We start from the raw sequence: 122,245 nt of genomic DNA, 5'->3' as shown, positions 1-122,245 counted from the left end.
GGTCGAGAGCAGCCTGGCCAACATGGTGAAACCCCATTTCTACTAAAAATATAAAAAAATTAGCCAGGTGTAGTGGCATACGTCTGCAATCCCAGCTACTCAGGAGACTGAGGCGGGAGGATCGCTTGTACCCAGGAGGCGGAGGTTGCAGTGAGCTGAGATTGCACCATTGCACTCCAGCCTGGGCGACATTCCTGCCATGTGACCAAACACAGCCCTTAACCACAGGTTGGGCATCATGAATCTTTTTTTCTTTTTTTTTAGAAATGGGGTCTCACTATGTCACCCAGGCTGGAGTGCAGTGGCATGATCATAACTTACTGTAGCTTCTTCTTCTTCTTCTTTTTTTTTTTTTTTTTTTTTGAGACGGAGTCTCGCTCTGTCACCAAGGCTGGAGTGCAGTGGTGTGATCTTGGCTCACTGCAACCTCTCTCTCCCAGGTTCAAGTGATCCTCCTGCCCCAGCCTCCCAAGTAGCTGAGATTACAGGCGTTCGCCCCCATGTCCAGCTATTTTTTTGTATTTTCAGTAGAGACAGGTTTTTCCCATGCCAGCCAGGCTGGTCTTGAACTCCTAACCTCAAGCGATCCCACCCGCCTTGGCCTCCCAAAATTCTGGGATTACAGGCATGAGCCACTGCACCTGGCCAAGTATCATGAATCTTTATGTTTACTTTAAACCTGCTGACAGCCTGGTTCATCTGGGCTCACTGTTTTGGCCATGGAGAATAACATCTGAACCAGTAACTATGTGAATATTCCAGAAGTTTGGTTTTCAGAGTTTGACCAATGGCCATCACCTTGGCTACAGAGATAAATGAGAAAGGAGGAAAACAGACCTCTTGTGTTAACTCTTTCCTCCCACTCTTGAAAAAGGTATCTCCAGACCCAGATAGTTTCACTGGAGAAGTCTACTCATAGTTAAAGAAATATCAACACCAATTACACGTAATCTCCAGAAAACAGAAGAAGGACTGCTTCCTGACTGACGAGGCCAGTACAGTTGACCCTTATAGCTGCAGGTTCCCCAAGCATGGATTCAGCCAACCACAGATCAAAAATATTCCAAAATATGGACACCAGGTGCGGTGGCTCATGCCTGTAATCCCGAGAATCGTTTGAACCCAGGAGGCGGAGGTTGCAGTGAGCCAAGATTGCACCACTGTATCACTGCACTCCAGCCTGGATGACAAGAGTGAAACTCCATCTCAAAAACAAAACAACAAAAAAAACAGAATATCACCCTGGGTGGGCATGGTGGCTCACACCTCTAATCTCAACATTGCGGGAGGCCGATGAGAAAGTATCACTTGAGCCCAGGAGGTTGAGACCAGCCTGGGCAACATAGCAAGACACTGTCTCTACAAAAAAGTTAAAAAATTAGCTGGGTGTGATGGTGCACCTGCAGTCCCAGCTACTTGGGAGGCTGAGATGGGAGGATCACATGAGCCCAGGAGTTCCAGGCTACAGTGAGCTATGATTGCAACACTGTACTCCAGCCTGGGGGAACACAGCGAGATTCCATCTCAAAAACAAACAAAAACAGGAAAAAACTCAGTTCTGCCATTACCTCTTCAAAACTTTTCCTTAACTTGCAGACTAGAGTTGAAGACCCCTCCACTAAGCTCTGGTGAGAGGCTAACTGAATAAGAACACTTTGACCTTCATATTATAATAATTGCTTTATTTATTTATTTGTTTGTTTGTTTGTTTGTGACAGGGTCTTGCTCTGTCCCCCAGGCTGGAGTGCAGCAGCACGATCACAGTTCACTGCAACCTCAACTTCCCAGGCTCAAGAAATTCTCCCACCTCAGCCTCCTCGGTAGCGGGGACTACAAGCGTGCACCTCATTGGGCTCATTTTATATATTTTTTATAAAGAGAGGCATCGGCCGGGCACAGTGGCTTACCCCTGTAATCCCAGCACTATGGGAGGCCAAGGCGGGTAGATCACCTGAGGTCAGGAGTTCCAGACCAGCCTGGCCAACATGGTGAAATGCCATTTCTACTAAAAATATAAAAATTAGCCGGGCGTGGTGCCACATGCCTATAATCCCAGCTACTCAGATACTCGGAAGGCTGAGGCCAGAGAATTGTTTGAACCTGGGAGGCGGAGGTTGCAGTGAGCCGAGATCGTGCCATTGCACTCCAGCGTGGGCGACAAGAATGAAATTCAGTCTCAAAAAAATAAATAAATAAATAAATAAATAAATAATAAAATAAAATAAAATAAAGAGGAGTGTCTCGTCATGTTGCCCAGGCTGGTCTCATATTCCTGGGCTCGAGCAATCCATCTGCCTCAGCCTCCCAAAGCACTAGGATTGCAGGTGTGAGAGCCACTGCGCCCGACCAGAGCTGGGCTACTACATATCTTCATTAAACTTTTTCATCAGGGTCAACTGGACCCTGGCTCCTGCCCCACCAGTCCTATGAGGCTGCAGAGTGTGTGGCCCCAATAAAGATTCTCCCCCAATCCCTCTACCCCCAGATCTTCCTGCAAGGTTGGCAGAGCTGGATGCTCTGAGAGCTAAGGGCACATGGGACAACCAGTGCCTGGCCAGAGGAGGGGAGGAAAACATGTGACGCCTCACTGAACACAGAACAGCCACCCCCGCATGCTTCTGCAGGGCGAGGAAGGTCAGCTCTTGCCTCCTTCTCCAACCCTCCTCCCAAACACCAAGCAGGTTTCTAAGAATAGTAAAAGGCCAGCAGATCCATCTTCAGGGCCTCTGTGATCAGAAATGTACAAATACCTTTTTCTTTTTTCTTTTCTTTCTTTTCCCTCCCTCCCTCCCTTCGTTCCTCCTTTCTTTCTTTCTTTTTTCTTTTTCTTTTTTTTTTTGAGACTGAGTCTTGCTCTGTCGCCCAGGCTGGAGTGCAGTGGTGCGATCTCTGCTCACTGCAACCTCCGCCTCCTGGGTTCAAGTGATTCTCCTCCCTCAGCTTCTCAAGTAACTGGGATTACAGGGGCCTGCCACATTGCCCGGCTAATGTTTGTATTTTTAGTAGAGACGGGGTTTTTCCTTGTTGGCCAGGTTGGTATCCAACTTCTGACCTCAAGTGATCCGCCTGCTTCGGTCCCCCAAAGTGCTGGGATTATAGGTGTGAGCCACTGTGCCTGGACCAAAGACCTTTTTCTTTGTGCCTTTTGGGAGTTCATAAAGCACTAGTATCTGAAAAGCTGTTTCTGCATCCCACACTCAGAATGCATGGCGGAAACAGTCCAGGAATGCACAAGGCTTGCCTGGGAATCACATTCAGCAAGTTCTGGGATAGAAAAACTGAATCTAAAGGAAAATTGTATTGTGTACTTACCAGTACTCTGTAGAGTGTTTCAGTACCATGAGGCCAGGCGTGGTGGCTTATGCCTGTAATCCCAGCACTTCGGGAAGTTGAGGCAGGAGGATTGTTTGAGGCCAGGAGTTCGAGACCAGCCTGGGAAACATAAAGAGACCCCATCTCTACAAAAAATATAAAAATTATCCAGGCATGGTGGTGCATGCCTGTGGTCCCAGCTACTCTGGAGGCTGAGACGGGAGGATCCCTTGAGCCCAGGAGGTCAAGGCTGCAGCGAGCTATGATTGTACCACCACACTTCAAACTGGTCAACATAACAAGATCCTGTCTCAAAAATAAAAAAAAGACATGAGCTAGCTGACTTTTTTTTTTTTTTTTTTTTTTTGAGACTGAGTTTTGCTCTTGTTGCCCAGGCTGGAGTGCAATGGTGTGATCTCGGCTCATCGCAACCTCCGCCTCCCCGGCTCAAGCGATTCTCCTGCCTCAGCCTTCCAAGTAGCTGGAATTACAGGCATGTGCTGCCACGCCCAGCCAATTTTGTATTTTTAGTAGAAATGGGGTTTCTCCATGTTGCTCAGGCTGATCTCAAACTCCCAGCCTCAGGTGATCCGCCCGCCTCGGCCAAAGTGCTGGGATTACAGGCGTGAGCCACCGTGCCCGGCTGAGCTAGCCGGCTTTTGCATGTTGCTGTAAATTTGCTAGGGCTTTCTGAACAAAGTTCCACAGACTGAGTGGTTTAAACAACAGAAATCTATTTCCTCATAGTTCTGGAGGCTGGGAGGCTGAGGCCAAGGTGACGCCAGGCTTGATTCTCTCTGAGGCCTTTCTCCTTAGCTTGCAGATGGCCACCTTCTCCCTGTGTTCACGTCCTCTTTCCTCTGTGCACATCTGTGTCCTAATCTATCCCCCCAAAACCTTTTTTTTGGAGAGACAGGATCTTGCTATGTTGCTATGTTGCCCAGGCTGATCCCAATTCCTGACCTCAAGTGATTCCCCCCACCTCAGCCTCCCAAAGTACTGGGATTACAGGCGTGAGCCACCATGCACGGCCCCATCTCCCCTTCTTCTTCTTTTTTTTTTTTTTTTTCCCTTTGAGATAGAGTCTCCCTCTGTCGCCCAGGCTGGAGTGCAGTGGCTCAATCTCGGCTCACTGCAACCTCCTCCTACCGGGCTCAAGCAATTCTTCTGCCTCAGCCTCCCAAGTAGCTGGGACTACAGGTACGTGCCGTCACGCCCAGCTAATTTTTGTATTTTTAGTAGAGACGGGGTTTCACCATGTTGTCCAGGCTGGTCTGGAACTCCTGACCTCAAATGATCTGCCTGCCTCGGCCTCCCAAAGTGCTGGGATTACAGGCATCAGCCACTGCACCTGGCCCCATCTCCCCTTCTTTAAGGACACTAGTCAGATTGGGTGGGGGCCCACCCCAATGACCTTGTTCTAACTTAACTTCTTTAAAGACCCCATCTCCAAATATAGTCACATTCTAAGGTCCTGGAGGTTAGGACTTCAACATATAAATTTGGGAGACGCAATTCAGTTCATGACACAGATACATCTCCGGCAATTCAACACCTAACAAAAGCGTGATTTCTTCACGTTTTCCACTGCTTTCATCTTCTCAGTCGTTAAGTCAATAAAAGCCTCCGAGTTTTAAAAATACCTTAGCAATTTTGACATTTAGGAAGGTTCATAGTTCTCAGATTTGCCCAGCTTGACGTGATCTTATTTTTCAGAGGAAGCAGCCTCTATTCAGCTCCTAGTCACAGCCAGCCTTCTGGAACATTCTTTCGAGCATTTGAAGGCTTCCAAGAGATGGGAGGGGGTGTCTTTTATACTGGAACGCTTTGAGTAATCTAGCTCATGCAGGCATTCCTCTTCATGAAGGACTTAGCTACCTGACTTTTGACCAGAAACAGATGATTTTACCTCAAAATTACTTTTTAAAAAAGAAGTTGACCTACCACATATCAAAAAGATAATAGCGAATAGAAAAATTACTGCAGACAATTTATAGAGTCAAGAGACCTAGAAAGGCTTCAATTCCCGCTACCACACTTTGAGAAAATTACCCAACCTCTTTGATCACATTTGCCAATTAAAAAACGGGCAACTCGTCCAGGCACTGTGGCTCATGCCTGTAATCCCAGCACTATGGGAGGCTGAGGCAGGAGGATCACCTGAGGTCAGGTTCGAGACCAGCCTGACCAACATGGAGAAACCCCATCTCGACAAAAAATACAAAATTGGCCAGGCATGGTGGCGCATGCCTATAATCCTAGTTACTCGGGAGGCTGAGGTAGGAGAATTGCTTGAACCCAGGAGGTGGAGGATGTGGTGAGCTGAGATCGCACCATTGCACTCCAGTCTGGGCAACAGAGTGAGACTCCGTCTCAAAAAAAAAAAAGTGAACAACTGAATTGAAGATCTTCAATTACTGGCCAGGTGTGGTGGCTCGCACCTGTAATCCCAGCACTTTAGGAGGCCAAAGTGGGAGGATCTCTTGAGGTCAGGAGTTTGAGACCACCCTGGGCAACATAGTGAGACCTCGACTCTACTAAGAATACAAAAATTAGCTGGGCGTGTTGGCATATGCCTGTAACCCCAGCTACCTGGGAGGCTGAGGTGGGAGAATCACTTGAACCCAGGAAGCAGAGGTTGCAGTGAGCCAAGATCACACCACTGCACTCCAGCCTGGTAGACAGAATAAGATTCTGCCTCAAAAACAAACCAAAATGAAACAACAAAACAATGCAAAGTTGGCCAAATGTGGTGGCTCATGCCTGTAATCCCAGCACTTTGGGAGGCCAAGGTGGGCAGATCGCTTGAGCCCAGGAGTTTGACACCAGCCTGGGCAACATAGTGAGACCTCCTCTCTACAAAAAAAAATCAAGGAAATTAGCTGGGCGTGGTGGCACGTGCCTGTAGTTCCACCTACTTGGGAGGCTGAGGTGGGAGGATAACTTGAGCCCAGGAGGTGGATGGAGGCTGCAGTGAGCCATGCTCACACCACTGCACTCCGGCCTGGGCGACCTCAAAAACAAAACAATGTGGAATTGTGGAACTGGCCAGGTGTGGTGGCTCATGCCTGTGATCCCAGCACTTTGTGAGGCTGAGGCACAAGGATTGCTTGAGACCAGCCTAGGGAACAGAGTGAGATTCCATCTCTATTTTTAAAATTTATTTATTTATTTATTTTTCTGTGAAAGGGTCTCACTCTGTCACCTAGGCTGGAGTGCAGTGACACAATCTCAGCTCACTGCAACCTCCACTTGCCGGGCTCAAGCAATCCTCCCACCTTAGCCTCCCAAGTAGCTGGGACTACAGGCACATGCCACCATGCCTGGCTAATTTTTTAAATTTTTGTAGAGATGTGGGTTTTGCCATTTTACCCAGGCTGGTCTCGAACTACTGAGTTCAAGCAACTCAAGTGATCCTCCCGCCTTGGCCTCCCAAAGTGCTGGGATTACAGGCATGAGCCACCGTGACCAGCCTAAAATTTTTAAATAATAATAAAAAAGTCTTCAATCATTTCCTTCTATAAAATTCTAAGATTTTAATATAAAACAAACAAGCATCTTTCATCACATTGGTATCCTCAATTTACCCTACAAATGAAGATTATTCCATTAAGAAGATTATTCCATTAAATTTTGACCTTAAGCCTAGTTGCCCCACCATTACCCATCTGAATCAATCCTTAACAATGCAGAATTGGCCAAATGTGGTGGCTGACGCCTGTAATCTCAGTACTTTGGGAGGCAGAGGCAGATGGATCACCTGTGGTCAGGAGTTCAAGACCTGCCTGGCCAACATAGTGAAACCCCGTCTCTACTAAAAATACAAAAATTAGCTGGGCGTGGTGGCAGGAACCTGTAGTCCCAGCTACTTGGGAGGCTGAGGCAGGAGAATTGCTTGAATCCAGGAGGCAGAGGCTGCAGTGAGATCATGCCACTGCACTGCAGCCTGGGTGATAGAAGGAAACTCCATCTCAAAAAAAAAAAAAAAAAAAAAAAGACAGAAAAAGAAAAAAAAGACTGTGACTTGTCCTTGAAGTTCCTTCAATATTTGATGGAGTTCCGGACTTCTAAAGGTCTGTTTTTTCCTATATTTATTACTTCTTAGATTTAATAAATACGTGTCAAACCCCCCATGATATAAGAGAAAACCTCACATAAGTCAAAATACAAGACCATGTGCTACATGGCATTATGGAAGTATAAAGTACTAAGAGAGTTTTGGAAAGGAGAGGATTACAAACTTCAGAATAATTTATAACTGTGTACATTAAAAATCTTTTTTAAAAACTTTTATTTTAGGCTCAGGGGCACATGTGCAGTTTTGTTATATAGCCAAACTCGTGTCACGGGGGTTTGCTGTACAGATGATTTCATCACCCTGGTACTAAGCCTAGTACCCAATAGTTACTTATTTTTTCTTCTCCTCTCCTTCCTTTTTTTTTTTTTTTTTTTGAGACAGAGTCTCACTCTGTCGCCCAATTTGGAGTGCAGCAGTGAGATCATAGCTCACTGCAGTCTCAAACACCTGGACTCAAGCGATCCTCTTGCCTCTGTCGCCCAAGTAGCTGGGAACATGGGCAAGTACCACCATGTCTGGCTGATTTTTGTATCTTTCGTGGAGATGGGGTTTCACCATGCCTCCCAGACCGGTGAAAATCATGTCTGCAGAACTTATCTTTGGTATAAATGCTCTGACGTTTAACAAACTTTTAGTGCCCTCAGAAAGCTTCCCCAGCTCATTTCTTTACTGTGAATTCTCTAATAGCCAATAAGAGGTGAGCTTGGTGGTCGGGTGTGGTGGCTCACGCCTGTAATCCAAGGGCTTTAAGAGGCCGAGGCAGGCGGATCATATGAGGCCAGGAGTTCAAGACCAGCCTGGCAAACATGGTGAAACCCTGTCTCTACTAAAAATACAAAAATTAGTTGGGTGTGGCTGTGCGTGCCTGTAGTCTCAGCTACTTGGGTGGCTGAGGCAGGAGAATAGCTTGAACCTGGGAGGCGGAAGTTGCAGTGAGCTGAGATTGCACCATAACACCCCACCCAGCCTGGGTGACAGAGCGAGACTTCATCTCAAAAAAAAAAGAGGTGAGCTTGGATTGAAAACTCTTCCATCGTCTTCACATTCCCTGAGGCTTTTTTCCAACATGAAGTGTTAGATGATGAATGAGGCTCAATCACCACTGAAAACTTCCCCACATTGCTTGAACTTACAAGGTTTTTTCTCCAGTAGGAATTATCTGATGAGAAGAAAGGATTGAACTTCCTCCAAGCAATTTCCTTCATGCGCTGCACAAAGAGAGTTTCTCTCTCATGTGAATTATTTGGTGCTGAAAAGTTGATTGTTTTGTTTTGGTTTTACTGAGACAGGATCTGGCTCTGTCATCCGAGTTGGAGTGCAGTGGCACAATCATAGCTCATTACATCCTCAATCTTCTGGGCTGAAGTGATCCTCCCGCCTCAGCCTCCTGAGTAGGTGGGACTACAGGCACATGCCACCACACATGGCTATTTTATTGTTTGTTTGTTGAGACGGAGTCTCACTCTTGTTGCTCAGGCTAAAGTGCAGTGGCGTGATCTCAGCTCACTGCAACCTTTGCCTCCTGGGTTCAGGCTTCTCCTGCCTCAGCCTCCTGAGTAGCTGGGATTACAGGCATGGCCACCACGCCCGGCTAATTTTTGTGTTTTTAGTAGAGATGGGGCTTCACCATGTTGGCCAGGCTGGTCTCGAACTCCTGACCTCAGGTGATCCGCCTGCCTCGGCCTCCCAAAGTGCTGGGATTGCAGGCGTGAGCCACCGCGCCCAGCCTTTTTTTTTTTTTTTTTTCCTGTAGAGACAGAACCTCATTATGTTGCCCAGGCTGGTCTTGAGTTCCTGAGTTGAAGCGATCTTCCCACCTCAGCCTCCCAAACTGCTGAGATTGCAGGCATGAGTCACCTTGCCCAGCCTCTCTTTTTTGTTTTGTTTTCAGACGGCATCTCACTCTATTGCCCAGGCTGAAGTGTAGTGGCACGATCTTAGCTCACTGCAAGCTCCCCCTCCCAGGTTCAAGTGATTCTCGTGCCTCAGCCTCCTGAGTAGCTGGAATTACAGGTGTGCATCACCACACCTGGCTAATTTTCATATTTTTTGTAGAGACAGGGTTTCACCATGTTGGCCAGGCTGGTCTTTAACTCCTGGCCTCAAGTGATCCGCCTGCCTTGGCCTCCCAAAGTGTTGGAATTACAGGCATGAGCCACCACACCTGGCTTTGTTTTGTTTTAAGGGAACAGGTCTTGCTCTATTGCCCAGGCTGGCCTTGAAATCCTAGACTCAAGCAAATCTTTCTTCCTCAGCCTCTGGAGCAACTGGGACTACAGGCGCACACCAATCAATGCACTCAGCTTTGAGTAAGTTTTACACTTTTTTTTTTGAGATGGAGTCTCACTCTGTTGCCTAGGCTGAAGTGCAGTGGCGTGATCTTGGCTCACCACAACCTCTGCCTCCTGGGTTCAAGCGATTCTCCTGCCTCAGCCTCCCAAGTAGCTGGGATTACAGCCATGTGCCACCATGCCCGACTAATTGTTGTATTTTTAGTAGAGACAGGGTTTCGCTACGTTGGCCAGGCTGGTCTTGAATTCCTGACCTCATGATCCACCCGCCTCAGCCTCCCAAAGTGCTGGGATTACAGGCATGAGCCATCGCGCCCGGCCACTTTTATATGTTTCCAGAATGCATTCCCACCTGTGCTATGCTTGTATGGTTTGTTTCCTGGTATGAATAACCAATGTGGCCCCCAGTTTGAGCACTGATTGAAAGCTTCCAACTCACAGGGCCTCTCTCTCTGCTGTGAATTCCTGGTGCCTAAGAAGCCTGGAGGCCTGCCTGAAGATGTTTCCACTCCCTTTCCAGCCACCTGGTTTCTCTCTAAGGTGAATTCCCTGAAACTGAATGCAGTGTGAGGCTTGAACAAAAGACTTCCCATATTCAAAACACTCAAACATGTGAGTAGTCGCACCAATGTAAATTATCATATACCAAGTGAGTTTTCATTTTCCCTGAAAGCTTTTCCACATTAAGTACGTTTCTCTCTTGTATTAATTATACAAAATTGGTCGGGCGCAGTGGCTCACACCTGTAATCCCAGCACTTTGGGAGGCCGAGGTGGGCGGATCACAAGGTCAGGTGGTCAAGACCAGCCTGGCCAGCATGGTGAAACCCCATCTCTACTAAAACAAAAATTAGCCAGGCGTGGTGGTGCTTGCTACTCAGGAGGCTGAGGCAGGAGAAACGCTTGAACCCGGGAGGTGGAGGTTGCAGTGAGCCGAGATCGCACCACTGCACCCCAGCCTGGGTGACAGATACAGACTCCGTCTCAAAAAAAAAAAAAAAAAGTATATATATATATATACACAAATTTGTTTATAGTTTGGATTGTGGTTGAAGGATTTCCCACATTTATCACAGTCATGGAATTTTTCTCTACTACAATTTTTAAAATACATAAATAGATGTGGAGTCTTGCTATGTTGCCCAGGCAGGTCTGGAACTCCTGAGCTCAAGCGATCCTGCTGCCTCAGCATCCCAAAGAGCTGGGATTAGATTATGGGCGTGAGTCACATCCAGGGAGTGATTTCACTTCTGCAAAACATTCCTCCTTTCCATTCGGCATCTTCTCATTCCCAGTCTCACATGTAGAAACAGTAGAAAATGTAAATATCACCAATTCCCTGTTCAATGAAAAAGGAAGCTATTGATTGGATATCCATGGAGTTTTAGACGCAAGCTTAAGGGGAAAAGTCCTTCTGAGTATCAGTATAGTATGATGAGATTTGTCTTTAATAGCAACTTTACTCCAGAGTAAACAACAGAAAATATTTGTGTATTGAATATAAGGTGATGTACAGACATCCTGTGAAAATAGTTTTGAGTTTTCTGGTTAACAGATATGCTTATCATGTTTATTCTTGTGGTGCTGATCAGTTGATTTTACTGAAGACTGATTTCTTCTTTTTCTTCTTTTTTTGAGATGGAGTCTCACTCTGTCGCCCCATGCTGGAGTGCAGTGGCACGATCTCGGCTCACTGCAACCACCACCTCCCAGGCTCAAGTGATTCTCCTGCCTCAGCCTCCAGAGTAGCTGGGACTACAGGCGCCCGCCACCACGCCCAGCTAATTTTTGTTTGTTTATTTATTCAGAGACGGAGTCTCACTCTGTTGCCCAGGCTGGAGTGCAGTGGGGTGATCTCGGCTCACTGCAACCTCTGCCTCCCCGGTTCGAGCAATTCTCCTGCCTCAGCCTCCAGAGTAGCTGGGATTACAGGCATGTGCCACCATGCCCAGCTAAGTTTTGTATTTTTAGTAAAGATGGGGTTTCACCATGTTGGCCGGGCTGGTCTCGAACTCCTGACCTCAGGTAAGCCACCTACCTCGGCCTCCCAAAGTGTTGGGATTACAGGCATGAGCCACTGCACCCAGCCAACTTCTCCTTCTTCTTGAGAAAGGGTCTTGCTCAGTCACCCAGACTGAGTGCAATGGTGCAATCATAGCTCACTGCAGCCTGAAACTCCTGGGCTCATGCAATCCTCCCACCTCAGCCTTTTGAGTAGCTGGGACTACAGGCACACGCCACCACACCTGGGTGATTCTTTAATATTTTGTAGAGACAGTCTCATTATGTTGCCCAGACTGCAGATCTATTTCTTGGTGATAACTTGTCAAGGTTTCCTTTGTGATCGCCTTGAAACATCTGACTAATATGGGGTGTCTTAGATACTTACAAACTTGGAACTAGGATATGGAGGAAAAAGGGGAGCAGACCAGTGGAAGTTCTAGAATAGCTATAGAGGAGGGACTTGGGGGTAGTAGTGTAGTTGAAAGGGGATGTGTCTATACCCTAAGCATTCAGATATCGGTAAGACCATAATCTAATTACTTGGGGTGGTTTTGGGAAGGGAAAGCTAATGAGGATTACGGGGAGCTAAATCCTCCTAAACCGTTTCTACTGCAACCACATCTCTACATCATTGCAATGATAAATTAAATTCTGGGCCAGGCACAGTGACTCACACCTGGAATCCCAGCACTTTAGGAGGCCAAGGTGGGAAGATTGCTTGAACCTGGGAGGTGGAATCTGCAGTGGGCTGTGATCGGGCCACTGCACTCCAGCCTGGGCGACAGAGCAAGACCCTGTCTCAAAAGAAAAAAAAAAAAAAAAAAAAGAGGCCTGTCGCGGTGGCTCACACCTGTGATCCCAACACTTTGGGGGGCCGAGGTGGGTGGATCATGAGGTCAGGAGTTTGAGACCAGCCTGACCAACATGGTGAAACTCTATCTTTACAAAAATACAAAAATTAGCTGCACCTGGTGGCATGCACCTGTAATCAGAGCTACTCAGGAGGCTGAGGAAGGAGAATCGCTTGAACCCGGGAGGAGGAGGTTGCAGTGAGACAAGATCACGCCACTGCACTCCAGCCTGGGCGACAGAGCGAGACTCCATCTCAAAAAAAAAACAAAACAACACCACCACCACAAAAAACAACAACAAAAAACTGCATAAAGCCATTAAGTATGCTGGTGACACCATCAAAAATAACAATTGTAACTGTTACCTTTTAGAACATGAGGTAGCGGGTAGAGTAGGAATGCTGTCCTTAGCTGACCTGAGTCAACTCTAGACTCATTTTTCTACCAATAATTTGCACATATTGGATAAATATTTGCTAAATGAACAGCTGAATGAATGAATGAATACATCTGGACTCCCTTGTGTAGCTTAGCAAAAAGGGAGCATGCTGGCTGGGCACGGTGGCTCTTGCCTGTAATCCCAGCACTTTGGGAGGCCGAGGCGGGAGGATCACTTGAGGTCAGGGGTTCAAGACCAGCCTGGCCAATATGTTGAAACCCCGTCTCTACTAAAAATACAAAAATTAGCCGGGCGTGGTAGTGCACACCTGTAACCCAGCTACTTGGAAGGCTGAGGCAGGAAGATCAATTGAACCCGGGAGGCAGAGGCTGCAGTGAGCTGAAATCACGCCACTGCACTCCAGCCTGGAAGACAGAGCAAGACTCCGTCTCAAAAAAAAAAAAAAAAAAAAAAGAAGGGAGCGAGCATGCTAATGCCTATTTGATCTTTTATTTTCTTTTCCCTCCTTCCCTCTCTCCCTGCCTGCCTTCCTTCCTTCCCTCCCTCCCTCCCTCCTTTCTTTTTCTTTCTTTTTTTCTTGAGACGGTCTCACTGTATTGCCCAGGCTGGAGTGTGGTGGCACAATCTCTGCTCACTCCGGTCATGAACTCCTGGGCTCAAGCAATGCTCCCATCTCATCCTCCAGAGTAGCTGGGACTACAGGCATTCACCACCGTGTCTGGCTTACTTTTTGTAATTTTTTTGTAGAGACGGGGTTTCACTATGTTGCCCAGGCTGGTCTCAAACTCCTGGCCTCAAGTGGCACCCCCGCCTTGGCCTCCCAAAGTGCTGGGATTACAGGCAGGAGCCATCGTGCCCAACCTATAATACTTGATTCTTTTCTTTCATGTATTATTATTATTATTATTAAGACAGAGTCTTGCTCTGTCGCCCAGGCTGGAGTGCAGTGGCGCGATCTCAGCTCACTGCAACCTCCGCCTCCCGACTTCAAGCAATTCTCTGCCTCAGCCTCCCGAGTAGCTGGGACTACAGGTATACGCCACCACACCCGGCTAATTTTGTATTTTTAGTAGAGACGGGGTTTCTCCATGCTGGTCAGGCTTGTCTTGAACTCCTGACCTCGTGATCCGCTTGCCTCGGTTTCCCCAAATGCTGGGATGACAGGCGTGAGCCACCGCGCCCGGCCGATCAGTACTTTTTAAAAACTTTTAGGCCGGACGCGGTGGCTCACGCCTGTCATCCCAGCACTTTGGGAGGCCGAGGCGGGCGGATCACGAGGTCAGGAGATCAAGACCATCCTGGCTAACACGGTGAAACCCCGTCTCTACCAAAAATACAAAAAATTAGCCGGGCGAGGTGGCGGGCGCCTGTAGTCCCAGCTACTCGGGAGGCTGAGGCAGGAGAATGGCGTGAACCCCGGGGGGCGGAGCCTGCAGGGAGCCGAGATCGCGCCACTGTATTCCAGCCTGGGCGACAGCGAGACTCCGTCTCAAAAAAAAAAAAAACTTTTAGGTTCAGGGTACACGTACAGGTTTGTTATACAGGTAAACTCGTGCCACGGGAGTTTGTTGTACAGATGGTTTCGTCACCCAAGTACTAAGCCTGGTACCCGATATGACAACTTCTGAAAATAAAATAATCTGATAAAAGCGATGGACATTCTCTTTCACTTCCACGTGAGGCGGCGCCGCGCCCCGCCCCTCCTGCAGAGCTGAGTCGTTCATTGGCCAGTGGGGTCCCCGTGCCCCACATCGGGCTTCGCTCGGCCCCGCCTCCCCGCCTAGGGCGGCTACTGCGCAGATGCCTTGAGCGTTGCTCCGAGTCCTCCAGCCCACCGAGTCCTCCTCCTAGAGCGGCCCCAGAAGAAGCGCTTCCTCCTCCCTCTCGGGAGCCAACGAAACCGACACCCGGAAGCCTAGACGCCCGGAGGTTCTGAGCGTCGTGTTCGGATCTCCTACCGTTACTCTTTCATTCACCCAAGAAATGATTTCTTGAGTTCCCGGCCTTTGTCAGAGAGATGAACGAGGCACGGTCCGTGTCCACCTTAAGGACGGTAGGACTGGAAGAGCGTTGTTTTCCAAGGTACCTGATGCCGCGCCTCCAAGGAGCCGAAAGGACGGGAGGCCGCGTAGAGGAGGGGACCGTCCCCGATCCTCGCCGAGCCTGCGGTGTAGACACCCCTGGTGTCTAGTGGTTGAGGATCTTCTGTTGACCGAGCATGGTGGGTAGAAGGAACGCTCCGAGCAGAAAAAACGTGGCTGTCGTGAAGACATCTGCGCGTGCAGGGTGCGTGGGTGCCTAGAGATGAAGCTGGAAAGGTAAGCAGGGGCGAGCCTGGAGGGCTTCGTGTGCGTGATAAGAAATTTAAACAGGATCCTGAGTAGCCTAGGCGGTATTTTAGGGTTTTATTTTTGTTTTTGTTTTTTTGTGAGACGGAGTCTAGCTCTGTCACCCAGGCTGGAGTGCAGTGGCTAGATCTTGGCTCACTGGAGCCTCCGCCTTCCGGGTTCGAGCGATTCTCCTGCCTCAGCCTCCCGAGTAACTGGGATTACAGGCGCGCGCCACCACGACTGGCAAATTTTTGTATTTTTAGTAGAGACGGGCTTTCGCCATGTTGGCCAGGCAGGTCTCGAACTCCTGACCTCCAGTGATCCTCCCGCCTCGACTTCCCAAAGTGCTGGAATTACAGGCGTGAGCCACCACGGCCGGCCTAGGCAATATTTTCATCTGGACATATGAGCTTGGATTTGCACTTCGAAATACACCAGGTAACCAGGTTGGGTTGAGGAGGAAAAGTCTGCAGCCTGTTTGGGTATGGTGACAGAATCGAGGCGGGGACGGCCTGACATGTGTTTATTGGTGAGCAGTATTGTGTCTCTTCCATTGACATGTAACTCTCATGAGAGCAAGGACTATTACCTGTTTAGTTCATTTCTCTTACCCAGCACTTAGAAGAGCTACTGGCCTGGCACATGGTAGGTTCTTTCTTTTTTTTTTTTTTTTTTTTGAGATGGAGTCTCTCTCATCGCCCAGGCTGGAGTGCGATGGCGCGATCTTGGGGCCCACTGCAGCCTCCGCCTGCCGGTTTCAAGTGATTCTCCTGCCTCAGCCTCCCAAGTAGCTGGGATTACAGGTGCCTGCTACCACGTCTGGCTAATTTTTGTATTTTTAGTAGAGATGGGGTTTCACCATGTTGGCCAGGCTAGTCTGGAACTCCAGACCTCAGGTGATCTGCCCATCTCAGCCTCCCAAAGTGCTGGGATTACAGGCGTGAACCACCGTGTCCGCCTGCTAGGTTCTTTTTGTAAGATTTTTATGTATTTATTTTTTAACTTAGTGTTGGGGTCTCGCTGTGTTGCCCAGGCTGGTTTCGAACTTCTGGGCTCAAGCAATCCTCCCACCTCAGCCTCCTAAACATAGTAGGTTCTTAAATGTTTTGATGGGTGAATGAATTAATTGATAGTTGACAGGACTTTCTAACTGGATAGCAGATGGAACTGGGAAGTAGAGAAGACAGATTACTGAAAATTGGAAGAACGCAAATATGGAATCCTGTTCAGCGGGTGTTCGCTGAGCCCTTCTTGTGCAAAAGGCTGAAGCGGGAAGTGCAAAATAGGCCCCGGCTGCTGGTGTACTCCAGGGAGGGGTCCAGAGCCCAGAATCTGCCCATATACACCAGTTCTAGGTCTTAGTCTCACCAACCTAAGATGTCAGTTTCCTTTCTGCCCACCCACCTGTCTGAATTTGAGAAGTAAGACACTTCTTTGTTTTGTTTTGAGTATTACCATCCACAGGCATAGAATCCATATGACTGTGACTTTAAGGCTGTATATTATTCCATTATATTGATGTATTATCATTTAATAAAACCATTCCCTGGCATTTTTGTTGTTTGTTTACCTTCACAGATAATGCAGGAATGAATATCTTCATGTTTTCCTTTTCTTCCATTATTTTCCCAAAGGAGTAATTTTTGTTCTGTTTTGTTTTGTGTTCTTTTCTTTTTTTTTTTTTTTTTTGAGACAGTGTTTCGCTCTTGTTGCCCAGGCTGGAGTGCAATGGCGCAATCTCGGCTCACCACAACCTCTGCCTCTCAGGTTCAAGTGATTCTTCTGCCTCAGCCTCCCAAGTAGCTGGGATTATAGGCATGCACCACCACGCCTGGCTAATTTTGTATCTTTAGTAGAGACGGGGTTTCTCCATGTTGGTCAGGCTGGTCTCTAAGTCCCAACCTCAGGTGATCCGCCCGCCTCGGCCTCCCAAAGTGCTGGGATTACAGGCGGGAGCCACTGCGCCTGGCCTTGTTTTGTTTTGACAGCGTCTCACTCTGTCACCCAGGCTGGAGTGTAGTGGTGCAATCTTGGCTCACTGCAGCCTCCACCTCCCAGGTTCAAGCGATTTTCCTGCCTCAGCCTCCCAAGTAGCTGGGAGTACAGGCACGTTCCACCTCACCTGGCTAATGTTTGTATTTTTAGTAGAGACAGGGTTTCCCCATATTGGCCAGGCTGGTCTCGAACTCCTGACCTCAAATGATCCACCCATCTCGGCCTCCCAAAGTGCTGGAATTACAGGCGTGAGCTATGATGCCCAGCCGAGTTAAGGGCTTTTTATGGAAGCTTGATCACGTAGACATGATCAGTTATTAACTCAATCTCCAGCTCTTCTCTCTTCCCCAAAGGATGAGGGGGGAGGCTAGAAGTTCAAGCTTAAGAGGCTAAACTTCAGATCCTGGCCTGGTCTTCCCGGTGACCAGCCCTCATCCTGATGCTGTCCAGGAGCCCAGCGAGTCACTTCATTAGAAGAAAAGGCACTCCTGTCACTCCGGATGTTGCAAGGGATTTTGGAGCTCTGTGTAAGATGCTCTTATTGGCCGGGCGCCGTGGCTCACACCTGTAATCCCAGCACTTTGAGAGGCCAAGGCGGGCGGATTGCTTGAGCGCAGGAGTTTCAGACCAGCCTGGGCAACAAAACAGCCTGAACAACATGGCAAAACCCCGTCTCTACAAAACAATACAAAAATTAGCCAGGTGTAGCGGTGTGTGCCTGTGATCCCAGCTACTTGGGAGGCCAAGGTGGGAGAATCGCCTGACTTGGGAGGTCGAGGCTGCAGTGAGCCAGGATCCCGCCACTGCAGTCAAACCTGGGGTCAGCATGAGACGCTGTCTCAAAAAAAAAAAAAGATGCTCTTATTACTTCTATCACTCAGGAAATTACAAGGATTTTAGGACCTTTGTGTTGGGAACCAGGGCAGAGACCAAATATATATATATATATATATATTTTTTTTTTTTTTTTTTGAGACAGAGTTCGCTCTTGTTGCCCAGGCTGGAGTGCAATGGCGCGATCTGTGCTCACCGCAACCTCCACCTCCTGGGTTCTAGCGATTCTCCTGCCTCAGCCTCCTCAATAGCTGAAATTACAGGTGCCTGTCACCACGCCCGGCTAATTTTTATATTTTTAGTAGAGACAGGTTTCGCCATGTGGGTCAGGCTGGTCTCGAACTCCCGCCCTCGGGCGATCTGCCCACCTCGGCCTCCCATAGTGCTGGGATTACAGGCATGAGCCACCAGGCCCGGCCCAAAATATATAGTTCTTATTATGTCACAGTGCTTTTATTTGTTGAGCTATTTTTTTCTGTTTTCCCCATGAAAATGTAAGCTCCACCTTGGCGTACATTGTGCCAGGCTACTATTTGTAGGCAACTAATTGAGCACCTACTACATAGCAGGAGCTCAATTAGTATTTCTTGAATGAATTAAATCATGAGGGAATGAATGAGCCAAATAAGCAATGGAGGAGGAGACAGATGTTCCAAACAGAGAGGACTGCCTGTGTAGCGGAGCTGTGGCCACCGGGGGTTTGACAGCTGAAGGAAGGCCTATAGGGCCAGTGTACATAGTACATACCAGGAGAGGTAGTGATAGATGAGGAAGAGAATTAAGCATGGCTAGATCCTAATGGACCTTGAAGGCTGTGTTTGTTTTAAGGGCAATGAGAAGGCATGAAAGGGTTTGATGTAAATTGAGAATTGCTTTTTTTTTTTGAGATGGAGTTTCTGTCACCCAGGCTGGAGTGCAGTGGCACAATCTCGATTCACTGCAACCTCCGCCTCCTGGATTCAAGCAGTTCTTCTGCCTCAGCCTCCCGAATAGCTGGGATTACAGGTGCTTGCCACCATGCCCGGCTAATTTTTGTAGTTTTAATAGAGACACGGTTTCACCATGTTGGCCAGGCTGGTCTCGAACTCCTGACCTCAGGTGATCTGCGCACCTTGGCCTCCCAAAGTGCTGGGATTACAGGCATGAGCCACTGCGCCCGGCCAGAGAATTGTGTCTTTATAAGAGCCTTCTGACTACTGGGTCGTAAATGGATGGTAATGGGGTAAATGGAGGCAGGAGACCAGTGAAGCAGCTGTTGAAGTCATCCATGCACAGAGGTGACACAGGTTTGGACAAAATTGGGTGTAAAATATTTTTTTTTTTTTTTTTTTGAGACAGAGCCTTGCTCTGTTGCCCAGGCTGGAGTGCAGTGGCGCGATACTGGCTCACTGCAACCTCCACCTCCTGAGTTCAAGCGATTCTCCTGCCTCAGCCTTCTGAGTAGCTGGGATTACAGGCGCATGCCACCACGCCCAGCTGATTTTTGTATTTTTAGTAGAGACGGGTTTCACCATGTTGGTCAGGCTGGTCTCCATCTCCTGACCTTGTGATCCGCCTGCCTTGGCCTCCCAAAGTGCTGGGATTACAGGTGTGAGCCACCGCGCTCAGCCATTGGGTGTAAAATTAACAGGGACTACTTTCTATCACTATGTCGGAGGTGGATGACTATGCTAACTAGACTTGAAAAGCCACAGACTTCAGATCTCTTCATTGGCACACAACTGAGCCACCTGAGTAAAGCACTCTCCCTTCATCCCTTGTTGACATTCAGCAAATCCTGATGGTGCTTCTGCCATGCACCAGGCCTCTACCAAAGGCTGCAGCAAATATAAACATGACTGTGTTCAGGCTGCCCCCCAAAAAGGAGCCTCCTAATAGAAGGAGTACCCCCTTCGTCTTCCTGTGTCCCCTGCCCTGCCAGTGTTTGCCTCCTGTCTTCAGTCCTGTTTTCAGTCACCTGCTTCATATTGTGTCCATCTTTTTTTTTTTTTAAGAGATGGAGTTTCGCTCTCGTTGCCCAGGTTGAAGTGCAGTGATGGGATCTCAGCTCACTGCAGCCTCCACCTCCCGGGTTCAAGCGATTCTCTTGCCTCAGCCTCCGAAGTAACTGGGATTACAGGCACCCGCCATCATACCCGGCTAATTTTTTTGTGTGTATATATATATTTTTGTTGTTGTTGTTGTTGTTTTTAATTAAAAAGTAAACTTTAATGTCAAAAATGCAAACTTGGGGAGGGTAGAAAGATCACATACAAAGCTGTCACTTCACACTTGGAGGGTTGCACAGCGGCTGGGCAGAGGCGCATTTTTTGTATTTTTAGTAAAGATGGGATTTCATCATGTTGGCCAGGCTGGTCTCGAACTCCTGACCTCAGGTGATCCACCCGCTTTGGCCTCCCAAAGTGCTGGGAGTACAGGCATGAGCCACTGCACTCAGCCCCAGTGTCCTTTGTGCCCATCCCAAGGCCCAGGCAAAGTTAGATGCTCTATGCCTCTCTGAATGAACGTGAAGTTTTCTCCTTGAGGCTTATGCTAGTGAGCATCAGGGAGCCAGTTCCCCAACCTGGGGATTCTCTCAACGCTTACAGAGCTTACTGTATCAGTCATTTCAACCATCCAAGCCAGATAGGGAAGAATAACTCTTGTCTTTCTAACTCACGAGACTATTATGAGAAGAAAAATATTAGAGGCTTGGCCGGGCACAATGGCTCACGCCTGTAATCCCAGCACTTTGGGAGGCCGAGGCAGGCTGATCACCTGAGGTCAAGAGTTTCAGACCAGCCTAGCTGACATGGTGAAACCCCACCTCTGCTAAAAATACAAAAATTAGCCGGGTGTGGTGGCTGGCGCCTGTAATCCCAGCTACTTGGGAGGCTGAAGCAAGAGAATCGCTTGAACCCAGGAGGCGGAGGTTGCAGTGAGCCGAGATTGTGCCACTGCGCTCCAGCCTGGGTGGCAGAGTGAGAAACTGTCTCAATAAATAAATAAATAAATACCTGAGTGTGGTGGTGCACACCTGTAGTCCCAGCTTCTTGGGAGACTAAGGCAGGAGGATTGCAGGAGCTCAGGAGGTCAAGGCTGCAGTGAGCTCTTGATTGTGCCGCTGCATGCACTCCAGCCTGGGCCAGAGTGAGACCCTGTCTCTAAAAAATAATAAAAATTAAAGGGGCTTTGCAAACGCGGAAGGTGTCTGGATGATTCCCCTGCATGTGCAGTGCCTTGTTTACAATAATTTGCTTTTTCTGTGTTTATTCAACAAATATTTATTGAGCCCTCACTCTCTGCCAAGCCCTGTGCTAGATGCTGGATAAGCAAGGTAAGTCTCTGCCCTCAAGGAACTTACACTCCAATGTGACTCAAGGAAAAAAGAATTTGAAAGTTGCTACCTACCCAGTCCCCTCACTGCACAGAAACTGAAGCCAGAGGTATCCACATCTTTCTCCTTCCCATGCTCTGATAGCTCCTCACTGCTAAGCTCCCCATTGCCCGTGACCCCATGTGGCAGGTTTCCCGCCTGGGGTGCACTCACAAAATGGTTTATGTAAATAATATTGAAAATTGGACCTTCTGTGCCAATAATGGGGCCGTTGCTTTTTGAAAAACTTCCTGTTGATAGTGTCTCCTATGACTACCCCTGTCTCTGGCTGTGTGGTTTACAGATCCAGTTGCCTCTGCTCTTGCATTGTGAGAGTCAACAGAGGCAAGAAACCCCGATACTAGTTTGCTGCTGTTGGTGGGTTTTTTGAGACAAGGTCTCTGTCGCTCAAGCTGGAGTGCAGTGGCGCGATAACTCACTGCAGCCTCGAACTCCCGGACTCAAGCGATCCTCCTGCCTCAGCCGCCCCAGTAGCTGGGAGTACAGGTGCACGCCACCACGCCGGTTAATTTTTTAAAAAATTTTGTAGAGATAGGGTCTCGCTATGTTGCTCAGGCTGGTCTTGAACTCCTGGCCTCCAGCGATCTTCCCGCCTTGGCCTCCCAAGGTGTTGGGCTTACAGGCGTTAGCTACGCGCCCGGCCCCCCCCGTTCTAGTTACGATTTTGTTGCGGGCGGTGAAAAGTCACGTGGCCTCCAAGGTCCTAGATTTCTGAGGGGCGTCAGCTTGGCACCCTAATGCAGTGTGATCTCTGGCCAGCTACTCACCCTCTTTTTGCTGTTTTCATCCTGGGGGCTAACCGCCAAGACATGGCCGCCAGTTTCCCTAGGGAAGCCTCCGCGGAGGAAGGCAGCGGTTGAGGCACCTGGGAAGACCAACCTGGGAAAGGTCTCCCTGCGCGCAGTCTGCGGGCTGGAGGGACCGGCCGAGCCTGCGCACTAGCGCCCCGCCGGCGCTGCTGAACTGAGAGGAAGGGGCGGGGCGTCGCCAGGTTGTGCCAGCATCCGCCGGGCGCCGGAAGTGGCTCTCCGCCCCTGCCACTGGGCCATGGAGACTGTGGCACAGTAGATTGTACTGTGAGGCTCGCGGGGGCAGTGGCCATGGAGGCCGTGCTGAACGAGCTGGTGTCTGTGGAGGACCTGCTGGTGAGGCCTGGCCCGGACAGAGGGAAAGGGAAGGTCGGAGGGCGGGTCCTGAGGAGAGTCAGGTAGGGGCCGAACCCTCCTCCCGGCATCGGCTTGGCCGAGGGAAGCCGAACTACGGCTCCCGGCAGCCTCCACAGCGCCTGGCTCCTGCCCGGAGGGCCCGCTATGCCGCAGAGGCTCCTGGGAGTTGTAGTGTCCTGAGCCTCCACACCTCAGACTACGGGCCTGGAGCCCAACCGTGGTTAGACTGACGGGCTCTGGGATCATGCAGGAGCTGTGAGCTCAGGGCGCTCCTCCAGCGGTGGAGGAATACAGTGACCATCATAAGGTGTCACCTATTACTGCGTCCGGCACGGTGCTAAGGCATCGCATGCCAGATCTCAGTCTTTGTAGCTCTAGGAGGTAGGCACTACTTCTATTCCTGGACAATAAAAGGTCCAGGCCCGGCAGGGTGGGGCAGGATGGGGCCAGCAGCCTCAAATGAGGACCGCGTGGGCTGTTGTTGAGCAGTTCTGACAGCGTGTTTACTGTTCGGCCGCCGGGGTCAGCTGCTCCGGGAGTGGTGCCTGGAGCTGCCACCAGGTGGCATCTCCGCTCGGTACCGCCGGGGGGAGGGGAGACCAGGGGCCTCTGTCCTAAGAGCTGGCCCGCAAGCCCGGAGGAGCCGAAAGCCTGGGTCCCGGGCATGGAGATAGCAGAAGCTGGGGTGCCAGATACCGAGACCTGCAAGGGAAAGGGGGCAGAGCCAGGGAGATGGCATGTCCAGATAGAGAATGGTTGACGCCCTTCATTTCTAAATGATTCCTTTCCTCCCCTGTGGCAGAAGTTTGAAAAGAAATTTCAGTCTGAGAAGGCAGCAGGCTCGGTGTCCAAGAGCACGCAGTTTGAGTACGCCTGGTGCCTGGTGCGGAGCAAGTACAATGATGACATCCGTAAAGGCATCGTGCTGCTCGAGGGTGAGGTGCTGTACTCTCCCTTTCCCGCTGCCATCTGGGCTGCTCTGCGATATGGGCCGCGTAGTCCAGGCACCTCTCAGTTGTCTCCGGTAGATTTACTGCACCAAGGGCTATACTTAGCTTGACGTCTCCCAGTGAACTTTTGGCTACTTACCGCCCACCACTGTTTTGCCAGACAGAGTGTAGCATGTCAGTTCCCCCAGGACTGTCTTGATCTGGGAAAGTGACTTGAGGTCCCGCAACTAATCAGTTAATGGCTGAATTGGGACTAGAAGCTCCCGTTTTGTGAGACCTAGGCCCATGCCCTTCCCCCCAACACCACCACCGTGTTGCTTAGTTAGCAGCTATTGAGAATCTTTTGTGGCATGGAAGAGGTACAGAGGACTGTCCTACAAAATTGTGAGCAGATAGTGCTTTTTGTTTTTTGTTTTTATTTGAGACGGAGTCTTGCTCTGTCCCCCAGGCTGGAGTACAGTGGCGCTGTCTCAGCTCACTGCAACCGCCACCTCCTGGTTCAAGCAATTCTCCTGCCTCAACATCCTGAGTAGCTGGGATTACAGGCGCCCACTACCACGCCCAGCTAATTTTTGTATTTTTTATAGAGACAGGGTTTCACCATGTTGGTCAGGCTGTTCTCGAACTCCTGGCCTCAGATGATCTGCCCACCTCGGCCTCCCAAAGTGTTGTGATTACAGGTGTGAGCCACCGCATCCAGCCAGATAGTGCTTTTTGGATGGGAACCCTATTTCCCATTGGTTTTAGGTGGGTCATCATTTGTCAGAGGCCACAATACTTAACCACTTAATATCTCTGTAGCTCCTTTCTTGTGTTCAAGTAATCATTTATAAGCACACAGTCAGTGTACAGGCATCCTTCTGTAGCCATGGGGGATTGGTTCTAGGAACCCCACCCCCACAGATACCAATAGCCACCCAAGTCCCGTATATAAAATCGTGTGGTATTTACATGTAACCTGTGCACCTTCTCCCGTATACTTTAAATCATCTGTAGATTACTTATAATACCAAATACAATGTAAATGCTGTGTAAATAGTGTACTGTATTGTTTAGGGAATAATGGCAAGAAAAAAAGGTCTGTTCATGTTCAGTACAGATGCAACTATCTTTTTTTTTTTTTCTGAGTATTTTTGATCCATGGTTCGTTGAATCTATGAATACAGAATGCCAACTGTGTTAGGAAAGGATGCCTATTGAAAATCTATAAAAATGGCCGGGCACAGTGGCTCACACCTGTAATCCCAGCACCTTGGGAGGCCAGGGCAGGCGGATCACAAGGTCAGGAGTTCGAGACCAGCCTGATCAACATGGTGAAACCCTGTCTCTACTAAAAATACAAAAATTAGCCGGGCGTGGTGGCGCACACCTTTAATCCCAGCTACTCAGGAGGCTGAGGCCAGAGAATCACTTGAACTCGGGAGACAGAGGTTGCAGTGAGCCAAGATCACACCATTGCACTCCAGCCTGGGCAACAGAGTGAGACTCCGTCTCAAAAAAAAAAAAAAATCTATAAAAATAAGACTCTTTCTTAAAAGATACAAATAATTTTACCCTATGTTTGTCTTCTTCGGCAATTCAGATTTTCAGGTTTATTCTACAGCAGGGTGTAGGTGTAGAAGAAACAGTCTCTCTAAGTGTTGCCTGTCTAGTTGAGAAGACAGTACAGACACTTAGGAAGATTTATAAACACCTGCAGAATTATTTAGCAGCAAATTCTAGTGCATACAGTACAGTTATCCTCTGGGAAGTCTCTGAATTAAGAAAGTCAGGTGGGGCCAGGCACCGTGGTTCATGCCTGTAATCTCAGCACTTTCGGAGGCCAAGGCCAGAGGATGGCTTGAAGTCAGGAATTTGAGACCACCTGGCCTGTCTCTATAACAAAAATTTTTAAATTAGCCAGGCGTGTTGGTGTGTGCTTATAGTCCCAGCTACTTGGGAGGCTGAGGCAGGAGGATCACTAACCCCAGGAGTTTGAGGCTGCAGTGAGCCATGGACATGCTACTGTGCTCCAGACTGGAGTGACAGAGCGAGACCCTGTCTCCATTTTTTGTTTTTTTGTTTTTGTTTTCCCTCCTGAGACTGAGTGTGCAATGGTGCAATCTTGGCTCACCGCAACCTCCGCCTACCGGGTTCAAGCAATTCTGCTGTCCCAACCTCCCGAGTAGCTGGGATTACAGGCGTGTGCCAACACGCCTAGCTAATTTTGTATTTTTAGTAGAGACGGGGTTTCTCCATGTTGGTCAGGCTGGTCTCAAACTCCCGACCTCAGGTGATCTGTCCGGCTCAGCTTCCCAAAGTGCTGGGATTATAGTCGTGAGCTACCACTCACGGCCGACCCTGTCTCTTAAAAAAAAAAAAAAAAGGAAGGAAGACAAAGTCAGGTGGGGTCTTCGGGGAAGGCTGATTGAAGGTGAATTTTGAGCTGATTTTTTTAAAGGGGGAGGGAGTCCTAACATTTTTTTTAAACAATAATTGTACAGCAGGCAGTTTAGTTAAAACCACAACAGCAGCACTTTGGGAGGCCGAGGCAGGCATATCACTTGAGGTCAGGAGTTTGAGACCAGCCTGGCCAACATGGTGAAACTCCATCTCTACTGAAAATACAAAAATTAGCCAGGCGTGGTGGTTGGTGCCTGTAATTCCAGCTGCTCGGGAAACTGAGGCAGGAGAATCGCTTGAACCCAGGAAGCGAAGGTTGCAGTGAGCCGAGATCACACCATTGCACTCCAGCCTGGGCGACGAGTGAAGCTCCATCTGAAAAAAAAAAAACCACAGCAGATGCCAAAACTGAGTCACGCTGCCTTTGGCTTCTCCAGGGCCCCGATTTCCTCATTTCAGTTGGATGGACCAGTTGACTGTAATACTGATAAAAGGGATGTTCTGTCACTGGGGTGTTGGCACAGCTGGGGTTCACCCTGTCCCAGAGCTCTGGCTAGGGTGCTGGGAGTGACTGGAGCTGAAAGGGAGGCTTAGGACTGTGACCCTCCCAGGATCACAGAGGCAGTCAGAGAGTGGAAGGGGCCTCTGGGACACAGTATTAGGAAAGTATTAGGAAAGAAGCATTTCTCACCCTCTTCTCTGCCCCTCCCCAGAGCTGCTGCCCAAAGGGAGCAAGGAGGAACAGCGGGATTATGTCTTCTACCTGGCCGTGGGGAACTACCGGCTCAAGGTGAGGTGGGGCCCCCGTTCCCTTCACCCTCCTCTGGGGCTGCAGGACCTTCTTACTGTGTCCTCCAGGGTGGAGCCTTGGACAGCGGGAAGGCTGAAGGGGTGCAGAGGTGCTGAGCGGTGTCAGATGAGGACTCCGAGGGAAGATCAGAGTGGCGAGGGTGTGGGGAGGAAGGTGACGTCAAGAGACTGGGTGCAGGCCCAAGCCTTGCGCTGTTATCTCCCGCAGAGTTGGGGTTGTTTGTGGACTCTACTCCGTGGGGTGGGGCTGGAGGGAGGGAGGGGGTGGAGGTCGAGGGAGGAGCCCCCAGGGCTGAAGAAGGGAAGGCCCTTCAGGTGGGCAGGGGGAGTGGTGGATACTGAGGCGTAACCGGCCCAGTGGCTCACACCTGTAATCCCGGCTACTCAGGAGGCTGAGGTGGGAGGACTGCTTGAGCCTAGGAGTTTGAGGCTGCAGTGGGTTGTGATTGCGACACTGCCGTCCAGTGTGGGCAACAGAGCAAGACCACGTCTCTTATTTAAAAAAAAAAAAACAACAAATGCTGCAGTGTGTATGACGCATGCGCTTTTCCCCGAACGCAGGAATACGAGAAGGCCTTAAAGTACATCCGTGGGTTGCTGCAGACAGAGCCCCAGAACAACCAGGCCAAGGAACTGGAGCGGCTCATTGACAAGGCCATGAAGAAAGGTGACAGCCTCGGCCCCTTTGTTCGGCCCTGCTCTTCCCCACGCCTGGGCGCTTTGGTCTCTCTATAAATGAACCCCTCCAGGCAGCCCCTCAGCCCCACCCCTTCCAGTTCTTAGAGCCCCTTGCCCTGCGACTCCAGGTAGGGATGTGCCTCTGTTGAGGGGCAGGGCTGGCGGAAGGGGACGGTCAGGGTCCCCGCAGGGGCCGGGCTCCTGACACTGTCCCTTTCCTTCCCCAGATGGACTCGTGGGCATGGCCATCGTGGGAGGCATGGCCCTGGGTGTGGCGGGACTGGCCGGACTCATCGGACTTGCTGTGTCCAAGTCCAAATCCTGAAGGAGGCGTGGGAGCCCATGGAGAACGCTCCAGGAGGGCCTGTCCATCCTCGCTGTCCCCTCCCTGTACTCCCCCTGCACCCCTGTCTCTGTCCTCTGTGGCCTTCAACTAACTTCTGCTCCCCTGAGACCCGTCCTTCAGCCCCAAATCATGTGCTTTGGGATGAGTGTAAATAAAACGGGGCTGTGGCTTGGGAACCCCCTTGTGTGCGTTGAGGGGAGGGGTGGGTTCTGAATGCTGGGCACAGGGGGGTGGAGACGTCACTCCTGGTCCTCTGCTGCCCCTGCCCTCCAGGTTGGCACGGGGTTCTTTGTCCACCCCGCAGCCCAGAGCCCACACCCTTCCTTCCTCCCTTTCCTGAAGCCACGTCCTTGAGAGTGCCGGGCAGCTCGGAGACATGGGGCTTTTCCATGGTCCCAGAGTCCTGGGAGAAGGCAGTGACCTCAGCATGGGCGGGCAGAACTGCGGGGCCAGGCCGGGCTTCAGGCCTGCGTTCTCCTCTGACCCACTCAGCTGCCTCTGTGGAGTCTTCCACAGCAGGCCCCCTTGGCTTCCTCCTCCCCTCCCTTTGTCTTCCTGTGGCCTCCCCTTCCTCCTACCCCCTCCTCTGGGGAGGGGAGCCCAGTGGGGGAAGGAATGCTGCATCTGGCACGGAGGAGGCGGGGGTCCCGGGAGAGGTCAGAGCCCAGGGTGCCCCAGCTCTCGCCTGTGGGCTGGAAGGTCAGGACTCAGCCCCACCTGGCCAGCTTCGCCCCCTCGTGCCAGGCTCGGCATGGGCCTGTTTTGCTTCACTGCATACCTCTCGTTCCATAGCCCAGGCCAGCACAGGAGTAGGGAGGAGACACCTGAGGGGAGGCCGGAGAAGCCCAGCAGGGCCATGGGGCCAGGGAGGTGCGCAGCCAGCGCTGATGGCCCCCAGGGACAGAGCCCTAGGGAGCCGGAGCAGGAGATGAGAGTGTCCGCCCTGGGACAGGTGCTCTGCACTGGCTCAGGATGGGGACCAGAAGCTGCTAATCCATCATCATTAACGAATAGAGTGGGTGACAGTCCCTGATAACTGGGAACAGGTTGCAGAGCTTAGCCACAGGATCACGCTCCAGGCTGCTGGCAGCAGGACCAGGCTCGATGCTGAGTCAAAGATCAACTTAGGAGGAAATTCGAGTTTTGGGTGAGAGCGACTCCCTGGTGGGCTCACTCAGCCCTGTGACACTTACATCCAAGACAGTTCCCGGTGCCAAGCGCTGGTTATGTGCGGGGGGCTTGACTCCCTGGTCCCAGCGAGGTCTCAGTGTGTTGCCCAGGCTGGTCTTGAACTCCTGAGTTCAAGCAATCCTCTCAGCCCAGCCTCTCAAAGTGCTAGGATTACAGGCGACAGCCACTGCGCCCGGCCCCTGGTCCCAGTTCTCACCACAGCCCCTGCAGTAAGCAGTCGGGTCTGTCACCGACAGAGCAGAAGCTCAGGGGACTAAAACTCCCTGCCTGAGTTCCGTGGTGAATGGATGGTGGGGCCGAGTTCCAGTCCAGGCTGGATGGAGCCCAGAGCTGTGGGTCTCCCAGCCTCCTGTCCCCTCACTCCAGCTTGATCTTCCTTAAGAGACTCACATGCCCCAGCCCCTCGGTCTGAGTGTCTTAGATTGTTCTCATGGTCCCTCCATCCTTCTCCACTGAAGGCTGCTGTTCATTCTCTCTCTGTCTGTCCCTTATTGCTCTCACGTCTGTCTCTGTCATCTTTTCACTCCTTGTCCCTCTTACTCCGTTTTTTGGCCCCCAATGAAAGCCGAGTCAGAGACAGACGCTTCCCCTCAGTTCCCAGTGCCTCCCTTGGGGGCCCCTCCTTGGCTGTATCCGTCAGTGGCTCCAGGGTAAGTCTGCCCCCCCACCCTTGTGGGGCGGGGAGCCCGGGGCAGCCCAGAGGCTGGGGGGAGGGGGTGGACTTTTGGCCCGTTTCGGTTATTCCCTCCATCTCGTCAACAGCTGCCACGCGCAGGCTTAGCTCATTTCTCTGACCTGCCAGGAAGCAGAGAGACCCACAGAGCGGGAGGGAGGCAGAAACCTGGAGGCAGAAAGTGGAGACGGACCTGAGCCCGAGGAAGAGGCAGGCAGAGGCTGAGGCAGATTCCACCCCAGCCTGCCCGGACAACCCTCCTTAGCCGCAACCCCTTCCAGTTCCCTAGGGGTTCTGCCCCTCCCCCTCTCTGGGGCACCAGGCCCCCAGGGCCCTGCATCCCACCATGTCGATGGCTGTGGAAACCTTTGGCTTCTTCATGGCAGCCGTGGGGCTGCTGATGCTGGGGGTGACTCTGCCAAACAGCTACTGGCGAGTGTCCACCGTGCACGGGAACGTCATCACCACCAACACCATCTTCGAGAACCTCTGGTTTAGCTGTGCCACCGACTCCCTGGGCGTCTACAACTGCTGGGAGTTCCCATCCATGCTGGCCCTCTCTGGTATGGGGTGGGGAGCGCTCCAGGGGGAGAGGGCGGCGGGGAAGCTGCAGAGACCCCAGGGGAGGGCGGGTACTGCCGTGAGGATGCAGGGAGCCCTGAATTAAGCTCTGGGGTTTCTGGGTTCCTGCAGCCAGGAGTGCTGGGGGTGGCCCCTGCCTAGAACTGGAGTGAAGACCTTGCCACACGTGGCCCCCTGCGCTAGTGTGGCGCTTTTAGCTGTTAGAGGTGCAGGCACCAGAATCAGACCCCCTTTCCCAGCCCTGTGCTGTGGGCAAATGATGAAACCAGCTTCATCTCCCACCTGTAGGGTTAGGGCTAGAGTCTCAGTTCACAGGTGACTGAGAAAGTGCAGAATGTTAGCGTGATGTTAACACACATAGGCACTCAGTACGGTTGAGCATGTTTTGGGGGTGGGATTGCTGGGGTGGGCAGGGGGAGGAGGCCCCATCTTGGATTCTTAGAGGTTGATCAACTTCCAGGCTCCACAGACTCCCCAGCCTCACTGTCGGGGGGACACTGGTCTCCTTGTCCGGCTGATGTCTAAAGGGCCCCCGTGAAGGGAGGCGTCTTGCAAGTTGCAGGTTGAACGTCTGCTGTAAGGAGGCGGTGTGTGTGCAGGTGTGTAGGGCTTCCAGGATAGTGTCTTTCTGGGGTCTTAGAGGGCTGGAGCCAACAGCTCTTTGGGCCCAGGGCATTTCTTTCTGTGGCTGCAGCACCTTCCCGCTCCCTGCTCCCCACTAGGATGAGGCCGCCCCATTGTTTCTCCGGGGCAGTCTCCCTTCCGTCTGCCCTATGCCAGAGACTGAGTGCTGGCAACTGTGAACTGCGTGTGATGCTGCTGCATACCCTCCTGGGTCCTTCGGGGCCAATCACTCACCAGGCACCGTGTGGCAGGGAAGGAGCTGAGGGCGACACTGGGTGTGAAGCGGGCCTTGAGAGCTCACCCCTGGGGATGTCAGAGCTGCTCTGAGCAGTTAGTTTGGGGGCCTGGGTGGGTCTCCTGTGCCCCCACTACTCTCAGCCCCTCCTGAGGCAGCGGCAGAGGCTTCCTGTTTTCATCCATCTCTCCAGGACTGACTGTATGCAGGGCCGGCCCCCCCCCCACCCACAAAAAAAAAAAAAACAACCCTATAAAAGCTGCGTACAACTTGGGCCAGAATCCCAGAGTGTCCAGAAGGGACACTGGAGGCAGCCCCTACACCCACTTCCCAGACACATCATGCTGTGAGGAGGGGGCTCTGCTGTGAGCCTGCACACCTGAGAGGGGCACCCCTGGCAACTGCATGAAAGACGGTGCCAGAGTCCCCAGGGCACGGGGGTAGAGGGTGGCCAGGTTCCGGGCCTTGGGCTAGGTGCTTCTGCCTACATTTTTCCACAGTGGGGAAGTAGGGGGAAACTTTTACAGAAGCTGAAAAGCCTTGGCAAGGTGCAGCACCCCACCCTGAGTCACACAGGCCGGAGAGGGGAGCCGGCATTCAGACTCCACGGCTGGGGTGGTCCTGGGAGAGGGACCTGACTGCGTCTCCCAACCGTGCACCCCAACCCCTGGCCACGCAGCCCATGTGCCCCTGGGCTGTTCCGTAATCTCTCCATTGACTGCCAGAGCCACCTGGGGACTCAGACTCGTGTCAGCCCCAGAGGGAGTGGCCAGGAGGAAGAAAGTGCTCCCAGAGAACTTTGCCCCTCCTGCCTACCCCCCAACTCTGCACTCTGCATCTCCTGGCAGGGACCCAGCCTTTCCCTTCAGCACCAACGGTTATGCCGCACCCGGGAAAGGGGTGCAAGGTCCTTGGAATGCTTGGCAACTATCAAAGACAGAGAAGGGAGGAGAAGGGGGAAGCAAGAGGGAGCCCACAGCCTCCTTCAGCTCTGAGAAAAGGGAAACTGAGGCACTGAAAGACTGAGCTAGACTGACCTGGATCGGTCCTGGGCCCAGGATTCCACCTAGGTCAGAAACTCCACCGGGTGTGGTGGTCCACGCCTGTAGCCTGAGCTACTCAGGAGGCTGAGGCAGGAGGATCGCCTGCACCCAGGAGTTCAATCAAGGCTGCAGTGGTGAGCTGTGGTGGCGCCACTGTCCTCTGGCCTGGGCGACAAAGCAAGACCCTGTCTCTAAAACTGCCCTAGACCCTCTGCTGTACAGCACTGCTGCCCCCTACCTGTTACTCCAGGAAGAAACCAAGGTCAAAATGTCCAGCACTGGGCTAGGACAGTGAAGGACCTGGAGTGGAATCAGATGTGGGGAAGGCGACAGCGATGCTTAGCTGTGGTTTCTGTATACCCAGCAACGCGAGAGCAACCTGATAGGGCAGTTGTTCTCAGCCGGGTGACTTTGCACAATGATTGTCACAGCTTGTGGGGAGGGGGTTGCTACTGGCACCCCGTGGGTAGAGGTCAGGGAGGCTTGTGAACATCCCACCGTGCACAGGACGGCCCCCAGAATAGTGTTACCCAGCTCAGGTGTCGAGTGCCCAGGAGAAAGCCTGTAATCCAGGCACAAGCAAAGCGTGCCAGGTGCATGGGAGGGGCCCAGATGCCTAAGGAGGGAGGAGTGACTGCAACTGGGTAGGCTGGAGGAGCCCAGGGGAAGGAGAGGACATGGGGACTGTTAGGTACAAGAGAGCAAGAAGGTGAGGGGGGCCTGGCACAGTGGCTCATGCCTGTAACCCCAGCACTTCGGGAGGCCGAGGCAAGCAGATCACTTGGGGTCAGGAGTTTGAGACCAGCCTGGACAACATGGTGAAACCCTGTCTCTACTAAAAATACAAAAATTAGCCGGGCGTGGTGGCGCGTGTCTGTAATCCCAGCTACTGGGGAGGCTGAGGCAGGAGAATCACTTGAACCCGGGATGGTGAGGGGCTGTCAGGCTGGCTCCGTCGTAGAGGGGAGATGGGGGGAAAGGCTGACAACTGTGCCCACCCCCAGGGTATATTCAGGCCTGCCGGGCACTCATGATCACCGCCATCCTCCTGGGCTTCCTCGGCCTCTTGCTAGGCATAGCGGGCCTGCGCTGCACCAACATTGGGGGCCTGGAGCTCTCCAGGAAAGCCAAGCTGGCGGCCACCGCAGGGGCCCTCCACATTCTGGCCGGTAACTGGGGGAAGGTGATGGGGCGGGAATCTGCATGGCGGTGGGGGCCGGGGGTCCCTCTCAGCCGCAGACTTCAGGCTACTTTGTCCTTATCTAATCTCTCCAATTCCCACTCCTCATGCTCGCCTCCCCTACCCTGCTGCATGGACACCTGCTCACCCCTGCCTCATCTGTACTCCCCAGATCTCCTGGCTGCAAGTCAGCCCAGCTGCAGTGTTTCTTGAGCTCCCAGTAGGGGCCGGCCACGGCCAGGTGTGGGAGGGACTTCGAAGATAAGAGTGAGCGGCCGCCTCCGGGAGCTTACATCCTGGCTGGGGAGCAGAGTTAGGGTACACACTATGGCGCACACACACAGTGCACGACCACAATGCCATACCACGGGGCATGGTGGCTCATGCCTGTAATCCCAGCACTTTGAAAGGCCGAGGCAGGGTGGGGTGCAGTGGCTCACGCCTGTAATCCCAGCACTTTGGGAGGCTGAGGTGGGTGGATTACCTGAGGTCAGGAGTTCAAAACGAGCCTGGCCAACATGGTGAAACCCTGTCTCTACTAAAAATACAACAACAAAAAAAAAAAAAAAAAAAAAATTTGCCAGGTGTGGTGGCAGGCACCTGTAGTCCCACTGACTTGGAGGCTGAGGCAGGAGAATCACCTGAACCTGGGAGGCAGAGGTTGCAATAAGCCAAGATCGTGCCACTGCATTCCAGCCTGGGTGAAAGAGTGAGACTGTCAAAAAAAAAATGGCCAAGGCAGGAGAACTGGCTTGAGCCCACGAGTTCCAGACTAGCCTGGTCAGCATAGTGAGAACTCGTCTCAGCAAAAAACAAAAACAATGCCATCTGGCCATTGCTTTTCAATTTGCAGAACATTTCTGCACCCATTGCCTCGCAATAAGCCTTCGAGGTAGGGTGGGTATTGCTTGTTTTCCAGAGGCAAAACAGGCCCAAAAAGGTCAGGTGGCTTGCAAGAGGACAAGCCCCAGTGCGTAGGGTGGTGCTAGCCCCGGGGTGTGCCTGGCTTCAGGAAAGGACCACCCTGGACTCCCAGGGCCCAGCTGGGTTTTCAAGGTTTCAAGGGTGGGCGGGATTTGGATGGGGCTCCATCTGGGTGAGGAGATGATGGGATGAAGGCCCTAGAGGTGGGCGTGAACTAGGTAGGTCTGGGACCAAAGAGAGAAGAGGCAGGAGGAGGTCGAGGTAGTGGGAGATGAGCTGGGTGGGCTGGAGTTGGGGCCTAAGGGCTACCCTGAGAAGTTGACCCCAGGAAGGAGTAAGGCTTATAAACTGGGGTGGGGAGAAATGAATTGAGTTAAATTGCTGCTCTTGGACTGGGTGCCCCCGTCCTACTCTCGGCAGCCCCGGCCTTCCTCTCCCCTAAGCCCCCTCCCCCACTATCCCTCCCCCTGGACTGGGTCGTCCTCCGGTCCCCAGGTATCTGCGGGATGGTGGCCATCTCCTGGTACGCCTTCAACATCACCCGGGACTTCTTCGACCCCTTGTACCCCGGAACCAAGTGAGTGAGGGAACCCCCCCGCCCGCCCTCGGGGCAGCGGGTGGGACTCAGCCCTGCCCCCCGGTTGGCGCCTCACTGGTCCCCCGCCCCCGCGCCGCCCTTGTGCGCAGGTATGAGCTGGGCCCCGCCCTCTACCTGGGCTGGAGCGCCTCCCTGATCTCCATCCTGGGTGGCCTCTGCCTCTGCTCCACCTGCTGCTGCGGCTCTGACGAGGACCCAGCCGCCAGGTGAGCAGGGAGAGGCGCAGGCTGGGGCCGGGCGGGATTGGAGAGAGGAGGGCTGCGCCCCCGCTCTGACCCTGGCCCCTCCCCGCAGCGCCCGGCAGCCCTACCAGGCTCCAGTGTCCGTGATGCCCGTCGCCACCTCGGACCAAGAAGGCGACAGCAGCTTTGGCAAATACGGCAGAAACGCCTACGTGTAGCAGCTCTGGCCCATGGGCCCCACTGTCCTCCCACTGCCCCAAGGAGAGGGGTCCTGGCCGGGGCCCATTTCTCTACGGTAACCTCAGGGACCGGCCACGCTCCGCTCCCGGAGCCCCGCCCCGGCCACGCCCCCGTGTCTTGCATTCCCATGGCCCCTCCAGGCCAAGAACTGCTCTTGGGAAGTCGCATATCCCCCCCTGAGGCTGGATCCCTCATCTTCTGACCCTGGGTTCTGGGCTGTGAAGGGGACGGTGTCCCCGCATGTTTGTATTGTATATAAATACATTCATTCATTAATAAATGTATATTGTGACCGTTCAGGGCTTGAAGGTGTCAGAAGCGGCCGGCCAAGCAAGGGGTGAGGGGTGGTGCCAGGGGTTGGTTCAGGTCTGGGACCCCAGACTGTCACCCTGTCCACCACTTTGGGGCTGTGTTGTACAGCAAAATAGAAGAGGGGTTGCAAGTGATTTCGCCAGTGGCACATAATTGCTGATAAGAGTCACCAAGAAGCAGATCCCGGAAGTCCCCGCTCCAGGAAACTGGAAATAGCAGAGATGGCCCCTGGCCAGCCTGAGATCCCAAGCTGCTCCTTTCACTCTCCGCGGCCAGTCTAGAGCAGAGCTGCGTGCCCTGGGCCTGAGCATGGATGGTTATCAGGAGTGATAAGCCTTTTGAAATTCTGTTTAACATTAACTTGGGAATGGTGCAGAGACTTTCTCCGGGGAAGGTACAGTACCTTCCAGAAGAACCTCTGGAGGTCTGTCGGTGTGTGTGTGTGCACCTCGGTGGTGTTGGTTGGGCTCAGACACGGTTCTGGGTTGTGGGTGGGTTTGCTGCAGGCCCAGTGGGTGCTGAGCACAGAGCTGCACCCGCTTAAGATGAGACAGTGAGGCCAGGTGTGGTGGCTCATGCCTATAATCCCAGCACTTTGGGACGCTGAGGCAGGGGAGGTGGCGGGGGAGGATCACTTAAGGTCAGGAGTTCAAGACCACCCTGGCCAACATGGTGAAACCCCTTCTCTACTAAAAAAAAAAAATACAAAAATTAGCCGGGCATGGTGGTGCATGCCTGTAGTCCCAGCTACTCAGGAGGCCAAGGCGAGAGGGTTGCTTGACCCCAGGAGTTGGAGGCTACAGTGAGCTGTGATTTAACCACTGCACTCCAGCCTGGGCGACAGAGGGAGATCCTGTCTCAAAAAAAAAAAAAAGAAAAAGAGAAAACAAAAGGACAATGAGGCCGCTAGGAAGAAGCCTGGTATCCAAGCAAAGTGGGCAAAGGAGCCCTATCCCAGCACTATCCTCTGCAGTGCGAACAAGTGGCCAGTCCCTTGGGGAGCCTTGGATTCTGACCGCAGCCCCCTCCCCTTTCTCCTTCATCTCATTCATTTGCCCTCACCAACCCTCCCCTGGAATGGAGAGATCTGCATCGGCATTCCACCCGTGCCTCTCCCCTGCGCTTCAGAAGTACATGTATGTTCCTACCACGTGGGCTCCAGACACATCGAATTCATCACTTTCCGCAGAGCTGCAGTCCCCATCACCCCTGTCACCAGCATGGCCGACATCTCTGTCTGCAGATGGACAACCTCTCCCTCCCCTTTGCTCCACCACTTCCTCTCCTCCGTTCATTGCCAAATCCTCCAGACTCTCCCTCTGTGGTGTTTTTCACACCCATCTACTTCTCTCCCTTCGCCACTGCCTGGTCCTGGGGCAGGCCCTCATCCTCTCCTGCCCCCCCACTACAGGGTTCCCCCAACTAGGCGTCTCAAGCACAGTCTTCCTAATGCACTCCTGGTGAACCACCGACTGCCCTGCCTTGGCAGCTCCTGGCCCCGCCAGAAGAAAGCCCCAGACAGTTATGAACTTGACACACCGCCTAGGCCTGGCCCACCTCTCCATCCCCATTGCTTCCTTTCCTCTGGATAAACCGTGCTCCACCATCGCACCAGGCTGCTTCCTGGGCCCTGGACACACCTTCACATTGGGGCTGGGATCCTTGGGATCCTTTTGGCTGGGCTCCAGCCAGAAACACTGGTGTTTTTTTGTTTTGTTTTGAGACAGAGTCTTGCTCTGTCACCCAGGCTGGAGTGCAGCGGTGCGATGTTGGCTCACTGCAACCTCGGCCTCCCAGGTTCAAGCGATTCTCCTGCCTCAGCCTCCTGAGTAGCTGGGACTACAGGCGTGCGCCACCATGCCCAGCTAATTTTTTTGTATTTTTAGTAGAGACCGGGTTTCACCATGTTGGCCAGGCTGGTCTCGAACTCCTGACCTCAGGTAATCCGCCTGCCTCAGCCTCCCAAAGTGCTGGAATTACAAGTATGAGCCACTGCGCCTGGCCAGAAGCCCTGGTACCTTTTGAGCTGCTCCCTACATAAAGGGTCCTGTGGCCAACAAGTCTGTGCCCATCTGCAATCCTCTCCTTCTACACCGTCTTCTGTCTTTTACAGGACAGGCTCAGTAAAAGTGTCTTTTACAGGCCAGGTTGAGTGGATCATGCCTATAATCCCAGTACTTTGGGAGCCCAAGGCGGGAGAATCCCTTAAGCCCAGGAATTCAAGACCAACGTGGGCAACGTAGCGAGACCCCATCTCTACTAAAAAAAAATAAAAATTAGGGCCAGGCGCGGTGGCTCACACCTGTAATCCCAGCACTTTGGGAAGCTAAGGTGGGCGGATCACCTGAGGTCAGGAGTTCAAGAGCAGCCTGGCCAACATGACAAAACCCCAACTCTACTAAAAATACAAAAATTAGCCAGGAGTGGTGGCACACACTTATAATCCCAGCTACTCGGGAGGCTGAGGCAGGAAAATCGCTTGAACTTGGAAAATGGAGATTGCAGTGAGCTGAGATTGTGCCACTGCACTCCAGCCTGGGCGACAGAGCAAGACGCCATCTCGAAAAACAATCAAACAAAAAGTGTCTTACAATCCTGAAAGGCCACGAGAGTGCTCCCTACAGTGAAGGAAGACAAAAGTCAATTACAACTGCTGACACCTCCAGGCGCTTCCAAAAGTCTCCAGTGTGCCACCCCCACATGTCTACCTCCTTTTCCCAACACCAGCCTGCCTCTTCTCACTCCTTCGCCCTTTAGGAAAAACAACCTGTGCCCAGTTTTACAACTGAGCATTTAAGTATGTGCCTTAATATGGTCACCAGGTTGAGTTTTGATTTCTTCCCAGGTGGTCACGTGACTACAAAGGGTTATGGAGACATTTGCCCTTTTTCAGAACACATACTGAGCTGCTTCCCTGCTAGAAGCTGGCATGGGCCTGTGCCCTCAAAGAACCCACAGCCTAGGAGCAAACACAAATGTAAACCACTGGCCAGGCGCAGTGGCTCACGCCTGTAATCCCAGCACTTTGGCAGGCCAGGGTTGGCGGATCACCTGAGGTCAGGAGTTCGAGACCAGCCTGGCCAACATAATGAAACTCCATCTCCAATAAAAATACAAAATTAGCTGGGCGAGGTGGCAGGCGCCTGTTATCCCAGCTACTCAGGAGGCTGGGGCAGGAGAATCGCTTGAACAACCAGGGAGGCAGAGGTTGCAGTGGCTGAGATCGTGCCACTGCACTCCAGCTTGGGTGACAGAGCGAGACTCTGTCTCAAAAAAATTAAAAGAAAAAATAAAAAACATCCGAAAACTAGCGGGGCATGGTGGCAGGCACCTGTAATTCTAACTACTTAGGAGGCTGAGGCACAAGAATCACTTGAACCTGGGAGGTTCAGTGAGCCGAGATCACGCCACTGCACTCCAGCATGAGCAACAGAGTGACACTCTGTCTTAAAAAAAGAAATGTAAATGTAAACTGCTGGCTACCTGACAATTGGGCCAGGTGCGGGGGTTAGTCCCCAGGGAGCTGGCTGTGAAAAACTCAATAACATGCTTTAGGTCTTGGCAGTATCATCAAGCGCTCTCATTTGCTGCGTACTCACTAGAAGCCAGGCCTTGGGCTAGGTGTATTGAATTCTTGCAATAGCTGCAGCATGGCTCCAACAGAATCGGAGAGGTGAAGTGACCTGTCCAAGCTACACCACTAGTTAGTACTCAGACCAGGATTTCTCCAAGACTGAAGACACAACTGCCCTGCTTCCCAGAATTCTTGGCTCTCCTAATTCACATCAATTAAAATCAAGATCTTTTTTTTTTTTTTTTTTGAGACAGGGTCTTGCTCTGTTGCCCAGGTTGGACTGCAGTAAAGTGATTGCTGCCCACCACAGCCTCAACCTCCCAGGCCCAAGCCATCCTTCCCTGAGTAGCTGGGACTATAGGCATGTACCACCATACCCGGCTAATTTTTAATTTTTTTTTTTTTTTTTGAGACGGAGTCTTGCTCTGTCACCCAGGCTGGAGTGCAGTGGCCCAGGCTGGAGTGCAGTGGCCCAGGCTGGAGCACAGTGGTGCAGTCTCAGCTCACTGCAAGCTCGGCCTCCTGGGTTCACGCCATTCTCCTGCCTCAGCCTCCCGAGTAGCTGGGACTACAGGCGCCCGCCACCAGGCCAGCTAATTTTTTGTATTTTTAGTAGAGACGGGGTTTCACCGTGTTAGCCAGGATGGTCTCGATCTCCTGACCTCGTGATCTGTCTGCCTCGGCCTCCCAAAGTGCTGGGATTACAGGCATGAGCCACTGTGCCCGGCCAATTTTAAAATTTTTTGTAGAGACGGGGTCTCCCTGTGTTGCCAAAGCTGGTCTCGATCTACTAGGATCAAGAGACCCTCCTGCCTCAGCCTCCCAAAGCGTTGGGATTACAGGCCTGAGCCACAGCACCCAGCCTCATTGAAGTTTTTAGGAGTAACCACCCGTGTCCAGACTTCCAAATCCTGGCGCCAACCTCTTCCTCCTCTGTGCTCCCAGGAAAGGGGGGTGCTGCCCTTATCACATGACACTAGGTTTACCTTCTAGAACCTTATAGCAGAGTATACATTTCCCAAAGACCAGGTGTCTCCCAAGATAGGAAAAAATCTCCCTAGCACGAAGGAAGCTGGCAAAATTGTTTCAGGCTGTCCTTGGGGAATTATGGTTTTCTTTCTTTTTTCTTTTTTTTTTGAGACTGAGTCTTGCTCTGTCACCCAGGCTGGAGTGCAGTTGCGCGATCTTGGCTCACTGCAACCTCTGCCTCCTGGGTTCCAGCTATTCTCCTGCCTCAGCCTCCCAAACAGCTGGGATTACAAGCATGTGCCACCACACCTGGCTAATTTTTGTAATTTTAGTATAGACTGGGTTTCACCATGTTGGCCAGGCTGGTCTCGAACTCCTGACCTCAAGTGATCCGCCTGCTTCGGGCTCCCAAAGTGTTGGGATTACAGGCGTGAGCCACCTGCCCTGCCGAATTATGGTTTTTCAATGGGGGTCCAAAGACCCTGGACTCAGCTTCCTATAGAATGTCATGGATGGCATCAGAGAGCAACCAGAGGCCCTCGGGGTCCAGCCCTGTCCTCTCAAGGTCATTTTGGAAGGCGGAGTACGTCACTGGGGAGAGAAATCTTACATTGAACAGAACCAGTGTGCCTCTTTTTATAACCACAAAATATGAAACAGTCAGCTAAGTTAGGAAAGAATCCAAAGAGATTGTGCTGACAGTGCAAGCTGGACGGGAATCCCGGTCTAGGATGCCACGGAGAAGCACAGATGGTGTTGTTCAGCCCCGAAATAGTCTTTTCTTTTCTTTTTGGAGACGGAGTCTCACTCTGTTGCCCAGGCTGGAATGCAATGGCGCGATCTCAGCTCACTGCAACCTCTGCCTCCCGGGTTCAAGCGATTCTCCTGCCTCAGCCTCCTGAGTAGCTGGGATTACAGGCACATGCCACCATGCCTGGCTAATTTTGTTTTTTTGTTTGTTTTTTCTTTTGAGATGGAGTCTTAGTCTGTTGCCCAGGCTGGAGTGCAATGGCGAGATCTCAGCTCACTGAAACCTCCACCTCCCGGGTTCAAGGGATTCTCTTGCCTCAGCCTCCCAAGTAGCTGGGATTACAGGTGCCCACCACCACACCCGGCTAATTTTTATACTTTCAATAGAGATGGGGTTTCACCATGTTGGCCAGGCTGGTCTCAAACTCCTGACCTCAGGTGATCCACCTGCCTTGGCCTCCCAAAGTGTTAGGATTACAGGCATAAGCCACTGCACCCGGCCTTTTTTTTTTTTTCTTAGCGGGGGTCTCATTCTGTTGCCCAGGCTGGAGTGCAGTGGCATGATCTCGGCTCACTGCAACCTCTGCCTCCCAGGTTCAAGCGATTCTGCTGCCTCAGCCTCCAGAGTAGCTGGGATTACACGCGCACGCCACCATGCCCAGCTAATTTTTGTATTTTTAGTAGAGACAGGGTTTCACCATGTTGGCCAGGCTGATCTCAAACTCCTGACCTCAAGTGATCTGCCCACCTCAGCCTCCCAAAGTGCTGGGATTACAGGTGTGAGCCACCTTGCCCGGCCATAACACTCCACTTTTTAATGGGAGGACAAAGAATTTTGAGCCATCTTGAAAAACCACCTCACCTGGATTGTCTCTGAATCCTGACATCAGCCCCCTAACATGAAGCTGATACCAAAACCAGTACCGCCTGCCCAGCTGCAAGTCTTCAGAGAAAGGGAGGCAGGTCTTCAAGAAAACCCTGGGGAATACTTCAGCCAACCCCCAGGAAAGTACCCAAAAGTGAAGGCCTAAGATGGTGACTGGCCAGGCACGGTGGCTCTCATCTGTAATCCCACCACTTTGGAGGCCAAGGCGGGTGGATCATCTGAGGTCAGAAGTTCGAAACCAGCCTGGCCAACAAGGTAAAACCCCATCTCTACAAAAAATACAAAAATTAGCTGGGCATAGTGGTGGGCGCCTGTAATCCCAGCTACTCAGAAGGCTGAGGCATGAGGGTCACTTGAACCCGGGAGGTGGAGGCTGCAGTGAGCTGAGATGGCGCCACTGCACTCCAGCCTGGGCGACAGAGCGAGACTCCATCTCAGAAAAAAAAAAAAATGGTGCCTAACGTTGACTTTGCTGGATCTCTCTAATATCTTAATGAGGCCATCTGTTCAACCAATACTTACTAAGCACTTGCTTTGCTATGAGGTTAACAGGGTTCTGGGCCTTAATATAGCAACCAAAAGGACCTTACGAGATTACCACTTGCAATTCATTTAGACAAGGTATGGGTACAAGAAGTTCACAGGAGTCACAGCACCCAGGGCCACCCAGACCAGGGGCCTCTAATCCAGGGGTGTCCACTCTTTTGGCTTCTCTGGGCCACATTGGAAGAAGAATTGTCTTAGGAGACACATAAAATTCACTAACATTAACGATAGCTGATGAGCTAAAAGAAAAAAAAATCGCAAAAGAATCTCACAATGTTTTAAGAAAGTTTATGAATTTGTGTTGGGCTGCATTCAAAGTCATCCTGGGCCACATGCGGGCTGCAGGTTGGACAAATTTGCTCTATACCATGAATTCCCCCATGTTTCCCAGAAACTTCTGGGTTTTCCGTACTGCTAATAACTTCAGACACTGCAGCCCCTGGCAACAGGGGCTTCCTAAGGACAACTGCTCCCTCAGTCTGGCAGCACCAAGGACAAGGACCACTCCCCTTTGCCTAAGTACCTTGAGAGGAAGACAGGCCTAGCTCCCTCAGCGGTTCCATTCTGCACATGTTCCACAGTCCTCCCGCCACCTCCCTGTCACCATCCCTGGAACCTAGCTATACTTTGAAAATACACCAACTGGAGAAATAAAAAGGAAAAACATGGGCAGGCGCAGTGGCCCACGCCTATAATGCCAGCACTTTGGTAGGCCGAGGCAGGTGGATCACCTGAGGTTGGGAGCTCGAGACCAGCCTGGCCAACCCATCAAAACCCCAACTCTACTAAAAACATAAAAAAATTAGTTGGGCGTGGTGGCAGGCACCTGTAATCCCAGTTACTTGGGAGGCTGAAGCAGGAGAATCCCTTGAACCTGGGAGGCGGAGGTTGCAGTGAGCCGAGACTGCACCACTGCACTCCAGCCTGGGTTACAGTACAAGACCCTGTCTCTAATAAATAAATAAAATAGTTTAAACAACTAAATCAATAACCAAAAAGACTTAAAGAAGCAGCCAAGGAGGGCAGGGGCTCGGGGGTGGCAGGAGAATAGGACAGAATCTCTCACAATCAGGGACACGGAGGGGCGGACAGTGGCAGGGGTGAGTGGGAGGCAGGAGGAAGAGAGACAGAGCCGTGAGCAGGAGAGATGGGTGACCCATTACCATCACCTCAAACACACTACGACCAAACAGGCAGGCTTCCGGCACGAGGCTTTTTATTCTAACAGCACTGGGGGGCTCAGCCTACCTGCCAGACAGTTCCCGGGAGTGAGGCTGGTCTTTCCTGGCAGATAAGACACAGTTTTGTTGGGTGAATGAGCGGCTCCTCCCTCGGTGCAGGAAGAGCTCCCCCTGCACTGGGTAATGAAACTGTCTTTCTGAAGGCCGGGCAGTGCACAGCGGCCCTTCCTCTCTGGAAATGCCCAGGCTCACACAGTCCACTTCAGACACCTGCAGACAGAGGGGAAGCCAAGATGAGGGGAGAGAGGTCTGGGGAGGCTGTGGGAAGGAGGGAGTGGGTGTGGACAGCAGGTCTCATGCTCACCTGGTCTCCTGGTGGGTCCCCAGACAGCGCACAGTGCAGTACCGGGCGCCGCAACTGACACAGGTGTAGGGGGAAGGGAAGCCACAGACAGCACAGAAGGGGCGCTGGGGCCGCGATGGGGGCCCCGCACAGGCCGTCAGGTAGTTGGGGCCCTCGGCCACACTCAAGTTCTGCAGAGACAAGGGGCCGGCTCTAGGACTCCTCCGCCCACCCATGCAGCGAACACCTGCCAGGGCCAGGCTCACCCCTTCCCTGTGGGGTCCTCCCAGGCCGACCCTCCTCTCACCTGCTCCTCCAACAGGGCCTGAAAGTTTTTTCGGAAGCGAAGTTTAAAATGATCACCTCGAGTTTTCTTCTTTTTCTTTCCTAGGGGTCAAGGGTGACCCGTTGCTTGGCACTTGCCCAGAAAGACAGCATCTTTCTCTGGTTCATCACTCCCCGTGCCCATGCGCCCTCCTGGTTCTTTTGGAGACAGAGTCTCCCTCTGTCACCCAGGCTGGAGTGCAGTGGTGCGATCTTGGCTCACTGCAACCTCCATCTCCTGGGTTCAAGTGATTTTCTTGCCTTGGCCTCCTGCGATTACAGGTGTCCACCACCATGCCTGGCTAATTTTGTTTTTGTATTTTTAGTACAGATGGGGTTTCACCATGTTGGCCAGGCTGGTCTTGAACTCCTGACCTCAAGTGATCCGCCCACCTCAGCCTCCCAAATGCTGGGATTACAGGCGTGAGCCACCACACCTGGCCCTGCTCTCCTGGCTCTAAGTCGGCCCCTCGCTACCAGCCTCTGCCCTCCACCCCAATTCTCCAATCCCAGCTGACAGTCACCTCCATGCCCCCAAGCCTAAGGCAGAGCTCATCTAGTCTCTCTTGTTTATTTCACATACACGAGAGGAAACTGAGGCACAGAAAGGGGGTGTGGTTGCTCACAGCCATGGGAGCCAGTCACTGGCAGAGGCACCAGAAGCTCCTGGGTCCTCCCACAGCCTATGTTGGGCGGACTCTCCCGCCCTCCTCTCAGTCCCATCCCCCGCTTCCTCCTCCATCCGCCTCACCAGTGTCCGCGTCATCATCAAACTGAGGCAGTCTCTTGCCGAGCTGAGGGAGTCCCGCGTGGGGGTCATCCTGGAAGTTGTCATTCTCCAGGGCCTCCAGCTGCCGGTTGATGCGACGCTGCCGGGCGGCCCGGTCCAGCACCCGCCGCTGCCCGGGGTCCTGGGAGCGAACTGGATGGAGCAGAGCACACAAAGTTACAGGGCTTCCGAGAAAGAGCAGTGTGGCCGCCGCTCTGGGCAGGGCGAGGAAGGCACCCAGGGTGGAAGCTGCAGCTCTCTGATCTCATCCCCATTGCCAAGCCCTCGGTCCCCTTGTCTCCTCCCAGGCCAAGCCCCGGAGCCCACACTTCCTGTCCCACCAGCTGAGACCCTTTCAGTTTCTCCCACCTGTTTTCTCCGCCTTCCTCTCAATCCCAGTCCCAGCCAGTAAGCCCCGTCCTGGAGACAGCTCACTGCTGACTGGGGAGGTCACGGCGCCCTGGGGCTTCCAGGCTGTCCTGGGCCCTCAATACACATGGCCCTCACGCTCAGCATCTCACCTCCTACCTCAAAGGAACCAGCGGCCACCCACGCTTGGACATGCTCATCTTCCAGGCCACCTACCCACAAACGTGATGCCAAGTGGGCACACTCCTGCCCTGGAGCCCCCCAAGTCCCACCACTGAACCCGAGCCTTCACCTCCAGCCCATTCCCTCCCTCTCCCATCTTCCACCCCTCCTCCTCAACCGGCACTTTCCATCAAAAAGCTGGCGACGCTCATGCGTCTACTCGGCTTCATGGCTCCTTCTCCTTCACAGCAACTCACGTGACGTGTTGCTTTTTCACCTCCCACCCTCTCCTCGAACCCCGAAATCTGACATCTGCCTGGTCATCCACGGGGGACCACCCACACTCGGGGCCCCAGAGCGGCTCCAGTGTGCCTTCCTCCTCCTCCTTGGACCTGAGCCCTGTCCACCCTGTGGCGGTGCTGACTACCTTCATCGAGTAGAAAGAGACTCTTTGCTTGCTTCCTTGACAAAACTGCAGGCCTTCTCCACGTCCAGCAATCCTCCAGCTCCAAATCGGCTGCTCTCCCTGCCTCTATGGAGGTGGCTGGCCCTCTTCTCTGCTCAGTCTACACACTCCTCCTGGGATTTCGAATCCAAACAAAGGGCTCTGATGATCACCCACAAGCAAATGACTCCTAGAGTGACTCCCTCAACACAGAACCTGCTCCCGGGCTCCAGAACTGGCCATGCAGCCGGCGCCTGGTGAGGCCGGGCGTGGTGGTGCACGCCTGTAATCTCAGCACTTTGGGAGGCCAAAGGATCGCTTGATGCCAGGAGTTAGAAACCAGCCTGGGCAGCATAGCCAAACCCCATCTCTACAAAAAATTAAAAATCTCAGCACTTTGGGAGGCCAAAGGATCGCTTGATGCTAGGAGTTAGAAACCAGCCTGGGCAGCATAGCCAAACCCCGTCTCTACAAAAAATTAAAAAATAAGCCAGGCGTGGTTGCACACGCCTGTAGTCCCAGCTACTTGGGAGGCTGCAGTGGGAGGATTACACAGGCCCGGGAGGTTGAGGCTGCAGTGTGGTGGCCATGATCGCACCACCACTCCAGCCTGAGTGACAGAGCAAGACTGTCTCCAAAAAAAAAAAAAAAAAGAAAGAAAGAAAAAAGAAATCACCCACTGGCCCCGTGGACACTGCAACTCAAAATTTAAAAAAATTCCCATCCAAGTCTGCTTCTCCTGCAGATTCTCTCTAAGCAAATGGAACCGTCTATGCAGACATCCAAACCAGAAACCTAGAAGTTATTTTAACCTCTTTCCTCAGCTGGACATAGTGGCTGACCCCTGCAATCCAGCACTTTGGGAGGCTGAGGTGGGCTCATCGCTTCAGGTCAGGAGTTCGAGACCAGCCTGGCCAATGTGGTAAAACCCTGTCTCTACTAAAAATACAAAAATTAGCAGGGTGTGGTGGCACATGCCTGTAATCCCAGCTACTCGGGAGGCTGAGACACAAGAATCGCTTGAACCCGGGAGGCGGAGGTTGCAGTGAGCTGAGATCGCGCCACTGCACTCCAGCCTGGGCACCAGAGCGAGACCCTGTCTCAAAAACAAAAAACAAAAAACAAAAAACCTCTTTCCTCATTGCCTTATCAGCTGTTTGCCAGATTCTGATAATTTTGCATAATATATCTCTTTATTCATTAATCACCTGTTAACCATAATAATAACAGCACCAGCCCCAGTAGCTATCACTTGTTGGACACTTACTATGAGCCAGGCACGTGCTCAGCTCTTTGCATCACCTGAACCATTTAACCCTTACAACAGCTGTATGGGATAGTATCATCATCCCCAATTTACCAACATTCTGAGATTAAGAAACATGTCCAAAGTCCACATAGCTAGCAAGTGACCAGGTCAGGAGTCAAAGAACTACCCAGCATCAAAAAGCATGACCTTGCCAGGCACAGTGGCTCATGCCTGTTACCTCAGCATTTTGGGAGGCCAAGGTGGGTGGATTGCTTGAGCGCGGTAGTTTGAGGCCAGCCTGGGCAACATGGCAAAACCCTGTTTCTACAAAAAAATACAAAAATTAGCCAGGTGTAGTGGGACACACCTGTAGTCCCAGCTATTCAGGAGGCTGAGGCGCAAGGATTACTTGAGCCCAGGAGCTCAAGGGTGCAGTGAGCTGTGTTTGGGCCACTGCACTCCAGCCTGGGTGACAGAGCAAGACCCTGTTTCAAAAAAAAAAACCCAAAACCAACCAAACAAAAAAACCATGATTGTGATCACCTTACTACTCTGTCTCCCCTCCAAATGCCAGGCAGTGCTCTAGGTTTTAGGGATGCCAAAGCTTACAGTCCAGTGGCAAACACAAATGATTAATCAAACAAACACAGTAAGTACAGCATAGGGTAGGCTAGGATATGGAAGTATAAAGTGCTGCAGAGCCCAGGACAGAAACACCCAACCTGGCCTTGGAGTAGTCAGGGAAGACTTCCCAGCAGAAGGTAAGTCCAGGTTAAGGCCTAACTGGTGAATGACCTGGCTAGGGGAGACAGCAAGGTATTTCAGGCCTTGAGGCCAACATGAAATAAGTCATGGCTGGGAGACTGCGAAGCCTTTGAAAAACGGAAACGGCCAAGCGCAGTGGCTCATGCCTGTAATCCTGGCATTTTGGGAGGCCGGGGCGGGCGGATCACGAGGTCAGGAGATCAAGACCATCCTGGCTAACCGGTGAAACCCTGTCTTTACTAAAAATACAAAAAATAAGCTGGGTGTGGTGGCGGGCGCCTGTAGTCCCAGCTACTCCGGAGGCTGAGGCCGGAGAATGGTGTGAACCCGGGAGGCAGAGCTTGTAGTGAACCGAGATTGCGCCACTGCACTCCAGCCTGGGGGACAGAGCGAGACTCCGTCTCAAAAAAAAAAGAAAAACTGAAAGCGCCAAGCGCAGTGGCTCATGCCTGTAATCCTAGCATTTTGGAAGGCCGAGGCCGGAGGATCACCTGAGCTCAGGAGTTCAAGACCAGCCTGGGCAACATAGTGAGACACCCATCTCAACAAAAAATTTAAAAACTAGCCCAGCATGGTGGACTGCACCCACCTGTAGTTCCAGCTACTCAGGTGGCTGGGGCGGAAGAATCACTTGAGCATGGGAGGTTGAGGCTGCAGTGAGTTATATAGAACCACTGCATTCCAGCCTGGGTGACAGAGCGAGACTCTGTCTTAAAAAAAAAAAAGCCTTTGCTGGCTCTCCAATGTTTCCCCACAGAGTTCAAACTCCTGGGCAGTGTGTATGATGCCTTTCAAAATGTAACCTTTCCCCAGCCTTCCATCCTTTCTTATTACTCTGTAAGATCCAAACTGTGGACTTGGCTTCCTAAGCGACTTGCTTTTTCTTGCTTTACTGCCTTTGCACGTGAGGTTCCCACTGAGAGCAACCCTAACTAGACTTCCAAGACTCAATTCAAGCTTTTTCATTTTTCCTTCAAGCTTTCACAGTCCCCTGCCTCCCAGAACCTGGGCTAGATGCCACGCCTCCCTGTTCCCAGGCGCTGTGCTTCCCTCTGCCATAGTACAAATCACAAATCACAATAAAATACAGTGTTAGGTCTGCGTTTCTGTTCCCCTTTCAGAAAAAGCCAATGCTTGGATAACAGGGGTCTTTCTCCTCTTCATCCCCAGCGCCCGGCTTGGAGCAGGCATCAATAAAACGTGAATGAAGGGTCAACGCCAGGACCCGAGGGCTGAGGAATGGATTTAAGAGGAATAGCTGGGGCCGGGCGCGGCAGCTCACGCCTGTAATCCCAACACTTTGGAAGGCCCACGCGGGAGGATCGCTTTGAGGCCAAGAGTTGGAGACCAACCTGGGCAACTTAGAGAGAGCCCGTCACCACATAACAAATTAAAAATTAGCCAGGCGTGGGGCCTCATGCCTGCAGTTCCAGCCACTCGGGAGGCTGAGGTGGGAGGACGGTTTGATCCCAGGAATTCGAGGCTGCAGTGAGCTATGACTATGCCACTGCACTCCAGCCTAGGTGAAAGAGCGAGACCATGTCTCAAAAAAAAAAAGAGGAATGACTAGGTAAGAAAATTCTAGGACTGGTTTGGACTTCGGAAGGGGAAGGGGGCGAACCGCGGGGGCTCACATACCCGAAGTTTTCTTCTCCACCATTGGCACAACACAACTGTCGGAAGAGACTGCTGCGCACGCGTACTAACTCTACGGCTTTGGTGGCGGCGCCATCACTTCCGGTGGCTTGTACTTCTGCGCGTGCGCCACAGCTTTGACTCATTACGTGGCGTTTCCTTGGAGACGAGAAAGCTTTTCGCCATGTTTTATAGGGGCAAAACCACTTCCGGCCTCAGTGTGGAGGTGTAAATCTTGTGGCAGCCACGAAATGGGTCATTTTAAAGATGTGGTCACGGTGTTCTTACGAGAAATCTTATTTTCCTTTGGCCCTTGTGAAGATGCTGTGATCACAAAGGCGGCCCCTGGAGCTTCTCCTCCGGGCAGAAGAGGAGGTGGGCTGGACTGTCAAAGAAAGTGGCTGGCTTCCTTGGGCAGTCCGAGTTTCCTAGTGGCCCTCTGCAGAAAGCTCAACTTCCAGTTCCCCCAGGCCTCCGTCCCGCGGCGGACTCCTAGGCTTCCTCCCTTCCTGTCGCCGCCAGCCCCTCGCTCTCCCCGTCTTCCGCCCGCACTCTCCGGGCAGGGCTGCGGCCAGGACCCGCCCCCGCGTCCCGCCGGACCCTCCGCCAGGGGTCACTTCCCCTGTCTAGGTTTCAGCTTCCACATGTGTCAAGCGGCTGGCTCGGCCCAGAGTCCCTGTCTCCCGCCCGTCGGCCCGAGCCGCCGCCCCTCCCCCGCCTCCCGTGCGCCCGGGACAATCCTCGCCTTGTCTGCGGCGCCGGCATCTGGAGCTTTCTGTAGCCTCCGGATACGCCTTTTTTTCAGGGCGTGGCCACAGCCGAGCTGCTCCTCGCGGCGGCCGCACAGCAGCCCGAGCGCCCCCTTCCCGGAGCTCCCCTCCGGAGCTGGGATCCAGGCGCGTAGCTGAGATCCCAGGATCCTGGGTGCTGTCTGGGCCCGCTCCCCACCATGACCTCCTCGGGGCCTGGACCCCGGTTCCTGCTGCTGCTGCCGCTGCTGCTGCCCCCTGCGGCCTCAGCCTCCGACCGGCCCCGGGGCCGAGGCCCGGTCAACCCAGGTGAGATCCCGGGGAGGCCCGGCACGGCCGAGTGGACAGAGGCTGACGCGCCTGCCAGCCTGACCCGGAGGGGGTCGGAGGCTCGAGGAGGTGTCTGGCCCGTCCCCCGCCCAGCGTGCTCTTGAGGCTGAGTCGCGCCAAGCCCCTCGCCCATCACCACCCTGAACCGGGGTTTCCAGCCTCCCTGTGCAAAGGGACTCGGAATTCCTGGGCACCACTCCCTCCCTGCCCTCCCTGGGGTCAGAGCATTCCTGGGTGAGAAGAGTTTAAGAATGGGAAGGAAGAAAGGGAGGGAAGTCGAGTGAGAGGGAGGACAGCAAAGCACGTGAGGCCCGGAGCTGGGCGGTGGATCTCAAGTGCCATTTCTCTCTGGTAACAGAGAAGCTGCTGGTGATCACTGTGGCCACAGCTGAAACCGAGGGGTACCTGCGTTTCCTGCGCTCTGCAGAGTTCTTCAACTACACTGTGCGAGTGAGGAGAGGGAAAGGCCCCTGGGAGGGGATCCCAGCAGGAGGGGTGGGCTGAAGTCTGGATGCCCAGGTCCCCACGGTGAGCCTGGTCAGGAGTTCCCCCGACAACTCCCCACCCCTTGCCTGGCATGGGTCACCTTCTCCACAGACCCTGGGCCTGGGAGAGGAGTGGCGAGGGGGTGATGTGGCCCGAACAGTTGGTGGAGGACAGAAGGTCCGGTGGCTAAAGAAGGAAATGGAGAAATACGCTGACCGGGAGGATATGATCATCATGTTTGTGGATAGGTAACGGGGCTGGGGATAGGGAGCAAGGTAAGGATGCTGAGGTTCCCAGTGGACCCCTACCCATCCTCCCCTTCCTCACCCAGCTACGACGTGATTCTGGCCGGCAGCCCCACAGAGCTGCTGAAGAAGTTCGTCCAGAGTGGCAGCCGCCTGCTCTTCTCTGCGGAGAGCTTCTGCTGGCCCGAGTGGGGGCTGGCGGAGCAGTACCCTGAGGTGGGCACGGGGAAGCGCTTCCTCAACTCTGGTGGTGAGTGGCAGAGTGCCCAAGGCAGAGGGGCCAAGAGCGGTGGGACACAGAGTGTTAAAGGTGCCTGAGGGCTGGAGACGGCCTGGGGGACAGGCCCTGGGACCCTGGGAGTCTCGGGGTCAACACTCCCCCTCCCTGCCAGGATTCATCGGTTTTGCCACCACCATCCACCAAATCGTGCGCCAGTGGAAGTACAAGGATGATGACGATGACCAGCTGTTCTACACACGGCTCTACCTGGACCCAGGACTGAGGGTAGGGAAGGCAGAGGAGTGGGCGCATCCCGCAGCTCTGTGGGAGTGGAGGCCTCAGGCTGAATGGGATTGGAGGAGCAAAGGGGTTGCAAAGAGAAAAATGTGTGCCTGGGCGTGGTGGCTCACTCCTGTAATTCAAGAGCTTTGGGAGGCTTAGGCAGGAGGATTGCTTGAGCCCAGGAATTTAAGACCAGTCTGGACAACACAGTTGAGACTTCATCTCTACAAAAAAAAGAAAAAAAAAATTAGCCAGGCTTCGTGGTGTACGCCTGTAATCCCAGCTACTTGGGAGGCTGAGGTGGGATGCTCACTTGAACCTAGGAGTTTGAGGATGTTTTGCACCACTGCACTCCAGCCTGGGTGACAGAATGAGACTCTGTCTCTCACAAAAAAAGAAAAACCATGGTGACTCATGCCTGTAATCCCAGCACTTTGGGAGGCCGAGGCGGGTGGATCACCTGAGGTCGGGAATTTGAGACCAGCCTGCCTAACATGGTGAAACCCCGTCTCTACTAAAAATACAAAAATTAACCAGGCCTGGTGGCAGTCTCCTGTAGTCCCAGTTACTTGGAAGGCTGAAGCAAGAGAATCAATTAAACCGGGAGGCAGAGGTTGCAGTGAGCTGAGATCGTGCCATTGCACTCCAGCCTAAGCAACAAAAGTGAGAGAAGAAAAAGAGAGAGAGAGAGAAAAGTGAGAAATGATGTCCTTCCCACTCCTTCCATTTTAACCACTCCATCGCATCTCATTCCATTTAGGAGAAACTCAGCCTTAATCTGGATCATAAGTCTCGGATCTTTCAGAACCTCAACGGGGCCTTAGGTGAGGAGGAACACAGCCGCAGGTGGGCGATGCGCAGCCTCTGCAGCTAGGGGTCTTGAGCTGGGAGAGGCTTCTGGAGGAGCTGGGCCGATGCAAGCCCACCTCTATGTGGTTTTGTGAGGCGTCTGAGTGGCTGGTTGTGTAAGTTGCACTGTGCTGATGGTACTACCAGAAGCAAGGGAAGCAAAAACGTGTCTGGCATCTGTTGCACACATGCTGTGCCTGGGCACCGGGCCAGGGACTTTTTTTTTTTTTTTTGAGACAGAGTTTCGCTCTGTTGCCCGGGCTGGAGTGCAGTGGTCCAATCTCGGCTCACCGCAGCCTCCACCTCCCGGGTTCAAGTGATTCTTCTGCCTCAGCCTCCCGAGTAGCTGGGATTACAGGCATGCACCACCAGGCCCAGTTAATTTTGTATTTTTAGTAGAGACAGGGTTTCACCATGTTGGCCAGGCTAGTCTCGAACTCCCAACCTCAGGTGATCCGCCTGCCTCGGCCTCTCAAAGTGCTGGGATTACAGGCATGAGCCACTGTGCCCGGCCTACTTGTGTGATTTCATTTAACAAAGGGAAGGTCCCTGGTTATCCTTCTACAGATGAGGAAAACAGCTTGTGGAGGGGTTGCTGACTTGCCTCCGGGGATGGGGAGGACGGGGAGAGAGAGAGGCCAGGCACGGTGCCTCACGCCTGTAATCCCAACATTTTGGGAAGCCAAGGCAGGAGGATCACTTGAGGTCAGGAGTTTGAGACCAGCCTGGCCAACATGGCGAAAACCCGTCTCTACTAAAAAAAAGTAGAAAAATGAGCTGGGCGTGGTGGCGGGTGCCTGTAATCCCAGCTACTCAGAAGGCTGAGGCCGGAGAATCACTGGAACCTGGGAGGCAGAGGTTGCGGTGAGCCGAGATTGCGCCACTGCACTCCTGCCTGGGTGACAGAGTGAGATTCCTTCTCAAAAAAAAAAAAGGCTAGGTGTGACGGCTCACATCTGTAATCCCAGCACTTTGGAAGGCTGAGGCGGGCAGATTGTGAAGTCAGAAGTTTGAGACCAGCCTGGTCAACATAGTGAAACCCAGTCTCTACTAAATATACAAAAATTAGGCTGGGTGTGGTGGCTCATGCCTGTAATCCTAGCACTTTGGGAGGCCGAGGCAGGTGGATCACCTGAGGTCAGGAGTTCGAGGCCAGCCTGGTCGACATGGTGAAACCCTGTCTCTACTAAAAACACAAAAATTAGCTGGGCATGGTGGTGCGCGCCTGTAATCCCGGCTACACGGGAGGCTGAGGAAGGAGAATCGCTTGAACCCTAGAGGTGGAGGTTGCAATGAGCCAAGATCGTGCCACTGCACTCCAGGCTGCATGTTGGGAGTGAGACTCCATCTCAGCATAAAAAACAAAAAATATAAATACAAAAATTAGCCAGGTGTAGTGGCATGTGCCCGTAGTCTCAGCTACCTGGAAGGCTGAGGCAAGAGAATCGTTTGAACCCAGGAGGCAGAGGTTGCAGTGAGCTGAGACCGCGTCATTGCACTCCAGCCTGGGTGACAGAGTGGGACTCCATCTTAAAAAAAAAAAAAAAAAAAAAAGGAAGGAGAGAGAGAATATGAGGAGGGGTAGGGATGCTGAGGCTCCTACTGGCCCCCCGCTCAGCTCACCCTCCCCTTCCTCGCCCAGCTGCGATGTGATACGCAGGTAGTAGGCAGTGGAGCTCTCTGGGCCAGCAGCCTGGTCAGAACCCAAAGGTTCCTGTCCACAACGAGCCACACTCCAGGATAGCCCTGGTGTTCCTTTATTCCTGGAGAATTTGGGACCCCATATTTAGAAAGATGTGTTGCTTGGTAGCTCCCAAAGAAAGGGGGTCTGAAGCCTGGCCTTTTTCTTCCCCAGATGAAGTGGTTTTAAAGTTTGATCGGAACCGTGTGCGTATCCGGAACGTGGCCTACGACACGCTCCCCGTTGTGGTCCATGGAAACGGTCCCACTAAGGTGCCACCAGTGGTCTCAACCCCCGCCCCGCCCTGCCCCAACCCCCAGGCACCTCCAACCCTTCTGAGAAGCCCTTCTCAGCCCCCATAGCAGGGGTGCCTGACCCCCACCTCTACCCCTGGAGGCCTCAGCCACTCAGCCTCAGTCTGTCCCCAACAGCTGCAGCTCAACTACCTGGGAAACTACGTCCCCAAAGGCTGGACTCCCGAGGGAGGCTGTGGCTTCTGCAACCAGGACCGGAGGACACTCCCGGGGGGGCAGGTGAGGTGGGGGTGCCAGGGAGGGGCACGAGAGGGCAGCGTGCTGAGCAGGAGGTGTGAGGACAGTGGGCTGGGGGGCAGTGGGGGCATCGCTCCTGGGTCCCTGCACCTGTCAGGGTGGAGGTTGGGTGGGGGCAGCAGAGAAGTCCGGGCTTCTCTCTGAGTCCCTGCATGTTGCATCTTCCAGCCTCCCCCCCGGGTGTTTCTGGCCGTGTTTGTGGAACAGCCTACCCCGTTTCTGCCCCGCTTCCTACAGCGGCTGCTGCTCCTGGACTATCCCCCCGACAGGGTCACCCTTTTTCTGCACAACAACGTGAGACTTCCCCCTTGGAGCCTCTCCTGAGGGATCCTTTCCCTGCCCTGATCAGAACTCGCGTGCCCCCACCCCCATCTCCTTCCCGCACCCCCATCCCTCAGGTGCCGCCTCCCTGCCCTCTGAGCCCATCCCCCTATGTCATCCCCTCCCAGGAGGTCTTCCATGAGCCCCACATCGCTGACTCCTGGCCGCAGCTCCAGGACCACTTCTCAGCTGTGAAGCTGGTGGGACCGGAGGAGGCTCTGAGCCCAGGCGAGGCCAGGGACATGGCCATGTGAGCGAGTGCTTGAGGGGGAGGAGAGGGTGGGATGAGGGTGTAGGGTCAGGGGTGCTGCCACCTGCTGCCTGGCCCTCGCCTCACCTGTCACCCGTCCAGCCCCTCCTGGGCCTCCCCATTCGCGTCCTTGCAGCCCCCACGCTGTCATCCCCGCCCTTGCCAGCTCACCCAGACAGCAGAGAGCCTGGGGAAGGAAGGATAGACACTGCCTCCCTCCTTTTCTCCTGGGGGCATGAGCCAGTTCCCCCATCCACACCACCTCCCCGCCCGCCGCCGTCTCAGCTCGCCTCTCACCTCCAGGGACCTGTGTCGGCAGGACCCCGAGTGTGAGTTCTACTTCAGCCTGGACGCTGACACTGTCCTCACCAATCTGCAGACCCTGCGTATCCTCATTGAGGAGAACAGGTGGCTTACCCCCTCTCCCCGCAGCCGGAGGGCACCCCAACAGGCCCCGGGAACCCCACTCCTGCCCTGGGCACCGGGCTCCCCAGGCCTGCTCCCGTCTGCCTAGCCCTCACCCCCACCTGTCTGCAGGAAGGTGATCGCCCCCATGCTGTCCCGCCACGGCAAGCTGTGGTCCAACTTCTGGGGCGCCCTGAGCCCCGATGAGTACTATGCCCGCTCCGAGGACTACGTGGAACTGGTGCAGCGGAAGCGAGTGTGAGTGCTGCCAGCCTGCAGCCCCCCGCCTCCTCCGACCCAGGGCCCAGGTAGACCCAAGCCCCCCACTCTCAGGGGTTTGGAGTGGTCACCAGTCAGAGGTGCCACGAGGCTGGGTGCAGTGGCTCACACTTTTGATGCCACCACTTTGGGAGGCCGAGGTAGGAGGACTGCTTGAGCCTGGGAGTTTAAGATCAGCCTGAGCAACGTAGCAAGATCCTATCTCTATAAAAAACTTAAAATATTAGCTGGGCACAGTGGTGTGTGCCTGTAGTCCCAGCTACTACGGAGGCTGAGGTGGGAGGATCACTTGAACTTGGGAGGTTGAGGCTGCAGTGAGCCATGTTTCCACCACTGCAATCCAGCCTGGAAACAGAGGGAGACCCTGTCTCAAGAAAATAAAAACAAGGGCTGGCCGCGGCGGCTCACGCCTGTAATCCCAGCACTTTGGGAGGCCGAGGCGGGTGGATTACTCGAGGTCAGGAGTTCGAGACCAGCCTGGCCAACGTGGTGAAACCCCATCTCTACCAAAAATACAAAAATTAGCCGGGCATGGTGACTGGCACCTGTAATCCCAGCTATTTGGGAGGCTAAGGTGAGAGAATTGCTTGAACCTGGGAGGTGGAGGTTGCAGTGAGCCAAGATCACACCACTGCACTCCAGCCTGGGTGACAGAGCAAGAGTCCGCCTCAAAAACCAAAAACAAGAAACAAAAAAGAAGTGCCACAGCTTGAGGTAGGAACTGACTGCATTCTGGGATATGGGGCAGTTGTGACCAGCAATGCTTGACAAGGGACATGCAGGGGCCTTATATTCAGGGACTGGGATACCCTGAGGGAAGATGGACTTCCCGGGATGAACTGGGCAGAATTTGGGAGGCCGCCCTCCCAGCTGACCGCGGTGTCGGTGCCTCCAGGGGTGTGTGGAACGTGCCATACATCTCCCAGGCCTATGTGATCAGGGGTGATACCCTGCGGACGGAGCTGCCCCAGAGGGACGTGTTCTCGGGCAGTGACACAGACCCAGACATGGCCTTCTGTAAGAGCTTTCGAGACAAGGTGAGCGCGGTTGTGTGGTCTGGCCTGGGGGCAGTCCCCCGGACTCCAGGCATTGCCTGCATCACGGACACCCCCACCCCACTACAGGGCATCTTCCTCCATCTGAGCAATCAGCATGAATTTGGCCGGCTCCTGGCCACTTCCCGATACGACACGGAGCACCTGCACCCTGACCTCTGGCAGATCTTCGACAACCCCATCGTGAGTGGGGCCCCCACGCCCAGAGCACACAGGTTCCCCGCTCTGTGCTAAGGAAGACACCAAACGTGATGGCTGCCGCCAGCGCAGGACACTGAGCGGGAGGGGGTGGTCCCCTGGGGGCTGGGAGCGAGGGGGTCACAGATCTGATGTGACCCCCACCCTCCCACAGGATTGGAAGGAGCAGTACATCCACGAGAACTACAGCCGGGCCCTGGAAGGGGAAGGAATCGTGGAGCAGGTGAGCCCGCACAGCCTCCCCACCCGCCCCCTGCCCTCATGGCCATCGCCTCCTGGGGGCCTCCGATTCAAAGTTTTCACACTGAGTTCCCCAGAGATCTGAGGGTTTTCTGTTCAGACAAGATGAAGGCAGAGGCCGAGCAGAAGGGACTCTTGCCCCCAAACCCAGCATTGATCAGACAGCCTCTCTTCTCCTGTGTATTGGGTATATTGGTGTTATGCATGAAATCACATCTTTAAAGAAGAATGGGGCTGGGCTCAGTGGCTCATGCCTGTAATCCCAGCACTTTGGGAGGCCAAGGTGGGTGGATCGGTTGAGGCCAGGAGTCCAAGACCAGCCTGGGCAACATAGCGAGAATCTGTCTCTACAACAACAACAAAAAAAATTAAATAAGAAATGAGGCCAGGAGTGGTGCTCATGCCTGTAATCCCAGTACTTTGAGAGGCTGAGGCAGGCAGATCACTTGAGGTCAGGAGTTCAAGACCAGCCTGGCCAACATGGCAAAATCTTGTCTCTACTTAAAAAAAAATACAAAAATTAGTCAGGTGTGATGGCGTGCACCTGTAGTCCCAGCTACTCGGGAGGCTGAGGTGGGAAAATCGCTTGAACCTGGGAGGCAGAGGTTGCAGTGAGCCAAGATCATGCCACTGCACTCCACCATGGGTGACACAGCGAGATCCTGTCTCAAAAAAAAAGAAAAGAAAAAATTAGCTTGGCATGGTGCCATGTGCCTGTAGTTCCAGCTACTTGGGAGGCTGAGGTGGGAGGATCGCTTGAGCCCAGAAGGTTGAGGCTATAGTGAGCTATGATTGTGCCACTGCACTCCAGCCTGGGTGACAGAGCAATACCCTATCTCAAAAAAAAAAAAAAAGAGGTATGCACTGTTACGGAAGTTTGGAATCCACTGTCCCAGCAGGAGGGGCTCCAGGACCCTCTGCCACCTCTGCTGTGCCAGAAACCGGTCCTCAGCCTTGCCACTACCCCAGCCCCTACCTGACGGGTCCCCGGCTGCTCTCACAGAGCCTTCCCTGCTCCTCCCTGCCCCTTCCCATTCTGCCTGCTGCCTGTCCCCTTCCCCGTTCTGCAGCGTCAGCTAGCCCTCTTCTCCCTCGCCCTGTCCTCAGCCATGCCCGGACGTGTACTGGTTCCCACTGCTATCAGAACAAATGTGTGATGAGCTGGTGGCAGAGATGGAGCACTACGGCCAGTGGTCAGGTGGCCGGCATGAGGTAAGGGCCTGGGTGAGGAGGGCAGAGGGCTCCCCAGAGGAGGAAGTGCGGGATCCGGTAAACAAACAATGGAATCAGGAAAATGGGAGCAAAGAGGGGTGCCCAAGGGGGAGGCAGACTCTGGGGTCACAACTGCATTCATTCATGTATTCAAGAAATATTTACTGCTGGGCACAGTGGCTCATGCCTGTAATCCTAGCACTTTGGGAGGCTGAGGCGGGAGGATTGCTCGAGCAGGGGGAGTTTGAGGCCAGCCTGGGCAACATAGCGAGACCCTGTCTCTACAAAAAATTTTAAAATTAGCCGGGTTTGGGCCAGGCGCGGTGGCTCACACCTGTAATCCGAGCACTTTGGGAGGCCGAGGCGGGTGGATCACCTGAGGTCAGGAGTTCGAGACCAGCCTGACCAACATGGAGAAACCCCATCTCTACTAAAAATACAAAATTAGCTGGGCATGGTGGCAGGCGCCTGTAGTCCCAGCTACTCGGGAGCTGAGGTAGAATTGCTTGAACCCGGGAGGCGGAGGTTGCAGTGAGCTGAGATCGCCCTCCAGGCTGGGCAACAAGAGCGAAACTCCATCTCAGAAAAAACAAAAAATTAGCTGAGCATGTCCCTGTGGTCCCAGCTATTCAGGAGGCTGAGGCAGAAGGATCACTTGAGCCCCAGAGTCAGAGGCTGCAGTGAGCTATGATCATGCCGCAGTACTCCAGCCTGGGTGACAGAACAAGACTCTGTCTCTAAAAAAGGAAAAAAGGAAATCATTCCTGGGCCACTGTCCTAGACTGCACTGCAGGAATGCCTCGTGCTGGCCGAGCTCTGCCCTGCTGTGAGCAGCAGCCGCCACACAGCTTCTAAGGCTGCAATGAGCAGCCTGGGTGCAGTGGAAGCCACGGGGAAGCCTTGACCCAGACTTGGGAGGACTAGGGAGCTTCACAGGACAGGTGACATCTTAGCTGAGACTTGAAGGGCCAGGAGCAGTGAGTCAGGCTGAGAAGTAGCAAAGAAGACTGTTCGCACAAAGGAACACAGGTGTGAAGGCTGGAGGACAGGAGGAAGGAGGCTGGACTGCCCTGGGGCGGGGGGCGCCATGGCCGGAGGGGCGGGTGGCTCAGTGCCCACTGCCCCCAGGATTCAAGGCTGGCTGGAGGCTACGAGAATGTTCCCACTGTGGACATCCACATGAAGCAGGTGGGGTACGAGGACCAGTGGCTACAGCTGCTGCGGACGTATGTGGGCCCCATGACCGAGAGCCTGTTTCCCGGCTACCACACCAAGGTGCGCTGCCCACCTGCCAGCTGCCTCCCCACCTTCCCCACCCCAGTCCCGGGCAGGAAGTCTCCACGCAGACCCCTTTCGGCCCCCGCAGCATTTGGGCTCCATGCACTTTAGTTCCCAGGGGAATGAGATGCTGCAGGAGGCACCCCAGGGGAGGGAGGGAGCCAGGCTGAGACCCGGGGCGAGGCTTGGCCCTCATCTAATGCCAGTGAGCAGCGAGACCCTCCCATGCAGGGGTCCCGCCGCCCCTCCCCTCCCCTCCCCGGACAGGGACCATCATCTCCCTGAAGACCCCCTGCGATGGCCAGGCGTGGTGGCTCACACATGTAATCCCAGCACTTTGCGAGGCCAAGGTGGGCGGATCACCTGAGGTCAGGAGTTCAAGACCAGCCTGGCCAAGATGGTGAAACCTCGTCTCTACTAAAAATACAAAAATTAGCCGGGTGTAGTGGCGGGTGCCTATAATCCCAGCTACTCAGGAGGCTGAGGCATGAGAATTGCTTGAAACCGGGAGGCAGAGGTTGCAGTGAGCCAAGATTGTACCACTGCACTCCAGCCTGAGTGACAGAGCGAGACTGTCTCAAAAGAATAATAATAATACAAAATAAAAGGCCCCCTGTGCTCGCAGCTGTCCCTGCAGCCTCTTCCCTCCTGTCCCCCAGGCGCGGGCGGTGATGAACTTTGTGGTTCGCTACCGGCCAGACGAGCAGCCATCTCTGCGGCCACACCACGACTCATCCACCTTCACCCTCAACGTCGCCCTCAACCACAAGGGCCTGGACTATGAGGTGCGCCCCAGCCACACTACCCACCCACTCTTCACCTCGGGACCCTCGGGTCCCCACCAAGAGCCCCTGCATGTACCCCCAGCTCCCCTCCCTGCCCATTTCCCAGTGATTTTGTGGGTATCAGCTCCTAGATCGCTTCTGGGCAGGCGGCCTCTGCTTCCTCCTGGATCTTCCTGTCTGCAGGCACCCCAGCACCCGGTGTCTGCCATATGTGCCATCTCCCTTGTCGCCCCGGTCTGCTGCACCGTGCCCCCTGGTCTGGCCGCCCTGCCTCCTGTATCTGCGTGCTCCCCAGGCCCCACGTCTGCTCACTCCACGTTTCCTTTCCCTTCTCTTCTTTTCAGGGAGGTGGCTGCCGCTTCCTGCGCTACGACTGCGTCATCTCCTCCCCGAGGAAGGGCTGGGCACTCCTGCACCCCGGCCGCCTCACTCACTACCACGAGGGGCTGCCAACGACCTGGGGCACACGCTACATCATGGTGTCCTTTGTCGACCCCTGACACTCAACCACTCTGCCAAACCTGCCCTGCCATTGTGCCTTTTTAGGGGGCCTGGCCCCCATCCTGGGAGTTGGGGGATGGGTCTGTCTCTCTCCCCGCTTCCTGAGTGCATGAACTGAATATGTCACCTTGCTCCCAACACACGGCCCTCTCAGGAAGCTCCCAGAGTCCCCGCCTCTCTCCTCCGCCCACAGGGGTTCGTGGGCACAGGGCTTCTGGGGACTCCCCGCGTGATAAATTATTAATGTTCCTCAGCCTCACTCCGAATAAAGGACAGTTTGTAAGTCTGGAGTCCATTGGTCTGCCCATTAACCCCATCTCCCCTCCTGCCAGCAGCGTAGACGGGAGAGACCCTGAAAAGGGAAGACGAGGAAAAGGGAGAGGCAGAATGTTAGACCCTCGTGGGAACCTGGAAGCTTCCCTGGCTCCCACTTTGCCCTTACCCTGCATTGCCTGAGCTGGAGACAGTGTGTGAGAGGGGCCGGGCACGATGGCTCACGCCTGTAATCCCAGCACTTTGGGAGGCCAAGAGGGGGCAGATCACGAGGTCAGGAGATCGAGTCCACCCTGGCTAACACAGTGAAACCCCGTCTCTACTAAAAAATAGAAAAAATTATCCAGGCGTGGTGGCGGGCATCTGTAGTCCCAGCTAATCGGGAGGCTGAGGCAGGAGAATGGCATGAACCTGGGAGGCAGAGCTTGCAGTGAGCTGAGATTGTGCCACTGCACTCCAGCCTGGACCACAGAGTGAGACTCCATCTCAAAAAAAACAAAAGTGCGTGAGAGGGCACAGACCAAAAGAAGGACTTCCCAGGCCGGGCACAGTGGCTCACACCTATAATCCCAGTACTTTCAGAGGCCGAGGCAGGCGGAGGATCACTGGAGGCCAGGAGTTCAAGACCAGCCCGGACAACATAGCAAGACCCCCATCTCTACAAAAAATAAATTAGCTGGGCGCAGTGGCTCACACCTGTAATTCCAGCACTCTGGGAGGCTGAGGTGGATGGATCACCTGAAGTTGGGAGTTTGAGACCATCCTGGCCAACATGGTGAAACCCTGTCTCTACTTAAAAAAATACATAATTAAGCTGGGCACGGTGGCCCGTGCCTGTAATCCCAGCACTTTGGGAGGCTGAGGCAGGCAGATCACGAGGTGAGGAGTTCAAGACCAGCCAGGCCAAAATGGTGAAACCGCATCTCTACTAAAAAATACAAAAATTAGCTGGGCGTGGTGGCGGGCGCCTGTAATCCCAGCTACTTGGGAGGCTGAGGCAGGAGAATTGCTTGAACTCGGGAGGGGGAGGTTGCAGTGAGCTGAGATCGCGCCATCGCACTCCAGCCTGGGCAGCAAGAACGAAACTCCAACTCAAAAAAATAAATAAGCCGGGCTCAGTGGCTCACGCCTGTAATCCTAGCACTTTGGGAGGCTGAGGCAGGCAGGCAGGCAGATCACTTGAGGTTAGGAGTTTCAGACTAGCCTGGCCAACATGGTGAAACCCTGTCTCTACTAAAAATATAAAAATTAGCCAGCTGTGGTGGCACAGGCCTGTAATCCCAGCTACTCGGGAGGCTGAGGCAGGAGAATTGCTTGAACCTAGGAGACGGAGGCTGCAGTGAGCCAAGATCATGCCACGGTACTCCAGCCTGGGTGACAGAGCAAGACTTCGTCTCAAAACAAAAAAAGCTTTCCCACGCTACCCACAGAAGGCTCCATCTGGCGTTGTTCTGGATTCCTGTTGTAACTTAAAGAGAAACTTTCACAACATCCGGAGCCCTTGATGTCCTGCAAATGAAGGAGGAAGATGTCCTTAATTTCCTTGCAGCAGGAAACCAATTAGCTGGCACCAATCTTGACTTACAGATGGAACAGTACATGTAAAAAAGGAAAAGTGATGGCATCTACATCCTAAATCTGAAGAGGACCTGGGAGAAGCTTCTGCTGGCAGCTCGTGGCATTGTTGCCATTGAAAACCACGCTGATGTCAGTGTCATACCCTCCAGAAATACTGGCCAGAGGGCTGTGCTGAAGTTTGCTGCTGCCACTGGAGCCACTCTAATCGCTGGCCGCATCGCTCCTGGAAACTTCACTAGCCAGATCCAGGCAGCCTTCCGGGAGTCACGGCTTCTTGTGTTTACTGACCCCAAGGCTGATCAGCAGCCTCTCACAGAGGCATCTTATGTTAACCTACCTACCTTGCGCTGTGTCACACAGATTCTCCTCTGCGCCATGTGGACATTGCCATCCCAAGCAACAACAAGAGAGCTCACTCAGTGGGGTTGATGTGGTGGATGCTGGCTCGGGAAGTTCTGCGCATGCGTGGCACCATTTCCTGTGAACACCCGTGGGAGGTCATGCCTGATCTCTACTTCTACAGAGATCCTGAAGACATTGAAAAAGAAGAGCAGGCTGCTGCTGAAAAGGCTGTGACAAGGAGGAATTTCAGGGTGAATGGACTGCTCCAGCTCCTGAGTTCACTGCTACTCAACCTGAGGTTGCAGACTGGTCTGAAGGCGTGCAGGAGCCCTCTGTGCCTATCCAGCAGTTCCCTACTGAAGACTGGAGCACTCAGCTTGCCATGGAAGACTGGTCTGCATCTCCCACCGCTCAGGCCACTGGATGGTTATGAGCAACCACTGAATGGTCTTAAGCTGTTTTTGCACGAGCTCTTTTTTTTTCTTTTTTTTTTTTTTTTGAGACAGTCTCGCTCTGTCACCCAGGCTGGAGTGCAGTGCTGCAATCTTGGCTCACTGCAGCCACCACCTACCAGGTTCAAGCCGATTCTCCTGCCTCAGCCTCCCAAGTAGCTGGGATTACAGGCGCGTGCCACCACACCCGGCTGATTTTTGTATTTTTAGTAGGGGGTTTCACCACGTTGGCCAGGCTGGTCTCGAACTCCTGACCTCAGGTGATCCACCCACCTCAGCATCCCAAAGTGCTGGGATTACAGGTGTGAGCCACTGCGCCCGGCCCTTGCACAGGCTTTTAAGCAACATGGAAATAAAGTTGATGGAAAATAAACATCAGTTTCTAAATAAATAATAAATAAATAAAAATAAATTAACTGGGCATGGTGGTGCATGCCTGTAGTCCCAGCTACTCAAGAGGCTCAGGTGGGAGGATCACTTGAGCCCAGGAGTTGGAGGCTGCAGTGAGCTATGACTGAGCCACTGCACTCCAGCCTGGGTGACAGGGTGAGACCTTGACTCAAAACATATATATAGGCCGGGTGCGGTGGCTCACGCCTGTAATCCCAGCACTTTGGGAGGCCGAGGCAGGTGGATCACGAGGAGATCGAGACCATCTTGGCTAACACAGTGAAACCCTGTCTCTACTAAAAATATGAAAAATTAGCTGGACATTGTAGCAGGCGCATGTAGTCCCAGCTACTCTGGAGGCTGAGGCAGGAGAATGGCGTGAACCCGGGAGGCAGAGCTTGCAGTGAGCCAAGATTGCACCACTGCACTCCAGCCTGGGCCACAGAGCGAGACTCCGTCTGGAAAAAAAAATCTATCTATGTATCTATCTATCTATCTATCTATCTATCTATCTATCTATCTATCTATCTATACACACACACATCAAACAGGCTTGTTCACCTCTCCTAAGATATCTCTTGCCTCCAACAGCTCACCATCCACATCTAGAATCCTCTTTTTAAAAAATTTATTTATGTTTATTTTTATTTTATTTTATTTTATTTTTGAGACAGAGTCTCGCTCTGTCGCCCAGGCTGGAGTGCAGTGGCGCAATCTCGGCTCACAGCAAGCTCTGCCTCCTGGGTTCACGCCATTCTCCTGCCTCAGCCTCCCGAGTAGCTGGGACTACAGACGCCCGCCACCACGCCCGGCTAATTTTTTTTTTTTTTTTTTTGTATTTTTAGTAGAGAGGGGGTTTCACCGTGTTAGCCAGGATGGTCTCGGTCTCCTGACCTCGTCGTGATCCTCCTGCCTCGGCCTCCCAAAGTGCTGGGATTACAGGCGTGAGCTACTGCGCCCGGCCTATTTTTTATTTTTATATTTATTTATGTTTGAGATGGAGTTTTGCTCTTGTTGCTCAGGCTGGAGTGCGATGGCATGATCTCGGCTCACCGCAACCTCCGCCTCCCGGGTTCAAGTGATTCTCCTGCCTCAGCCTCCTGAGTAGCTAGGATTACAGGCATACGCCACCACACCCGGCTAATTTTGTATTTTTAGTAGAGAAGGGGTTTCTCCATGTTGGTCAGGCTGGTCTCAAACTCCTGACCTCAAGTGATCCACCCGCCTCAGCCTCCCAAAATGCCGGGATTACAGGTGTGAACCACCATGCCCGGCCTTTTTATTTATTTATTTTTTGAGACAGAGTCTTACTCTCTCACCCAGGCTAGAGTGCAGTGGTGCAATCTCAGCAAACTGCAACCTCCACCTCCCGGGCTCAAGCGATTCTCCTGCCTCAGCCTCCTGAGTAGCTGAGACTACAGGCGCCTGCCACCATGCCCAGCTAATTTTAGTATTTTTAGTAGAGACGGGGTTTCACCATGTTGGTCAGGCTGGTCTCGAACTCCTGACCTCAAGTGATCAACCCGCCTCGGTTTCCCAAAGTGCTGGGATTACCAGTGTGAGCCACCGCACCTAGCCTTATCTTTATTTTTTTGAGATGGGGGAGGTCTCACTATGTTGACCAGGCTGGTCTCGAACACCTGGCCTCAAGCGATCCTCCCATCTAGGCCTCCCAAAGTGGTGGAATTACAGGCGTGAGCCACCACACCTGTCCTGGAATCCCTTTTCTTCCTCCTGTCTAGTCTTCAGGGAAAACCTCCTTTAAGGAGCCTTCCTTCCTGCTAGGTGGGGCTGATCACCTGGTTGGTTCCCTTTCCATGGGATTGAGCACCGTTCTGGCCAGACTTTAGAATCCATCTCGCCCTGGGCCTCACTACTCTTGTCCCATGTCCTGTGGATGGCGGCAAGCCGAGTAGGGACAGGAGAAAACACCTCTTGGCAAGCGTCCTCCCACAGAGGCCTACGCTGCTCTTGCAGGTCCTGGGCCTCAGGGACCAGCCCTGATGACTGGCAGGTTTTTGGGCTGTTTTGATTCATGCGGGAGCCCTGCCCTTTGTAGGACACACCATTCAGACCACCTCTTTCCTTCCCAGAGGGTCCTGGTTTCTGTGTTTTGTTTTTTTGGTTGTTGTTTTGTTTTGGGGGGGGGTTTATTTTGCTTTGTTTTTGTTTTTTGAGACAGCCTCTGTTGCCCAGGCTGGAGTGCAGTGGTACAATCATGGCTCCCTACAGTCTCAACCTCCTGGGCTCAAGCAATCCTCCCGCCTCAGCCTCCCAAGTAGCTGAGACTATAGGCATGTGCCACCACACACGACTAATGTTTTTTGATTTTTTTTTTTTTTGGTAGAGATAGGGTCTTGCTTTGTTGCCCCGGCTGGTTGAACTCCTGGGCTCAAGTTATCCTTGGCTTCCCAAAGTGTGCAGGGATTACAGGCCTGAGTTGCCACAACTGACCAGCCCCCGACCTCTGCAGAGTTCAAACACCTCCCCCAGGTGCCGGGCCACACCCCTGGTCATCTCTGTTGGTCCCATTGGTCATAGCCTTGCGAGCCCAGGTAGTGATTCCTTCCCTGGGAGCATGGGGCTCCAGTGTGCAGAGCAGCAAAGGGGGCGGAAATGGGGGCGGGACCAAGGTCAAGGGTCAGGGCTAGCGTGTTGAGCCAAAAGGAGATGTGCTTAAGAAATGGGGATGGCCCCTGTGTGTTGTTCCTCTAGAATATGGTGGCCTCCTCCAGCCTCCTCCAAAGGGGTCTCCAAGTGTTTGCTGTCCCGCAATGGGTCTTCTCCTTCTTAGGGCTTGGTGAGGTCCCAAGGCCTGGGGATCTGGGCAGGGCCCCAGCAGCTGGTGATCTGTTTCCCTTTACCCCAAGGGAGGAGGTGTAGGGAGGGAGTTTGGGAAGCAGGTAGAATGGAAGGGGGCAGAGGGAAGACTTGGGCTTAAACACCTGTACTGTGAGCTCCCCCTGCCCCATCTTCCAGCCCAGGTGCACCTGGCAGCCTGGCTCTTGCATTCCTCGGCTAGGCTTGGATGCTGGCGGTCCTCTACCTGGTCTGGCTCTATTGGGATAGAAACACACCTAGGGCTGGAGGCCGCAGATCTGCCTGGGTTTGCAACTGGGCAGTTTGGAGACATTTCTGTGACTGCTTCCCCCTCTCGGTGAGGACCTGGGCCGTGGGGTGCTGGGTGCGGTTGGGGCTTCAGAATAGACTCTTGGGACCACCATCTCCCAAAGCACAATCTCACTGTTGGGGTGGGGTGCGCCCGTCTGCTCCCCAGCTAGTTAAAACTGCAGAGTTGGACCCCTCCTGGAACTACCTCTTTGACTTCCACCCTCACGGGGTCCTCACGTGGGAGCCTTCACCAACTTCTGCGCAGAGCCCACGGGCTGCTCCTGCCTCTTCCCGGAGCTCCCGCCACACCTGCTCATGCTGCCTTGTTGGTTCCATCTCCTCTTCTTCCGGGACTACATCATGTCAGGTGGTGAGAAGAGGGGGACCTTGCTGCTTTCTCCCGCCCCACCGTCCTCCTCCCAGCGGGCTCTGGGGCCCAGCTCTCCTTTCCCCATGTCCTCTCCACTCTTCTTTCCAAGTCCCAGGCTTTGGCTGGGTGCGGTGGTTCACACCTGTAATCCCAGCACTTTGGGAGGCACAGGCGAGAGGATCGCTTAAGGCCAGGAGTTCAAGACCAGCCTGGGCAACACAGTAAAACCCCATCTCTACACAACAAAAAACAAAAACAAAAATTTAGCCAGGTGTGGTGGTACACACCTGTGGTCCCAGCTACTGGGAGGCTTGAGGTGGGAGGATCACTTGAGTCCTGAAGGTCAAGGATGCAGTGAACCAAGATCAGGCCACTGTACTCCAGCCTGGGCAACAGAGCAAGACTCCGTCCCTAAATAAATAAGTAAATAAGACCCAGGCGTTGGGTCCCCCAGCTTCTGCCCTCCCCCCAGGTTTGGTCTCCTTTGTCAAGGCCCCGCTGCCTCAGGGGTGGCCAGGTGGCCGTCCTGGCCGTGGGAGGGCCCCTGGAGGCGCTGGAGGCAAAACCCGGACAACTGAGCTTGCAGATTCAGAATCAGAAGAGATTCGTTAAGTCAGCTCTGGAACTCGGGTGAGGACCCGAGCGTGACCCGGTGGGGACGCCAGGGCTGCCGGGCTGGGGAGGAGGAGAGTGGCGCCACCCGCGGACCCCGGGGCCAGGAGTCCGCCGCGCTCTGCTCTCCTGCGGCCTCCCTAGTGCCTGTCTTCTCCAGAGAGAATGAGCTCTTCCAGCAGTTCCCGAACCCCCCGAGCTCGTGGGTGCAGAGGGCGCAGGAGGCTCTGCATCCGCTGCTAAGCGTGGCCCTGCCGCTGTTCCTGGGCCGCCGGGGCCTCCCGCTGCCCTTCCGCGCGCCCATCCGCACCGTCGGTGAGCCCCGGCCTCCGCCCAGCGATCCTGGCCCAGGGCCCGCTCCCTCCCGGTCCCGGGTTGGGGCCTCGCCACCCAGACTGGCCTTTGGCCACCGCGCCAGCCCTGAACTCTGTTCCCGCCTATCCCCACGGGCTGAAGGGAGGGAAGGAGGAAGAGAGGAGGAGAACCGGGGATCCCATTCCGGATCGCCTCCCGTCCCGCCCGCAGTGGAGGCGGCGATTCTGGTGCAGCAGAGCCCCCCGCCCAGTCCGGCCCAGGTGGACAAGCTGCAAGCGCGCTACGTGGGGCGACTCACGCAGCTCTTCGAGGAGCACAAGGCGCGCTATGGTGTCCCCGCCGACAGACACCTGGTCCTCACCTAGGCGCGCCCCAACCCCTGGCCTCGCCTGTCCGCTGGGTGACCGCAGGTGGGGAAGTGAAATTAAAGACTGGCGGCCAGGCGCGGTGGCTCACGCCTGTGATCCCAGCACTCTGGGAGGCTGAGGCGGGTGGATCACTTGAGGTCAGGAGTTCGAGACCAGCCTGGCCATCATGGTGAAACCCCGTCTCTATTAAAAATCCAAAAAAAAAAAAAAAAAAAAAAAAAAAAATTAGCCAGACGTGGTGGCGCGCCTGTAATCCTAGCTACTCGGGAGGCTGAGGCAGGAGAATCGTTTGAACCCAGGAGGCGGAGGTTGCAGTGAGCTGAGATCGTGCCACTGCACTCCAGCCTGGGTGACTGAGTGAGACAACGTCTGAAAAAAAAATAAAAAGAAAAGAAAAGAATAAAGTAAAGAAAAGAAAAAGAAAAAAATTAAAGGTGGGAAACAGACCTGCAGCCTGTGTGTGTTTGTGCAGGGCAGGGGAGGTCCAGGCAGGGGTGGTGACCTTGACATTCCTGGAGATGCCCGGACCAGGCCCTGCCCCCCTGACTGGAGGTCAAATAGTCTCAGCAGGGCTCCTGGCCCCTTCCAGCACTTGGGACCCAGTGGGTGGGGCTAGCCAGATCACTCTTGTCCACTCCAACATCAATTCCTGAGGGTGTCACCTCTCCCTTGCACACCGCTTACGCCTCCCAGCCCCACCCAGCAGCCAGCCCAGGCTGGTGACTGACAGGAAGTTCAAAGATCAGGCTGAGAAAAAACCCAGAGACATCTGGGGCTCTGGATCCAAAGATCTCCCCACTCACACACCTAGGGACACACGCTACTCTGGGAGGTGATTTGCAACTTAGCCAGGCCCCCAAGGCTGGGCTCCTGTAGGGAGAAAGTCTGCCCAGGTCCGCATCCAAACCTTCATTGTTTGTCTTCCGGGTTCTGGGATCCTGCTGGAAGAGGGGAGCTTCTGCAATGGGAGTTGCCACAGCCCCGCCACCCCCAACCACTTCCAAAACCCTGCAGAAGCAGCATCTAGAAGCAGTGGGCGCCTACCAATATGTGCTCACTTTCCTCTTCATGGGTGAGAGCGGGGGAGGCGTGGGTGCCTGGGGTCTGTCATGGGAGTAGGGTTTGGAGGGAGAGTGGCTGGGCTGCTGGCTTGCATGACTGAGGACAGTGACCAGGTGACTGGTCTGGGAGAGGGCCAGAGGAGATAGCTGGTTGTTCTGAAGGGGAGGAAGGGAAGGGAGCAGCTGGAGGGAATGATGGAGTTTCAGAAGTCAACTCTTTTCTTTCTCTCCCTTCCCCCAGGCCCTTTCTTCTCCCTTCTTGTCTTTGTCCTCCTCTTCACGTCACTCTGGCCCTTCTCTGTTTTTTACTTGGTGTGGCTCTATGTGGACTGGGACACACCCAACCAAGGTGAGCTCCGGACGGGGACCCAGGTAGCCAGAGATGGTGGGGACATGGGGGGTGAGGGGAGGTGACTCCAGGGGTTCGTCCACCAGTATCTCATTGTCCGCAGGTGGAAGGCGTTCGGAGTGGATAAGGAACCGGGCAATTTGGAGACAACTAAGGGATTATTATCCTGTCAAGGTGATGGGTCACCCTGCAGAAACACTGCTTCCTACCTCTCCCCATCTCCCTCCCACACCTAGGAGCCCTTCCCTGTGTTGGAGCCTGAGCTCCCTGCGCCTAAGCTCAGGCAGTGGGACAGGACATGGATTTTTTTTTTTTTTTTTTTTAGACTGAGTCTCCTGTCACTGAGGCTGGAGTGTAGTGGTGTAATCTCAGCTCATTGCAACCTCCGCCTCCTAGGTTCAAACTATTCTCATGCCTCAGCCTCCCTAGTAGCTGGGATTATAGGCGCCTGCCACCATGCCCAGCTAATTTTTGTAGTTTTAGTAGAGACAGGGTTTCAACATGTTGGCCAGGCTGGTCTCAAACTCCTGGCCTCAAGTGATCCAGCCGCCTCGGCCTCCCAAAGTGCTGGAATTACAGCCATGAGCCACCGCGCCCGGCCTGGGAGTGGATGATGTTCAAGAGTGGGCCCTTGGTGGGGCACCGTGGCTCATGCCTGTAATCCAAGCACTTTGGGAGGCCGAGGTGGGAGGATCGCTTGAGCCCAGGAGTTGGAGGCTGCAGTGAGCCATGATTGTACCACTGTACTCCAGCCTGAGCAACAGAGTGAGATCCTGTCTCTAAAAAAAAAAAAAAAAAGGCAGTTGTGGTGGCTCAAGCCTTTAATCCTAGCACTTTGGGAGGCTGAGGTGGGTGGATCACCTGAGGTCAGGAGTTCAAGACCAGCCTGACCAACATGGAGAAACCCCATCTCTACTAAAAATACAAAACAAATTAGCCAGACATGGTGGCACACGTCTGTAATCCCAGCTACTCTGGAGGCCGAGGCAGGAGAATTGCTTGAACCTGGGAGGCAGAGGTTGTAGTGAGCTGAGATGACACCATTGCACTCCAGTCTGGGCAACAGGAGCAAAACTCTGCCTCAAAAAAAAAAAAGAGAGAGTGGGTGAGGTGGCTCACGCCTGTAATCCCAGCACTGTGGGAGGCCAAGGCGGGCAGATCACGAGGTCAGGAGTTCAAGACCAACCTGGCCAATATGGTGAAACCGCGTCTCTACTAAAAATACAAAAATTAGCTGGGCATAGTTTCGCATGCCTGTAATCCCAGCTACTCGGGAGGCTGAGGCCGGAGAATAGCTTGAGCCGGGACCGAGAGGTGGAGGTTGCAGTGAGCCGAGATCGTGCCGCTGCACTTCAGCTTGGGATACAGCGCAAGACTCTGTCTCAAAAAAAAAAACAAAAACAAAAACAAAAAAAACAAAAAACAAACAAACAAAAACCTGGGCCCTTGACCCTATCCTAAGAACCTTTAACTCGGAACTCTGTTGGGGTGGCCCTTGACCCTATCCTAAGAACCTTTAACTCGGAACTCTGTTGGGGTGGAGGGCCCCTCTTTTCAGCCGGTATCTTGCCTTCCATCCTCCCTTCATCCTGCTCAACACCCCGAAGCTGGTGAAAACGGCGGAGCTGCCGCCGGATCGGAACTACGTGCTGGGCGCCCACCCTCATGGGATCATGTGTACAGGCTTCCTCTGTAATTTCTCCACCGAGAGCAATGGCTTCTCCCAGCTCTTCCCGGGGCTCCGGCCCTGGTTAGCCGTGCTGGCTGGCCTCTTCTACCTTCCAGTCTATCGCGACTACATCATGTCCTTTGGTGAGCCGAGTGCGAGGAGACTCCTGACCAGATGTTCCCCAGCCCCTCTGGGACCCCCCCCCCCATAATAAGTCCTCCACCCAGGACAGGGGCCAGCCTGAGCATTGGCCAGACTTGCAGTGAGCGTTTGGGTAGGCTCCCTGCCTTGGAGATGGGGGTAGGGGGCTTGGAACTAAAGGCTGCGTGAGGGGCGGGGGTGCCGTGGAGGCAGATGGGAACTACTTTCCACCTCCTCCTGCCCACAGGACTCTGTCCGGTGAGCCGCCAGAGCCTGGACTTCATCCTGTCCCAGCCCCAGCTCGGGCAGGCCGTGGTCATCATGGTGGGGGGTGCGCACGAGGCCCTGTATTCAGTCCCCGGGGAGCACTGCCTCACGCTCCAGAAGCGCAAAGGCTTCGTGCGCCTGGCGCTGAGGCACGGGTGAGTGCGCGTGCAGGCCCCACCTGTCAGTTCTCTGCTGGTTTATGCCCTCTCTCAGTCCCCAGACATCCCCCCCTGCAGGGGGGATCTGGGTGCCCAGAGACCAGCGCCGTGCCCTGCACCGAGGCCCACGTGGGCTCTCCAGGGCATGACTCGGTACCAAACATGGGGCCCGCTTACACCAGGCTCCCTCCCACCTCCGTGGAGACAGGACCATAATGCAAATAGCAGGGCCCTCGGTCTCAGAAGCCCTGGCTTCCCTCTCTGACCCCATCTCAAAGGCAAGCCCTTGCACTTGTTTCTTTTTTTGTTATTGTTGTTGAGACGGAGTCTCGCTCTGTCGCCCAGGCTGGAGTGCAATGGCGTGGTCTTGGCTCACTGCAACTTCCGCCTCCCGGGTTCAAATGATTTTCCTGCCTCAGCCTCCCGAGTAGTTGGGATTACAGGCGCCCACCACCACACCGGGCTAATTTTTGTATTTTTAGTAGAGACGGGGTTTCAGCATTTTGGCCAGGCTGATCTCCAATTTCTGGCCTCAAGTGATCCGCCCACCTTGGCCTCCCAAAGTGCTGGGATTATAGGCGTGAGCCACCGTGCCCGGCCGGACTTGTTTCTTTACTTGTGAAGAGGGCTGATACCTACCTTGCCACAATGTTGTTATTGCAAAGACCGAATGAGAAAATGACTATGAGAAGGCCCACTACACAATTGTGTCTCAAGAAATGTGAGTCCCGGCTGGGCGTGGTGGTTCACACCTGCAATCCCAGTGCTTTGGGAGGCCAAGGCAGGAAGATCACTTGAAGCCAGGAGTTCAAGACCAGCCTGGGCAACATAGGGAGACCTCACCTCTACAAAAATAAAAAAAAAATTAGCCAGATGTGGTAGCGCACGCCGAAGTTTCACCTATTCGGGAGGCTGAGGTGGGAGGATGGCTTGAGACGAGGAGGTTGAGGCTGCAGTGAGCTATGATTGCACCACTGCCCTCCAGCCTGGGCAAGAGAGCAAGGCCTTGTCTTTTAGAAAAAATTTTAATTATGTATTTATTTTAAATTTTCTAATTTTTAATTTTTGGAGATGGAGTCTTGCTCTGTCGCCCAGGCTGGAGTGCAGTGGTGTGATCTCGGCTCACTGCAACCTCCACCTCCTGAGTTCAAGCAGTTCTCCTGTCTCAGCCTCCGAAGTACCTGGAACTACAGGTGCACATCACCACGTCTGGCTAATTTTTGTATTTTTAGTGGAGATGGGGTTTCACCATATTGGTCAGGGTGGTCTCGAACTCCTGACCTCAGGTGATCCACCCACCTCAGCCTCCCAAAGTATTGGGATTACAGGCATGAGCCACTGCACCCAGCCTATTTATTTTTTGAGACAGAGTCTCACTCTGTCACCCAGACTGAAGTGCAGTGGTGTGATCTTAGCTCACTGCAACCTCTGCCTCCCAGGTTCAAGCGATTCTTGTGCCTCAGCCTCTGTAGTAGCTGGAATTACAGGTACGCACCTCCACACCTGGCTAATTTTTATCTTTTTGCAGAGACGGGGGTTTCACCATGTTGGCCAGGCTGGTCTCCAACTCCTGACCTCAAACGATCCTCCCGCTGTGGCCTCCCAAAGTGCTGGGATTACAGGTGTGGTTAGCCACAAGACCTTCTCTCTAAAACAAAGAAAAAGAAAGAGAAAGAAATGTGAGTCCTGTCTTCTAGATCTTTCTTTGTAGCCATAGTCATGTGCCTTGAATGACCCTGGGAGGTAGCATCTGGACATGGTGGGAGGGACTTGTAGCCCCTGGGGGTGCCCATCTCAGAGCAGGCCAGCAGCCTGAGCCCCCTCTTCTCTCTTGCTCCTTCCCAGGGCGTCCCTGGTGCCCGTGTACTCCTTTGGGGAGAATGACATCTTTAGACTGAAGGCTTTTGCCACAGGCTCCTGGCAGCATTGGTGCCAGCTCACCTTCAAGAAGCTCATGGGCTTCTCTCCTTGCATCTTCTGGGGTCGCGGTCTCTTCTCAGCCACCTCCTGGGGTCTGCTGCCCTTTGCTGTGCCCATCACCACTGTGGGTGAGTGCCCACCTCCGGGGGGACGGCCACCAGCAGCTGCGTGGGCATCAGGGATCCTTCGCCCACCTATGTCTCCCTCTCCCTGCAGTGGGCCGCCCCATCCCTGTCCCCCAGTGCCTCCACCCCACCGAGGAGGATGTCAATCACTATCATGCCCTCTACATGACGGCCCTGGAGCAGCTCTTCGAGGAGCACAAGGAAAGCTGTGGGGTCCCCGCTTCCACCTGCCTCACCTTCATCTAGGCCTGGCCGCAGCCTTTCGCTGAGCCCCCCAGCCCAAGGCACTGAGACCTCCACCCACTGTGGACTCCATGCCTCCAATAAAAGGTAGTTCTGGGCCCAGCGCAATGCCTCACGCCTGTGATCCCAGCACTTTGGGAGGCCAAGGTGGGAGGATCGTTTTGAGCCCAGGAGTTGAAGACCAGCCTGGGCAACATAATGAGACTTCATTTCTACAAAAATTAAAAAATAATGTTGTTAATTAGCCGGGCATGGTGGCATGTGCCTGTAATCCCAGCTACTTGGGAGGCTGAGGCAGGAGACTAGCTTGAACCCAGGAGGCAGAGGTTGCAGCGAGCTGAGATCGCACCACAGTACTCCAGCCTGGACAACACAGCAAGACTCAATCTCAGAAAAAAAAAAAAAAAAAAAAAAAAGATTGTTAAAGCTATAGTAGGCTGGGCGTGGTGGCTCATGCCCGTAATCCCAACACTTTGGGAAGCCGAGGCAGGTGGATCACCTGAGGTCATGAGTTCAAGACCAGCCTGGCCAAAATGGCAAAACCTCCTCGCTACTAAAAATACAAAAATTAGCTGGGCATGGTGGCTCATGCCTATGATCCCAGCTACTTGGGAGGCTGAGGCAGGAGAATCACTTGAACCCAGGAGGCAGAGGTTGCAGTGAGCCGAGATCACACCACTGCACTCCAGTCTGGGCAACAGAGCGAGATTCCATCTCAAAAAAAAAAAATGTTGTAAAAGCTATAATCGTTCTGGAAGTGAACATGGCCAGGCATGACCCACCCCCATCCTGATGTGCTACAAAGCTGCTGCCTTAGATTGGGTATCAGGACCCTGAACTGTCCTTCCAGTGAGAGTTCAGTCTGTGGCATGACCTTGGACAAGCCTCTTCCTTTTGCCTGTTTACTTCTTTGTCTGTAAATAAAGGCATCTGCTTAGCAAAAAGCTGTTGGGCATTGGGATGGAGTTGGGAGGGAGGATGCGTGGAGAGGCAGGCTTTGTAGAGTGAGCAGGATTTAGGTGGAGGTGAAGTTAGGGTAGATGGCGGAATTCCAAAAGCTAAAGGTAAGAGCAGTCAAGGGCACTTAACAGGACGGGGAAATGATACCATCCCCAGGGAAGGAAAGATAGAATTAAGAACACAGCTTATGGCCGGACGCTGTGGCTCACGCCTGTAATCCCAGCACTTTGGGAGGCCAAGGCAACTGAATCAAGAGGTCAAGAGATCAAGACCATCCTGGCCAACATGGTGAAACCCTGCCTCTACTAAAAATACAAAAATTAGCTGGGTGTGGTGGTGCTCTCCTGTAGACCCAGCTACTCAGGAGGCTGAGGCAGGAGAATTGCTTGAACCCGGGAAGCGGAGGTTGTGGTGAGCCGATATCGCACTACTGCACTCCAGCCTGGGCAACAAGAGTGAAACTCCAGCTGAAAAAAAAAAGAAAGAAAAAAGAAAAACACTAGAAATTAGCCAGGTGTGATGGCTTATGATTGTCATCCCAGCTCCTTAGGAGGTAGAGGTGGGAGACTCTCTTGAGCCTAGGAAGTCAAGGCTGCAGTGAGCCGAGATCGTGCCACTGCACTCCAGCCTGGGTAACAAAGCGAGACCCGTCTCAAACAAACAAACAGACAAACAAAAAGAGCCCTGGGGTGGTCACAGCATCCTCTGACTTCGGTCAATCCTATTTGCTGGCTGGCTTTGTGTATCCAGGACTTCATCAAGAATAACTCATTGAAATGTAATTGGAATGTCCTATATTTGCTTCCACCATCCTATAAAATCTATTTGTGGGAAGAATTTTCCCTTTATTGGATGAAAATCTGGGCAGTCCCACGACTTCCCTGGGTGATTCTCAGATAATAAGAATTTCATTGTAATCTCAGATAATAAGATTCTCAGATAATAAGATTCTCATTTTAAGTTCGAACATAGAAATGTTTCGTTCAGGCCAGGCACAGTGGCTCACGCCTATAAGCCCAGCACTTTAGGAGGCCAAGGCAGGAGGATCACCTGAGACCAGGAGTTCAAGACCAGCCTGGCCAACATAGTGAAACCCCGTTTCTACCAAAAATACAAAAATTAGCCGGGCATAGTGACAGGTGTCTGTAATCCCAACTACTCTGGAGGTTGAGGCAGGAGAATCGCTTGAACCCGGAGGCAGATGTTGCAGTGAGCCGAGATTGCACCGCTGCACTCCAGCCTGGGCGACAGAGTGAGACTGTGTCAAAAAATAAAAATAAATAAAAATAAAAATAAATCAGCTCTGGGTTTGAGCAACCTCGGCCTGGATACCCTTGGAGTTCAGGCAGGCCTCGACGTAGCCACTTGTCCTTCCCTCTTTCCTGCCGTGGGAGCAGCCAATCAGTCACAATCCGGCCAATAGATTTCTCCAGTGGGCACATTTTCCAGACACTGGGGATGGGCCAGGTATGGTAGTATGCATCTGTCATCCCAGAGTTTGAGAAGCCAACGTGGGAGGATCGCTTGAGGCCAGGAGTTACAGGCTGAGCCAAGATTGCACCACAGCACCAGCCTGGGCAACAGAGCAAAACCCGTCTTTTATTTATTTTATTTTATTTATTTTACATTTTATTTTATTTTATTTTATTTATTTTATTTTATTTTATATTTTATTTTATTTTATTTTATTTTATTTTATTTTATTTTATTTTATTTTAATTTTGAGACAGAGTCTCGCTCTGTCGCCCCAGCTGGAGTGCAGTGGCGCGATCTCCGCTGACTGCAAGCTCCGCCTCCCGGGTTCACGCCATTCTCCTGGCTCAGCCTCCCAAGTAGCTGGGACTACAGGCGCCCGCCACCAGGCCTGGCTAATTTTTTGTATTTTTTTTTTTTAGTAGAAATGGGGTTTCACCGTGTTTGCCAGGATGGTCTCGATTTCCTGACCTCGTGATCCGCCCGCCTCGGCCTCCCAAAGTGCTGGGGTTACAGGCGTGAGCCACCAAGCCCGGCCCAAAATCCGTCTTTTAAAAAAGAGGAAGAAGGAACAGCGTTCGCAGCTTTATGAGCTCTTTCGGGGCTATTCTCTCCTGCCATCCTCCATGTGGATGGAGGATTCTACACAGAAGGCAAATCTGTCCCTCTCTTGCTTGAAGTCCTTGGGGGCTAGCCAGCCTCTGCCTACAGGCTGGGTCCAAGGTGCAGCCCCACCCAGGGCAGACGACCCAGAACTGCTTGTTCTTGCAAACCAGGCTGTGTTTCAGCCCTGGGCTTTACTCAGGCTGTCCCCTCACACCTGAGGGACCCAGCCCCTCTTATCTGGAAGGGGACTTTCAAGACTCAGTTTAGGTTCCATTTCCAAGACACCTTCCCCGACCTGCCAACCTGCCAGGCTGGTCCAGGGCCCTCCTCGCCATCCCCATAGCTCTGCTTAAAGATCTCTCACTACCTTCTCCAGCCTGGCCAACATGGTGAAAACCCATCTTTACTAAAAATACAAAAATTAGCTGGGCATGGTGACAGGTGCCCTGATCCCAGCTACTTGGGAGGCTGGGGCAGGAGAACCACTTGAACCCAGGAGGTGAAGTTTGCAGTGAGCAGAGATTGCGCCACTGCACTCCAGCCTGGATGACAGAGTGAGACTCCATCTCAAAAACAAAAAGATCTATCACGACCTTCTGTGTTTTTTTGTTTGTTCTGTTATTTTGTTGTTTTTTTTTTGACACAGGGTCTAGCTTTGTCACCCAGGCTGGAGTGCAGTGGTTCCACCATGTTGCCCAGGCTGGTCTCGAACTACTGGACTGGGACGATCCTCCCACCTTGGCCTCCCAAAGTGCTGGGATTACAGGTGTGAGCCACTGCACCTGGCCCTCTGTGTTGCTTTAAAACAGCAATTTATCCAAAAATTAAATAACTTGAGCATCAGTAAGAAAGGCAACTGCAGGCTGGGCGTGGTAGCTCACACCTGTAATCCCAGCACTTTGTGAGGCCAAGGCAGGCGGATCACGAGATCAAGAGATCGAGACCATCCTGGCCAAAATGGTGAAACCCTGTCTCTACTAAAAATACAAAAATCAGCTGGGCGTAGTTGTGTGCGCCTGTAGTCTCAGCTACTCGGAAGGCTGAGGCAAGAGAATCACTTGAACCCAGGAGGCGGAGGTTGCAGTGAGCCGAGATCGTGCCACTGCACTCCAGCCTGGTGACAGAATGAGACTCTGTCTGGAAAAAAAAAAAAAGGCAACTGCATTGGATTGAAACACATTAAAAATGTTTCAATCCATGGGTTCTTTTTTTTTTTTGAGACAGAGTCTGGCTTTGTTGCCCAGGCTGGAGTGCAGTGGCACAATCTCGGCTCACTGCAACCTCCGCCTCCTGGGTTCAAGCAATTCTCCTGCCTCAGCCTCCCGAGTAGCTGGGACTACAGGGATGTGCCACCACACCCAGATAATTTTGGTATTTTTTGTGGAGACGGGGTTTCACCATGATGGCCAGGCTGGTCTCGAATTCCTGGCCTCAAGCGATCCACCTGCCTTGGCCTCCCAAAGTGTTGGGATTACAAGAGTGAGCTACCGTGCCCGGCCAACAAGAGTGAAGAGGCTGACCAACATGGCGAAACCCTGTCTCTACTAAAAATACAAAATTAGCCGGGTGTGGTGGTGCATGCCTGTAATCCGAGCTACTCGGGAGGCTGAAGCAGGAGAATCACTTGAACCCGAGAGGCAGAAGTTGCGGTGAGCCGAGATTGTGCCATTGCGCTCCAGCCTGGACAACAAGAGCGAAACTCCGTCTCAAAAAAAAAATATCTATATATCTATATATCTATATATCTATATATATATATATATATATATATATATCTCAAAGTTTTGGAATCTGGGACGTCCAAGATCAAAGCACCAGCCGACATGGCGTCTGGAGAGGGTCCACTTCATCACGTGTGTCATCTTCTCGCCCTAACCTCACACGGAGAAGAGAAGAGGGTCTCTCTCAGGTCTCTTTTTTAAGATCACTGTGCTATTATCTATATATCCATTTATAGATCCTATATATAGGTCCGAGGTTCTTGGCTCATAACTCCCAAAGCCCTTGTTATTTCCTAAGTAACTAAAACAATCGGCCCTTCTCTTGTTAGAGTAGTTGGCCTATGTCCTCAATTCCCGAAGCAACTTCGGAACAGCTTCAGAGCGATAAAAGTGAAAGACGGTCTTTTGTTAGAACATGGGGGCACTTTTGGCCTCAGAAGCAGGCTTCAGAAAACACAATCTCTCTGTCTCTGACCTCCTCCTGGCCTCCTCTCTCCTGCTCCTTTTTCTCACCTAGGCAGGCCATAGAAACTAAAAATATACTGGAATCTTCTTCCCCTGCCGTTCTGTCTGAAGCTGGTTATTAAGAGATGCTCTGACCTACCTTGTCTGCTTGTGGGTCATGAGACCCTCATTTCAGAAGGGGTCCTGCCCCATCCCCTGGAGGAAGGAAAACTACACAGAGAGGCCGAGGGGAATCTGAACAGACAGGACTGGCTGGGCTTCCCCACTCGGTCTGTTAGTATTAGGTGGTACACTTTTTGTCCAATCACATTTCTTTCTTTTTTTTTTGAGACGGAGTTTTGCTCTTGTTGTCCAGGCTGGAGTGCAATGGCACGATCTCGGCTCACCACAACCTCTGCCTCCCAGGTTCAAGCAATTCTGCCTCAGCCTCCCGAGTAGCTGGGATTACAGGCATGCACCACCACACCCGGCTAATTTTGTACTTTTAGTAGAGACGGGGTTTCTCCATGTTGGTCAGGCTGGTCTCGAACTCCCGACCTCTAGTGATCCGCCCACCTTGGCCTCCCAAAGTGCTGGGATTACAGGCGTGAGCCACCACGCCCCAGCTTCAAATCACACTTCTACACCGGTGTCAATCATCCCTATCCAACGAAGCCCCTGTAAAAGGCCCAAGGACTGGGTTTGGAAAACTTCTGGATAGGTGAGAATGTGGAGGTTCTTGGAGGGTGGCGCACTCTGGGAGGACATGGAGTTCCAAACCCCACTCCCCATGCCTCACCCTAGGCATGTCTTCATCTGTATAGTTTCGTTTTGTTTTCTTTTTTCTGAGACAGGGTCTCGCTCTGTCACCCAGGCTGAAATGCAGCCTCTGCCTCCCAGGTTCAAGCAATCCTCCTGCCTCAGCCTCCCAAGTAGCTGGGATTACAGGCATGTGCCAACATGCCTGGTTAATTTTTGTATTTTTAATACAAAATTTTTAATAGAGGTTTGGGGTTTGGCCATGTTGGCTAGGCTGGTCTTGAACTCCTGGCCTCAAGTGATCTTCCTGTCTTGGTCTCCCAAAGGGCTGGGATTACAGGCATGAGCCCAGCCCTGTTTTTGTTTGTTTGTTTGGTTTTGTTTTTGAGACAGGCTGTCACTCTGTCTCTCAGGCTGGAGTGCAGTGGCACCATCACAGCTCACTGCAACCTCCACCTCCCTGGCCCAGGTGATCCTCCTGCTTCAGCCTCTCAAGTAGCTGGGACTATAGGCTTGCACCACCATGCCCGGCTAATTTTTTTGTATTTTTTGTACAGACAGGCTTTCACCATGTTGTACAAGCTGGTCTCGAACTCCTGAGTTCAAGTAATCCTTCCTCCTTGGCCTCCCAAAGTGCTAGGATTACAGACTTCAGCCACTGCCTCCGACCAATCTGTATCCTTTGTTTTTGTTTGTTTGTTTGTTCATTTTATTTATTTATTTTTAGAGATGGAGTCTTGCTATGTTGCCCAGGCTGGTCTCAAACTCCTAGCCTCAAGCAGTCCTCCCACCTCAGCCTCCCAAAGTGCTGAGATTACAGGCATGAGTCACCACACCTGGCCCATCTGTATCCTTTGTAATATCCTTTATAATAAACAGGTGAATATAAGTGAGTGATTCTCTCTGCGTTCTGTGAGCCGTGCTAGCAAATTAATTGAACCCAACATGGGGTCATAGGACCCCAGTATATAGCCGGTCAGTCAGAAGTGCAGGTAGAATAACCTGAGGCTTGTGAGTGGCATTGGTAGTGGGGGACAGTCTTGTGGGACTGAGCCTCCACCTGTGGGATCTATCACTACCTCCAGGTAGTGTCCAGATTGAACTGGATTGAAAGACACCGGCTGCAGAATTGATTGCTTACTTGGTGTGTGGGGAAAAAAACCCCACACATTTGGCCACAAGATTCTTTTTTTTTCTTTCCCTTCCTTCCTTTTTCCTTCCTTCCCTTCTTCCTCTCCCCCTCCCCTCCCTCTCTTTCTCTCTTTTCTTTTTTCCTTTCTTTCTCTCTTTTCACTGAATCTCGCTCTGTTACCCACGTTGGAGTGCAATGGTGGGATCTCGGCTCACTGCAACCTCCTCCTACTGAGTTCAAGCAATTCTTCTGTCTCAATTTCCCGAGTACCTGGGATTACAGTGTATGCCACCACGCCCAGCTAATGTTTTTTTGTTTTGTTTTGTTTTGTTTTGTTTTTGTTTTTGTTTTCTGAGATGGAGTCTCACTCTGTTGCCCAGGCTGGAGTGCAATGGCCCAAACTTGGCTCACTGCAACCTCCACCTCCCGGGTTCAAGCGATTCTCCTGCCTCAGCCTTCCGAGTAGCTGAGGCTATGGGCGCACACCACCACACCCAGCTAAATTTTGTATTTTTAGTAGAGACAGGGTTTCACCATGTTGGCCAAGATAGTCTTGAACTCCTGATCTCGTGATCCACCCGCCTTGGCCTCCCAAAGTGCTGGGATTACAGGTGTAAGCCACTGCACCCAGCCTGGCTAATTTTTGTAATTTTAATAGTGATGGGTTTTCACCATGTTGGCCAGGCTGGTCTCGTATTCTTGATCTCAAGCAATCTGCCTGCCTCAGCCTCCCAAAGTGCTGGGATTACAGGTGTGAGCCACTGTGCCCAGCCTTAATTTTCTTTTAATCTGTACATTTCGTCTCCATCTCTCTCTGTCTCTTCTTCCAACTTATTTGTGAAAGAAATGAGATTGTCCTGTAAATTTTCACTGCAACCTCCACCTCCCAGGTTTAGCTATTCTCCTGCCTCAGCCTCCCAATTAGCTGGGATTACAGGTGTGCCCCACCACGCTCAGCTAATTTTTGTATTTTTAGTAGAGACGGAGTTTTGCCATGTTGGCCAAGCTAGTCTCGAGTGATCCACCCGTCTCAGCCTCCCAAAGTGCTGGGATTACAGACATGAGCCACCACACCTGGCTAAAACTATATATATTTATCATATACAAAGTGATGCTTTGAAATATGTATTCTCGGGCCAGGCAAGGTGGCTCACGCCTGCAATCCCAGCATTTTGGGAGGCCGAGGCGGGCAGATCACAAGGTCAGGAGATCGAGACCATCCTGGCTAACACGGTGAAACCCCGTCTCTACTAAAAATACAAAAAATTAGCCGGGCATGGTGGCGGGCGCCTTGTAGTCCCAGCTACTCGAGAGGCTGAGGCAGGAGAATGGCGTGAACCCAGGAGGCATGAGCCACCGTGCCCAGCCCAAAACAGTGTATTTTTAATAGCCAGCTAAAGTGAGCTACTTGTAAGAAGAAGTGGAATTAACCAGGCCCTGAGAAGATGACAATAATGCTTGCTGAATAAATGAACAGACATTGTAGCTAGTATTGGTTTATGTGCATGAGAAAGAGGAAGCTGACGATTGGGGAGCACAGATGTGAAACTTCACGTACATCTAAGCACGCTAGTCACACTTCTAACCTTCAGAAGTATAGTGTGAGGCTGGGCTATGGATTGGTTTGGGATTAGGATACTAGGAATCAGGGTGCACAGTGGCTCATGCCTGTAATACCAGCATTTTGGGAGGCCCAGGTAGGTGGATCACTTGAGATCAGGTGATGATCAACATGATGAAACCCTGTCTCTACATAAAAAAAAAATAGAAAAAAAAAGCTGGGTGTGGTGGCGGGTGCCTGTAATCCCAGCTACCTGGGAAGCTAAGGCAGGAGAATTGCTTGAACCCGGGAGGCAGAGGTTGCCATGAACTGAGATCCCACCACCATGGCACTCCAGCCTGGGGGACAGAGGGACAGAGGGAGACTCTGTCTCAAAAAAAAAAAAAAAAAAAAAAAACGAAACAGGCCGAGAAGCCAAGGCAGGCAGATCACTTGAGGTCAGGAGTTTGAGACCAGCCTGGCCAACATGGTGAAACCCCATCTCTACTAAAAATACAAAAAAATTAGCTGGATGTGATCTCAGCTACTCAGAAACCTGAGGCAGGAGGATGGCTTGAACCTGGGAGGCAAAGGTTGCAGTGAGCCAAGATGGCACCACTGCACTCCAGCCCGGGCAACAGAGTGAGATTCCGTTTAAAAACAAAAACAAAACAAACAAACAAACAAAAAACAGGGATACCAGGAGTCAGGTTTTAACTTTACCTCAGGTCAACTGGGTGACCTGAGATAAGTGATCGGTCTGGTCTCACTGTCCCCAACTGCAGACATAGGCTGGAGGCATTCATGCATTCATAAATACGAATTGAGCACTTACTATGTGCCAAGAACTGAACTAAGTACCTAAGTACCAGCAGCATAAAAATAACTATGGCATCATCCCTGTTCTTAAAGAGGTTTATATAAAGCCTGGCGTGGTGGCTCACACCTGTAATCCCAGTACTTTGGGAGGTCAAGGTGGCTGGATAATCTGAGGTCAGGAGTTCGAGACCGGACTGACTAACATGGTGAAACCCCTTCTCTACTACAAAATACAAAATTAGCCAGGTGTGGTGGTGTATGCCTGTAATTTCAGCTACTTGGGAGGGTGAGGCAGGAGAATCTCTTGAACCTAGGAGGCAGAGGTTGTAGTGAGTCAAGATCGCGCCTGGGCAACAAGAATGAAGCCCTGTTCAATAAATAAATAAATAAGTAAATAGTTTATAGCCAGGTGTGGTGGCTAACACCTATAATCCCAGCACTTTGGGAGGCCAAGGCGGGAGGATCACTTGAGCCCAGGAGTTCAAGACCAGTCTGGGCAACGTGGTGAGACTCTGCATCTACAAAAAATTTTTTAAAAATTAGCAGGGCCTGGTGGTGCACGTCGGTGCTGCCAACTGCTTGGGAGGCTGAGACGGGAGGATCGCTTGAGCCCAGGAGTTTGAGGTTGCAGTGAGCTGTGTTTGTGCCACTGCATTCCAGCCTGGACAAAAGAGCAAGACCCTGTCTCCAAAAATCAAATAAAACAGTTCATGGTCACGTGTAGTGATTTTCCCTCTTTCTTTTGCCTGATTCCTGAAGTTCCTGTGGGTGTTCCTTGAGCCCTGACAGTCCTGACTGCAGAATAAACAAGAGGCTTCTGTTATGCCTGAATTCCAAAGTACAGGCTGTGATACACCCCATGTGAGGATTGCTGCTCCAGTTGGCTGGATAATAATACCTACCATCAGTTGAAATGTTGTGCCAGGAATGCTCTGCCAGGCACTTTACACACATTACCTTATTTCGTCCTTACTGGAAGTTGGGTGCTATGTCCTCTTTGAGGCTGAGGAAGCCGTGACTTCATGACTCACCAGGAGAGTGTGGCATCTCTGATATCTGCCTTGTGGGATGATCTAGATGATTCCTTTTAGTCTATCATTCTGAGCAAGCCTTTTAGGCGCTCACTGACTCTGTGACTTGGAGCCAATTACTTAACCCTTTCATCTCTGGTCTCCTTCCTCTGTCTGCAAGAGGAGCTGATTGTGAAGGTTGTAAAGCACGCAAGGTATTGGCCAGAGGTGGTGGCTCATGCCTGTTATCCCAGCACTTTGGGAGGCCAAGGTGGGCAGATCACTTGAAGCCAGGAGTTTGAGACCAGCCTGGGCAACGTAGCAAGACGCTGTGTCTACGAAAAATTTAAAAAATACAATAAAAAGAGAAAAAGCATATGAGGGATCCAGGTCACTTCCTGTAAATCATTCACATCTTTTATTTCACTGCTCTCATCACAACACAGATGTTCCATAGATAGTTGGAGACAGCCTGGAAGGTCGAGACTTGATTCATAGATTGGGGAATTGTCCAGATAGGTCAGTGGATGGGGTGTGATAAGGGGGATGGCAGAAGACTTGGCATTGATTTCACAGTGGGACAGGGAGAAGAGGGGTCTAAGAGGGAAACACTCAAAAGCAAAAATCCAGAGGAGGAAGTCTTGGTCACCAGAATCCTGAGATGCCAAGGCTTTCAGCTTGGTGAGTATGAAGATTCAAGGTGGTTTATTATGGCCTGGCGAGGTGGCTCATGTCTGTAATTCCAGCACTTTGGGAGGCCAAGGCAGGAGGATGGCTTGAGACCAGGAGTTCAAGACCAGCCTGGGCAACATAGCAAGACTCTGCCTCTACAAAAAATACAATAATTAGCTGGGTGTGGTGACATGTGCCTGTAGTCTCAGTTACTCAGGGGGTTGAGGTGGGAGATCTCTTGAGCCCAGGAGTTTGAGGTTGCAGCGAGCTATGATTGTGCCACTGCACTCCAATCTAGGCAAAAGAGCAAGACCCTGTCTCTTAAAAAAAAAAAAAAAATTTTTTTTTTTGAGACCAAGTCTCGCTCTGTTGCCCAGGCTGGAGTGCAGTGGCACCATCTCGGCTCACTGCAACCTCCACATCCTGGGTTCAAGTGATTCTCTTGCCTCGGCCTCCAGAGTAGCTGGAATTACAGGCACATGCCACCATGCCCAGCTAATTTTTGTATTTTTAGTAAAGAAGGGGTTTTGCTGTGTTGGCCAGGCTGGTCTTGATCTCCGGACCTCAAGTGATCCACCCACCTCGGTCTCTCAAAATGCTGGGATTACATGTGTGAGCCACGGCGCCTGGCCTATCTCCATTATTAATGGCACTAATACTTGATTGGCGCTTTGTTCTCTCTCTCTCTCTCTCTCTCTCTCTCTCTCTCTCTATATATATATATATATATACACACACATATATGTATGTATATATGTGTGTGTATATATACACACACATACACACACATAGATACACATATATATACATATATACATATATACATATATACATATATGTGTGTGTGTGTGTGTGTGTATAGAGAGAGAGACAAGGTCTCGCTCTGTCACCCAGGCTGGAGCACAGTGGCACCATCAGAACTCGTTGCAACTTCAAACTCCTGGGCTCTAGCAATCCTTCTACCTCCGCCTCCTGAGTAGCTGGGACCACAGGTGCACATCACTGTGCCCGGCCAATTCTTTTATTTTTGTTAGAGACAAGGTCTCACTATGTTGCCCAGACTGGTCTCAAACTCCTGGCCTCAAGAGATCCTCCTGCCTTGGCCTCCCAAAGTGTTGGCATTACAGGCCTGAGCCAGGAGGATCATTTGAGGTCAGGAGTTCGAGATCAGCCTGGCCAATATGGTGAAACCCTGTCTCTACTAAAAATACAAAAATTAGCTGGGCATGGCCGGGTGCGGTGGTTCATGCCTGTAATCACCGCACTTTGGGAGGCCGAGGCGGGTGGATCACCTGAGGTTGGGAGTTCAAAACCAGCCTGACCAACATGGAGAAACTCTGTCTCTAGTAAAAATACAAAAATTAGCTGGGCGTGGTGACACATGCCTGTAATCCCAGCTACTCGGGAGGCTGAGGCAGGAGAATCTCTTGATCCCGGGTGGCGGAGGTTGCGGTGAGCCGAGATCACGCGACCGCACTCCAGCCTGGGCAACAAGAGCGAAACTCTGTCTCAAAAAAAAAAAAAAAATTAGCTGGGCGTGGTGGTGCAGCAGCTACTCAGGAGGCTGAGGCCGGAGAATCCCTTGAACCCGGGAGGCGGAGGCCGCAGGGTGCCGAGATCGCGCCACTGCACTCCAGCCTGGGCGACAGAGAGAGACTCTGTCTCAAAAAAAAAAAAAAAATTCCTATGGGATCTAGTCCATAGCTTTCTCAGAATCTACTTTGCTCTTCTGTAAAATGGCTAAACAATCTGCCCTCCCCTACAGCGTTATGGAGATTAAGCTACAGTGCTTAGTAAACATTGGGTGGTTCAGTGGTTCACACCACATCACCACCAGTACTGGGTAGAGGGTAGTCCTGGAACCTAGGCCAGCCACGCCAGGGTTGTCTCCTCTCAGCCAGATCTCTCCTCCATCCCAGAATAGGCCGCCTCCCTGCAACCTCTGAGCACTCAGGAAGCTGAAAGCCACTTGTTCTCTAGCTGAGAGGAAAACCGGCTCTCCTAGATGTCTGAGAATGAAGCCTGGAACAAGATGGCTTTCCATTGGCCCAGTGAGCGGTTTGGAGGCGGGACTTACAGTGACAACTTGCTTCTGAGTGGCTTGGACATAAGGGGAGGGGGCCGAAACATTGGGATACTTTTAATTCTGATTGGCTGATGGAACTGGAAGTGTGTGAATGTTGGACCAATCCAAGAGTTTGTGTTGGTGGAAGGTATGGCTTCTGGCGAAAGGGGCGGGATTAGCATATGATGGTCTCTCCTTTGGCCACTAGTGATTTTTTCCTTGAAACCTGTAACTTTTTGAAGTTCTTTCCCATCATGAGGCATATGGCACCTTAACTGCAATCTGCAGTTTGGTGAGACGCACAGTGTGTTAGCACTTTCAGAAATCAGAAATGGGGGGAAGTCCTATTAAAAAAATGTTGAATAACTTGTCAGTTGCATTTTGCCCTGCCTCAGCCTAGAAGTCCTGATTCTCATCCCTTTAACCCTTGGTGTTATTCCTGTTTAGCCCTTTAACCCTCGGTTAGAATTCCTGTATGTGGGATTCCAGGAACATGACCTTCCTTCTTATTGTATTGGCACATCCAATGGGATCAGTTTGCCTGATTATGAAGTTATCACCTCGGAAAGTAAAAAAAGAAAAAAATGGAATAAGATGGGTGAACAATGAATTTTGGGGTGGGGGAGAGGGTAGGGGGAGCATGAGAGCTGGGCAGCCCCTGGAGAGAGGACTCCAGCAGACCTTGAAAGGCCTTAACATTCATTATTCCCTGCATCAGCCGGGCGCGGTGGCTCACGCCTGTAATCCCAGCACTTTGGGAGGCCGAGGCGGGCAGATCACGAGGTCAGGAGATCGAGACCATCCTGGCTAACACGGTGAAACCCCGTCTCTACTAAAAATACAAAAAATTAGCCGGGTGTGGTGGCAAGCGCCTGTAGTCCCAGCTACTCGGGAGGCTGAGGCAGGAGAATGGCGTGAACCCGGGAGGCGGAGCTTGCAGTGAGCCGAGATCGCGCCACTGCACTCCAGCCTGGGCGACACAGTGAGACTCCTCTAAAAAAAAAAAAAAAAATTATCCCTGCATCTCCAAAGCAGTTTACAGTTACTAAAGGGCTTTGTCCATCACTTTCCTGGCTCCTTACAAGGTAGAACTGAAGGTGTTCTGATCTCACTTTATTTATTATTTTATTTTATTTTGAAATGGATTTTCGCTCTGCCGCGCAGGCTGGAGTGCAGTGGCACGATCTCGGCGCACTGCAACCTCTGCCTCCCCGGTTCAAGCGATTCTCCTGCCTCAGCCTCCCAAGTAGCTGAGATTACAGGCGCAGGCCACTGTGCCTGGCTGATTTTTGTATTTTTAGTAGAAACGGGGCTTCGCCATGTTGGCCATGCTGGTCTTGAACTCCTGACCTCAGGTGATCCTCCCACCTCGGCCTCGCAGAGTGCTGGGATTACAGGCGTGAGCCACCGTGCCCGGCCAGGCCAGGCTAATTGTTGTATTTTTAGTAGAGACGGGGTTTCACCATTTTGGCCAGGCTGGTCTCGAACTCCTGACCTCAAGTGATTCACCCGCCTCGGCCTCCCAAAGTGCTGGGATCACAGGCGTGAGCCACTACACCCAGCCTTGAGGTCACTTGATAGGTGGGTTGGAGAACCTTGTAGGAGTTAAGAGCCTGGGCCACCGGCTTATTAGAGCAGGGGCAGCGCTGCACCCACCCGGGTCCCAGCTCCACACTTCCCTCTTCCTCCCCAGCCACCAGGATCAGCGTGGGGTGCAGAGCCTCCTGCGTGCAGAGGTCTGTGTGAATGTGCCTGGGTGTGCGCTGTGTACCTGGAGGTCTTTCTGCCTGCTGTCCCGTGGGGTACATTGTGGATTTAGGGGCCTTGTGCACCCGGGGAACCAGGGTGCTCGGGCACCCACGCAGTGGTGAGAAGATGGAGAGGTCTTGGCCTCGCTCTGCCCTTTTTAGCCTTTCAACTTCTGTCTCTTGATGTCTCTTCGCCTTCCCGGTGTTCTAGGATTTCTGATTCCCTCTATCAGTTTCCGGGTACGAAGGCTCGGAGTCCCCTTCCCAGCCGCTCTTACAATGGAGAGAGGAGATTTCATTGAGGGGTGGCTCCTGGAGGAGGGGGACTTCAGGGCAGTGGGGGACCCCGGGACAGAGAACAGAGGTGCTGGGCATGGGGTGGGGAGATAACTAAGCCAGCAACACCAGCATCACCACCACCAAAACCCGAGACACCACCAGCCTCAGTCCCACTCCCCAGCCGGGACACAGGGCGGAGTCTCGCCAGTAGGACTTGAGGCCACCCAGCTGCCCAGGGCACACCCCGACCCCCGGCCCCGCCAGCAGGGCACGAGTCCGCTCCGGATCCGTCCCGGGTTTCTCCCGCGTCGCCGGGGTCTCCGCCCCTCGGAGCTGCCGCCGGAGCGTCGCCGCGGGAGCCACGCGTGCCACCCGAACCCCTGAACCGATGGGCGTCCCGGCCCGCGTCGCCAACGGAGCTGCGGCGCTGCCCCAGCGCTGACCTTCGACGTTCGGATCGGGCTCCGACAGCGCGGCCGAGTCCCCGCGCGTCATCCTCCTTTGACTCTTGGGGGATCCAAAGGGAACTCTCTCTTGGCACCGGGGGTGTCTGCGCCCGCCGCCCGCCCCGCTTGGCTTTGCGGCATCTCGGCCCTGGCTCCAGCTCTGGCTCCGGCGAGGTAGGGGGGCGGCCGGGCCTGGGGACTGGGGAGGGGGCTAGCGTGCTCCTCCACCGCAGAATGGGGCAGCAGAAGGCCACCGCCCCCCAGGGGGACCAAGCGGCTGCGCCCCCTTCTGCCCAGCCCCTCCCAGTCCGAGGACCCAGAAAACTGAGTCAGAGGCTGCGCTTCAGGTGTCCAGAAGCGCTCCCCCGCCCCGCTCTGTTGCCATGTCGCTGCCACCTGTCCCCAGGGTCCGGTGCCCAGGGGAACCCCCGCCAAGCAGATCACTCCCTTCGCAATCTCCCTCTCCCCCAAGCCCAAGCCCGCAATCCGGGATAGAGGCAGAGGGAAGACCCTCACTCGGGAAGACCCTGCAGGACAGCCCCCCTCCTCCACGACTGGCCCTCTGGGGCCATCCCCCCACCCCCTTTGGGTGGGCCATCTTCCTCAGCCCCTGCCTCTGCCCACCGCCTAGGCCTTTCCTCCCGCCCCCACTTCATCGCCTCTCCCCTGTCTCTGTTTCCAAGGTTGTTCTCTTACAGCCTTTTTTCTGACTTTCTTTTCCCCTTGATCCCTTCCCCTCCACGGATCCCCGCCCCCCATACCCCGGGGCGAAGGGGGTGTGTCACGCTCCTTTCTATTTACAGTGTCCAGGGGAGGGGGTGCGTGCTAGGATTTTTTTTTTTTTTTTCATCTGCTGTGCCCGGAGTCACGAGGTGTCATGTCTGTGATTCGGTGTCGAAGCCTCCTCCAGCTTCCCTGCCTGTGTCCCCTGCGGCCGCATCTCCTGTCCGCTTTTGTCTGCTCTCTGCCTCCATTCCCGTCCTTTTCGCTCTCATCTTTGGGCGCTTTGTGCAGCTGCCTTCTTTGTCTCCGCCTCTCCGGCGACTGGGCTCTCCCTTCCCTCCCTCTCCTCCCTCCCCCAGTGTCAAGAAGCCATCAGTCTCAAGGGCATCGATATTTCAGGTGTGTGGGGTGTGGTGGGAGTGGGGTGCGGGTGGGTGGGCTCCTGGCATTCCCAGCTCTGACTCCGATCATGCCCAGCTATGACTCCGATCATGCCCAGCTATGACTCCCATCACCCCCTCCCCAAAGAGATCATTCATATTTATGAGATTTAAAGAATGTCCCCAAGGATGTGGGTGTGGGGATAGGGATGAAGAGAGAAATGTTATTCCTCTTTTTTTTTTTTTTTTTTTGACGGCGTTTCACTCTTGTTGCCCAGGCTGGAGTGCAATAGTGTGATCTCGGCTCACCACAATCTCTGCCTCCCGGGTTCAAGCGATTCTCCTGCCTCAGCCTCCTGAGTAGCTGGGATTACAGGAATGCGCCAGCACGCCCGGCTACTTTTTTTTTTTTTAAGTAGAGAGAGGATTTCTCCATGTTGGTCAGGCTTGTCTCCAACTCCTGACCTCAGATGATCCGCCTCCCTTGGCCTCCCAAAGTGCTGGGATTATAGGCATGAGCCACCATGCCTGGCCAAGAAATGCTGTCCCTCTTTTAGGAGGGCGCTTGGTCCAGGAGATACCTGGACTACATTTCTGACAGTGCCCTGGACTTACCAGCTGCCTCTGCCTCTGCCTAGACATCTGATGAGAGTTAAGAGTTCCATGGAGCCAGGCTGGAGGGTGCTGGACTGGAGGGTAGGAAGTGGTCAGCATGTGAAGCAAGGGTTACAGGCCAGCCCACAGCTTTGGCTTGGCCTGGAATCCCTGACCTGTTTTATTACTCACCTCCTCCAAGGTTTAAGGACCTGGGAACCTTTGTTCATGTCCCCCAAAATGGAACAGGGGTAGAGGTGGTGCCTGGGTTGAAAGATGGGGGATGCATTGGAAAGTTCTTCCTTCCCCGTGACTCTGGGAACTCCCCACGTCCACCCCTACCCTTACCTCCCACCACAAACAACCTTATCTGAGATGTATAAATACCATTTGGAAAGGGTCTCCCCACTGTAAGCAAGGGAAGGAGACTGGAGCCAAATGTCTTGAATGAGTCAGGTGGGTTCCAGTCTACCGGTTGCTCACAACTTCTCACCTTTGCGGGTAGTGAGGGTATTGCTGGAAGCACCACTGAACCACTAGTTTGCATTTTCCTGGGACCCATGAACAGCTGGTTCATGTTGCCTGGAGCTGCAGATGGAGTCAGGAGCTAACTTGCTCTTCTTTGGGACCCATTATCCTCAGAGCGTGGTGCAAGAGGTCTGGGGCTTGGGCTGGTTCCAGGCATGGAGGCTGATGTGTTAGCATAGGGATTGCTGACAGTGTGGGCCAGACAGTGAGGGAGTTCCTAGCAACCGCATCTCTGGTTCTTCATCAGCTTATCCCACCTGGGCCCTTCAACTCCTGTTCAAGGACCCAGTAGTTCCCCTCCTTGCTCCTCAGGCTGGGTTCAGAGATCCAGATACACTAACAACAGATCTTGGCTGGGCATGGTATCCCAGCACTTTGGGAAGTGGAGGTGGGAGGATCACTTGAGCCCAGGAGTTCAAGACCAGCCTGGGCAAAATAGTGGGACCTCCATCTCTACAAAAAATTAAACATTTTAAAAAGTAGCCAGGTGTGGTGGCACACGCCTGTAGTCCTAGCTACTCGGGAGGCTAAGGTGGGAGGATCGCTTGAGCCCAGGAGGTTGAGGCTGCAGTGAGCTATGATGATGCCATTGCACTCCAGCCTGGGTGACAGAGCGAGACCCTGACTCAAAAGAATAAAATAAAATAAACAAAAAAGCAACAACAATAATAATAAGAGGTCTTCCCCCCCTGGCCTGGAAGCCAAGGAAACTTAACTTTTAGCCTGGCTCTGCCCAGACTGAGTCACCTCGGGCAAGGCTCTTAATCTCCTTGATTGTGAAAAGAATGGGTTGAACCTGATGGTCTCTAATGGCCCCAGCAGGGCATCTAAATCCTCTGAGCCTGTCTTCCTCCTCTCCTCTGATAATTCTGGCTCCATATCCAGGTAATCTCCAGGTGTTGGAATCAGATGAAAAAGAATCAGAAAACAAAGAAGGAGATGGAACTCTTGTCTTGAAGCTTGGTTTGTATAGCAAGCATACTGCATTTAGGCAAGCTCTGTGTATGGCTTGGAAGTGCAAACCACTCCTTGGTCCCACTGCTGGTCAACCTTCCCCAAACCTAGGTCAGACTTTTGTAAAAAAAAAAAAAAAAAAAAAAAAAAAATTCCAGTTAAGTCAATAAGTCAATGTCACCCCCACAGAGTAGCTGGTCTGTGTGCCCTTGGGATGTTGGTTAATGAGGCTTAATGTAGGTTATCTGAGGTGAGCATTATAATTGGCTGAAAGAGTGAGGGGGGATTTGATTGGTTGATTTGGCTGATCTGGAAGAGACAGGCCCAGAAATAGAAGTTGCTGGGACTTGGATAGGGGGCTTTCTCTTTCATTTTGGTGGAGCTCCAACAGAACACTTTTCAAACGGTTCCTAGTCCTGGAGTGGACAGAGCCCAAGTCTCCGTATGGGGAAGGGGGCAGAAGGAAGGAAAGGGGCGGGGGTGGGGGGTGTTGACTGGCTTGGAAAGAATGGCTTGACATTTTCTTCTTCTTCTTCTTTTTTTCTTGAGACAGAGTCTCACTCTGTTGCCCAGGCTGGAGTGCAGTGGCTCAACCTCGGCTCAGGCTCACTACAACCTCCACCTCCCGGGTTCAAGTGACTCTTGTGCCTCAGCCTCCCTAGTAGCTGGGATTACAGGCGTCCACCACCATGCTTGGCTAATTTTTGTATTTTTGGTAGAGATGGGGTTTCGTCATGCTGGCCAGGCTGGTCTCGAACTCCTGACTTCAGGTGATCTACCCGCCTCGGCTGAGCTGCCGTGCTGGGCTGGCTTGACATTTTCTAGTGGAGCTATCTATCTTGCTTATATTTGAATGCGTATGTCAAGAGGTGGAGGTGGGGGGACGGGGAACTGGGGCAGCAATATGGAGGATATTTGGGGTCTACACCCTTCCCCTTTGCCCTGGCTGGGATTGTAGCTGGTAGTGGCAGGAAATGGGGTGAGGGTGAATCCTCCACTGTTCTCTGGGAACTTTCTTGTGGACCGGGGGGTGACAGTGGGAGTTTCTTTCTCATGTTGTCCTTGCAGAGGTCTTAGAGAGGTGATGGGATCCTTGAAGGAGTGTACCTCTTTTTTTTTTTTTTTTTTTTTTGGACACAGGTTCTCTCTCTGTCACACAGGCTGGAGTGCGGTGGTGTGATCACGGCTCACTGCAACCTTTGTCTCCTTGGCTCAAACGATCCTCCCACTTCAGCCTCAGAGCAGCTGGGACTACAGGCCCACTGCACCACCATGCCCGGCTAATTTTTTGTATTTTTTGTAGAGACAGAGTCTCACTATATTGCCCAGGCTGTTCTTAAACTCCATGACTCAACCAATCCGCCTGCCTTGGCCTCCCAAAAGTGCTGGGAGTACAGGCATGAGTTTCCGTGCCCGGCCTTCTTTTTTTTTTTTTTTTTAAACTACCCCCAAGTGTCTTTTTTCTTTTGCCTGGGTTCCTGGATCTGGGGCTGGTCTATGGGGATCTCACAGGGTTCTAAGTTTCTGACTGTTAGGGAGCATCCTATAAGAGTGGAGTGGGTAGAGCTGAGATTTCTGGAAGCTGGTGGAAAGAGGGAGGGAGCTGGGAGCCCTCCACTCCCAGGGTCTATGTGGACAGCAGAAAAGAAAGGGTGTGGGCCAGGTACAGTGGCTCACACCTGTAATCCCAGCACTTTGGGAGGCCAAGGTAGGAGGATCTCGAACCCAGGAGTTCGAGACCAGCCTGGGCAACGTAGTGAGATCACTATCTGTATTAAAAAAAGAAGAAGAAGAAATGAAGAAAGGGGCCAATGTGGTGCCTTTCACCTGTAATCCTAGCACTTTGGGAAGCTGAGGTGGGAGGATCACCTGAAGTCAGGAATTCAAGATCAGCCTGGACAACATGGTGAAACTCTTTCTCTACTAAAAATACAAAAATTAGCCAGGCATGGTGGCCCGTGCCTGTAGTCCCAGCAACTCAGGAGGTGAAGGCAGGAGAATAGTTTGAAGCCGGGAGGCAGAGGTTGCAGTGAGCCGAGATCGCGCCACTGCTCTCCAGCCTGGGCGGCAGAACGAGACTCCGTCTCAAAAAATAAATAAATAAATAAATAAAATAAAAATAAATAAATAAGTAAAAGAAAAGAAAAGAAAAAGAAAGGATATTTGTGTAGGCAGGGGCATTAGGACCGTTTGTGTGCAGGGGCCCAGATGTGGAAACAAAGGGGCTGATCCAGGTGCTGAATTCTGTTTTTTTCTGCAGAGTCATGAAGCTGGAAGCCAGCTGTGGCACAGCCACCTCAGAGGTCCCTAAGCCGGAGAAGGAGACTGCCCGAGATGCAGAGCCAAGCTCTGAAACCCGGCCGCAGGAGGTGGAGGCTGAGCCCAGGTCGGGATCGGGGCCTGAGGCTGAGGCTGAGCCCCTGGGGGCCGAGTCAGGGCCTGAGGCCAAGGCCGAGTTGTCGGGGGCCGATCCTGGGTCAGGATCGGGGCCTGAGGCTGAGGCCGAGCCATTGGACTTCGTGGTGGCCACGGAACGGGAGTTTGAGGAAGTGCTGGCCATCTCGGGGGGCATCTACGGCGGCCTGGACTACCTTCCTAGCCGCTACCACAGCTGGCTCCGGGACCCCGACCGCACGGTGGTGCTGGCCAAGCGCAACGGAGGCGTGGTGAGCCCGGGGGCAGGGCCCAGGTGACATGGGGTGAAGCCACCTGCGGGTGCGTGGATCTTAGGAAGAGGAGGATGAGAGCTTCTCCCCAATCTTCGTCCGGATGCTGAGGAAATAGAGCCTGCTTTGGGACCAAAGCGCAGGGCGTGCAGTGCGGATCCAGGGGCTATGTCAGTGAGGGTGGTGGGGGGAGGACTCCTAAAGCAGAGGGACCAGAGGGACAGGTGAGCGCTTGAAAGTTTGAGGATCCATTGGAGGAGTTTCTGGGGGTAAAAGCAAAAGAGGTGGAGAGCAGGAGAGAGAGGGGAGGCTGGGGTGGGAGCAGGAAGAGCTTAGAGTTGGGCTGGGGGAGGAGCTAAGAGGAAATGGGGCGTGGCAAACTCCCGGGGGAGGAGCCAAGGAAGGGGCGTGGCGAGCGGTCCGGAACTTGACACACTCGGAGCTGGAGCATCTCAAGAGGTGGAAGGGGCCGGGCGCGTCGGCTCACGCCTGTAACCCCAGCTCTTTGGGAGGCCGAGGCAGGAGGATCACTTGAGGCTAGGAGTTCCAGACCAGCCTGGGCAACATGCGAGACCCCTGTCTCTAAAAAATAAAAATAAATAAAAAGCCGAGAGTAGGGGTGCGTGCCTGTGGTCCCAGCTACTAGGAAGGCTTGGGGGTGGGGGGGATCGCTTGAGCTCAGGAGTTTGAGGCTGCAGTGAGCTGTGATTGCACCACTGCGCTCCAGCCTGGGTGAGGAGACCCTGTCCTAAATTAAAAAAAAAAAAGTGGACGAAGCCCCGGCGAATGACAGTTCTGCCGGCTCTGTAATCTGAGGCCCAAGTGCCGTGCCACCCCAGGCCTGGCCTGGTGCCCGGGTGGTGACGCGGAGTGCTCAGCGTACGGGAAGAGGAGAGCCCAGTGAGCCGACAGCCCTGGCAGGGGCGGAGGCGGGGAGGGCCCCGCGCTAACGGCCTCGGTCCGCAGATCGCGCTGGAGTCGGTGAACGTGATCGACGCCGGGGAGACGGCGCTGGTGGAGGGGCTGCGCGTGGCGCCCTGGGAGCGCGGGAAGGGCGTGGCCGGGCTGCTGCAGCGCTTCTGCTCGCAGCTGGTCAAGCGACAGCACCCGGGGGTCAAGGTGGCACGGCTCACCCGGGACGACCAGCTGGGCCCCCGGGAGCTGAAGAAATACCGCCTAATCACCAAGCAGGTGAGAAGGACGGGGAGCTCGGATGGTTGGGCCTCTCTGCTGGGGCATACGGAGAGACCCTCCCCACACCCAGCAGAACACGGGCTTGCTCTCTCTCTGGGCTTTACCGAGTGGCGCGGCCCATGAGCCTTGCCCTGGGACTCCCAGTCCTTACCAGACCCTTTGACCCAGGGGAAGTCAAACTCCCGACTCCCAGCCTGAAACCCTAGTCCTTACTTCCCAACTTCGGGGACCCTGCCTCCCCTAGGATCCTGCCTCTGTTCAGGGACCCAAGCCTTCTCCTCTGAGCCTTTGTCCTCTGCGCCTCCCCAATCCTACTAACTGATCGGCCTCCCTGGCTTTCACGTCCCTGGAGACCCGGGGACCCGCACCCTCGGTTCCCTGGCTACTCCATAGTGATCCCATCTCTTCTTGGGAATCCACGTACTGGGAGCCCGTGCCCCTGGTCCCTGTCTGCTACCCTTGAAACCCAGACTTTCCCATACCCCACTCGGCCCGGAGCACTCAAGGTCGCTCCTCCAGAGGGACCCAGGTGGGAGCCCGTGGGCGTGAACGCGGGAGTGAAGATGCCTGCCGAGAGGCGCCGGGCTCGCCAGCCCTGCCGCGCCCCACCCCGCGCTCACTCGTGCCCCCCGCAGGGCATCCTTTTGGTCCGATTCAACGCGTCCGCGCTGCTGGCCCGGCTGGGCGCGCGGCTGGCGGCGCTGCGGACCTCTGGCACCTTCTCGCCGCTGCCCACCGAGGCCGTGTCCGAGGCAGGCGGCGACGTGGCACGCCTCCTGCTGTCGCCCTCCGTGCAGCGCGACGTGCTTCCGGGCGGGACCATCATCCAGGACTGGCAGCCCTACCGGCCGAGCGAAAGCAACCTGCGCCTGCTGGCGGCCAAGGGCCTGGAGTGGCGCGTGGACAGCCGCGCGCGCCCGCGCGTGCTCACGCTGTGCACGCGCCCCTTCCCCATCCCGCACGGAGGGGACGGCACTTGGCGCTATCTCAACATCGACGCCTTCGGTAGCGACGGCGCGCAGGTGCAGAGCCAGCTGCTGTGGCACCTGCAGCGCCAGGCCCCGCGCCTCGCCGGCCTCAACGTCATGTGCCAGCTCTTCCTGGAGCCCCAGCTGTGGTCACAGCTGGCTGACTTCTGCCAGGCCGGGCTGGGGCTGGAGCTGGTGAAGGGTTATACTGAACAGTACCTGCTGGAGGCCGACATCTGAGGCCTCTCCTCTGGCGGGGAGGGGGAAAAAGACCCACCCCCTTCCGCAGTTTCCCCAGCCAGCCTCTTTCCTGCCATTTCCGACGCTGCGTCTCCTGGGAAGTCCCCTCTGACTCCTGCCCTCCTGTCCTTACCGGCGCAGGTCCCCCCACTCTGTCCCTTTTCCCCTTACTATCTTGCCTCTAGCTCCCCCAAACACCATTGCCCATTCCCTGACCTGAACTTGCGGACTATTGGGTGGGGGGTGGGGGTGGGGGCCTTGAGCTGCTGTTATCCACCCTCTCTTTTTCCAAAGAACTGGTCCCCGCAGAGGCTTCAGAGTCCTTCCTTCCTTCTCCATCACCTCAGCCCGGGCGTGAACTCCCCCTTTCCTGGCTTCTCCCTTCTGCCCCCTCGTGGGTGGAAGCACTCAGAAGTGTGTGGGATGCCCAGCCTCGTTCCCGAGCGCAGCCGCCCAATCCGCGTTTCCTTTCTTCCTCCTGCCCTTCCTAAAGCCCTAAAAACTGGCCCTGCACTGCCCTCCCCACCCCAACCCCCTCCCCCTGCTCAAGCCTCTAGTGCCAGAGATCAGTGCCCTCTCTCCACTTCTCTCTAGCTCCTCATCCTCATCCTCTCTGGAGCTCTACGACGCTTAACACCGCAGTGCCCATTTTTCTGTCCCTGTTTTCCTTCCCATCACCAGCCCAGTGTGCAATCCAGAGAGAGAGAGAGAGAGAGAGAGAGAGATACTGTAAAATGAAATGTATTTAGAATGCTCCCCCATTTGGGTCCTTGTTCACCTGGCGATGCACTTTCTGAGCCTGCCTCTCTCACTGGGGTTTCCTCCAGCTTTGCACAACGTTGCTATTTCGCAGGCTCCCCCGTGCCCCAGCTCACCCGAGCCGGGGTGGGGTGTGTGTGTGTGGTGTGGTTCTAGCTGGAGAGTTTGGTACAGTGGAGGGCAGGTCCCTCAGCCTGGCATAGGGGCTGTCTCCTGGTTCCAACCAGGCCGCCTTCTAGTGCAACTGGAATTCCCACCTCCTGGTATTTCTGGACACCACTCCCCTTCTCTGGATCATTTATGCTTTTAGAACTTTGAGAGTCTTCTATTTAATTGCAAGTAGTAACAGCTGCATCTGCACAGCGCTGTCTCCAATACTGGTTCCCCACATCAAAGGCAGAGGGAGAAAACAGAAGGCTGGGAAAGATCAAAGTGACTTCTAAGTCATTCAAAGTAGCTAGAAGCCTCCCAGCGAATAGAACCCGGGTGTCCCAAGCCTAGAGCATGACCTAGAACTTCACTCTGTGTGATGATGTTAGCTCGAGCTTCTTGTTGGGCAATGCATAGTTGCTAGGAGAATGTTGACAGTGAGTTCGGGTTCGCTGGGGATGGGATCCGAGATGTGGGCAGAGGTGGACACCAGCTGGTGGAAGAATGTGGACAAGGTGGGGGGTGGGGGCAGCCGCCGCTTCGCCACTTTCCCCAGCTCTGGTTTTGCTACTGTGCTGCTCTCCTTGGCTGCTTCCTGTGCCTGGCCACGCTGCCACCCTCCTTGTCACAGTGACCACGATTGTATGACAATAAAATGGACCTTTTGGCCACCCTCTGTGTCTGTTTCACTTCCCAGTGGGGAGAAATGAGACACATTATCTTCCCCTTTCCCCAGCAGCCTGTATCAGAGAGGATCTCTAAGCCCTGTGGCAATGGGGCTAATGACTTCCCGGGGAGAGGGGGAAGGTGGAGAGGGGTTCTGAGGAGGGCTGCTGGCTGTGCGCCCCTACCCCATCCCTGCCAAGCGGAGGAAAGAAGCCGCTGCTCAGGACCGAGGTGGGCAGCAGCACGGCCTCCTGACTCGCCCCGGGCCTTGCTTTTCCCTGGACCTGGGAGTCGGCTGCTACCCAAATTCTGTGAGTTCTTCTCCCAAGTCCCACTTGGCATCCAAGACCAGCTTCCATCAGCCAGGATCCAGGCATCTAGCCCCCAATTCCAGACTCGCCCGTGGCCAGCCGCGCTCGCTTTCCCCTTTTCTAGGTGGGCAACCCGTGGTGGGTGGAGGAGGTGGAGAGAGCCTGGGCACCGCCCCCGCGGAGCCTGCTCTGGATCGGCGGAGACTGCGATCCCCCAAAGTAACACACGGGGGCGCCAGGACGTGCGCGGACGCGGGAGAGGCAGCACAAGGTGGTTTTCGTCCGTGTGAGTGTGTCCGTGGGCGTCTTTGTGTGTCTGCGTTTCTGTACATGTGTGTACGAGTCAGGGGGTGTCTGGGTGGGATGGATTCGGGACAACGTGCCTGGTGTACCTCAGAATCAGGTACCTCAAGTGGTTTCTTTTCTGTTTTTCTTTTTTGATGAGGACGATGCTTGATATGTTACTATGTACGTGTGGACGGGGAGGCAGGCGACTTGTGTGTATTGTCGAGTGTGCACAGCGCAGCCTGTGAGAACCTGCAACCGCGTCTTGGATTTCTGAAGTCGCATTCCTTGAGGGTTTTGGCGCCCCTCCCTCCACCTGGTAAAAGGAATGAATGAGAACACTTAGAGCACATCTCCATTGCCCTGCACACATCTCCAGCCTAGGTCTGGGTAACTGCTAGGCTAGGTGTGACATTATGTTTGTGTAAGTGGGTGTGTCTCCGCATCTCAGTGTGATTCTGTAGGACAGTATGTTATGTGTGTGACAAGTGGAAGTTGAAGGAGGCTGGTTCAGGATGACAGAAGTGGTTTTCTTTCTCTTGGTGGATACCACCTTGATGGTGTGTGTGTGTCTGTGCGTGTATTTGAGTGTGTGTGTGTGTGTGTGTGAGTCTCTTCAGTGGGTCTCTCTTCGTGTCTCTCCCCATCTCTGTCTCTTTCTCTCTCTTTCTTCGTGACTCATCTCTGCGGCGTTGCCCTCCCCCGCTTGCTGGGTCTCCCCTCCCCCAATCAGGAGTGGGTGGGGGTCTGAGGGCGAATGGGACCTCGGGACTAAAAATCAGGGTGGGCACCCCCTTCCCATCACTCATCATTCCAGACCCTCCCGTAGCCCCCAGCCCACCCCTCAGTCCCTTCCCCAGGACTCCCCAGCTCTGGGATGGGGAGGGGATAGGGGAAGAGTGTGTTCTAAATGGGGTAATTTTCAGGGGGCCTTCAGCATCTTCTGTAAGTTCAAAGTGGAGACCCCTTCCCCTCTCATAGTGTCCCCTCCCTGCCTGCCCCTCCACCATGGCTGACGCAGTTAAAGGCTGCAGAGGTGAGTCACCGGTTGGGGGGAGGGGGAGGAGAAGAGGGGAACGGTGAGCTTCGGGGTCCACAAGCCCCTGCTCTCTCTTTCTCTCCCAGACCTTCTCAGGGAAAAGACCCAGTGCTCTTCCCCACTCTCCTGGTTTTCCAAATCTTCAGCTTGGAACCCTACGATGCTGGACCCCATCTTCTCCAGCTACCCTCTTGGAGGGAGATTCAGAAACAAATACAAAGAGAGGTGATGGATTCACACAAACAAGTCAGAGCCAATACCAGGCATCCCCAACTAGGTTCCCATATCGGCTCTGCCTTTTCCAGCACTCTGTCTCTCCCAGTCTCTTCAGTTCTCTTTCTTTTTCTACTATCTCCCTCCTTTCCCCATCCCAAGAACCTGTGCCCAGTCCAGAAGCCCCTAGAGGCAGCAGGGTATGAAGGGCACAGCTCACCCCCAGTAGAGGGGAGTAGTGTGTGAATGAGCTGACCCAGGTAGGGAACTGGGATGGAGAGAGGCAGAAACAGATGGAGTCCAGAGACCATGCAGACAGAGTCAAGACCCAGATTGTGGAATCTCCAAGCCTTTGGTGCCCCAGGCATTCATATCCACCCCGCTCCCTCACGACAGGACGACTAGAGCCTTGGGGATGCTGATTTCTGAGAAACTCTGCTGGGCTTGTGAGCTTAAGTGGAGGAAGGGAGGGATGTGGAGTGGGGGCATGTGTGTGCTTACACACACATTGTTGTGTACCACCAAGCCAGGCACACTTTTTGGACGCCAGCGGATGCCCAGAACTGGGTGTGCTCAAAGACTCCAAACTGCATGGGCATACAGGCATGCAGAAGAGATTAAAAAAAAAAAAAAAACCCAACACACACGCTCGCGTGCACACACAGCCACACCTGGAAGCAAACACAAACACAGCCACACAGGCTGGAATAGAACATCACATAGTTAAATTGGAAACACTTCCATGCCCAACCACTCTTGATCTGATTAAATACACAATTGCTTCCCTCCATTCCCTTTCTTTTTCTCCCGGCCCCGGCCATTTATCTCCTTCACCTCCATACACACATAAACACACATGCACAAGCCATGTACATGTACACGCAGGTGTGTGTGCATACACACGCCCACAGGCAAATACAGTTTCTCCAGGTGCCTGTCTCCTCTCATCTTGCAACTTGGTCTCTAATCCCCATCAGCCACTCAGTCAGCCCCCTTGGCTCCCTCCCCCCCCCCCTTCTCCCTTGGATGGCTTCCCCTCCCCCTCTCCAGATGTCTGAGCCATCTCTCTCTGATTCATCCTCCTCAGGAAGGTAACGTGACCCCCTCCCCATCCCACTGCTCTCTGTATCCAGGCTGGGAAGATGAAGGGGAGATGGGGGGCGGGGAGAGGAAGAAGGGGAGGCCGTGGTTAGTTGTGCGTGGGGATGGGAGGCATTGCCTCGGGGTCTCCTACCCCCTCTTTTCCCTCCTTTCTTTGGAATCTCCACTGTTACCTTGGTTCTCAGTTTTTTTTTTTCTCCTTTAGCCTGCTCCTTCTACCTGTTCCAGATCCCTTCATTCCTTCCTCCTCCCCTGCCCCCATCTCTTCTCTCTTTTCTCCCTCTCCACTCCTCCCCATTTCTTTCCCCGCAGAGCTGATGGGCTTTCTTCTGGGAAAGTCGAGCCACTGATGGAAGCGAGAAGCCACTGCTGGTTATAGAGAGAAAGCACGTGAGTGTGTGTGTAGGGAGGGGGAGGTTAGAAGGAGGGTCAGTGCCAGGAAGAGGTGAGGAGGGGGGCGAGGACCGTTTCTGAAAGAGTCTCTAAGACCCTGACAGACAGCCCTGACCTCGGTTTCCAGAGTCTCAGGGTGCGGGTGCCCTGCGTGTGCCCACGAGCACCCCTGTGTCCGCAGTTCGTGTGTGTCTAGCGTGTGTCATTGTCATTCCCCCCTTCCCTGCCCACGCCCCCGCACCGCTCTCTGCCAGCACCGCAGCCCCCTCCAGGCTTCCTCCCTCCCTCCCCTTCATTCCTGCAGTGGCTGCCCCCCTTGCCACCCTCTCCTCTCCCCTGCCCCCTCCCCATTTCCGTCCTCCCCCCCACCCCCGCCCACGGCTGGTCTCCCTTCACCGGACCCAGCTCGCTGATGGATTCTCTTTGCGCAAATCTGTGCGTCATCGCCCCCCACCCCCGGAACCTCTAGCTGTCCAAGCCCCCAGCCCCAACCTCTCTGGCAGGAGATACGGTCGAAGGGGCTGGTGGCAGAGAGGGGCTATCTCTGACGTTGCAGGTCCCCCTCCCATCGCGTTCAAACCTTCCCTTTAAGCGGTGGAGAGAGCTGGAGTTGAGTCACCCCCCCCACCTGCGCAACCCCCTCCCCACCTGCTCTGGTCTCGCCCTCCAAACGTCCTTGGGGGAGGGGAGCGGCAGGAGGGAAAGCGACTGGGGGAGGGTGGGAAGAGATGGGCCGAAGGGGGCACAGCGGGGGGCCTTGACACAAGCGGCAGTCAGGGGACAGAAGGACAGACACCCCTTTTTCTCCAGACACAGCACGGGTCGTGAAACAGACACGACCCAGAGGCACACACATCCTCATTCTTTCCCCCTTCTCTTCCGACTGGGACCCTTCCCGATGGGATTACCAAAACCGCAAGATCCACCCATCTGCCCCTGTCGGGGGGCTGCCACCCGCACTGCCGATCCGCGGACAGCGCCCGCAGGCGTGCAGATCTGTCCCTCTGCACTCAGGTTCACGCCGTCCTTGGGCGCGTGGTCTCGGGGTGGGGAGCCCGGCCCCCTGCTCGGCTCTTGAATCTTTATCCTTCCCCTCCCCAGTACTGATCTCCCACTGGTGCCCAGTCAGACGCTGGGACTACCCTTTTTCTATTCCACTCAGCAACGCGGGCTCCATCCAGCAGCTCCAAGTTGCTCTGCAACCCACCCTCCCACCTTCCAGCGCCTCTGCATCCACCCTTCCATTCATTCTCCCATTCATTCATTCATCCTTTTCTCCTCGTCCCTCCTTCATTCATTCATAGCCCCCCGCCCTGCCCGCTTCAGCATTTCATTCATTCATTCATTCATTCATTTCCCGGAGCTCCGCTAGCGCACACCCCTTCTGCCGAAGGCCCCAGCGCGCAGGCGCAGGCCGGGAGAGGCAGGCACCCTCCAATCGTCGGGCGTCCTTCCTCCTCCGGGCGGCCGCCCGCTTCCCCATGAATGAACATTGACGTCAATGGGGCGGGGCGCGCCCACGTGACCCCGCGCGCTCCTCTTTATAAGGCGGTGGAGGCGCGGGCGCTGTCCAGCGTGCTGAAGCCGGAGCGAGCTAGCCGCCCGGAGCCGCGCCGACCCAGCTGAGCCCAGCCCACGGGACGCCAGACCTCGACCGTCGCTCGTACCCCGGCCACCGCTCGGAGCCGAGGCGGACGCGTCCCGATCTTCCCCTGTCCCCACCCTGCCCCGACCCTCCTCTCCACCTCTCGCGTCGTGACACCAGCTGGTAAATACTCCGCTGTTCGTCCCTCAAACCCTCGGCAGCCAGCCGTGGGTGTGAGGGAGGGTTCTCTCTCCTCTCGATGGGGGTGTTGCAAACACAGCGGGGAGCCCCCTGGTAAGGGTCCCCGGTAAACGGGGGAGTCGCAGCTTTTTCTCTTGCTGCTGAAGTCGCCCACGCACCATCCGGGGAGTCCTACGGGGAGGGAGCAGAGATTTTTTTTTCCCCCATATTGCTGCCGCTTAGTACGTGGGCGATGGCAGTGAGATGGCTCAGGGAAGGGGGCGAGGAGGCCCTGGGTTTAAGCGAGGGCTTCGGGGGTTATTTTCCCATTTACACGGCTCCAGAGATCGGCACAACATCTTCCTCCTTTGCTCCTAAGCATTCCTCTTCTGGATAAGGTTTGGGGGATCAGGGAAGCCCCGGGTTTCCTGCTGAAAGGTGGGGGAAGGGAACGTAGACCTAGAGAGGAGAATTCTTACAGAAATCTTCTTTTTTTGGTCCCTTCTATTTTTCAGTCTCCGGCAGCCCCTTGGTCATGAAAGCCCTCAGATTGTCGGCTTCCGCCCTCTTCTGCCTTCTGCTGATCAACGGGTTAGGGGCAGCACCCCCGGGTCGCCCTGAGGCGCAGCCTCCTCCTCTCAGCTCTGAGCATAAAGAGCCGGTAGCCGGGGACGCAGTGCCTGGGCCAAAGGATGGCAGCGCCCCAGAGGTCCGAGGCGCTCGGAATTCCGAGCCGCAGGACGAGGGAGAGCTTTTCCAGGGCGTGGATCCCCGGGCGCTGGCCGCGGTGCTGCTGCAGGCACTCGACCGCCCCGCCTCGCCCCCGGCACCAAGCGTCTCCCAGCAGGGGCCGGCGGAAGAAGCAGCTGAAGCTCTGCTGACCGAGACCGTGCGCAGCCAGACCCACACCCTCCCAGCGCCGGAGAGCCTGGAGCCCGCGGCTCCGCCTCGCCCTCAGACTTCGGAGAATGGGCCCGAGGCGAGCGATCCCTCCGAGGAGCTCGAGGCGCTAGCGTCCCTGCTCCAGGAACTGCGAGATTTCAGTCCAAGTAGCGCCAAGCGCCAGCAGGAGACGGCGGCAGCAGAGACGGAAACCCGCACGCACACGCTGACCCGAGTGAATCTGGAGAGCCCGGGGCCAGAGCGCGTATGGCGCGCTTCCTGGGGAGAGTTCCAGGCGCGTGTCCCGGAGCGCGCGCCCCTGCCGCCCCCCGCCCCCTCGCAATTCCAGGCGCGTATGCCCGACAGCGGGCCCCTTCCCGAAACCCACAAGTTCGGGGAAGGAGTGTCCTCCCCCAAAACACACCTAGGCGAGGCATTGGCACCCCTGTCCAAGGCGTACCAAGGCCTGGCCGCCCCGTTCCCCAAGGCGCGCCGGCCGGAGAGCGCACTCCTGGGCGGCTCCGAGGCGGGCGAGCGCCTTCTCCAGCAAGGGCTGGCGCAGGTGGAGGCCGGGCGGCGGCAGGCGGAGGCCACGCGGCAGGCCGCGGCGCAGGAAGAGCGGCTGGCCGACCTCGCCTCGGACCTGCTGCTCCAGTATTTGCTGCAGGGCGGGGCCCGGCAGCGCGGCCTCGGGGGTCGGGGGCTGCAGGAGGCGGCGGAGGAGCGAGAGAGTGCAAGGGAGGAGGAGGAGGCGGAGCAGGAGAGACGCGGCGGGGAGGAGAGGGTGGGGGAAGAGGATGAGGAGGCGGCGGAGGCGGAGGCAGAGGCGGAGGAGGCGGAGAGGGCGCGGCAGAACGCGCTCCTGTTCGCGGAGGAGGAGGACGGGGAAGCCGGCGCCGAAGACAAGCGCTCCCAGGAGGAGACGCCGGGCCACCAGCGGAAGGAGGCCGAGGGGGCAGAGGAGGGCGGGGAGGACGAGGACGACGAGGAGATGGACCCGCAGACGATCGACAGCCTCATTGAGCTGTCCACCAAACTCCACCTGCCAGCGGACGACGTGGTCAGCATCATCGAGGAGGTGGAGGAGAAGCGGAAGCGGAAGAAGAACGCCCCTCCCGAGCCCGTGCCACCCCCCCGTGCCGCCCCCGCCCCCACCCACGTCCGCTCCCCGCAGCCCCCGCCCCCCGCCCCCGCTCCCGCACGAGACGAGCTGCCGGACTGGAACGAGGTGCTCCCGCCCTGGGATCGGGAGGAGGACGAGGTGTACCCGCCAGGGCCGTACCACCCTTTCCCCAACTACATCCGGCCGCGGACACTGCAGCCGCCCTCGGCCTTGCGCCGCCGCCACTACCACCACTCCTTGCCGCCTTCGCGCCACTATCCCGGCCGGGAGGCCCAGGCGCGGCGCGCGCAGAAGGAGGCGGAGGCGGAGGAGCGCCGGCTCCAGGAGCAGGAGGAGCTGGAGAATTACATCGAGCACGTGCTGCTCCGGCGCCCGTGACTGCCCTCCCCGGCCCCGCCCCCGCGCGCCCCCGCCGCGCGCGCGCTCGCCACCGCCCCCCTCCGTGTTGCCCGCCTCCCCCTCGGTGTTTGCATGCGCCCCGGCCCTGCCCCTTTGCCCTTCCCCCGTCCCCGGGCTGCGTCGGGACCTGCCAGACCTCCCTCCCGGGTCCTGAGCCCGAACTCCCAGAGCTCACCCGCGGGTGACCGGGGGCCAGCCCAGGAGGGCGGGTGGTTTGTGCGAGTTCTCTTCACACGCAGGGCCCCGGCCCCATCAAGTCCCTCTAGGGACGTCCCCGTCCGAAACCGGAAAAAGCAGTTCCAGTTAATTGTGTGAAGTGTGTCTGTCTCCAGCCCTTCAGGCCTCCCACAATCCCCTCCAACCTCTCCAAGTCGCTGTGAATTGACCCCTTCTTTCCTTTCTCTGTTGTAAATACCCCTCACGGAGGAAATAGTTTTGCTAAGAAATAAAAGTGACTATTTTATTAGGACTTTGTTCTCGGTTATTCACCCGTCCCCTTGGGCCTGTGTGGTCCTTCCCAAGGGGCGGTGAGGGAAGCGCCAGCCACAGTCCCCATCTCCTCCTGCTTCCTGCCCCCAAACTAAGGCGAGGGGTAAGTGGGGAAAGTCCTGAAACTGTTTTTAGAGGAGGAGAATATGGCTCGCACCCATTAAGAAACCCGAAATTCCACTTCCAGCTTGGGGGCTGGTGGTAAAGTCATCTTTCCCCAGGGCTTGACAGAGAGAGGCCCAGCGGAATGCAATAAAAAAGTCAATTGTCTGCGATGAGTCCAGCGACCTCTGGTTCAAAAGAAAAAGGTGACCCGCAGAAGGTGCGGCAGCTCTGGGCGCCAGTGGGCTCCTTTTTCCCAAGACCCTGGGGCCGCACGGGTAATGCCGGAGTTTCCTGTGTTCACCCACCCACCTCCCTCCACTGCTTCTTAAATTCCTGGTCCTAGGTACTTTGCAAGAAATGCGGGGAGGAGGGAGTGGCAGCCACAGAGGCACCCTGGCTAAAGTCACTTCTTAACTCTTTTTTTTTTTTTTTTTTTGAGACAGGGTCTCACTCTGTTGTCCAGGCTGGAGTGCAGTGGTGCAATCACAGCTCACTGCAACCTCGACTTCCTGGGCTCAGGTGGTCCTCCTACCTCAACCTCCTGAGTAGCTGGGACTACAGGTGTGCACCACTATGCCCAGCTAATTTTTGCATTTTTTGTAGGGATGGGGTTTTGCCAGGTTGCTCAGCTGGTCTGGAACTCCTGGGCTCAAGCGACCTGCCCACCTTGGCCTCCCATCTTAAGCCTTTTCTAATCGCAGGTTCTTGTGAACTGATTCAAGTAAAACTAAACTGGGCAAATGAAATCCCCCACAACAGACCCGCATCCTGAAGAGTTGTTCCTCCTTCCATAAAGGCAGCTCAGGGAGTTGGGGGCAGCCTGTTTGGAGACACATTGGGCATGAAAATCCATTTAAGGTAGGGTGGCCAGATAAAATACAGGAAACGGAAATCTGCAATTCCAGATACACAACAGATGCAGTTTCAGAGTTAAGTGTGTCCCAAACACTGCATGGAACACATTTATCCCTAAAATGATTTGTGTATCTGGAATTCTCATTTAACTGCGTGCTCTCCGTTTCTTCCCAAGGCTGGCAGGATCCCCTTGGCCTCCTGATGATGCCAGCAGCCCTGCCTTCCTTCACAGAGCATGAGGCCAGCAAAGTCCAGAAATGCTTTTCCTTTTATTTCAGAAGAAAGGAAATAAAGGCAGACACTTCCCCCTCCCCCTCCCCGCCCCTCCTAGCTCCTGCCTCACCCAGACTTGGAGTGAAAGAGGGCCAGGGCCAGGACCAGGGTCCCATAAAGCTCGCCCTTCCCCCAACCCTTCCTTCCCTCAAAGTGGCAAGGTTAGAAAAAAATTAACTATGTTGTTCCTCCCTGGCACTGGATAAAGGCCCCACTGCAGCCAAGGAGAAAGAGGGGGGCCAGGCTCCCCTCCCAGGCAGAGAAGCTGCCTGGCTGGCTAGGGGGAGGGTGGAGGTAGGTTATGGGACAGAGAGGAAGAGAAGTGCCCTGAAAACCTTTTCCCTTTAACCTGACATATTTATATATTTACAGTTATTAGGGAGGGAAGGATGTCTGGGGTGACATCAGTTCTGCAAAGGCAGGGAATAAAAGCCAAATAGCACCCCCATCTGGGTCACATTTTCCTGCCTCCTAGCTTCTAAAACCTTCAGTGGGAAAAGGGGAAAGTGGAGGTAGGGGGTGGAGGGAGGGAATGTTTGAAGGGCCTGAGCCCACAGCTCACTCCGAAAGAAGGTGAGGCAGCAGAGGAGGGGCAGCCGAGTCCCACCAAGAATAGGGCCCTGGGCAGAGGAGAAGCAGCCGTTCCGCCACGCTGCCAGGACCCCATCGCCACGCCCTGGCCCAGCAGGGGCTATGCCAAACCCATCTCCTCCAGCACACTCCGCGGCGACTCATCCTCCTAAGGCAGAGACAGACAGAGGGTGACGCAGAGACACCAGGGTGGGCAAGACAGCAGTCACGAGGAAAAGTCAGACGGGGGAGGCACAGACATGGGGGAGGGGGAGAGAAGCCAATGTGAGCCCAAGGCCGGACCAGCGAGCCCTTCAGGGGGCGCCCACCAGCCTCCCAGGGCCAGCCCCAGAGCCAGCCAACAGTGGCAGGTGGGGTCCAGGTTGAGTCCGTCACCACCCAGAGAACCCAAAGCCAGGACCTTGGTAAGCAGGGGCCCGGCCTTGACACCTGGGGGTAAAGGGAGTGCAGCCGGGACAAAGAGGTGGGGGATCTTTCTGGGGCCCTGGGGGGTACAACTGACTGGGTCCTGTTTTTCAGAGTGGGGAAAGGCAGTGGGAGGTGAGTGCCAGGTCCCTGAGGGAAGGTGAACCAGGCTGCAGGGAGATGCGTCATTAGGGTCTGAGTGCAACACTGGTGACATGGTGGGTGTGTGTGCCAGGGTGTGTGTGTGTGTGTGTGTGTGTGCGCGCCAGGGTGTGTGTGTGCGTGCGTGTGGGAAGGTGAAGCTCGACCAGTGAGGTGGCAAGTTCAGTTCTGCCCTCTCTCTCACTGCAGAGATGAACCCCCCCTCGCCCCCCATCTCTCCCCCTCCTCAGAGCCAGCTCAGGCCGGGCTCGCTCATCACTGCAGATTCCGGTGACTCATCTCCCTGCACCAGGGCTCGGTGATGGCACAGCAGAGAGGGGGCAGGCAGTAATGGGGTGAGGGCGGGGGCGCCAGGGAGCAGGGAGAACCAACATCCAGGTGCTCTCTGCCAGCCCCCAAATCCCCATAGCCTTTTCCTCCTGAGACGCAGAGGCTTTGTAGTATGTGTGTGTTTAAAAAAAAAAAAAAGAAAGAAAAAAGCCAAAAAAAAGAGGGGTGGGGGAAGAAATCAGGGAAGAAAAGAATGACCTACCAGGTGCCCCTTCTTCAATTCTCCAAGCAACTCTTAACTCCAGAGCAAACCCTTAACCCTTTGGCGTTAAGCCTTGCTCAGAGAATTGGACAAAGGAGACTGGGTGGCCATGAGACATCTGGGGGCTTGGGGGAAGGACAGAGCTTGGAATGAGGGGTGCACAGGTGGGCTATCTGCCACCCTACCTCCCACCCCGTGGGGTCAGGGCTTGAGGGTAAGCTGGAGAGCTGGGCGTGGTGGGGGTCAGATACCACGGGGGGGGGGGCCCTTGGCGACAGTGGGCAGGGCAGGCAGGGCGTCCAGGGGAGGGAGGACCCTGTCCGCCACTGTGTGCTTCCTCTTCCTCCTCACTGTGCCTGGCCCGTACCTCCTGCAGTAGGTCAGCCTGCTCGATGGCTTTCAGCACACTCTTCTTGGAGGTGTCCTGGACATCCCCCCCCATCAAAAACTCATCCAGGATGAAGTAGGCCTTCTCAAAGTTGAAGATGATGTCCAGCTCACACACCTGGGAGGGCGGGGAGAGGCTGAGTTGAGCGTGGAGGGGCAACTGGAGCTACTTCCTTTTCAACACCATGCCTCCCACCTTGGGTTCTGCCCCCAACTTCCAAGCCTTAGTAGTTGATTCACCTTTTTCAGTTTTTTTGTTTCGTTATTTTGTTAGAAACAGGGTCTCTTGCTCTGTCGTCCAGGCTGCAGTGCAGTGGCATGATCACAGCTCACTGCAGCCTCAAATTCCTGGGCTCAAGTGATCCTCCTGCCTCAGCTTCCTGAGTAGCTGGGACTACAGGTGCATGCTATCACGCCCACCTAATTTTTAAAATATTTTGTAGAGATAGGGTCTTGCCATGTTGGCCAGGCTGGTCTCGAACTTCTGGCCTCAAGTGACCCACCTGCCTCAGCTTCCCAAAATGCTGGGATCACAGGCGTGAGCCACCACGCCTTGCCTTGGATCAGTTTTTTCCCTCTTCCTCTTGCCTCTTTCCGCCTGATCATGAAACATTAGTTGCCTTATCTACCTTTGTCTATGGTTCCCCTTGCCTTCCCCCCAAAATCTGTGATGTTCTTCCCACCAAAGGCTGCAGTAGCCCCGCTTCCTGGACACTGTGGGGCAGGGAAGGAGGGAATTCCGGACCATGGGGTGGAAGACTTGAGTTCCAAGCAGGGCTCTGCCACTAACCATCTAGCTAAACATGTCATGAAACATCTCTAAGTCTCAGTTTTCTGGCCTCAAAAATGGGGATACCAACACCTACTGCTAGGATGGGATAAGGAGCAAACAGGAGGACCCAAAAGCACTTTATAATACAAAGTATGGAGTTACTACTACGCCCCATCTAAGATCTGAGCTGTCCCTCAGATAAGTTAATTCAGAATCTCTGGGAGTGGAACCTGGATATTGCTATTCAAAAAAATTCTCCAGAAAATTCCAATGCAAATCCAAGATCAGGAACCAGTGATAAAAATCTGAATATGGGGCTGGGTACAGTGGCTCACACCTATAATCCCAGACTTTGGGAGGCTGAGGTGGGAGGATCACTTGAGCCCCAGAGTTACAGACCCAGCCTGGGCAACATAGCAAGACCCCATCTCTAAAAAAAAAAAAAAAAAAAAAAAAAAAAACAAAAATTAGCTGGGCATAGTGGTGTGCACCTGCAGTCCCAGCTCCTCAGGGGACTGAGGCAGGAGGATGGCTTGAGCCCAGAGGTTAAGGCTGCAGTGAGCTATGATTGTGCCACTGCACTCCAGCCATAGAAGGCATTCCTCCAGGTGACAGGGTGAGGCTGTGTCTCTAAAAAAATAAAAATTTGAACTAAACAAAACATCTGAACTTGTTCTCTGTGTGAAAAGTCCGAGCTAAGCTCTAAGTGGAGATTAAGTGCCTGATCCTGCCCCCACTTTCCCCACTCAGGGACGATTATGGGACATGGTTAATAGGCTTAAAGCTTAAAAAGGGAAATTAATTACTGTTCTTACTGCTCCAACTTCACCTCTCCCCTGAGACTTCCAGGGCAGAGACTGGAGGGGCCTCAAAGTTTGGTGGATTACCAAAGGGGATTGCTGGGAATGGAAACTGGTGGGCAGAGGAGACTTACACTGCCAAAGTATTTGTCTAAGAGCTCCACGTATCGGTGGATCAGCTCCAGTGTGATGAGCTCATTGTCTTGGCCCTCGATGGCGCAGCAGAAGTAGAGGCTGGCATATCTGCGGAGAGGAGCGCATGAGACATCGCTACAAGCTTGCTTCAGGACCCAGGCATTCTGGGCTCAAACCTCCCACCAGCCTGGGGGTGGTCTGTGCCCTGGCTGGCCACAGGTGAGGTGGCCCTAGGGCATGTAAAGAGTAACTCACCTGCCTCTTTGTGCTGTCTTAAAAACATGCAAAGAACGCATGCTTTTTCCTTCCTGCCCTCTGACCTCCTAAGTTTGACTCAGCAAGAACCTGAGCCAAGTAATTTACCTGCTCCGAGGAGAAGGAACCGGAAAGGGTGTGTGTGTGCGTGTGTGTTAGGAAAAGTAGGGCAGGACCTTCGACTGCAAGGGACATGCGCAGTGGGGCAAGACAGGGCCCAAAGGGACACGTGAGTGAGACAGGTGTTTCGCGTGAGCAAAACCAAGTGGTAAACAAGAACTTCTTTAAGAAGGGTTTGGGGAGAAAAAAAAAAAAAAGGACGCTGACATTCATTACTGTCCTCCAGATGTCCTCAGCTCCCAGGTCTCCCTGACCTAAGGGACGACCATTTCTCAGCCATTTTAACCCACTGCCCAACTTGAATCTAGGCAGGTCTGAAAGTAGGTGGGGAGTCACCTCTTATAGACAACTTTGAGGTCCCTCCACTCCAGGAAGCTGCACATCTTGGGCTTGCGAGCCAGGACAACTTGCATAAGCTCACGCACCATCTTCTTCCGTTCCTTGTCCGAAGTGGCTAGGTACCATTTTTGCAGCCGCAGTTTTCCCTGCCGGCTGAATAATAACATGAACCGCATCTGTGGGGGATGGGAGGGCAGAACCGAGGGTAAACACACATTCCCCAAACTCATCTCCGGCTAATTCTTCTCTACTTTCTTCCAACCTCCAGCCCCTTGCTCTCAACGCTGGGTGTTTCCACCAGCAGGGGGAAGTCAGAGCTTCTAAGTCTGTCAGCTGGGTTCAAATCCTGGCTCTACTAGTTATGCAAGGCCTTGGGCCAATTACTACTGTAAGTCTCTGGGCCTCAGTTTCCTTATCTGTAAAATGGACATCGTACCTGCTTTGCATAGTTGTTAGGTGAGACTAAATGAGTTGATATATGCAAGTCCCTAGCACAGGCAGGCAGTATAACATGTTAGCTATTATTATTATTATTTTTGAGACAGAGTCTCTCTGTCGCCCAGGCTGGAGTGCAGTGGCACAATCACTGCTCAGTGCAATTTCCACCTCCCAAGTTCCAGCGATTCTCCTGCCTCAGCCTCCTGAGTAGCTGGGATTACAGTCACGTGCCACCACGCCCAGCTAATTTTTGTGTTTTTAGTAGAGACAGGGTTTCACCATGTTGGCCAGGCCCTGGTCTCGAACTCCCAACCTCAGGTGATCCACCCACCTCGGCCTCCCAAAGTGCTGGCATTACAGGCATGAGCCACTGCACCTGGCCATTAATTATTATACTATTACCATGATTACCTGACCTCTTGCTTTCTGGTGTGCTTTCTAAAGGTAAGTAAAATGCCTAGCACAGTGACAAGACGACGGTAACCAACGCCAAAGAAATGCCTGTTCTCTTCCACCCTCTCTCTATCCATCACCATGCTGAAATCTGGTATTTTGTCCCTGGAGAAGCTACCTCAATTTTCCACCCCATCATAGCCATAAGATCTTAATGATCTCCCAAACATATCACCCTCCAGTGCCAGGCCTATGCCCAGGGGTATCCTCCTCTGTAGTATGTATCTCCAACACCACACAGGGTAGGGAGACGCCGAAATCCCATCTTCCTCTCTGCAGGCATCCAGGCATTTGGTCTTTGACATTTCTCTTTAACTTTTCTTCCTTTTAGGGTGCCTCCTGCTAAGCTCCCACTCCTCCCCAGACACCAGGTAACCAATCTCCCTCAGTTAGGGCCCCGCCACCTAACTGAGGTGTTTAGGGGGTTCCCCCAAAGAACGTCTGCAGAACAGACAGCAAGCTGGGTCAAGTGGGATGGAAGACTGAACCCTCATTGCCCAGTGTACCCCAGCTTCCCAGTTCCAGGGGGTCTGGGCCACATCCTGGAGTCTTCTCCTTCCCCCAGTAGCTCTTCTATTCATGGACATGCCCAGGCTTGGAATCGCTGGGTATGTGGCACTGTACTAGCTTAGTAAGTGAAAAATCACAATTCAGGAGAACTGATTTTTTTGGTGGAGGGGAAAAGAGGGGCGCTGGGGAGCCTCGTGCGGCGCTCAGATAGGGGGGTGGGGAGCAAGCAGGAAGACGGAAGGCCTGGGTTCCGGAAAGAGAGTGGGATGGGGGGCAGAGAGCCCCGGAGCCCGGGATCCCAAAGCCTGGGTCCCTCGGAGCAAAACCACGAGTCCACTTCGCTTCTCTACCTGGGCCCAGCCTCTAGGCAAGCACGGCCACGAACCCAGTAGGGCGCTCCCTTTTCCGACCCGGAAACTCCCCTCCCACACCCCTCTCCCCACCCGGGTCCCCGCTCCCGCCTGTGCAGCCCGGGAGGGGGGTCTCGGTGACCGGTGACCCCCGCTCCCTCTCTCTGCAAAGAGACCCCCGCAACCCTCTGCTTCGGGCGGTTTCCCTGCAGCGGGGATCGAGGGACCCCCAGGGGCCAAGACCCGAGCGCCCCTCCCGGCTCGGGACGGCCCCGCCGCCCCTTCGTCAGCCCCCGCTCGCCCTGCAAATGCGCCCCCTCCCCGCCCCTCTCCCGAATGCCACCTCCCCCTCTTCCTCCCGAGCCCTGCTCGCCCACCCGCCGAGGCAAGGGAGGCCTCTGAGGACCAGAAGGAAGACAGGGCGGCTCACCCCGAGGGCGGCCCCCGAGGACCCCCGCAGGTGCAGCCCACGCCCCTAGCTTCCCCCTCCCCTCCCCTCCCTCTTCGCACAGCCTACCATCCTGCAGCCTCCGGCTCGGCGCGTCCCACTTCGGCCACCGTAGGCGCCAGTCCCACTCCCTTTCTTATCCTTTCTCCGGTTTCCCTCCCTCTCGCCCGAAGCCCCGCCCCGTCCCGCCCAGGCTCTGACTCCCGGCGCGCCACGCACTGCGCAGGCGCCGACGCCGCGGGGAGCGCGGGCGGGGCTGGAGGCGGAGAAGCGGAAACCATGGCAACCAGGTCCTTGACTGCAGCCTCTAGGAGCCCGGTCGTCATGGTAACGCGGCTGTCCTGTGGGCTGGTTGGAGGATGGGGGAGGAGGACAATGAGGTCCTCGCGCTTTGGAGCCTTGTGGGGCAAAAAGGCGGGAAAAGGGGTGAGAGGTGAATGAGACGATCATTGGAGTTCGAAGCAGCAGGCAGGACTCCTGGAAGGGGAGTGGGCCGTGAAAAGGGAGCAGGGTGGGAATTAAGTGTAGGGGAGGAGGAGTGACCTGGAAAACAGAAAGACAAACGGTCATGAGAAAAGTATAGAACTCAAGCTAAATATCTATTGAAAGCGTGATAGACACACCCCTCTAGTTTTTTTCTTTTTAGAGACAGGGTCTGGCCGCGTCACCCAGGTTGGAGTGCAGTGGTAGGATCCTTACTCTCTGCAGCCTTGAACTCCTGGCCTCAAGCGATCCTCCCGCCTCAGCCTCCTGAGTAGCTGGGACTAATTTTTAATTTTTTTTAGTAGAGACGGGGGTCTTACTATGTTTCCCAGGCTGGTCTCGAACTCTTGGGTTCAAGAGACCCTCCCGCCTCGGTTTCCCAAACTGCTGGGATTACAGGCGTGAGCCACCGCACCTGGCTTCTGATCTTACAGTAAGACAAATGTGTAGAAAAAGAATAAAAGAGAAAAGGAGAGGCTGCTATAAAAGGCATGTAAGGAGAAGGGGGAGGAATGTGAATTGAGGCAAAAGGGGAAGAAATAAAGAGCGTCTTAAAAGGTTAACTTGGGTCAAAACTCAAAAAGGGACAGATGTAACCCAAATCTCAGTGTGAAGATTAGGTGGATGTACGTTGTAATTGGGCTTTTAAACTGAATGTGTGTGTGTGTCTACGTGTTACTGGAAAAAGGGGTCCCGATCCAGACCCCAAGAGAGAATTCTTGGATCTCATGCAGGAAGGAACCCAAAACAAGTCCCAGAGTGTGGTGAGAAGAGAGAGTTTATTGAAAGCTACACCCTTACGGAGTAGGGCATCCTCAGAAAGCAAACAGAGGAACACACTGTCTTAAGTTTTTCTTTTCTTTCTTTCTTTTTTTTTTTCTTCTTTTTTTGAGACAGGGTCTTACTCTGTTGCCCAGGCTGGAGTGTAGTAGCATGACCATAGTTTACTGCAGCCTCCACCTCCTGAGCTCAAGCGATCCTCCCACCTCAGTCTCCCAAGTAGCTAGGACTACAGGCATGCACCACCACAGCCAGTTAATCGTTGTATGTTTTGTAGAGACAGGGTATTGTCATGCTACCCAAGCTGGTCTGGGACTCCTGGGCTCAAGGTATCCACACTCCTCGGCCTCCCAAAGTGTTGGGATTACAGGCATGAGCCACCGCCCCGACCTTTAAGTTTTTCTTATATAGGGGTCTTGTTTTTGTAGAGACTCAACTAAGCTGAGTCAATGTGCAGATGGGCCAATGGCATGACAAAATTTATTATTCTGTTAATTTAACTATCCTTGACATTCTAGTAGGTAAGTACATTAAAGCAAAACTATAATTATCTTTCTTCCTTTCTTTTTTTTTTTTTTTTTTTTTTTTTTTTTTTTTTGAGACAGAGTCTTGATCTGTCACCCAGGCTGGAGTGCAGTGGCGTGATCTCAGCTCACTGCAACCTCCACCTCCTGGGTTCAAGCCATTCTTGTGTCTCAGCATCCCTAGTAGCTGGATTACAGCTACATCCTTCCATCTCAGCCTCCCAAGTAGCTGTGACTGCAGGCATGAACCAGTGCATCCAGTTAATTAAAAAAATATTTTGTTGGTCGGGCGCGGTGGCTCACGCCTGTAATCCCAGCACTTTGGGAGGCCGAGGCGGGCGGATCACAAGGTCAGGAGATCGAGACCATCCTGGCTAACACGGTGAAACTCCGTCTCTACTAAAAAATACAAAAAAATTAGCTGGGCGTCGTGGCGGGCGCCTGTAGTCCCAGCTACTCGGGAGGCTGAGGCAGGAGAATGGCGTGAGCCCGGGAGGCGGAGCTTGCAGTGAGCCGAGATGGCGCCACTGCACTCCAGCCTGGGCGACAGAGACTCTGCCTCAAAAAAAAAAAAAAAAAAAAAAAAAAAAAAAAAAAAATATTTTGTTGTGGAGATGGGGTCTCACTACTGGGATTGTAGGCATGTGCTACCACGCCCAGCTAATTTTTGTATTTTTAGTAGAGAGGGGGTTTCACTATGTTGGCCAGGCTGGTCTCAAACTCCTGGCCTCAAGCAATCCTCCTGCCTAAGCCTCCACACCCAACCAGAACTATACTTATCTTAAAATCACATATTGTTATGGGTATTGGGGCATCTGGATTTTCTGTTGTTGGAGGAGTCTGTCCTTGCAGGTATCTTTAAGCTGTTTCCCCAACTGTAAACAGCTATGGGTTGTGACTGACAAGGAGTGTGCCTTGTTAGTTTCAAGATGGAGCTGAACTTAAAATGGCTTTATGCTGGCTCTCTGAGGGTCCTGCTTCCCTAGCACAAGTGATAAAGTAAAGAGGTCTGGATAGAAGGATAAGAGAAAATCTTAAATTTTGTCATGCAGAAAAGTTAATGATAGATAATTGTTGGCAACTAATGTGCTATTATTTTTGAGTAGCACATGATGCAATTGTTGGTAAGGCCTCACCTCCTGTCTCCACTTTATTTATTTATTTATTTTATGTATTTATTTTTTTGAGATGGAGTCTCGCTCTGTTGCCCAGGCTGGAGTGCAGTGGCGCAATCTCGGCTCACTGCAACCTCCACCTCCCGGGTTCAAGTGATTCTCCTGATTCAGCCTCCTGACTCAGCCTTCTGTCTCAAAAAAAAAAAAAAAAAGAGGACAGTAGTACATATCTTGCAAGGTGGTTCTGAGGATTAGAGGTAATGTATAGAAAGTATCTATAAACACTTCATAATGGTACGTATCATTTCCTCTCCCCAGCCTCTTCCTTTTTTTTTTTTTTTTTTTTTTTGTTGTTGTTGTTGTTGAGACAGAGTCTCGTTCTTGTTGCCCACGCTGGAATGCAGTGGCACGATCTCGGCTCACTGTAGCCTCCACCTCCCCAGATCAAGCAATTCTCCTTCCTCAGCCTCTCAAGTAGCTGGGACTACAGATACCTACCACCACACCCCGCTAAGTTTTATATTTTTAGTAGAGATGGGGTTTCACTATGTTGGCCAGGCTGGTCTCAAACTCCTGACCTCGAGTGATCTGCCTGCCTTGACCTCCCAAAAGTTCTGGGATTACAGGTGTGAGCCACTGCGCCCGGGCCCAACTTCTTTCTTCTTTTACTTTTTCTTCTTCCTTTTGCTTTTGTTTCCTTTTCTCCTCTGCCTCCACCTTAGGCTTTTCAACACCATCGTCTAAGATATATGACATATACTAGTGGAATATCTTACCAGTGGCATAGATCGTTGGCTGCCTGAACTATTGTGGTGCTACTTATTTATTTATTTATTTATTTAATTTTGTTTTTTCGAGACAGACTCTTGCACTGTCGCTCAGGCTGGACTGCAATGGCGTGATCTCGGCTCACTGCAACCTCTGCCTCCTCGGCTCAAGTGATTCTCCTGCCTCAGCCTCCCAAGTAGCTGGGATTATAGGTGCATGCCACCATGCCCAGCTAATTTTTGTATTTTCAGTAGAGACGGGGTTTCACTATGTTGGCCAGGCTGGTCTCGAACTCCTGACCTCGTGATCCACCCGCCTCGGCCTCCCAAAATGCTGGGATTACAGGTGTGAGCCACCAAGCTCAGCAGCTATTTATTAGGTCAAGAATAAGATGGCACAGATAGTTAGCTGGCTGGACTATCCTGGTATCATTTATTAGGTCAAGAATAAGATCAATAAAGCAAGTTGTTAGGGTTAGAAAGGATGAATCATATGGAATGAAAGCAAGGACTAGAAGTATGGCCTGCCGCGGTGGCTCATGCCTGTAATCTCAGTACTTTGGGAGGTGGAGGCGGGTGGATAACCTGAGGTCAGGAGTTCAAGACCAGCCTGGCCAACGTGGTGAAACCCTGCCTCTACAAAATACCAAAAAATTAGCTGGGCATGATGGCGGGTGCCTATAATCCCAGCTACTCGGGAGGCTGAGGCTAGGGAATCGCTTGAACCCATGAGGCGGAGGTTGCAGTGAGCCTAGATCGTGTCATTGTACTCCACTCCAGACAGAGCAAGACTCTGTCTCAAAAAAAAAGAAAAAAGAAAAAAGAAAAAAAGGAAACGTGCTTAGGAGAGAGATGAGAAGGTATAAGGAAGGAATGAGCGGTATGAGTGGTGAGATAAATAAATAAAGCAGGCTAGGTGTGGTGGCTCACGCCTGTAATCCCAGCACTTTGGGAGGCCGAGGTGGGCAGATCACCTGAGGTCAGGAGTTCGAGACTAGCCTGGCCAACATGGTGAAACCCATCTCTACTAAAAATACAGGCGCCTGTAATCCCAGCTACCCAGGAGGCTGAGGCAGGAGAATTGCTGGAACTCAGGAAGCAGAGGCTGCAGTGAGCAGAGATCGCGCCACTGCACTCCAGCCTGGGCTACAGAGCAAGACTCTGCCTCAAAAAAAAAAAAAAAAAAAAAAAAAAAAGAAAGAAAAGAAAAAGAAATAAAGCAGAGGGCCAGGCAGCAGCTTGCAGAAGTTTGGAAGCTCGAGAGATATCAACTCCTACACTTCTTGGAAAGCCGACACTCTTTAAAATTCCTTGCTCAATGTGATATGCCGAACTGCAGAAAAGATAGGCTTCACGAGAGGATTGTTAGAAATGTGGGTTTTGCAGCCAGGCACAGTGGCTCACGCCTGTAATCCTAGCACTTCGGGGGGCTGAGGTGGGAGGATTGCAGGAGCCCAAGAATTCAAGACCAGCATGGGCAACCTGGCAAAACCCTGTCTCTACAAAAGATAGAAAAATTAGTCAGGCATGGTGGCACACACCTGTGGTCCCAGCTACTCAGGAGGCTGAGGTGGGAGGATCGCTTGAGCCTGGCAGGTGGAGGTTGCAGTGAGCCGATATCTTACCACTGCACTCCAACCTGGATGACAGAGCAAGAACCTGTCTCAAAAAATTAAAGAAATTACAAATGAAAAGAAATATGGGTTTTGTTTGTAGGCAGTCATAGAATTCCAGTGGTTGAAACTAGAGTCTTGCCCTGTCTCCCAGGCTGGAGTGCAGTGGTGTGATCTCGGCTCACTGCAACCTCTGCCTGCCAGGTTCAAGCGATTCTCCTGCCTCAGCCTCCTGAGTAGCTGGGACTATAGGCGTGCATCACCACACCCAGCTAATTTTTTTGTATTTTTAGTAGAGATAGGGTTTCACCATATTGGCCAGG

The 122,245-nt window shown here is 53.6% G+C and overlaps 9 protein-coding genes across 15 annotated transcripts; 7 read left to right on the top strand and 2 right to left on the bottom strand.

The window, feature by feature from the left end:
- Positions 1–14,416: 14,416 nt before the first annotated feature.
- On the top strand, positions 14,417–27,978 carry FIS1 (fission, mitochondrial 1). Of its 2 annotated transcripts, none has more exons than XM_063668182.1 (5): positions 14,417–15,156; positions 23,439–23,571; positions 26,682–26,758; positions 27,340–27,445; positions 27,684–27,978. In XM_063668182.1, the coding sequence occupies exons 1-5, from the start codon at positions 15,154–15,156 to the stop codon at positions 27,779–27,781; spliced, it is 417 nt and encodes a 138-aa protein (XP_063524252.1). In that variant the 5' UTR covers positions 14,417–15,153; the 3' UTR covers positions 27,782–27,978. The 2 variants fall into 2 exon arrangements, with proteins under 2 accessions (XP_063524252.1, XP_054352424.1); XM_054496449.2 differs by lacking the exon at positions 14,417–15,156 and adding an exon at positions 21,015–22,615.
- A 140-nt stretch (positions 27,979–28,118) lies between these two features.
- On the top strand, positions 28,119–35,573 carry CLDN15 (claudin 15). 2 transcript variants are annotated; one of them, XM_054496448.2, is made up of 6 exons: positions 28,119–29,643; positions 29,796–30,229; positions 33,155–33,319; positions 34,750–34,831; positions 34,942–35,058; positions 35,147–35,573. In XM_054496448.2, the coding sequence occupies exons 2-6, from the start codon at positions 30,013–30,015 to the stop codon at positions 35,250–35,252; spliced, it is 687 nt and encodes a 228-aa protein (XP_054352423.1). In that variant the 5' UTR covers positions 28,119–29,643; positions 29,796–30,012; the 3' UTR covers positions 35,253–35,573. The 2 variants fall into 2 exon arrangements, with proteins under 2 accessions (XP_054352423.1, XP_054352422.1); XM_054496447.2 differs by having other exon boundaries at positions 29,756–30,229.
- Positions 35,574–43,510: 7,937 nt separating this feature from the next.
- ZNHIT1 (zinc finger HIT-type containing 1) lies at positions 43,511–50,274 on the bottom strand. Its single transcript, XM_054496445.2, has 5 exons — positions 49,557–50,274; positions 44,911–45,081; positions 44,143–44,222; positions 43,857–44,026; positions 43,511–43,762 (listed from the first exon to the last, which is right to left on the bottom strand). The coding sequence occupies exons 1-5, from the start codon at positions 49,576–49,578 to the stop codon at positions 43,741–43,743; spliced, it is 465 nt and encodes a 154-aa protein (XP_054352420.1). The 5' UTR covers positions 49,579–50,274; the 3' UTR covers positions 43,511–43,740.
- Positions 50,169–61,753, top strand: PLOD3 (procollagen-lysine,2-oxoglutarate 5-dioxygenase 3). Of its 2 annotated transcripts, XM_054496435.2 has the most exons (19): positions 50,169–50,611; positions 50,991–51,082; positions 51,230–51,366; positions 51,450–51,613; positions 51,756–51,868; positions 52,626–52,689; positions 54,570–54,667; positions 54,827–54,928; positions 55,115–55,240; positions 55,396–55,517; positions 55,821–55,925; positions 56,055–56,180; positions 57,097–57,238; positions 57,326–57,439; positions 57,609–57,677; positions 58,802–58,906; positions 60,035–60,181; positions 60,844–60,969; positions 61,314–61,753. In XM_054496435.2, exons 1-19 carry the CDS (start codon positions 50,503–50,505, stop codon positions 61,467–61,469), a joined length of 2,217 nt encoding a protein of 738 aa, XP_054352410.1. In that variant the 5' UTR covers positions 50,169–50,502; the 3' UTR covers positions 61,470–61,753. The 2 variants fall into 2 exon arrangements, with proteins under 2 accessions (XP_054352410.1, XP_063524251.1); XM_063668181.1 differs by lacking the exon at positions 60,035–60,181.
- A 2,029-nt stretch (positions 61,754–63,782) lies between these two features.
- Positions 63,783–69,278, top strand: LOC129041138 (putative diacylglycerol O-acyltransferase 2-like protein DGAT2L7P). Its single transcript, XM_063668073.1, is given in 7 exon segments — positions 63,783–63,914; positions 67,783–67,849; positions 67,852–67,986; positions 68,441–68,517; positions 68,519–68,616; positions 68,759–68,913; positions 69,124–69,278. Coding segments are annotated over 7 exon segments (819 nt in total).
- A 784-nt stretch (positions 69,279–70,062) lies between these two features.
- On the top strand, positions 70,063–76,156 carry MOGAT3 (monoacylglycerol O-acyltransferase 3). 2 transcript variants are annotated; one of them, XM_054496441.1, is made up of 7 exons: positions 70,063–70,353; positions 70,584–70,691; positions 70,795–70,865; positions 72,299–72,503; positions 72,749–72,923; positions 74,772–74,974; positions 75,063–76,156. In XM_054496441.1, the coding sequence occupies exons 1-7, from the start codon at positions 70,245–70,247 to the stop codon at positions 75,215–75,217; spliced, it is 1,026 nt and encodes a 341-aa protein (XP_054352416.1). In that variant the 5' UTR covers positions 70,063–70,244; the 3' UTR covers positions 75,218–76,156. The 2 variants fall into 2 exon arrangements, with proteins under 2 accessions (XP_054352416.1, XP_054352417.1); XM_054496442.1 differs by lacking the exon at positions 74,772–74,974.
- A 20,175-nt stretch (positions 76,157–96,331) lies between these two features.
- Positions 96,332–100,715, top strand: NAT16 (N-acetyltransferase 16 (putative)). The gene is made up of 3 exons (XM_063667135.1): positions 96,332–96,733; positions 97,700–97,924; positions 98,563–100,715. Exons 1-3 carry the CDS (start codon positions 96,332–96,334, stop codon positions 99,133–99,135), a joined length of 1,200 nt encoding a protein of 399 aa, XP_063523205.1. The 3' UTR covers positions 99,136–100,715.
- A 2,981-nt stretch (positions 100,716–103,696) lies between these two features.
- Positions 103,697–108,690, top strand: VGF (VGF nerve growth factor inducible). 3 transcript variants are annotated; one of them, XM_054496437.2, is made up of 4 exons: positions 103,697–103,746; positions 103,972–104,049; positions 105,601–105,820; positions 106,333–108,690. In XM_054496437.2, exon 4 carries the CDS (start codon positions 106,353–106,355, stop codon positions 108,198–108,200), a length of 1,848 nt encoding a protein of 615 aa, XP_054352412.1. In that variant the 5' UTR covers positions 103,697–103,746; positions 103,972–104,049; positions 105,601–105,820; positions 106,333–106,352; the 3' UTR covers positions 108,201–108,690. The 3 variants fall into 3 exon arrangements, with proteins under 3 accessions (XP_054352412.1, XP_054352413.1, XP_054352414.1); XM_054496438.2 differs by lacking the exon at positions 103,697–103,746 and having other exon boundaries at positions 103,908–104,049; XM_054496439.2 differs by lacking the exons at positions 103,697–103,746; positions 103,972–104,049; positions 105,601–105,820 and adding an exon at positions 106,105–106,215.
- Positions 108,691–109,920: 1,230 nt separating this feature from the next.
- AP1S1 (adaptor related protein complex 1 subunit sigma 1) lies at positions 109,921–116,851 on the bottom strand. The gene is made up of 5 exons (XM_054496444.1): positions 116,710–116,851; positions 114,439–114,617; positions 113,727–113,835; positions 112,001–112,138; positions 109,921–110,682 (listed from the first exon to the last, which is right to left on the bottom strand). The coding sequence occupies exons 1-5, from the start codon at positions 116,710–116,712 to the stop codon at positions 110,635–110,637; spliced, it is 477 nt and encodes a 158-aa protein (XP_054352419.1). The 5' UTR covers positions 116,713–116,851; the 3' UTR covers positions 109,921–110,634.
- Positions 116,852–122,245: the final 5,394 nt, after the last annotated feature.

The sequence above is a fragment of the Pongo pygmaeus genome, chromosome 6, assembly GCF_028885625.2.
Source record: "Pongo pygmaeus isolate AG05252 chromosome 6, NHGRI_mPonPyg2-v2.0_pri, whole genome shotgun sequence".
Taxonomy (NCBI): Eukaryota; Metazoa; Chordata; class Mammalia; order Primates; family Hominidae; genus Pongo; species Pongo pygmaeus.
Note: the sequence above shows the minus strand (reverse complement) of the source record. Positions and strands in the feature narration are given on the sequence as shown.

Excerpts from the sequence above, each read along its gene's own strand:
- CLDN15 (XM_054496448.2), top strand. The coding sequence starts at position 30,013 with ATGTCGATGGCTGTGGAAACCTTTGGCTTCTTCATGGCAGCCGTGGGG. Across the intron at positions 30,230-33,154 it reads ATCCATGCTGGCCCTCTCTG|GGTATATTCAGGCCTGCCGG; the intron begins GTATGGGGTGGG and ends GCCCACCCCCAG. Across the intron at positions 35,059-35,146 it reads GACGAGGACCCAGCCGCCAG|CGCCCGGCAGCCCTACCAGG; the intron begins GTGAGCAGGGAG and ends CCCTCCCCGCAG.
- NAT16 (XM_063667135.1), top strand. The coding sequence starts at position 96,332 with ATGAAGCTGGAAGCCAGCTGTGGCACAGCCACCTCAGAGGTCCCTAAG. Across the intron at positions 96,734-97,699 it reads CCAAGCGCAACGGAGGCGTG|ATCGCGCTGGAGTCGGTGAA; the intron begins GTGAGCCCGGGG and ends CTCGGTCCGCAG. Across the intron at positions 97,925-98,562 it reads ACCGCCTAATCACCAAGCAG|GGCATCCTTTTGGTCCGATT; the intron begins GTGAGAAGGACG and ends TGCCCCCCGCAG.
- ZNHIT1 (XM_054496445.2), bottom strand. The coding sequence starts at position 49,578 with ATGGTGGAGAAGAAAACTTCGG. Across the intron at positions 44,027-44,142 it reads AGGCCCTGTTGGAGGAGCAG|AACTTGAGTGTGGCCGAGGG; the intron begins GTGAGAGGAGGG and ends TTGTCTCTGCAG. Across the intron at positions 43,763-43,856 it reads GGGACCCACCAGGAGACCAG|GTGTCTGAAGTGGACTGTGT; the intron begins GTGAGCATGAGA and ends CTCTGTCTGCAG.
- MOGAT3 (XM_054496441.1), top strand. The coding sequence starts at position 70,245 with ATGGGAGTTGCCACAGCCCCGCCACCCCCAACCACTTCCAAAACCCTG. Across the intron at positions 70,692-70,794 it reads CTGGGACACACCCAACCAAG|GTGGAAGGCGTTCGGAGTGG; the intron begins GTGAGCTCCGGA and ends CATTGTCCGCAG. Across the intron at positions 70,866-72,298 it reads GGGATTATTATCCTGTCAAG|CTGGTGAAAACGGCGGAGCT; the intron begins GTGATGGGTCAC and ends AACACCCCGAAG.
- FIS1 (XM_054496449.2), top strand. The coding sequence starts at position 22,571 with ATGGAGGCCGTGCTGAACGAGCTGGTGTCTGTGGAGGACCTGCTG. Across the intron at positions 22,616-23,438 it reads TGTCTGTGGAGGACCTGCTG|AAGTTTGAAAAGAAATTTCA; the intron begins GTGAGGCCTGGC and ends CCCCTGTGGCAG. Across the intron at positions 23,572-26,681 it reads AGGCATCGTGCTGCTCGAGG|AGCTGCTGCCCAAAGGGAGC; the intron begins GTGAGGTGCTGT and ends GCCCCTCCCCAG.
- PLOD3 (XM_054496435.2), top strand. The coding sequence starts at position 50,503 with ATGACCTCCTCGGGGCCTGGACCCCGGTTCCTGCTGCTGCTGCCGCTG. Across the intron at positions 50,612-50,990 it reads CCGAGGCCCGGTCAACCCAG|AGAAGCTGCTGGTGATCACT; the intron begins GTGAGATCCCGG and ends CTCTGGTAACAG. Across the intron at positions 55,926-56,054 it reads ATCCTCATTGAGGAGAACAG|GAAGGTGATCGCCCCCATGC; the intron begins GTGGCTTACCCC and ends ACCTGTCTGCAG.
- AP1S1 (XM_054496444.1), bottom strand. Across the intron at positions 113,836-114,438 it reads CTCAAAGTTGTCTATAAGAG|ATATGCCAGCCTCTACTTCT; the intron begins GTGACTCCCCAC and ends TCCTCTCCGCAG. Across the intron at positions 110,683-112,000 it reads AGGCTGACCTACTGCAGGAG|GAGGATGAGTCGCCGCGGAG; the intron begins GTACGGGCCAGG and ends TCTCTGCCTTAG.
- VGF (XM_054496437.2), top strand. The coding sequence starts at position 106,353 with ATGAAAGCCCTCAGATTGTCGGCTTCCGCCCTCTTCTGCCTTCTGCTG.